This window comes from Phlebotomus argentipes, unplaced genomic scaffold (genome assembly GCF_947086385.1).
Source record: "Phlebotomus argentipes unplaced genomic scaffold, Phlebotomus argentipes genome assembly contig_27, whole genome shotgun sequence".
NCBI lineage: Eukaryota > Metazoa > Arthropoda > Insecta > Diptera > Psychodidae > Phlebotomus > Phlebotomus argentipes.
The window spans coordinates 269,832-406,490 of record NW_026776200.1 but is presented as its reverse complement, the minus strand read 5'-3'; the positions used below and the strand labels follow the sequence as shown (position 1 = coordinate 406,490).

The following is a 136,659-nucleotide window of genomic DNA, read 5'->3' as shown; positions in this document are numbered from 1 at the left end:
TCACATTTCCACTCACTTTTGCTATATTTTAGGAATTCTCTGGGGCGGAATTGGTCAAGATGAAGTCTTGTTGGAGGAGTTGAAACATGTGGAAAATCGTGATCTCAACATGTTGGCCAAGAAATACGACAATGAAGAGGACAATGATGTTATTCTTCAGAGAATTGCTGCTGGAAAATTTGCTAAATTTTCAATCGTAAGCAATTAAATACCAAACAGTGAAATTATCTATCTAATTTTTATTTTCTACCCTCAGATTTTATCCAACAACTTTGTCACAACAACTGAAAGCTTCGCAACTCATGCTCACTATTTGCGACGCATGAAAGATTGCGCCCTTAAATACTATTCCGTGATGATGTTGGAGAAAGATTCGCCTTACAAGACGTTTGTCAGCTACAAAGTGGACAGACACTTCGAAGCTGGATTTGTGAATTATTGGTTTATGAAGATGAACACTCAATACGGCAATAGTTATATGTCGTCCTTCTTCGATGACGACTTGATGCGCTTTGGGGAGGCGAAAGGACTCAAGCTGGAAAACTTGGAGGGAGCTTTCTATCTCATTGCACTTGGATTGTGTCTGGCCATTGTTGTTTTTCTCGTGGAAATTTATGTGCGACGCATAAGAAAATAGAAAGTCACATTCTAATCATGTCTTCAATTGGCGATAAACCCGATAAACCTATTGATTTTATCCTTGCAAATACAAATCATTCAAATTACCTTCCTTTTTAGACACAATGTGGTTCGACAAATCTACTCATCACAACTTGAACTACGAATTCGCAGCATCGGAAAATGAGGATCTCGTGAAATTAATTGACAGATATGTTGTGGAGAAAAATGACACTGAAGCACTTAGAAAGGTTGAATCAGGGAAATTTGGCACTTTCATAAAGGTAAATCGAGCATTTAAAGCCTTTGAAAACATATTGAAAGCCTTCTTTTCTCCATCTTCAAGATCTTGTCGAACAATTTCGTGACTGAAACTGAGAAAATAGGAAATCACACGTACTTTCTGCGACGAATGAAGCAATGTCTCATGAAGTACTACTCAGTGTTGCTCGTGCAGAAGAACTCTCCTTACACTGCCGAACTGAGCAAGAAAGTCGACAGACACTTTGAGGCTGGAATCGTCAGCTTCTGGTACTCAAGGATCAACACTCTTTATGGCAAAAGCTACACAAAGTGGATCTTTAGTGATCATTTGTCAGATTTCGGAGAGGCGAAAAGTCTCAATCTCAGAAACGTGTCAGGAGCTTTTTATCTCCTCGCAATTGGATTGTCTTTGTCGATTTTTGTGTTTGCCTTGGAAATGCGAATAGGAGGAAATAAAAACAGATAGAAAAGCTTGAAAAAATGTCTTTCAGAAATTGAATTTGTCAATTAATTGTCCGCGATATTCGCGCAAGTCAAAAGCTTTCAAAATGCTTCCTTTTCTAACTAAAGCGTTGAAATGATTATTTGAATCTTATAAAATTTGCCTAATATTTTAGGAATCTCATGGTTTGACAGATCCACTTATCACAGTCTTAATGAGGAATTTGCAGCATCGGGAAATGCAGATCTTATCAAATTGATTGATAAATATGTTATAGAGAAAAATGACACTGAATCTCTTCGAAAGGTTGCTTCAGGCAAATTCGGTACTTTTGCACAGGTAATTTCTTTGAAATTACCATCAATAGATTCAAATAAAAGCATTTTCCGCATTCATTTAAGATCTTGTCCAACAATTTTGTCACGAAAACCGACAGATTCGGCGATCACACTTACTTTCTGCGGCGCATGAAGCAATGTCTCATCAACTATTACTCTGTGATGCTTCTGCAGAGGAAATCTCCGTACACAAAGCATGTCAGCTTCCAAGTGGACAGACACTTTGAGGCAGGACTCATAAGTCACTGGTTCACTAAGATAAACACAGTTTATGGCAAGAGTTTCATGTCTTCGGTCTTCATTGATGACACATCGACTTTCGGAGATGCGCAAAGACTCAACTTCAGCAACGTTTCCGGAGCTTTCTATCTCCTATCAATTGGCTTGATTGCCGCTGTTTTTGTGTTTCTTTCAGAGATGAAAAGAAGACGTTAGAATTTTCTTATAAGCTCTGTTGTGTGAAGGAATAAAGATGACTTCAAATTAATGAAGATTTTTATTAATCAACGTTTAAAAACGATTATTAGTTTGTAGAATATTTTATTGATGTATTTGCACTATTTCTTCAAAAGCTTTTGTGTGAAGTACTGAAAATATGTCTCACAATCGTCTTCCAAACTCTTTCATGACTTCTTCATATTTTTTAGGAATGCTTTGGGTTGACAGAAGCGATCATCATAACTTAAACGACGAATTTGCAACTTCAGACAATAAAGATCTCATCAAATTAGTTGATCGATACGTCATAGAGAAAAATGCCACGGAAACTCTCAATAAGATTGCTTCTGGCAAATTTGCCGTTTACGCCCAAGTAAGGAGCTTTTACCCACTGTAAAAGGCTTTAATAAACTACAAATTGTCTTTCTTTCTCTTCAAGATCCTCTCCAACAACTTCGTGACGAGAACCGAGCGATATGGCAACCACACTTACTTGCTGCGACGAATGAAGCGATGCGCTTTAAAGCTCTACTCGGTGATGCTTTTGGAAAAGGATTCGCCATTGACGAAGCAATTGAGTGACAAAGTGGATAGATTTTTCGAGGCTGGCATCATAAGTTACTGGTTCACGAAGATAAACACACTTTATGGCAACACTTTCATGTCTTCGGTCTTCATTGACAACATTTCTCACTTTGGCGATGCAAAAAGTCTCACAATTAGCAATTTGTCTGGAGCTTTTTATCTTCTAATAATCGGATTTGGTTTGTCTTTGCTGGTGTTTCTCATTGAGAAGTTCATATGGTGGAAATATATTTAAATTCTGTTCAATATTTTCCAGCAGATTCACTGCATAAAGTGTATTTTGAAAAATTGTGAATAATTCTATCACGCAAGTGATTCAGAAGTGACATAAATTATTAAGCGACCAGCAAAAGTGCCCGGAATCACGTAAGAGAGCAATTTTTCACGCCACAGTTGCACAATTCCGTCGAGAGTGAACAATGGCGGGAAGAGTGTTTGCATTCCTCCTCCTCGCAGGACTTCTGCACATCCTCAGGGTCTCAGGAGATTCCACAGAGTGTCGCTTGTGCGAGAGTTTGCTGACCGATTCCGATCATTGCACGTTTCTCCTGGACGAATCCACCGAGAATCCGCCCTGGAATTGTCCTCTTGTCTTTCCCTGTGGCAAAATCATCGCCATAAACTACACATTCATTGCAAACTTTAACGCCCTCAATCTTCAGAGAGTGAACAAGTGCTTCAAATTTATTATAGCGACACAGAATTTCTCAAGATACAGCGACTTCTTCAGCGGATCTGACAAATTTGTTCCCTACACAAAAATTATTCTCCTCGAGAGTGGCACTGAAGAGGCCTTTAATTTCACAGCAGCGCAAATTAATCACATGTATATTAATGCTTTGCATGTCTTGCAGGTAAGAAAAGTGTAACATTTCACCCATAAAGTTCACCTCATTAATCATAAGCATTCAAAGAAATCTGTAGCAATTTATTAGGCAAACTGAATTGTTATGTTGAATCTTGATAAGAATGCATTTGAAAGCACGCAAATAAAATTTCATAACATGAATTGCATCTAATTAAAAATTAGACTTTACAATAATAATGCGAATGAAATGTTTCGAAAATTTACTTTTCTAGGTTTATCAAAGCCCTCTGAAAATTACGATTATGAATATCTTAACGAGAGAAATTGCGATGGGAAATCGTGAGAATTTTCCAAACATTAGCCGAGTTTTGAATGAAAATCATCTTCATCCACTCATGGACAATGCTTTCTCTCAGAACGAAATAAACGTGAGTCTCTTTCACTGTCCGCCTTTTGTTGTTGACAAAGAACCAGATAATATTGACAGGAATTCAACGTTAAACCTCAAAAGGTAAGAAGTTTTGTAACATAACAAATTCATCATTGATACGATTGATACACTTGTTGATACATGAAGGAAATTGCAGATTTGACGGTGTTGAGTTTCGTCTTATGACTTACATTACCAATCGCTGGAAACGAAGGATCTTCGTTAGGAATCCAACGCCAGACACTGGAGATTCCTGGGACGAGATTCTTATGGACTTGACACAACAGAGATCGCAAGTCGCAATGTGTGCACTGTGGCTCATTGAGAAGACGGACACAAACTTTGATTTGTCCTGGCCTTATGAACAACAGTGCATAACACTTCTTGTGCCGCGCGGTCGACGAATTCCGCGCAATCGTTACATCTATCTGGCGATGAATGAGCGAGTCTGGACTCTCTATCTCATCCTCACGCTCTTCATCTGCTTGCTGGTCTACTTCCTGATCACCTTCAACACGAACAACAGCCTCGCGCTGCAGTTCAATCTGCTGATCGAATCCACGATGAAAGTTCTCTCGATCGCCACTCAGCACGGCGTCACGCGCTTCCCCAGAAGATTCTCAGCAAAAATCCTCCTGATCTCCTGGTTCTTCTTCTGCCTCCTCATCACAGCCATCTACTCCACCGGCCTCACGTCCATCCTCACCACTTCACTCTTCCACAAGCCCATCGACAGAGTCAGGCATGTGATCAACAAGCAATTGAAGTGGGGCGACACTTTCGGTACTTATCTTCATGCAGAACTTCTCAAGTCCGGCAGTCCTCAGTATGCAAACCTAGCCGATCTCCTAATAGATCCTGACTCTGAGGAGACAGAACAACTCATCGAAGCTCGCAAATACGCTCAAGTAGTCGCAGTAAGTTCTAAATAACACCATTGCAGAGGGGATGAAAAGCCCAGAAAATCACCATTTTCCAGGTTCTCTCCACAAAATTCATTGTGGGCGCAGATCGCTTCGAGAACATCTCAGCGAGATATCGCTTGATGGACAGCTGCATTTACAAATTCTACACTGTCTTCGCTTTCCAGAAGAACTCTCCCTACGCGCCCTTCTTCAGCCAAGAAGTCTCGAAGTGCGTGGAATCCGGATTGATTCACTACTGGATGAAGTTGGCGAATGTTCAGTTCGGAAAGCGCTACACTTACTCGTTTTTCGTGAAGACGAAAGACATTTACAGCGGTCCGCACACCTTCACCGTGGACAATCTCTCCACGGGCCTGTACATTTGGGCAATTGGTCTGTTTCTGGCCACTGTGGTGTTCCTGATTGAATTGTGGCTGCATTGGCAGAAGAAATTGGAAATTCCCCGCATTCTGAGAGAGAATTGATGGGGGAAAATTTCATGAAATTTAATGCTTCTACGCCGTGCTGTGTGTTAAATCATGCTGTGATGGAGAGTTGACATTAATTATTTAGTACCTGTAGAGCTGGAAAGTGCTCGGAATCACGTAAGAGAGCAATTTTTCACGCCACAGTTGCACAATTCCGTCGAGAGTGAACAATGGCGGGAAGAGTGTTTGCATTCTTCCTCCTCGCAGGACTTCTGCACATCCTGAGCGTCTCAGGAGAATCCACAGAGTGTCGCTTGTGCGAGAGTTTGCTGACCGATTCCGATCATTGCACGTTTCTCCTGGACGAATCCACCGAGAATCCGCCCTGGAATTGTCCTCTTGTCTTTCCCTGTGGCAAAATCATCGCCATAAACTACACTTTCCTCATGAATTACAGAGCCATTCGTCTGCAGAGAGTGATTAAGTGCTACAAATTCATCATAGCCACGCAAAATTTCTCAAGATACACAGATTTCTTCTGGGGACATGAGAAATTCGCTCCTTATTCCAAAATTATTCTCCTCGAAAGTGGCACTGAAGAGCCCTTTAATTTCACAGCTGCGCAAATTAAGTACATTTATTTGAATGCTTTGCATGTCCTGCAGGTCAGTAGACTAAAGCTACTGTCAATGCATGAGCAGAACTGATTTCTAATCATCAATTTCAGGTCTATCAGAGTCCATTGCAAATCTCTCTCCGCAACATTCTCACAGGAATCGAGGTAGTGGGAAATCGTGAAAATATTCCCAACATCTACAAAGTCCTGAAGCGCCATCATTTGCACCCATTGATAGACAATGAATTCTCTCAGAATGAAATAAACATCAGCTTATTCCATTGCCCACCGTTTGTTGTGGATAAACATCCCACCAAAGCAGAGATAACGCTGGACTCTAAGAGGTATTTCGTCATAATTATCCAATTCAATAGGAAGCTTGGCAATGATTTCTCATCAAAAATCACTTGCAGATTCGATGGAATTGAGTATCGTCTTCTGGCTCACATCACCAGACGCTGGAAGCGGCGGTTTATCGTGAGAAATGCTACAGACGCCGGAGATCCATGGTTGGATGTTCTCATGGACGCTCTGGAGAGGCGAACAAATGTGGCCCTTTGCGGCATTTGGTTAATTGATGAGGTGCAGAGTATGTTGGAAGTATCCAGACCTTACGGTGAACAATGCCTCTCCTTTCTCGTGCCGCGACTGAAGCCCGTTCCACGCGATCGTTACATCTATCTGGCGATGAATGAGCGAGTCTGGACTCTCTATCTCGTCCTCACGCTCTTCATCTGCTTGCTGGTCTACTTCCTGATCACCTTCAACACGAACAACAGCCTCGCGCTGCAGTTCAACCTGCTGATCGAATCCACGATGGAAGTTCTCTCGATCGCCACTCAGCACGGCGTCACGCGCTTCCCCAGAAGATTCTCAGCAAAAATCCTCCTGATCGCCTGGTTCTTCTTCTGCCTCCTCATCACGGCCATCTACTCCACCGGCCTCACTTCCATCCTCACCACTTCACTCTTCCGCAGACCCATTCAGAGCGTGCAGGATATTCTGGACATCAATATGAAGTGGGGCGATGTTACTGATCACTTTATGGAGGAAATGCAGAGATCTGGCAATGCGGAATACATTAAACTCGCTGACCTCAAGATTGACGCCCGATCAGAAGAAGCAGACAAACTCATAAAGGAGCATCGATACGCTCATTCAGTGTCAGTAAGTCCTCCATTTCCAGTAAACTTATCACTCAATTGAATTCAATGAACGTTTCAGTTGAAACATACGCTTCACTGGAATTGTTTTTCGCGTTCCAAACTGCCAAATTGTCGCTGTAAAAAGAAATCTGTCTCGAAAATCAATAATGGAGAAGGCTATGTTCCTCAATGAGGCATAGAGAGATTCAGGTTCTTCTTTCCTTTCTTCTTGATCCCAAAAACATTTTTTTCCCAGGTCTTGTGGCGAAAATACATCGCTGGCTTACACACCTTTACGAACTTCTCCGACTACGCATCAAGTTATCGCGTGATGGACGATTGCATATACAAATTCAACACTGTTTTCGCCTTCGAGAAGAACTCTCCGTACGCCAAGCTCTTCACCCGGGAGATTCCCAAGTACATCGAGTCCGGATTGCTTATGCACTGGTTCAACTTGTACGCCGTTCGCCACGGCGATCGCGCCATGCACTCCCTGTTCCTGCAGACGAAAGACACAATGCGCGGTCCGCACACTTTCACCGTGGACAACCTGACAATCGCGCTCTACATCTGGGCCGTCGGCCTAGCACTCGCAACAATTGCATTCATTGTGGAATTGTCATATCAAAAAGTCTCACGCATGGTGAAAAACGAGGATTCTTCGTTTTATTATGTAAGAAGACGCGCAACGGCTAATTAAATTGATCATTACCTAATCTCTTAGAGGTTCACACACCGCACATCATCGACATTCCTCACCGAACGCCTATTTGTCAGCGATGTGAAGAGCTTTCGCCTGGCAATCACCACACGCCGATTGAATTTGTCCAGCATCTCGGCATTCTGCACAGGACGCGCCGGAATGGACACCGTTTGTGACGCCTTGCGCGGCAACAGCACCGGCCGACAGCCGGCAAAGCGGAATCCAATGCGCGGCGGACCACGCTTCAACTCGCGCCGCTCGAAGCACTCCTCCTCTTCGACGCCCCAGCGCAGAGATTGTCGTCGCGAGCACGTCTTCAGCGCCACTTTGGACACTATTTTATACTTAATGTGTGACTCAGTCGCTGATTTTATGGCAATTTTATGGAGTTTCTCTGCAAAACAGCAAATGCCAATTATTATCACATGCAAAACTAAACAGTAAAAGGCTTTCCGATACGCACTTGTGTTGTAAATCATGAAGGGAAGAAGAGAGTCGCCACAGAGTGAGTAGAGTAAATCGTACAAGTAACTATCACCATGTCCACAGATATAAACAGCAGCAACCTGAAAGGGAAAACATTAATTGACTTGATTTTAGAGAAAAATTGCATGCAAAACTCACGTTGAACTCCTGAAGAACCCATTCTGGCGTCGCTGATGGATCAATTCGCTCCAAATAGACGGAAAACTCCCGGAAGGGATTCTCACCGAGCGCCCACATGGCGCGAAACACCCTCACGAGCCACTCAAACTCCCAATGCAGCTGCAAACTGTCGCGCGCGAAGAACTCCTTCAGTCGCGACCGGATGAGATTGCAGCAGCGACGCTCAGCCAGACCCCAGAAGCTGCCCAGACGCCCCAGACACTCGCACACCAGCTCCACACACTCAAAATCACACATCTGCGTCGATATCACGCCACACTCGTCCTCGCGCCAGAAAACACTCTCTGAGTGATTGTCCATCGTCTTCACGTCCTCCTCCGCCGCCGCCGCCGCCACGGCCGCCGGCTCTGGCTGCTGTGCGGCGGCAGAGCTATTCTCCTCCTGCTTGAAACACATCTGATTCTGTGACGCTTCGCAGTAATCCATCGTCTCAGCACTGCCGTTGTACTGATCGAAAGTGTCCATCAATTCCGACTTAATCCTAACGATATTGCTCTGCTGATCCACGCCACTCACGCCGCCGCCGCCGTCCGCCTTCATCTCCAGCCCATTGTTCTCCATCATGATGAAGAACGTCTCGCACTCATTCTTGATGTCCGTGATGTCGATGCCGTTGTACATGGAGAGATCGGGATTCGCCTGGAAGTCCGACGTGGGCGCAACTTCAGCCGCAAAGCCACCGCCGCCGCCGCCGGTGCCCTGATTGGCCGGCCCGAGGAGAAGACACACCAGAATTTGGCACAAGTAGTACATCTGCAAGGAAACATCATGATAAATCGACTTTTCATGATTTTCTTAAGCCTTTTTCACTCACATCTGAGTTGATTTCCGCATTCCTGGCGAAGGGATTGCGCGTGAGTGTGATCAGCAGCTCCATGGCGCGCCTGAGTGTGTCCGTCTTGTACTCAAAGCTGAGCAATTCCGTGCACTTGTTGAGCAGCAGATTCACGATGCATCCCATGAACGGATTCATGGCCACAGTTTGCATTGCTCGATTGAAAGTCAACTCGTCGCCCAGGAAAACCGCTGCAAAGACGCAAAATGTCAGCAAATATTGAGAATTGGCTTAAAATCTCAGCTTTACCATCGCACAAGTGATCCATAAAGTCCAGCAAATGCTCCGACATTGTCTCTTCCGCGAGCCACGAAGCGCTAACATCAACTCGACTCGTGGTCACTTGAACGTCCCTTAAGTACTCCTCCCGCAGATCAACTATCCTGTCCTGGAAGGGAAGGAGAAGAGCTTAAGAAGCTGTTTCAGGGGGCGAAATAAGCGTCATTTACGCACTTTGTTGAAGTGAAACACGCCGTCGTACTCGATCGTGTCCCATTCGGAAGATCCTGCGCCCAAAATGGGGCAAACATTGGCATCCTTGAGAGCCTCATTCACCAAATCCACCGTGACTCTGCCGTCCGAGTGGCGCGCGTAGGTCTTGAGAGTCTTGCAAAGGAAAGGAAAGAAAGCGAAATTAGTCAGCGAAATGCCACGATTTCCCGTGGAGACTCACATTTGCCAATTCCCAGAGCTTGTAGGTGACATCCTCAGCTACACGGGAGCACGCCTCATTGGACACATCTGTCTCCTGCTTCTCGTGCTGCTCCCAATAGCACTTCACGGACTTTGTGCTGATTCCAGCGTAATTCTTGTAGCGACTCTGCCGAACGGGAAAACCACCCACAATTAGCTCCACCTCTTCACAATCACCCACCCACTCACACACCTTCTCCGATGTGGACGGCGTGGGCTCCAGGGATGCCGAAGAGTGGCCAGGATTTTGTGAGGATTTCTTGCTTTTGCTGCGCGACGCCACGGATGATTTCTTGTGAGATCCACTGGATTTTGAGGCGGACGCCTCGGCGCTACTGAAGGACTTCATCTCAGCACGCCCACAGCAATCCAGACACGGTGAAAATACTTATCCCCTTCCCATTCCTGGCCGGAAGAAAATCACCTGCCCCACACCTAACCTCAAAATACCATCGGGATCTTTGACCTCAATTTTCACAGGATTCTCCACAGCCAATCGACGCAGTGTGTGTGGGAATTCACGCAGGGGTCACGAATGGAGCATTTTTCACCACGATTGCCCAAATTTGTGCGGTTTTTCCGGCAATAGAGAGCTCAAAAGCCTAAGGAAACTCCACAAACAAAATTCACTGGCGAAAAATCCTGACAGATGTCGCCATGGCGCGATGAGGGCCGAAAGTTCAGCGGCGGATCAAAACATCAAAACAATCGACCGCGGCTGGCGGCTAAAATTATTATTTATTTATCGCCGTTGGAATAATCCCAAAATTCTTCAAATTTGCGGATTTTCATTCTTCTTGCAGGAATTTTAAAAAATTGCGAGGTGACATGACAAAATCAAACACAAATTATACTTCTTTTGCTTCGCCTCTTCGACTCTCACTCGCCAGTGGCGCCGCCACTGAAATGACAGCGAAAAAGTGTGTGCAATGCGGGCGTTTTTCTCGATATTTTCCTGGAAATGAGCGACAAAACCATCCAAAATCCCCTCTGTTGCTGTGAATACATCGACCGTGATAATGAGCGCAACCACATTCTAGGCTGCTGCTGCAATTGCGTGGATCTGGATCAGGCGGCTGACAGGTTAAGTGTCCGGAGAGGTTTTCTATGTATTTTCTGCTAATTTTCCACACTTTCCGGACAGACTCTTCCGGTGTCAATCCGTCACGCAGTCCCAGAAGACAAACATGCTGCTGACGCTGCAGGATCGCATCCGGGCGCCGTGGTTTGGGGGCGCCAAGCGAGTTGCCACGGTGGACGTGATTCCCATTCTCGTCCTGCCGGCGATGCTGTACACCGCCGCCATCAGCCTGTACTGCTCCGTGGTGATCTTCCTGGCCATGGCAGCCTTCCTGTTCTACATGTACTTCCACCTGCGACGCACGGCGCCGAGGTGAGACGACGAGAATGATGTCCTCGATTGGAATATTGATTTTCTCTCATTCGCAGGTCGAAGTTCTTTTTCCTCTGGACAATCTGGTCCATTCTCTTCCTGTGGATCCTGTTTGAGTCCACAGTGCCGATGCTTGAGCTCCTGCCGGAGGAGAATGTGGCCTTTCTGCTCCTTCTGTCCATTTCACTCTTCTTTCTCTACAAAGTGAGTTTTCTACTGCTTTTTCTGGGTCAAAATCCGTGAATCTCTGTTGTTTTTCTCCTCTGCAGACCAAACAATTCTCACAGAGTTGCCAGGCTGGCGCTCACAGTGCCGCCCATGATGCCACAGATGAGGATTCGGCGGCTCTGCTGACGCACGACGAGCCGGAGGACGCGGAATTGGGCAGCAATGTTTGCCAGCTGTGCCGGAAGCGCGTGCCGCAGCGGACGTTCCACTGCACGCCGTGCCAGACGTGCGTGGTGCGCCAGGATCACCACAATGTGTGGCTGGACTGCTGCATCGGCGCCTCCAATCATCGCTACTACCTTCTGGGCTGCGTTCTGGGCCTGCTGACGCTCCTGTTCGGCGCCAATCTCTCACTCACGTCCATCTGCCATCCCTTCCTCATCGCCAACGTGCTGGGCGTGCACGTGCTCATGCCGGACGACTGCACGGATGTGTACGATCAGTACGACATCGCCGTGTGCTTCGTGGGCAGCGTTTACGCGCTCGCCATGGCCACTTGCATGGCGCTGGCGCTGCTGCAGCAGATCTTCTTCATCTCGCGCGGCGTCACGGGCACGGAGTGGCGCCGCGGCGAGCTCAGCGGCCAGCGGCGGCACTGCTGCACAAACTGGCGCAACTTCCTGTGCGGCAAGTAACTCACCATTTACGCTTAGAAAAGGTGGAAAGAAGGGCGGTTTTCTAGATATTCTCTAGCGCGGCTCATTAGCACGTCTAATGGCACACACACAGTGATAGAAGAGAGTTTGCTCAAGAGATTCTAATCAAAAACGCACCATTAAATCAATGGAATATTTCAATGGACAAAGCGAGCAAATTCCAGGAAGAAATGAACCAAAAAAAGTTAAGCTTTCTGTGCTTTTGGCGGGTCGAAATGCACAGATATGTATTTCTAGAGACTTTAGAATAGAATTATTTAGTCAATTGATGAATTTTATGTACCATGAAAAAGAGGGTTTTTTGCACAAAAAAACCCCAAAAGTTTGAATTTCTACGAAAGTTTCTTCATTCTGTCGAGATTCTTAAGCAATGCGCGCGCAGACTTAAACACATTTTTTAGAGACGGAATGTGTTGCAAAAGTATTTATTGTATGGAAGAAGAAGAAAAAAACTACACACAATTTCAATAATCACGCCGAGTAATTTAGAGAGAAAAAGTCCTTAAAGAGCATTTACAGCGTTTCCAGAATAAAGAAAAAATCACACCATAGAAAGTCTGTGACTTTTTTCCTCAACCGTCCAATGTTGGCGCATAATCGGGCAGCAATTCCCAGATCTTGTGGCGCCAGCGCTGCCGCCGGGCCTCGGTCTCCTTCTCCAGGCGCAGGATCGCGTGCAGACGCTGCCAGTGCTCGATGGAGCGCCACTTGAGGTGCCAATTGTAGTGCGCCTCGGCGTGTCTCATCTTCGTCTCCAGCACGATCTTCTCCTGGCGCGTGCGCGCCACCCACAAACCGAAGAATCTCTCATTCAGGCGCATCTCGTACCAATCCACAGCCACCAACAGCTTTCCCTTCTCCATCAAGTGACTCGCCTTCCACAGTCGCACAGCCTGTCGCAAGACGAAAGTCCCGTGAAATGCCTCGGATTTGCGATGCTTCGCGTCCCAGATGGACTTTGTGTGTCCTCGCCAGCGTCTGAAGCAGATGCGCATGCGCAGCACGCGCCGGAAGTGACTGGCTTTCGCCTCGAAGCGTCTCTTGCGCTGCAACATCCGTCGGAACGCCGTCAGGCCGAAGTGGAGCAAGTGTCGGCAGTAGAACTCATTGGCACGCTTGCAGTTCTGCAGCCACACTTGGCGCTCCTGCTCGCGACGCAGCTTCTCCTGCTTCTCCCGGCGGCGCTTCTCCTTCAGCTCCTGCATGCGCACCCTCTTGGCCTCCTCATCTTCACGCCGTTTCTCCTCTTCTTGGGCATTCTTCTGCTCCTCGCGGTCGCGCTCCAGCTGCCGCCGGCGCTCCTTGGCACGCTCATGACGCATTGTGCGCTCCAGCGCGCGCTCCTGCATCTGGGCGAGGAACGGCGGAATGACACTGCCATAGGCAGCCAGCTTGTTCTCATCCTCCTCGTCGCGCAGATTGCTGACAATCTGCAGACACTTGGCTTTGGCGCGCACGCGAATGTCTCCCGTCTTGGCGACTTGCTTCAACTCATTCTTCAGCTCCTGCTTGAAGCTGCGCGCCTCCTCGGACAGCTTCGACAGCCTCAGCTCGGCAATCATCCTCTCCTGACGCTCCAGCTTCAGCTTCTGGTACTCAATGATGTCCTGCTGAATCTTGAGTCTGCAAGGAAAGTTGTTCAGAGAAAGAACTTCACCAGACAATTCATTGATACTCACTTGCTGCGGTATTTCTTGGTCAGGATGATGGATTCCTCCTTGGGAACGGACTTCTTCTCCCCTTCAGCTTCAGCATTTTCCTCCTTCTTCCTCACTCGACGCTTCTCTTCCCTGATCTTGCTCAGATAAGCGTCGATTTTGCCAATTCTGTCAGTCGACGAGATGCTCTTGCACTTGCTGACCTTCTCAACGGTTGTGTAGTGAAGCCACTTGAGGAAGTACTTCCGCAAGAGGATCTCCTTGAAGTCATTGTACGCTTCTGAGTGTTCCCGGAACAATTCACTGATGATTTTGATCTTTTCCGGTGAAATTTCCCCTCTTCCTTCAACTTTTGGCTCGTCTGCTTCCGTCTCAGATCGCTTTCCTGGCAGCAATTGTCGAATCATGAGTTCCTCATTGGGATTCTTCTCACTCTCTGACTCCTGAGATGCCGCTTTGATGGCTTGCTCCAGGAAACTGGCTTCCAACTCATCTTCCTGGTTGAATATCGTGGAACTCTCTGTGCTGCCGTGCGCTGTGGAGCTTCCACTCTCGCTCTCCTGACTCGGCGACGATGTGATGCCGTGGAATGTGAAGAAGGACTTGACGGTCGTCGTGGTTTCCTCACAGTAGGAAATCATCTGACGCTCCTCACGGAGACCGAAGTAAGTCTCCTCATCCAGAGGACTCTCCACAGCCTCATCCCTCACCTCTGCCACTTCTTGCGGATACGTGATGATTTCCACGCTGTCCTCGAACTGAACGGAGGGAATTTTCTGCTCAACTTTGACCACATCGAAGATTTTCGCACTCTCAATTGGCGCCTCGATCATTTTCCTGTAGAAATCATTGGTTTTCTCCTCTGTGGTTGACAGACTGGTGAAAATCTCCCCATTGTCCAGGAGACAGTAAGGATTCTCCGGAATCTTCACTTTCTTCACCTTCGGAGGGTGTTTCTTGGTCATTTCCTGTCGGAATTTAGACAATTCATTCTCAATCATATTGATTTCGATGGTTTTATTGTGACTGGTGATTTTCTCTTGCTGCTCCTCGCGAAATTCCCGAATCTTCGGTGAGGATTCCGTCTCCTTCCTGGCTTTCTTCACCTGGAAAGCAAAAGAAATGAAAAAATGACCTCAAAACCCTTCATTCTCATGAATTACCGCCTCATGTCTCATCTCCATCACCACCACAGGGTCTAGGAAGGACTTCTCCTCGTCCTTCCTCACCAAATCCGCGAGATACTCATCCGTGAAGACATTGAGGAATTTCTTAACGGTCTCCGTCTTGATATTGAGCAGTGAAACGTCATTTTTCCGCCTCAGTCGCTCCCACCGTGACTCCCGAGACTTGGGACGCACGCCACTACCCTTCCTGGAAGCACTCATTGAGGAATGGTGGAGAGAATTTGTCCAGGGATTTTATTTTTCACTGAAAAACGGAGTGAGAAACTCTGGAATCCGTTGCTAGGATATCACAAATAAATCGCCCAAATCGCCTCTCAGCGGTGGCGAGAGCCATCTGCGGGCAATTTTGAGTGAACTGTCATTTGACAGCTGTGAAAAATAAACACTGGAAAAGAGGAGTGAATTTTTGCAATTTGCACGCATTTTGGGGTCACACAAAGATAGTGAAGAGATATAATTCGAGGCTCTGCGAGATGGGGAATCAGCTCGTGGGCATTGCGCCCAGTCAAATCTTCCCTGTGGAGCACTATTTGACGGGAGGTGCTTTCTTCGAGTCAGACTTGGCTTACGAGACGAGGTGATTTTCCTGCCTTTTCCACCCCGAAAGTGGGTGTTTTTCTTACATACTTTACTCTATTTTGCAGCATGGGTAGCACAAGATTCTTCAAAGTGGCCAGGGCGAGATCCGACGAGGGTTTAGTGGTGATAAAAGTGTTTGTCAAGCACGATCCGAGTCTTCCGCTCGAGAGTCACGCTGAGAAGTTGGAGTTTATCAAGAAGAATCTGGCCAACGCCGTCAATTGTCTCCCCTTCCAGAGAGTTGTGGTAATTCCCTAGTCACCAGACAGAGAGAGAGAGAGAGAGAGAGAGAGAGAGAGATTCCCGGAAGTCACTTTTCCCCCTTGCAATTGCAGTTGACGGAAAAGGCTGGTCTGATCATGAGGGAGTTTGTGAAGCACAGCCTGTACGATCGCGTCTCCACGCGTCCCTTTCTCACCACCACGGAGAAGAAGTGGATCACGTTCCAGGTGCTGTGCGCCCTGCATCAGTGCCACAAGCAGAAGATCTGCCACGGCGACATAAAGCTGGAGAACATCCTCATCACGTCGTGGAATTGGATTTTGCTGGCGGATTTCGCCTCCTTCAAGCCCACTTTCCTGCCCGACGACAATCCCGCCGACTACACGTACTTCTTCGACACCAGCCGCCGCCGCACGTGCTACATTGCGCCCGAGCGCTTCATCCAGTCCATCGCGAACGAGGCGCAGCCCAAGGATGGGCCGCTGGTGGGCGACGGGCCGTGCTACTCGGGCAGCTTGACGCCGGAGATGGACATCTTCTCGGCCGGATGCGCTCTGCTAGAGCTGTGGTGCGAAGGCACGGCGCCCTTTGAGTTCTCGCAGCTTCTCTCGTATCGCCAAGGCGATCAGGAGCTGGTGACGAAGCATCTCAATGGGATTGACAATTTGCGCCTGAGGAACTTGATTGCGTCGATGCTGAACAGAAATCCCGCAGAGCGCAAATCCGCCGAGATCTATCTGGATCAGGAGCGTGGCTCTCTCTTCCCCGAGTACTTCTACACTTTCCTCCAGAGCTACATGCAGATGTTCTCCTCCATTCCCATCATGCCGCTGGACGACAAGATCATGCGTCTGCACGCGGACATCAAGCAGATCATCAAGATGCTCACCGGTGTGGATCCGGAGGAGCGCGAGCACGCGGAGAAGGCGCAGCGGATTGACCAGAGGAGTGAAAAGAGCGGAACTGAAGACGATGGACTGATTCTCGTCACGACTGTCGTCACGGCGAACAGCAGAGGACTTCACTATTGCAACTCCAAGCTGTCTTGCATGGAGATTCTGCAGGATTTGGCTGAATACACATCCTCAGAAGTGATTCTGGATCGCATTTTGCCGACAATTGTGAGTAAAGATGCTAAAAATGTCTTTAGTAATTCGTTTTTATCACTCTTTTATTGAATTTCACTCTGTTTATAGTGATTTTCACACATTTTAACATCAAAGACTACAGAAATAATCGTTTTCTCTTCCTCTTCAGCTGTATTTCACGAAGGATTCCACGCCTCGTGTCCGTTCCACGGCCATTGACACTCTGACGGCGTGTCTGCGAATGGTGCGACGATTGCCGCGGAGTGACGGCAATGTGTTCCCCGAGTATGTCTTTCCCATCATCTCTGGCATGGCCACAGACACGGCCAATGGCGTGCGCGTGGCTCTGGCGAGGAATCTGGGCGATTTGGCAGAGACAAGCGTGCGTTTCCTGGAGCAAACGCGTCTCAACAGTCCATCGGAGTATCATCAAGTGCGCTACGACAGAGAGATGACGGTGCTGCATGATATGGTGCAGCTGATGACGTCCAGTCTGCTCACGGATGCGCAGGGAATTGTGAAGCAGACGCTAATTGAGGCGGACATTACGAAATTGTGCATTTTCTTCGGCAAGAACAAGGCTTACGACGTGATTCTGTCGCACATGATCACGTTTCTGAATGACAAGGAGGACAAGCATCTGCGCGGATCCTTCTTCGAGTGCATCGTGGGCGTGGCGGCGTTCGTGGGCTGGACGTGCTCGGAGATCCTGATGCCGCTGCTGCAGCAGGGATTGACGGACACGGAGGAGATGGTGATTGCCAAGGCCATCAGGGCGATGTCGGCGCTGGCGGAGTTGGGATTGGTGGAGAAGCCGGCGCTGGTGGCGTTCATCACCGAGGCGGCGTGCTACATGAATCATCCCAATGGATGGATCAGACATGAGATCTGCGGATTGATCGCCACGGCGACCAGAACACTCACAACACTCGATGTGCAGTGCAAGATTGTGCCGGCGATTGCGGACAATCTCACCACGTCGCTGATTCTCATTGATCACACGGAGATTCTCATGGATTGCCTTCAGCCGCCAATTCCGCGTCCGGTGTTTGACAGTGTGGTGAAGTTTCCCGATGTTGTGCACTTCTTCCGGGCGCTGGAGGAGCGTCGTGAGGCGCGCGTGAGAGTGGCTGATGGACTGTTGCCGCAGTACGGCGGAGAGTCAGGCACGGCGATTAGAAACCTGTTCAGGCGTCTCAGCGCCGAGGGATTGACGGAATTGGCGGAGAATCAGTTGCTGGCCATGAAGAGTCACATTGTGAAGTTGAACAAATACAAGGCGGCAGAGCCGAAGAGTCTCGCTGATGGACGGATGAGTTTCTCCAGGAAGATGGGCGTGACGCATGAAGTGCAGCTGCTGGAGAAGACACACAAGGTGGACGTGAATGCGGCCAGGAAGTCTCGCAAGGTTGACGTGGACATGACGATGAATTCGGAGTGGCAACACATGTTTGGCGTGCTGGACATCAATTCTGTCACGCCATCGTCGCCGTCAAATGAGTCTGGAACGTCTGGAGGAGCGGGAAATAGTCCGCCGATGGTGAATACTCAAGTTCAGCCAACGCCAACGTCATCGCTGGTGGAGTACAGCATGCCGGAGAGGAGTTTCCTGCAGGAGCGCTTCTCGGAGTGTCGCCTGGACTTGGAGTCGCTGCAGTCGAAGATGAAGACGGAGCATTCAGTGATGGCGCTGAACAGGGATTACGATCCCTTCGCCTACTACGCGCCCATTCCGCCCAATTGGCGCCTCAAGGGGACGCTGGTGGCGCATCTGCACGAGCACAGGAGAGCCGTGACGCGTCTCAGTCCGCTGAAGACCTTCGGATCGTACTTCGCGTCCACGTCGGTGGACGGAACGGTGCGCTTGTGGGATTGCAACAAGCTGGACGGCCATCAGTCGATCAACAGATCGCGTCAGGCGTATTCGGCCAACACGCCGCTCTACTGCTTGGCGTCCTGCGACGCCGGACAGTCGCTGGCGGTGGCCGGGAAGGATGGAACGCTTCTGCTGCTGCGCATCGATCCCAATTCCAGCAAGATGGCGCTGCAGCAGGCGGTGCAGTTCGATCCGGATCCGAAGTACGACAAGGCGAACATCGAGGCGAGCGACGGGCCGGTGGTGGACATGCAGCCGCTGGATCAGGGCGCGCAGAGCCTGATCGTCTACGCCACGCTGTACGGCGGCATCGTGGGCTGGGACATCCGGGCGCCGGGATACGCTTGGCGTTTGCAGAGTGATCTCAAGAATGGCGTCATCACGACGCTGTGCGTGGATCCGACCAGCTCGTGGCTGGCCGTGGGCACCAGCGGCGGCAGGCACTCCTTCTGGGATTTGCGCTTCAAGCTGCCCATCGCCGAGATCAGACATCCGCACGATGCGCGGATCAGGCGGATTGCCTGTCATCCCACTGAGAGATCGTCGATCATCTCGGCGTCGCAGGGCAACAATGAGGTTTACATGTACAACATCGAGACGAATCACAGGCAAATGGCTCTGTGGACCAGCTCAGCGCCGCCGCTCTCCAACACCAATCCCTCCAATCATTCCGCCATCGCGCTGCTGCCCGGCATCTCGGACAGATCGGAGTTCCTGCTCACGGCGGGAACAGATCAGAGGATCAGACACTGGGACTTGAGGGATCACACCAACTGCTGTCTGGTCGTGCCGTCGCCCAAGGATCACTTGTCGGCGGCCAACACGTCGTACGAGTGAGTATCGAAGAGTTTTCCACTCTAATTTGTCTTAATTTGAAATTAAGATATATTTTCGAGCTTCCTAAATCACTCATTAAGCCTTTTGCCGGTCCAAACTATATTGAAAAATGCAAGTTTGTGAGTCTCAAAAGCGTGTTTTATCTTGAAATTGAGATAATTCTTTCATTTTGTGTTGATTTCTATAATATTAAGAAATTATGTTTATTGTTTATTCTTAATTTAAACTGTTTTCGTGGGTTAATTTGCGCTTTGAATCACGATAAAAGCCATCATTTGTTAAATTTCGATACAATTTCATAGCAAAAAGCTTCAAGATTGTCTCTAAAAGCACCGGAAGTTGTCCGGAAGTAGAATTACATGATTTTTGGCACACAAATCATTAGAATTTTGCCATAGAATATTTAATTGCATCCTGAGAAACATTTAATCACAACATTTGCAGTGAATTGAAGTGCGAAAAGCTCTTCAAAATTGTCTTGACTAACTTTTGAGGCAACAAAATGGGAATTTTGAGCTGCCAAGAGGATAATTTTCACTCTTAAACCCTTTCTTGGGCTGTTTTTCTTCCCTTTTGGCGCTAATTCTCTGCTTTTCTAACTCTGTGACTTTTCCTATAGATATCGCCTGATCGACGGCACGAAGGTGATTCAGGAGATCGACACGCGCACGCAATCCACGCTGTCGACGGCCGCTGGCGCCGCGGCGCGCAACAACAGCGAAGAAGTGCCGCGCTCGGGCCCCGAACCGCCCGCCTCGGGTCACATTGACATCATCACGGATCTGGTGCTGTGCAAGTCCACCAAGCAGACTTTCGTGGCGTCCTCGAGTCGCGACGGCGCCATTAAGATATGGAAGTGAGGATGGACTGACTTTATTCACAAAACTCAACGCGCTTAAAGGCTACAAAAATATCTTACATGCTAACTTTTTGAGACTCTGTGCTGAAGCGGCGGCTTTGCTCGCGTTCCGGTGATAAATTTGTCTCGATTCAGATCACTTGTTGCTCTCTTTCTCTGTTGTTGGGGTTTCTCTTAGCCCACGCCGCCGATGAAGGGGCAAAAGGGCAGGGTGTATCTCAGTCTGTCGTTGGCTAGTCCTCTGTTGAGGATCTTGAAGACGCGACAGATGTCTGAGTAGCTGCGACTCTGCTTGGGCGGCGGTGTGAGACTGCGCGGCAGATCTTCCTTGAAGCCTTGAGGAACGTAGAGATAGTAGAAGTCTGCGTAGATTTCGTTGCCGTAGAAATCACGTGACAGAACTATCATAATTTCTGATGAGGAAAACACAGTGAATTCGAGAAGAACAACGATAACACTTAACTTTGTCGTGATCATCTTGGCGGACAAAATTGAACTGGCGAAGTGTGGACAATTTCACTTGAGATTTCACCAGTTTTCTATTTTACTCGTCAAATTATCGGACATCATCTGCGCGTGTAAGGACAGAAAGGAATGACATCCACGACATTTGGTATCATGGGAAGTCCTGCGGGTCCTTGAAAGATGAATACTTCGCAGATGTCTTGGAAAGTCCGCGATGGAGGCGCCGGAGGCGTGAGTCCTGATGATAAATCCTCAATCACACGGTGAGGAAAGCGAGGAATGAAGATCAGGTAGTAAAAATCCAGGTAGATTTCACCGTAGAGATCACGAGACACTTCCAAAAGAACTTCAAATCTCGCTTCTGATGAGGAAAACAGCGAAAACACCACGAATTTGAAGAAAACAATTATCACACTTGGCTTCAATGCGATCATTGCGGATGGCAAAGACACACTGATGCGCGTGGGCAATTTTTAGAGCCTCTTTTCTTCTTTGGTAGCTCATTTATTGGCAATTTGAAGCATCAGCATTGTTCATAGATTTTTCCAAGCGCTTTTAGTATCATAACCTCAAATTTAGGGACATTTGATCTAAAAAGACGCCTTTTTTTTACTTGCATTGCCCTGAAAACTTACAGAGAAACAGTTTTTAAGAAATATTTGAAGTTTCCAGTGGATATTTTGATGTGATTTAATTTTCTATCGCTCTTTTGGATACATTTTGGATCATAACCTGAAAAATATCTTGAAGGATTCTTGAAAGAAACTTGTTCGGAATCTTTTAAAGGCAAGACTATTTGAGAATGAGATGAAATTTGCTATTTCAGGAGAGAAAATCAATTGAACAGCTCTTAAAATAGGTTATTTTATATCCTGAAACAACATTTTAGAGGTTATGATTAATCTTAGCGTAATTAACACTGTTTACAATTGAAATCTTGAGATTTCTGCATCAGATTTCATTATAATTGAGCCAGTAAATGTAAATTATACCAATTCAAGCAGAAAAATGAATGATTTTCAAGGTTATTTAGTGACAAATTTGGTCCTAAATTCATAACATAACCTAGAAAAATATAAAGAATAATTCTTTCTCTCCAATTATTGCGTAAATTTCTCTTGAAAGTTATTGAAGCTATTGAAAAACTTCCAAATACTTCTACTGCGCTTTCCACCACTTCTGACCACAATATCTCCTCCTTGGAAAATGCATCAAATCTTGCTCTCAATTCTCTCTCAAATCTTTCTCTGGAGATTTCACAACAGGAACTGACGAAGAGCTTTTCAATCTCACGCTCGCCAAGGCGCGATCTTGAACGCGACAATTTCAACTGATTCGGCGGAAAAATAAAAACAAACTCTTGCTGGGGTAAAATGGGTGAAGGGCGCGGGATTTATTCATCTCTTCCTCCGTCGGTTTTTTTTTTATTGTTTACGCCATTATTTTACTGCTCATGTTGTTAATCGAGCTGAATCATATTTTGTCGCTCAGCACGTGTCATAAATCACAGCAGAAATCCCCGGTTTTTTGGTGTGATTCTTGTGTGTTTTCTGCAGAAAACGCTGTGAATTCTAATTCAAGAACGTGATTCTTTTGCCTGAAGAGCGCGGCTCTTAAAGATTTGTCTGTGCGCTGGAGAGAGAAAAGCCCGCGCTCGCGAGTGTCTGGAAAAGCGCGGCGCGCGCTTCCTATAATCGCGCAAAAGTGTGAGCAAGTTCATGATTGCGTCGCGAGACAAGGTCAGGATGTGGAGTTCGGTTAAAAGCGCACAAGCGAGCTCCACTGGCCGGCATTGCGAGCGACTCACTGAAGTGGTGCAGATGCGATCCGAGCGCAGCTGATCTCTGATTTTGCAATTTGTGTGCGTCTGTGAAGTGAAGAGAGCGAAAGTGCGGCAGAAAGATGAGGAATTCCGTGTCAATTTTCGTCTTGATCGCGATCTTCGCGGTGGTTTTGGTGGATGAAGTGGCTGAAGCCAGTCCAGCGCCAATCTTCCTCCCGAAGTTCAGCAGATTCATCTCGGATTACGCTTACGGAGGCGGTTATTATCCTCGCTCTTACGGTAAGTCAACACGATCGGCGAGTGTGTTGCAAAAGGGCTTTTTTCCCAATTCACTCTTTCCAAATCGCATTTCTTTCAAAACTGTTGCTTTGAAGAAATCCCACTGACGAAAGTTTGCATAATTGAGATGTGATTATCGTGCTGTGTCAACAGATTAAGACAGTCTTAATGAACGTAATTGTTGAATTGAAAATTAGAGGATTTTTCGGGTGTTTTAGAAACCAATTACAAAGTGTAACTGATATTTTTGCCCTCAATCAACCCAAAAAAATCATCACAAATTTGTGTTTATTATGAAAATCGTTTTTTCGTGCTAGTTTTTAACATGCAAATGAAATAATTTACTAGAAAATTGATCTTTTCCCAAACTTCCAAGTTAAATAATTTGTAAACACACAAAATTAGTCAATTTTCCGCCGAAAAAATCAACGTAAACTTGACTCAATTATTGAAAAATTATAATTTCGTGTTTATTCAAAGCTTCAAAATCATCAAAATGTACAAATTTGTATAGAAAATTAAAATCAATCCAAGATCAAACGAGAATTAATAAGAAATTTGCTCTTTTCTTTCAAGAATCTCACTTTGTGTCTCTCAATAACAACATAATTTAACATCTGGAGTTCTTAAAACACTGCAATATTCTTTCAAAAACACTCTAATTACAAATTACATTGAATATTCGGTAATATCGAGATAGGAAATGGGTTCAAAACCCATTTTTCCGCATCCATGATTGAACTTGCGCAGAAAACGTGCATTTTACGAGAATGCGCCAATGCATAACTTGGGCAATATAATTTTCAGCCATAAATCAGGTGCAAAAAATCTGAGTCATAAATCTCTAATTGCTATTACATGATCTCTCAATCCGTCCGACGCGGATCCATTTCACTTTCGGTCCATTCGGCGGCGCAAGAGAGCCGCGAAGTGTGGTGGAAAAGCAGCATTTGAGACTCTTTGTGTGATTTTTCAGGCGGATCCTATGGCAGTTCCTACGGAAATTCCTACGGATCCTACGGCCGCCCGTCGTCCGCCGACCGACAGCCGCGCGGCCGCAGCTACACGGACATCTGCAAGGTCCTGGGACGTCCTGGCATCAACACGGGCGCCGCCAGCGGCACTTTCTGTCCCTACAGCGGCTGACGATCTGCGTGCGCTTCAGTGATTCCATCGTCTCAGTCTCAAGTGAATGAGTTTAGGTGAGGAGAAGAAGAAGATGATATTCTCTTGTTGTGCCGCGACAAAGCGCCATCACTTTCACTCTCTTTGCAGCTTCGCCAATTTTGTAGAGAGTCTGAAAATCAGTCACCTGACAATGCAAGATCACGATTCTGCGGGAAATTGTGCGCTCTTTCCGCCGTTCATCTCTTCCGCGTGCTTCAGAACTCGTTGGATTCTGAAGGTGGATGAGATTCAACTACTGCAAATGTGTGATTCACCACGTCAAGAGCACAGCATTTCCTGCACTTCCGTCGTCTGATGATCTTCACCTGCCCACATTAGGCAGAGGAAATACAGTTATTATTTAAATCACAACCTGCTTAGGATTTAAGATATATATTGTGAAGAATAAAATATAGACAATTTCACTCTCAACATTGCGCTCAACTGACATCGGCAGAAATTGAGATCAAGGGCCGCGAGAGTCCATCCTTGATCAACTCTGTGGCTTTGCTGATCTGGAGAAATTGCGCGCCACGATCGCGAAATCACTCGATCAGTGTCAACCACGCGAAGATCCGTTCGGAGTTCAATGTGATCTTCTCATTCTTCGCTTGCTGGAGCTTTTCTCAGTCTGTTCAGTTCACAAATCGCAATGGTTTCAGAACCAAGGAGGAGATATAATGTTCTTAATCTGTACACAACTTTCTAACGCTTCCAAGTACTTCAAATTTCTACTGTTCCACACTTATTCGCCAATTGTAATAAATATCTTAAGGTTCCTCGCGATATTTCTGTAAGAATTTCCTTGAAATTCATTTTTTTAAATGATTTTTTCAAACATAACCTCAGAATATCACTAAGAGATCTTCTAAGACTCTGTTTGGAAGCTTTCTAGGTGATAAAATTATCTTTTATGAGTTTCCAATGAACTTTAAATTGCTGATTCAGAGTCGAAATTGGCCACAAAGTTGTGTAAATGAGCATTTTTCAAGCTCACATTATTCTTTTTGAGGTTATGATCGACTTTAACACAATTTAAAGTGTTTTATGTAGGTTTTATGCCATGAAAATGCTTAATTCTGCGATGTCTTCGACTTGAGCATAAGAATTGATGTGCTTGAATGTGAAATATTCACTAAATCTGTTCTTGTTTTGTTAACATAACCTGAAAAATTATTTCTAAGCTTGTTTCTATGTAAAAATCAAAAAGAACCAGAGAATCAGGATAATTTGGCCATTAAAGAATTACTCAGGAAAGAAAGATTGTATATTTTTTAACACTTCCACTTCCTAATAACTTCTGTTGAGCTGTAAACTGTTTCTGCCCCTAAATATCTCCCCCTTGGCATTTTCTTCAATTAATCTACAAACGGAGATTCTTTTTAGTGTAATTATAATACAGAATTCTTGTCTAATTGCAACTCTTTCCACGAAAGTAATTAACAGCAGTTGCGGAGGAAAAATGGAACAGTGAAAAATGCGTTTGTTTTTCGATTTTTCGGAATAATAATTTAAAAGTTTATTCAATTACGAAATCCTTCAGTAAAATCACAATAGAGAATGTTGGAAATCCTACTTTCAACGGACTTTTGCCATTATCTTTGCAGTGCGCGTGGACTGATTGGTGATTGCGCCAATTGCGACGGATCACCTGGTGAAGAGGGAGTAGCGGAATGCCTTTAGAAGAGGCGCTTCTGGACGATGTAGAAGACGCAGGCCAGGAAGAAGATGAAGGCGAACAGCAGCACGATTTTGTCCGTGCACTCGCGCCGGCCGTACTTGTTGAGCAGCTTCCCGGACTGCGTGATGGTGCCGCCGGTGTTGACCAGCTCATCACGCGTGCCCTCCACGGTGGACGAGGAGGCGATGAGCGTGTCCAGCGTGGCGGCGCTCTTCTGCGTGGTCTCGGACAGGTGTCTGGAGATGGAGAGCATCTTGTCCGTCACACTCTCCTGCTGTGACACGAGACTCGAGCGATTCAGGCGGGTCTGTCTCTGGCGCAGCTCATTCTCTCCGGACGGCGTGAGCAGTTCCTGCTTGTCAGCCTTCTCGATCTCCAGCATCGTGGACACATTGGCCTTCCGGAAGGCCTGCAGAGTCCTGCAAAGGAGCCAATTGGCCGTCAATTCCCCCAACAACTCCACACAAATCCAGAAATACCTCGTCAACTGCTGTCTGTGCGAATCCACATCTTTGGCCACCTCAGGATCACCCTCATCGCGCGCCCAGTCGTCCAATCGCTCTATGCACTTCCGCAGGGCGGATATCTTTGCTCTGCCCGCCTCATTGAGATTCTCCAGATCCACCAGGGAGCCCCGAAAGGCGAGAATGTCCTGCAAGAACGCCCAGACAAAACATTGTCACATAACCTCAACCCCATGTCTGATCGCTTTTCCACCACATTCGCACCTGAATTATTGCCTTCACGTGCAAATTATTATCCACAATGTCCTGCTTGAGTGACGAGAGGGTGTATTTCTGGGTATCCATTGCTATTTTCCTGCTAAAACACCAATTTTCTACCAACTAACCGACTCTCCCTCCCTCAACGTCAGCAACAACACGGGACACTTGACGAGATTCCGTCAGACTGTTGCCAGGCTTTCGCCGAAAGCTCCCTGGAAGTTTCCAACGAAGCTCTCATTGGCGGGAAGATTGCTATGTATGCACAAAGGAAGATTGTGATTATCTCGCTTTGTTTCACAAACAATAAGAAAAAATGCCAGGATTCTTTATTTTCCAATTAGATGTTTTCACACAACTTATTCCTCAAGTCGTCTTGAGGCGCCCAAGACGGTGGAATTCGTCTTTTTGCCGCGCAGCGTGAATGATTGCGCTGCCATGAAAAGCGGACAGGTGAGATATTAGCGTGAAAAAATTAAATTCGCAGGATAAATTGAGGAAAATCCATGCCACAGTTCTTATGTGTGAGGATTTGAAGACTTTTTTCCTCAAGAATCCCGCAAATTCCGGATGTATTTGCGATGTGCACGCGAAGGCGCGAGCAGAACTATATTTTCACCCCCGCCTTCATTTCGCGCCTCAGCCGCCAAATATGATTTGTGTGAAATTCAATAAACACCGATGGAAGCGGAGGGAAGCTCATGAATGATGATTGCGCGACAGGCGGCGAAGGAGCGTGAGTTGGGGTGGGACAATGACCAAATCACCCCCCATATTTGCCGAGCACTCGAGTCTGCTCGGCATTCGGAATGAGCTCAAGAGTGGCAAATGGGTCATTTTCCGCCCGACATCCCCTAATTTCATAATTCCATCGATTACTTCATTAAATGGATTGAGTCATGAGGACAAACAAGGTGAATAATGATGATCATTTTGCGATAGGATCATCCGGCCAGAAAAGCGCCCCCGCAATGCCAAATGACGCACTCTCAACTCATGAACCCCAACGGATTACCGCGCTCTTTGGGCTTCGCTGCCGAAGGGGGTGAAATCAAGGAGGAAATAATAGGTGACAAGTGGTGTACAGAAGTATTTTGACGTCTCGATTTGCGTCTTGATATGCTTTTTTGAGGTTATGTGACTTATTTGGGACTAAATGGACGAAAAATGAATTTATTTCCACTTATTAACAGAATTACGCATTTGTAATTAATGAAAATCACGATTCTAGAAGCTGAGCGGTAAAAAATAGTACTAAAATCAAACATAACCTCAAATTTCATAAGAACTCTCATTGTTAATTAAGAATTATGGTCAAAGAGGAGCTAAAAAAGGATTTTGTAGTGATTTCGATAAGTTTTCAGTACATTTTAAGAGTAATAAAACCAAAATAACCAGCATATTTGACCGAATATCGCTGATTGCGTCCTCTGTTGCCTGTTCTGAGACTCACAGCCACATTATCTCCCCCTTCGGTGCGATTAGTCCTGGGCGATGTACGATTTAGTTGGCGGTTAACTTTGTAATTGAATCCCAAACATGGGTGTACTCGCGCCGGTGGCCGCCCTTTGGCGGGCGGCGGCGTCGATTAAGGCAGAGAATGGGACTCGAAGGGGCAAAAATTGGAGTGAAACACAATTAGTGATATGGAGTTTTGTGGGGGGATTTGATTGCTTTTCGGTTAATTCCGGTGACAGTGCACACCAATTTCACTGGGTGTAATTCATCCAATATTTCACCCTAGCCCGCTCTCCCTTTCTCGCTCTGTGTGCCTAAAACCGCCGCCCCATTCAATAAACGACGGGACAATTCGCTTCCTTAATTATCACATCCCCAGTTAATCAGTTACAGGCTGTTTGTTGAGTCGTCAAACACCAACTGCCGCAGAGGAGACTGTCCGTTGTGCTGAAGCGATGAGAACGACAACTTCCGGCCACAACTCCGGACGGAGCTTCTCAGCGTTGTCCAGCTGTCGCAATGGAGAGGATGAAGTTCCGAAGATGTCCGAATTGCAATTTTATGCACTTCTTCCTAAATATTTATGTATAAAACAGGAGAAATCAGTTCATAAAGAGGTCATCAAAACTCTCTTGATTAAATCTTAGAACACCTGAAAATTCGCTCAAATTGTTCTCTATCATTTTACAACTGAAGTGACGAAATTATACAGATTTCTGTGCAAGAAAACGTACGAAAAGAATCAAGAAAAGAACCATCATGAGTATTTGGCAGTGTGCATGGCAAATCTTGCGTGAAATGATGAAAGAAGCTCTTGTTGTAATTGTCTCGGAGGTTGTGAAGACAGTAATTTCTGAGCCCATGGCTGTAATTGTATCCAGATTATCATTAATATACTAAATAAATGACGTAATAATAAAGAACAGACAATAAGAAATCGATCAAGTGGCTTCGGCAAACGAAGCACACAAAAGCATTTCTAAATCAAGTGCAATTGCACACGCTGAAGCTGAAAGTTGTGCACAGCGAAGAGAAGAGTTCGCGAAGGAGTTCATCCTTCTATCTTAGGTGGCTCGAAAGCCCATCCCTCAAGTGGGTGGTGGTCTGTGAGAGAAAGACAGCGATTGCCGCGCGTTCACTGGAAGGGAGCGGAAAGAGGAAATAATGCAAAGAAGTTTTGCCACTTATGAATGCCACATTTTCACTACATCAATTTGATTTAGAGACTCTCAGCGGAAGCTGTGAAGAGGAATGGTTGGTCGGGAAAGCGGCAAAAATGCTGCTGCACGTTTTTCCCCGGCGGTTAACCCTCAACGCGCGCTTCGGGCGCAGAGACAAATTGATTTTTTTTTCTCTCACTCTCTTGGCCAACTAAGAAAGTTTCAGTGCCGCGCGACAAAGCACAGAATGAAACAAAATTTCCAAAGTTACACACAACTCACAAAACACTCCAATTCAATGGTGGCATTAAAATTAAAATATGTTTGCTGAGGGAAAAGGAAACGCGAGTTGAAGTATTTCTATTTAGATATTCATTTGATGTGTCGCTCTATCGTGTCGAAAGTGTAGTTATACTTTTCGTCAAAATTCCCCTTTCTGTTTGGCAAACCGACTTCCAATTATAACTTTCTCTAAATTGCAATTTAATTAAGTTCTCTCACTCACGATGCAGCAAATTGGTGGCTTTTTCATACGCCAGAAATTATTTTGCAAATATGATACACACTAATTAAACTTCCATGGAAAAACTCATCACGTTCTCACCGCAAAACACACACTTCAATTCTGTGCACTTGTTGTCATGTGAACTCATATATAAAATATTCCAGTGCGATGCACGTCTGAAAGGGTTAAGAAAGTCGCTCAGGGTGGGTTTTAAGGGGAAAACCACTCACAATTTTAGATCATTATCTTTGTGATTATTTTTATTGTGATTATTACTTAAATTTTGAGGATTGTATTAAAATTACAACGATTTTTTGATTATGAGAAAAAGTCACATAATTGGCAAAAAATGTCTTACAAACTTGATCAGCTGATGATGAAATTGAGCTTTTTCTATGCGTAAAGCCTTATTTTCGCACTCAAATTTAATTTTCTTTTGCTCAGAATCACTTCAAGAAGTCCTAAAGTGCGACAATGCGTGAAAAGACAGAGAAAATTATGCAAAAAATGCTATATTATTAGCGTCCCCCACGCCAACTTTGCTGCCCTCTGGCGGTGGTATTAAATTCTTGGTTATTTTGCTATTTAAAGTGGAAAATAATCACAAAGTAAAGATTGGAATCATTAAGATTTCTCATAAATCGACTAGTGATTTTCCCCTTGGAGATTTCTGTGTGAGAAATACGAGGAAATTAATAAGGAAGAACTTTCAGAGTGAAAAGAATGGGTGTTTTATTATTAAATTATCAGCATACACAATTTGAGGATGCAGAAAAAGCGGAATTCAAAGCCCAACAATGTTGAATCTGAGATGGGAAGTTTAGGGGAATGTCACGTAATTGTCTTTTGGCTAAAGTTCGCTCAAAATGAGAAAGCTTTAATGACGCTGCTCCATTAGAGCATGTATATAAGAGACAAGTCTGTCTTAAACTGGGTAGTACTTAAGCATACCCTGCATTTCTTGCCATTTTCACGCTTCATGAGCTCCATTTAGTGAGTGCAATTGAGGAGCGAGGCGAATCTCTGTTGAGATTTGTGTATGGCAGTTAATTGAGTAACTCACTGCCTTTATAAATTGCATTAGTACCTGTGCCTTCTTGGCATACAGAATCTCCTTCTCCAGAGTAGGCACGAATTTCTGTGATTTGTGCAATTGAGTTTACATTTCTGCTCTGTCTTTTCTCCATGTGCGGGCGTCTTTTGGTTGGGGAATTTATGCTCAAGCCGAGAACGGCTTGCAAAGGGACATTATTCAAGGCGAGTGCCGAGTGTCTATTGCACTTTAGCAAGTTGATAAAGTGCTGGAAATGTGTCTCCGTGGGTGATGATGACATGCGGGAAGAAGAGAAAAATCACAGATGCAGGAAAAGAAACTCATTTCACCGTCTCTCTATCTGGCTTCCTCGGCGACGCTTCGGTTTCCCTCCAGACAGCATCACAGGCCAGAAAAAGGAGTCCAAGAATCAGCGCATGTTGTGCTGAGGAAGATTTTGGGGCCATGAGTGAGGTCGGGGTGGGTTAAAATATGGTATATAATGTGAGAATTATGAGGATGTGACAAGACATGATGGCAGTGGCAACGCTCTGCTGACGCAGATAATCATTGAGGAATTTGAATTGACGACGACGGCAAAAATACGCTCATTGTTGGGTGGGAAAGAAGAGTCCTGTGTGTGTGTGTGTCGTCAAGATGCGCCGTCAATATCGTCCCATCCACCCTCCCCTGACTCACCCCCGGCTTTTGCCGTCATGTCGACGCGATAAAGTGAAGGGTGAACGTGGTGATGCTCTTTTGACTCCTCTCCGGAGCTCAGCTGCCATCAATCCAATGCGGAAAATTCAATAAAAATTCATAGTCATTGACAAGGAAGGCAGAAGAAGAGGTACTTAATTTTCAACGAAATTTACAGCGAAACTTTTTTCCCCTTTGGCTTACTATGAAAAATGTGCAGCACATTCTTTGATGGATGAAAGCAAGGGTGAAAGGGTTTAAGAATAAATTACAAACATTTCTCAATGGAGTTTCTTCACGATCGAGTGTCTTAACAACCAAAACTCTAACTATCCAGCGAACTACAAGATGCTAAAAAATCAAAGTCGACATTATAAAAGCTAATTTATTCGTATTTCCACTGCTAGTAAAAGAATAAGCCATAAACAGTAGAAAAAGTCGTCAAATTTGTCTTGAAACCGAGTATTTGAGTCAAAAACTTCAAATTGCTTAAAATTCAGTTGTAAAAACCAATTTAAGAAGCAAACATAACCTCAAAATTATTGTTTCAGTCTTGAAAAATGTGTTTTTGCTTAGTAATTTCCTTACTTTGGCTTTAAAGTGGCAAATTTGAGCTCATTTCCTGTTGAAATTTTCAAGTTTGAAAGGATTAAATTAATTCAAGATTGATTTTTAAGTACAATTCATAACATCAGAATTTTTCTAAGCGTTTTCTGATGCCAAAACTAGAAAAATAGGACGAAATTGTTCATGAACAAATCCTGGAACAATAAGATTATTCCATACAATTTGAAATCTAAGCTCCTGAAGAACTAAAACTTCTTGAGACGTTAAAATCAAGTTTAGATTGTGATAAAAGCAAGAAATAAATGTAAAAAACAGTTGAAAGAATCTGAAAAGTGTCAGAAGGTCAGATTTAAGGCATATTATCTTCTCCTCCTTGATTTCTCCGAGATACTTTTCCATACATTTCCCGAAAGCCATCAACCCTCTTTCGACGCACTACAAGACACCATCAAGACTTTGGGCGATGAAGAATCAATATCCGACTTTCTGGAGTGTAGATTCTATCTCTGGCACGGAGAGAGTCAAATTTGTGGAGTCTTCCCAGGAGAGAGGGCGGGAAAAAAGACTCCTCATTTGCTTGGTGTGTGGATGAGCTTGTTATATGAGACGTTTATTGACTCAATTCGGCATCCCTCGTCGCAGCACATCCTCCGGATCGATGTGACATGGGCGAGAGATGGGTTAGTCAGTCTCCTGAGGACATTTAATGGCAACACACCCCCGCAGCCGCCCTCCCTGTGCGTCGACAGGCAGAGCGCAAATAAATATACAAGTCTTAATTACACTGTGAATGAATGGCGTTGAGCTCTACTGAATTCGCACAAATGCCATCGCAAAACTAAAATGCGAACTCCCAGTTTGTGCAAGAAGAAGAAAGAGCTCAACTTTGGCAAGAGCATCTCCAAAGTCTCGCAACCCATTCCAGAGTGACACACAAAACTTCCCCAATGCCTTCTGACGATTAATTAACTCAACTTGGCACACAAATATCAAATTATTTACTATGCAAGTGAAGCTGTATTGTGGCCTCGAGTCGTACGAACTTTATCGTCTTAAAATATTGCCACGGGTGCGAATTCATTAGGCACATTCAACTGCTCATTGCCAATTATTCCCCATATCATTTGCATATGAGCCCTCAAACTATTTCTCCCATGTGAGAAACACACCCCCAGGGCTAAAGTGCTTCGGCTTTTTTACCCCGACGCCACAAAATATCCCCAGGGAGAACAGCTTCGAATTAAGATTATATCCAAAATGGCATCTTGGAAGGGTTCTGATAGTTGGAAAAGCACTAAAATGCTTTGGAACATGTTCAAGAAATGTCTGTTGAAATTGTTACTTTTGAATTTCTCAAAACTCTCACAAAACTACGGGAGAAACTCTTTTAAAGCTGCGCATCTTCGGTTGGAGAATTTAACTAATTCTTTCCGGGTAATATTCTATGTAAATTGTTGAGCAATATACTCTTTCGAGTTTTGTGCAGAAGGAAAAGTCATTTGAATGCTAAATAATGTTATTTTCTGGAGGACTTCAATCTCAAGAAAATAAACAAGAAATGAATATTTAGATCGGAAGAGTTTCTCGCTCTTTCCAATTATACACTTGGTGAATTTATTAAAATCATATAGGAAGATGTATTAGTTCATGCACGACTTTCGCATAACTTTTCCTCTTCCCAATGAAACACCAGATGCTACTGTAGCATCAAATTTGTGAGCAATCGATGCGAATTCTTTAAATTCAGAGCCAGCAATTAAACGTCTTCACCAGAATTCAGTGGGATTCTCACCGGGAGAACTCACTCAGCAAATTGAACTCAATCCAATTAAGCATTCCAATCGTCACTATTTATGGCATTTGCATAATTTCACTGCAAATCTCCCTTTCTCTGTCTCTCTCTCTCTGTGAGGGATTCCTGAGGGATGGCAGAAGGATTCGCATATCGGGCGCTGATGCGACGGAGAGTGGAATTAGACATAATCCAACCCACTTGGGTGTTCAATCAGATTTAATGAGAGGATTTTCTGGACTTGGCAAAAAGCACGAGGCATCGAGAAGATGGCACACACTAAACCAATAATCAGTGAACGCCTCAATGACGCCGGCGAAATCTGAAATTGATTACAAAAGTTGCCACGCGGAAAAGGAGTTGAGCGAGAGAGAGAGAGAAAGGAGACTTTAATGTGGGTGTTAAATGAATAAATTCACTCCTAATGATTCTTTTATCTCTTCACACTACGCCAAGATGTGGGGCGAAATGTTAAAGTTCATTAATTATGACGAAGCTTTTTGGGGGTCACCTTAAAGACGGCAGATTTGTGGCATTTTATGTGCTTTACATAAATCGAACGACTTGAAAAATTTTAAGATTTCTATTTTATTGCTCAATAGTAAGAATTCTATAATTTATCATAGATTTTAGTACACTTTTCATCGTTAACATCGTATATTTTTGTCTAAAAAGAATTCTGAAACTCTAAAATATTTTTAGACTTTGAATTAATATAACATTTGTCATATCTTTTAATTTAAAAATCGAGAAAAGTTGATTTTAAGAACTTTTCTCAATTTTTTCTCATTAAATATCCTCAAAGACTATTCAAAATGGACTTTGAAAAGTAATATTTTCAGGTTATTTATTAACTTAGCCATTTTTCAGTCAAAATTCCCATAAATAACAATATAAAAACAACTGGAGAATTTTCTAAATAATATTATATTAACATATTCACGATTCTTGAGTGATTTTCACACTCAATTTTCAACGAGTTCCCCTGTAAAAATGCTGATATGACTTTTCATAGTTTTCAATTCACCCCTGGAAATTTTCCATCGATTTTAATTAACCCAAAACAAAGGGTTCTCTTCAAATGACCCATAAGAGAAATTGTGAAGAAATTTTTCCCTTTTCTCTAGAGAATATCTGGGAAGCTTTTTTATCTACTGAATTCAATTTAATTTATTGATCGAAAAGTTTTTTTTCCACACCCTCAAATGCTGAATCCTTTGCATAATTTTGACGCCTTCTCGCATCTCTTCCTCGTCTGAGGGGGTGTGCTTTTGCCACTTTCCGCAGCCCCTTCAGAAGCCCCATGGCAGGTGAACACACAGCAGAGCGAACGCGTCTTTTTATAAATAAACCGAGATTGCTTGTATCGCTTCTGCAGATAATGGCGCGTATATTTAAAATGCGGCACAAAAGAGGAAGAGAGAATCTCATACTGGAGATGAATTGGGTTTGTTGGTGCGAACAGAGTGGAAAAAAATCATTTTCAAGCTCGTGTGAGTCCTTTCTTTTGCCATCGCGATGGCGGAGGCTGGAAGGTTAAACGAAATTTATTGATTATGCTCTGGGTATTACATTTTAGCTTTTGATAAAGCTTTAATAATAAAGCATTGATCCTGATTATTCAAACATGATTTATTGTCAAATCTGCAGATGTGTGATATAAATATCAAATGAAATTGTCGAGATTAAATTTTCCTCCTCAGCTGAAGGCTTTAATGTTGTATGAATGTCAGGAGTTTTTACTTCTGCTCTCTCGAAAGGAAAAATACTACGAAAACTCCAAAGTTGCACCGGAAATTTATTAGAAAACTGATAACATTCATCTGCAAGATTTTTATAACTTTTCATGTGCATTTGTGGAGTCCAGAAACATGTTTTCGCCAAACAAGATGACAAGTTTGCCAGATTCCGCTTGACGTGTGCGGTGGAAAGAGTGAGGAAAAGAGCACAAGTCACAGGAGGGGACTTTTCCCCATATATATGACGCAAAGAGGAGGGAGTTTTTGAGGAGCGAGAGTTAAAATTTTCACTCGAGTTTATTTCCTGAGCATGAATAAATAGAGAAAACGGAGGAAAATGTGCCAAGAACGAAGTTCATATACGTCATCTCACGATAGTCGCAGAGTGTTTGAGAAAGGCTCTTTGAAGTGGCATTTCACATGAAAGTGGTAGTCTCAATACTTTGCTCAGGTTTCTTCTACCCGAGAGAATTAATGTACACACACGACACGTGTCCTTTCTTTTTGCCTCACAAATTGATTTCGAATGTGATCCTGGAATAATTTTCTCGCTCTCCGCACGCTAATGAGGTCACGAGGAGTAAGTTGGAAAATTAAGTGGCATAATTGGAATTGTCAGTGAATTTTCTGCAGCAGACAGTCTCTCATTATCCCAAGGATTCCCAAGGGAAAGATAGTGAAGACTATAATCTGTACACCACTTCAATCACCAGGAAAATTAACCCGAAACTAGCGAACAAGTAACAACTTTATAACTGAGTTTTAAAGAAATTCCCTGATGTTCTGCTTCTTGTTGTACTTTTTGATGTCTACCAGATTATTAACAAGTCTGGAAGACCAACTTAGCCATCACAGCGAGGCTTGAGACTTAAATTTGGCCACAGTGGCCACAAAATGCTTTCTAAAATGTTAAAGGATCCCAAAATTGCACTGTTAAGTGATAAAAATAAGGTTATATTTGACTTTAGCATTCAAGTTGGGATAAGAACTGATCAAATACTTCTGTTGAGTTGTGTACACCACTTCTGACCACAATTTCTCCCCCTTGTGCATTAGTTCTGCCCCTGTCGCGCGTCGGAAGTTGATATTTGGAGCAGAGAGAAAAGAATCATCAACACATTTGTCAGGGGAATACATGGTGTGGCGGCGGGGGTATTAAACAATATTTCAGACAACATGTAATTTAAAGTTGGGAAAGCGTGTAATTTTCTCACAGGTTAGGGGTGTGCACACACCCACCTTTCGCAGCCTGACGTCGTTCGCACGGAGCATCACGAGGAAGAAAAAAGTGAAACACCGGCGGAGATTTATGGAAGTGTTCTTGAATCTCTGTCATAAACTTGAAAGTTAAAAACTTGTGATTTATATCCGTGATAAGAACACATTGTAAGGGTATGGGCTTTTTTCTGGTCAGCGCGCGATAAGGAGTAGGAGTGGGGCCAGGATATATAAATTACTTGTGAGACAATGGCAGAAGTTGGGATATTTGCTAAAAGCTCTCTCCCACTTTCGCTGTCGCGCCCGAAGCGAACCACAAACTGCCTTCAGGGCGGAATAATGCTTTTAATTGACCGAAAAAAAGGCGAAACATAGCGCTCACAACTGCAGCAATAATTCATTTCAACCCCATCCTCGAGGCCTATAAACAAGAAAATTGCATTAAGCTGTGAGCTCGCAGAGCTTTTCCTATTGCGCGCCGCACATTCGTTCGCATTAGAACTGGCGAACGGCATAAGAAAATGAGAATTGTGCAGTGGAGTGAAGGAGGAGAAGAAAAAAGGGAGAATACCGCACGATTCAAATGGTTTTGCCTTCGTCTGCAATACAATTTTCCTAAGCATCTGTGGTATTTCATCCATGTTTGGGGAGATGGGGAAAATTCAAGAAATTGCTCCACTCTGGAAGCGTCAACATGCGATGGATGTGGGTGGGAAATCAATATAAGAAAATATCTAGCATATAAAGATTCTCGCCTGACTTTCCTCCCTGTCACTATTCAATTACGCCAAACAACGCGATGATAATTCTGCTAAGAACTCGCCCGTCTTGGATCGATCTGGGAACACAGACGGGAAGCCGAGTTTTCATTCTCTGGAATGATTGGAATTTCACGGAAAAAGATGCTAAAAATAATGTCCTGAATGAATAGTATGAACAATACATGCTATATGAAAATTTCCCAGAAAGTACGACAGTTAAAGGGTATTTTCTATCAAATTATGTTATGTGAAAGTTTCGTGCATTTCCAAGAAATCTACGTTGAAACATTTCACGCTTGGCACTTCAGCATCTCCTCTTAGCGCCCCCTTTTTCTCAGAAAGACGGGTGGATCTTGATGGAAATAAATGATTTCCAGATAAAATATTCATATTTCACACCATGAAGCACTCCACTCTTCATTCGCACGATAAATTCCATTCAGCACAGAGGTCAAAAGTGACACTGGGATGAAATTTTACATATTACAAAGGAAGAGAACGCGTGAATGTGATGTGAAGAAGACAAGAGCAAAGAGCTTCGTTTGTCGGCACAAAAGACACTTCCATAAACGTTTGCAAAAAGGAGTGAAATCGAAAAAATACACACACATAGTTGCAGATCAAAGGGATGCAACATTGTGTAATAAAATGTCTTTATATCCTTCATATGAATTTTCTTATTATTGTTAACGTCCTCACTGCCAAAGGCTCTTCTCTCCGCCTTTGACGGAAATCTCTGCATGTGTTTCACCATTGTGAGAGATCATTTTAAATCTCCTCTCATGCTTAGTGCGGGACAAAATGCATGGGAAAATATATGCTACAAAGTGTTTTCCACTCTTGGGCTTCATTTTCGGCATTATGCAAAGTACCGTCGAATAGAATTTCTTTTGAGAGCAACTTTTCCTTTTTGATCTTTCTTAATTCCTTCTAATCCACTCTCACTCGCCACATTTTCCCTGTGTTTCTCAGGACCTTTTCGGAGTGACAGAAGAGGTGATTTTCGCAAAAGTCATAAATTTGTTTCCAGGGATATTACGGAGGTCCTTTCATCAGGAGTTTCATGTGGAAACTTTAATGAATTCATCCCCCAGAGTGGATCGATAATTGAATCTCTCTCTCACCTTAGCATCCCTTTCGTCCATGGATGAATAAATTTCACTTCCTAGAAAGTGTTGAAATTGTACAAATTCTAGCAGCCAGAACAAATATGAAAAAGGCTGATTTTCAGAATGAAAATTTCCACTAATTATTATTAATTAATTCCAACTGCAAAATTGTAGTGAAAATGTTGCGCAAAAACTTTTTCTATTGGAGAATGGAGCATTAATATTCATATTTCGCATATGAATTCTATACCAGACATGGATAAAAGGATGTGCAGGAAAACTGAGTAGTTTTCCCTGTAAAGTTTCCACCCTGTGCGGCTCAACGAATATTTAATTACCCTATTAATCCGATGCAGAATATTTCATACGTGATTTTGCACCCTCAAACACACTGAAGAGTGTGCGAGAGTTTGTGGGGAAAAAATATATATATATGATATGAGATGAAATTAATTATGCTGAGGGAAAATAATCTGCACGAAGCTCACTGGCTCCCTGACAAATGAGTCTCACAAGTGGAAATTATTTGTCAGGCCAGTGTATCGAGGATATTCCGGGAGAATGGAGTGTGGCGGCGTGAGTGTGCATTTATTGCACGACCCGGGAAAACGTGACAATAGTGCAGAAAATTGTCATAAAACACAGCGGCTGCACGGCTTCACATGTCAGTGACCATGTGCTGAAGATGGTGCTCTTGCTGGAGAGCCCATGGCAACAAAGAACTGTATAAGTAGTGCCATGATGGTGTTTTCCCCCATTTCAGCACCCGCGTTTCACCACAAAAAGGCCTGCAGACCCAGATATGAGCCGGGAAAACTGCCACGGCGGAAGTTTTAATAAATTTCTCAGTTAACAAGAGATTTTAGGGTACGAAATTACCCCCAATTATATTCTCAGATGGACGCTTTTTCCCTTCCTCAACTGTGGAATGTGAGAAATCTTTGAATTCCGTCTGTGTTTTCTATTAGAGAATAGGACTCGTGATTCTTCCTTCACAATTGACAACCCCTCAAAATTTCCACTCTTCCCACTTCCGCCCTGTGTCTGTTCATGGCTCACAACCCCTGTGCGGATATCTTACCATAAAGTGCATATGTGCACCGAGTGCGGCATTAAATATCACGTCGCATAATGTCTCATTTATTTGCTAAAGCCCACACCATCAGCTGAAAAATGCCCACCCCAAATTCACCCCATTTGCCGTACTATTTGGGAGTCGATTTGTCAATTTGTGGCTCCACTTGGCGCGAGCTTTCCGCCCTCAGGAGACCGAGGGTGTGAGGGAGCTTTTACGCTACGTTCTCGAGTACACGCGCTTCCTCTACAAATCCTCCCCGCAGAAACGCATTCTCACAGCAATTCTCTCGCGTACTCTCTCTCTCTCTCTCTCTCTGCCTGTCTCTCTCTCTGGAGAGTCCATTCACCAGACGGAGTGTCAGGGGCGGAACAGGATGTGCGGCTGAGGGTGTTTTGTTGCATGGGATGAAAAGCTTTGCAGGATCCGAGGGATGGGGAGGGCTTTAAATGGACCAAATTAAAGCGAGGTGGAGAGGAAAGTTCATTAGAAAGTCGCGTGGAGTGTTTATTGTCACCCTGTGCGGGAGAAAAAGCTTCAATGATTGCATCTAGCGTGAACTTTCACCTACACGTTCACTACGAAGTGCGCCTCCCCCGTCGCCGGGGAATCATGGCGGCTGGCGAGCGCCTCGAAGCTCCGACAAAAGGGGGATGAAGAGTATTTTATAAACATCTACATGTCGCTCTCAATTATAAATTGTATCTCATTCGCGATCGCGGAGGCTGGAGGGAAAAAAAGCTCCACGCCGTGTGAAGTAACCAGGGGGTTTGAGGGGGGGGGGGTGGCTGATGGTGTACGTTTTTGGGGTAAAAGCTCATGCGCACATGATTCTGAGGGCCACAATCGATACTCGCTGGCGTGTGGTTTATATGCAATTTTCCACCCCAAACTCTCGACATTCGTGCCCAAAGTGCCGGCAAGTGCAAATTTCACCTCACATGCAATTCCATTCGCGAGCATCTCAAGTGATCACTCACTGTTTTCATCTTGTTTGTGTCTCATTGCATTCCCAAGCAATTTTCCACCCGCCGTTCTCAACTGTGAGCGTGAATTGTGTGTTCTGACTGTGCAGAAGAAGTGTATTGCCTTTTTTCCTCCTCATCCAGCGGAGAGCGGTTTGTAGACAAAACACAGTGTTGAGTTCACAGCGCCCAGTGTTTGTGAAGGAAGATTGGAAATTTTTTTTCCACTGTGTGCAGACTTCCTCTGGAATTTTCCTCTGCAACTCACGAGAGAGATACTCGAAAATGTAACTCAACGGGGTGAATTCTATCAGTGGCATCATCTGCCTCGTGCTTGAGAGCTTTCCACCCAGTGTCGTGTGCCTGTTGAATTTTTAAACATCATGTATACTATATAGATAAATCCGGGCTGGGTGAGTTCTGCAGCCCTACGCCCTGAAACACCACCCTCACATCCACTCCGTTATGATTGAATTATTTGAAATTTCGCCATCCCAGGCGGCAGATGGAAAATTTCCACCCGATTCACGCGCACTTTTCAATTTAATATTAATGAAGATTAAGTGAGGTGCCCATTTACAAGTGAAGACGCGCGACACTTCTGACACCGCGCCCGAAATCCCATCCTGGAAAGGACCACTGTGACCATTCATGCATTACTTTCCACCCCCTTTTTGCCAGCGCCCATTTGGCACCTTGAATACAAATTAATGTATTCTCTCCAGGCCAAATTGATAATTCCTCAGCGCGCGCGAATTCCACCCTCTGACAGTGTCAATCAGTCACATACATAATTGAAAAAAAATTTATTGATCGCCAACATCTCACGGAGCGAGAGTTTTGCTGGGATTGTCACGATGGGCGGCGGTAGAAATTCATTTGCAAATTAATTCACACCAAAGTCCAGGCGGAAAATCCACCGACAGACAGGACTGAAGGGGGGAAAAGTCTGCAGACTTCCGTTGGATAAAGTGGATGATGATCAGAGTCTTTCTAATCTACCTCCAGGGCTTTGTCTTGGCATGTACAAAAGAGACTTGGTATTTGTCTTTTGTGCTTCAGACGCTCACAGAAAATCTCTCTTTGACTCTTTGTTCTTCACCTCACAGGCCAAACTCCTGTAAATAATCAAAGAGCTGTCCTGCACAAGGAGAACAATGAGCAGTTGGAAGCGGTGATTTTATTTATTAAAAGATCTCTCGCTGAATAGGTTATTTGGGGCGTATGAATAGAAGTGCAGAGAGGAATAATTACTGCCCAAAAACCTGCACACTCGATATTTAATAGGATTAGGTTCACGGGATATTGTTCAACCACCCCTAAAAATAGCACATCGCATGGCCACAAAATCTCCTTCTTCGTCTCCGATGAAATTTCCATGAAGTGACTCGGACATGTGAATTAAAAGTTATGCGATCAATTGAGAAAGCAATTACTATTCATGGGGGCGAGTTTCAGGGGATGTCGTAAGTTTCATCTATCTTTTCTTCAGCCACACCGGTTTCATCCCCTTCTGGTGTGAGTGCATTTTAGCGTACAACATAAACCCCTTCCTCCGCATCCCGTGTGAGAAAGCTCGCCCCCAATTGAAAAGCCCCCAAAATGAAATGCATGCAAAGTCAATTCATCCTACATTTATGCACACTCTGAGAGGGCGAGAGAGACTCTCCCTCTCTCGCTTTCCATGAGGGATGTGCGCTCTCGCTGTCGGCGGAAAAGCTCCGAGCGAGTCATGAGTGTGATGTCAGTTCAGTGTGGATTGTCGACGGTGGCGGACGTGTTGGGAAAAGCGCTGGAAAACACAGCCAACCTCAATCAACCTCCTCTATATTAAGACAGCTCCCGGCTTCCCATCAAAGTCATCCTTCATCTTCGCAAAGAGAAACTTCCCCCCGTGCAAGTTTTCCCAAGGGAAACCCGCGTTCGTGTGTGTGCGTGTGTGTGGGAAAAATCCCCGGCGGATGAAAGTTGAGAGCTTTGCCGAAGGAAGAGGCCTCGAAAAGTTCATTGAGTGATTAGTGGAGAAGAATTCCGATCGAGTACAGAGCATCGCAACACTGTTGAGCACAACACACTGAATGATGTTCCACGGAGGGCGCGCATATGAGATTTGAAGTCTAAGCAACATTTACACAAAGTTGCGGTGAACTCTTGAGGAAATAGTTTCAATGTTATTCCACTCATCACCCAAAAGAGATTTAATTAACTTTCCTAACCCCGTCACGATTCTCTTGAGAGCGCGGAAACTTCATCAAACGAAACCATAATTGCTTGTATGCGAAACACCTCTTCAACCTCCCCCCGGGAAGTGGTGACAAAAAGGGGGTGTCTTTTGACCTGCTTAACAGGGAGAAAAAAAAGTGTGCTGAAGAATTCAATTAAATTCTGCGTATTAATTGACCACCACAATGAATTTCACTGCGAGGATGAAAGTTTGAGTGAAGAGGACTTTTCTCATTTTCAATTATTGCCCCTTTTGCCCCCAATTAATTTCCCCCGCACCCCACAGTAATGGACATTTTCCACTGGACAGTTGGAAAAGGAAGAAGTCTGTGGACACTTGACAGGAGAAACTTTTTAAATTACCACCAATACGACAGCAGATTTGTTCACTCTAGCGAAGGAGGAAAGAGGATTTCTGTTTTTACCCCACATTTGAGAGAAAGTTTTCATGGAAGAAATTTGCATTCTGCAGTGAAAATGCATTTTCACAACTTGCTTAATTCACAAGTGCACACCTGAAGATTTTGGGAATTCTCTTTGATTAACCCAATTAATGCTTGTATTTTGATGTCTATCAGAAAAGGTTAACAGGTGAAATAAGAATGACAATAACTGAGTTTCCATGGTGAATTTCTTCAGAACGCCTTTTCCTAAATCTATCGATAAATAAGTAACTGGCGACGACAACCCATTATGAATGTTTAACCGAATTTTGGTCAAAGGTTTCGCACCTTAATAAATTATGCCTCAGTTCAATCTATAAAACTTTTTTTTCTGCCGAACAATTTGTAGGAGATTCAGAGCTGCACATCCCTGAGGAGAGTGTTTTCCTCAATCGCTACAGGCTTTTCCTTTTTCCTCAGCTCCTTTCCCACCTCTTTCCCCGCCCTTTTTCCTTCTCTCCCTTCTCTTTTGTGAATTGTTGTGCTGGTTGGAATTTTTGAGGGCAAAAACACGCACTTTAGGCCGAAAAAAAGGCGCCCCAGGATGTGTACTGGAAGGATTCAGCAGAAAATTAACAGGATAATTTGAGGAATCCCTCACACCTTGTCTTTTGGGGGTTTTTCCATAAACATTTCGTCGATTTATATTCCCACCGCCAGTCTCTGCATTCACTCTCTGAATACTCGGCCGGATCAGCTCGTCCTGCTACTCCTTGTGCTCTCCTTCGTGTGATTTTGTATTCGATAGACGACCGTTCGGACATCCTGAGGGTGGTTTAACTTTGGTCTAGCTTCTTCCCCCGTTTTCGCCACATCTGAAAAGCTCAACTGGAGGGCGGGGAGGAAACTTTTCTTCCACACAATGCTTATACTTGTTGGCTTTTCACTCCTTTTCTCTCTCTCGCATTTCCTCCACATCTCCAACTTTCGCTGGTAGCCGAAGAATGCCCCCGTTTTGGGTGGGCGGCCCAGTGTTATTTTCCATCACAAGCCATTCAAACCACCTGTGAGCATTCTGCGGAGCTCCTTTCCGCCGCCGCGCCTTTTCCCAGTGACATTTCAATCTGTGCTCAATCGCTGGAGCAGAGCGGGAATTATGCAAATCGATCGTCATATTGAAATTTAATAAAAAAGAACGCCATCAATTTGCGTCCAATATTTTTTTTTGTGCTCATCGCATTCAGTTCTCATTTTGCCACAGAAAGTTTTCCCCGCGCACAGTGAAAAATCACCCGAGGGAAAAGTTGATAATGACAATTTTGATTTGCCACAGTGACGAAATGATGAAAATGGAATGATTTGTGAGGATATTATTTTCAATTTTGTCGCGTGAATCCGCATGGCTAGAATGTTTAATTTGCTCAATGACCGAAATTACCAAATATGAACTCCAAACTTTAATTAATTCCGACAAAATTGAACTTCAACGCATCATCGAGGGAGAGAGGGATTTTCAATTTAATGCCGATGTCAGAGAGGATATTATTTACAAATTGACATTCAAATATTATAAACCAAGAATTGCCCGCATTTCAATGGTAGGAAAATCAACTCTGATTGCCCAGGAATGATGGAAAAAGTACTCTGTCTCTCTGTGGCATATATATTAATTGCTGTGGAGACTGAAAGAAAAGTGGAAAATTGGGTGTGGAACGGAGGGAAAACGGTAGCAAAAAGAGTGTCCCAGTCACATCATCTCCGGCTGTATCATTTACAGAGAAAGATCAAAGAGTGGAAAATGCAGCGGGACAACTTTGTCGAGAGCCCAGTTAATTGCATCTCCTGATCATATGGTTTTTTTTTCCCCCATTTCCAACATTCACACACAGAGAGAGACAGGGAAAAAAATGAGACATTTTACATGTCAAAAGCGCCAATATTTTCCACCGCAGCACAGAGAAAAATGTACATATAATTCCGTCAGTCATGAAATATTAAATAATTGTATTCATGCGCACAATAACTGGGGAGTTTATTTGATAAATAATAAATGAGCTGAAGAGAATGATTTTTTTTCAGTATGGATGAGAGAGCGAAAAAAAAGTTTTTACTATATCGTAAATGCAAAAAGAGTGCGCAGGGAATTTTTATGGGCGGAAGGAAAGCTGCTAAATATTAACTTTGCAGCAATTAAAAAGCTCTCATGGCACAAACATCCCATTTTTCCAGCTTCCGAGGCTTCCAGGCACAAATGTAATTTCCCTCCTTAATCCACTTACAGCTCCACAGTGGCTTGTTATAGCCGGAATTCACACACACACACTGGAATAATATTGAAACTTTCCAATTGCCTTTCACTGGTTCTCCCTGAACAACTTCCCCAAAGCGCGCCTCATAACGAATTTCCAGGGATAGATTTTGGAGTTTAAAAACTTTCCTCCACTTTTCCCCCGCACACACTCCGTGGACCATTCAGTTGCTCGGGGAGGAATTCCTCTTCGGCCTTTTCGCCACCCCAGAAATGTTTATGGCGCGCAAAGAAAAGTTGCAGAGGAATTTCCGCACACACACACACAACACAATTCCTTGGCGTAGTCTTCTAATGTGTGTCTCCCCCCAAAGGTGTGGACGCCCAATGAGAGCGAAAGTGTGACAAATTTGGCATGTGTGTAAATATTTTTGCATCACTTGAGGACATCGTCATGTAATGAGAGTGGAAGTGTGCAAAAATGGGCGTTCTGGGCCATCTTTTGCTGGCGCTGCACGTCCTCTGCCTAGGAAAAGGTGAGTCTCACATTTCATATCACAATCTCACCCAAGTGTATTTCCCAAACTTTTTTTTTCTTCATATCAATCCCCCACCCTCGCGCGCACGAGCCCCTCAAGAGCATATATAGTTGAGTGTGGAGGGAGGGGAAAAGTTTCAAGGATGACGAGTAGAAGTTTTTCCGCTGGAGAATCCGCAAGTCTGAGCGAAGAAAATACATCCATAAATATTTTGTTAACGTTGCAATATCGCTCAATTTTCCCATCAATGAATGAGATTTTTCCGCCATTCATGCTCTCCCAGGAGACACTTTTTGCGGAGAATCAATTGAAAAGTGGTCTTGGAAGTGGTGGAAATTAAGAGAAAATCTCTTTCTATATTGCAATGCAATTACGGGGAATTTAAAGAATGATGACGACACTTTTCAGGAACATTTGTAGCAAAATTCCTGTAGAGAAAATTAATAAATATATACTGCAAATGGTGGATATTCAAATAAGAAACTTTGAACAATCAACAGTAATTGCCTCTCTTCTCTTCCAAGCACTCTTGTCTCATGCTTAGACACTTTATCCTCCAATATTATCCCCTCACAAGGCGATAATTGGATGACACTGGGGACATTTCGACAATATCCGGAAGATTGCCTAGATAATTCACAAGCCCTCAACTGTGCTTGATCAAAGTGTGTCCTCATCTATGGGCGAATTGCCTTTGATCTTTGCCTTTGCACAGAGACTGTCCAGGCATGATTGTGCTTAAATTACAGACTTGTTGGGAGAGAAATTGCAGCTTGAAGTGCCCCAAAAGGCCGTGAACTGTTTTGGCCACAAATGAACTGTCGCCAATGGAAGACGAGGAGGAAAAAGGTTGCGGCGGAAAAACTATGCGGGGATCAATGAGCGTTTCTGTGTTATCTGAAAATGGTGAAATTGAGTGCATGTGGATTTTGTGTTGGGAAACAAGTTGGAGAGTTGGTCTCTGGTGAGCTTCCTAATTGAACATGTAAAATGGCAGGCTGAGGAACATAATTCCAGTGTAGGAGCAACTATTTGAAGGACTACGAGATGCTCTCGTGCGGTTGGATTTCACCGGAGCACCTCTGCATCGATATCCCCGGGGCAGTTTTGGCTTCGGTGCACTCTCGAAAGCCCTCTCACATGCGATACAGTCCTCGAAAGTATGTACTTTCCCAACGAAAAGTCCTGCCAGAGCTGAGGAGTGCTGCTGAGTTGTAGATTAAGGATCACTGGGAGGCAAATTGGGTCGAAATTAAATCAATTTCGACATAATTTGTAAGAATAATCCGACCAAAAACCGTTTAACGAAGTTTTTCGTATTGATTTCAAACTGAGAAAACGAAAAAGTCAAGATTATTCGGCTTAAAAATATCTTTTTCTTGTGAAAATTAACTAAAAAGGAAAAAATACCTTTGAAGTCATATTCTTTTCATACTTTAAGATCGCAAAGTATCGGAGAAATTGTCTAGAATTCTTCGCAGTTTCTCAACTCTACTTTTAATTTTCGGAAATGGTTACAAAGGCAATGATTATTTATAGAGTTTGTGTAGGGATTGAGATATAAAATTGCAACCTTATGAAGAGATTTTTCCCATTTAGGATAGTTCACATATAAGGTTTTCTTCCACACTTCCAGCCTTGACTTCTCTTGGCCGAATGGCTTCGGGGTATTTCTCCTTTATATGATTCTTGCACAGAACATTGCGAGAATCACATGGAAATTCAATATATCAGAGCAAATATCTCGAGGAGATGTGTTCATCTTGTATTGGCCAGATGTGAGGGGGAAATTTCAGCGGAAATTGCCAACAATCTAGACGTAAAAAGTGGATTTTGATTGAAAATGGAATTATAACTTTTTATTCGTCTCACCGGCAAATATTAACTTCCTTCGCATTGCATTGTTTTTCCACTTCCATCATCAGTATTTTTATTACCCCACGCAAAAGTGCGCGGGTGGAGAATTATTATGCAATACAACATCTAAAAGTTTACTTTATTATGAGAAAGATAAAGTAAGGTGTTGTGAAAAGTTTTCCCATTTGGAAAATTTCATCCATAAATGCATGGAAAGCTCACACTATTTTTCCTACTTGTCGCAACATCAAAACTTTCACACCGGAGAAATACAAAACAATATCCAAAGTTGATTTTTATTCTCATAATACATTTTATTGACTGCCTGCAACTATGCATATAGACAAGCTTTTTCCTGGCACTGCGACGTGGAAAGTTGTACAATTTTCCGGACCACAATCCTCTCTCTCTCTGTCTCTCTGAGGTGTCATCTGGTTTCTTCCCATTCTCAGGGTGAGACAACGGCGAGGCGGAAACCCTCCCCAATTCCCAAAGTCCATCTCCTTGAGATGGCGAAGCCATGCTTGACACTGATGTACTTGAAAACTGTCTCGGCAGAAGTTTTAGAATCCCCTCCTCAATCCACCCACATTGACACAAACCTCATCGTCTTCCCCATTCAGGTGTGACTTCTTTTATAACTTTCGTATATAGACGGCAAAAACTACTCAATTCTCGTGCCAACTTCACATGATCTCGAGTTAAGAGACTTCCTCGATGGTGTGTGAGATATCGAGTGTTGGCACTGACTTGAATTTAATGTGAAACAATGACACGAAAAGAGTTTAAAGTTTCCCCATCAGACTGGAAAGAAGGGAAAAAGTGTGTGTGTTTGAAAGTTGCAGCAAAGATAAGACAACCATTACATGAGCTTTTAATTGAATTTAATGAAAGATGCTCAAGAATTCCCGTCTGCACAGCTCCCCAGATGACAAGAATGAGTTACGGAAGCAATTTGGAGCAAAGGAGAGCGCGCTGTAACACTTTCTTCACGCCGACAGAGCTGTAAAAGTTTATATTGTTGCTCTTGAAACGGAATAGAGAACGAAATAGAGGGGAAATTGAAGGACTTTTCAGTCGCGATTCCGCCAAGGAATGTGGCTTATACATTAATATATGGTTAAGACATGGAGGCCAAGAAGTGAAGTCTAGTGTGAAATCTAAGTGAAACTGAATGCCTCCGGCTAATTCCCGTAGTTTAATTGAATGACATCATCTTAATAAGCTTATACAGAGAAACCTCTGACAGCCATTGTGTGGCCGTTGCCATCTAATAATTTATGATTAGCCTATCAATAAGATCGTCTTTTCGCATTAATCCCACTCCGTGATCCGGAATATGAGATTTCAGAGGTTCAGTGGGGGTGAGAGGGTGACTTAAAAAAGTCACCCCTCATTTTCCACCCAACTGACTCAGTGTGCACTTGAGTGCGACACTCTGAGCGGCAAAGAAGCCACGAGAAGTGATTGATTGTGTCCCTCCGGGTCTGCTGTGAAAAGGCCACCAATCATCCTAATTGGCGTGAAAATATTCGTGTGCGGATTTAATTAATTTTTTCTCTGCATCGCGAACACAAAGTTCCCCAAGGGGGAGATAATGCGGCTGAAATCTGGACACCCACTTTTTGACACTTCGAATGAAGTAATTTTTCAGTACTGAAACTGAGAAAAATTAGTAAAAATTTCTAAATGTTTAGACAGTTTTAATCTTGTCAGCCTAAAAACTAAATAAGCAACTCTAATTAAGAGATTTTAAAAGTTCTTAATCGATATTTTTGTGAAAAAACTGCTTTCAGTCGCTCAATTTTGAGGTTATGTTTTACTTTTGTACAATTTGAGTCTCTTTTTGAAGTTCAAAAACCAAAATTACGATTTTTATTGCATTTAAATACTTAATTCCATCCAATTAATTGTATAATTGATGTTTTTTGAGGTTATTTTCTTTCAAAGTCTTGCTTTAAATTGTCACATAACCTAGAAAATTGCATTGATGTATTTTTTCTAAATAAAAATCGGCTTTCTAAGCAGAATTATTGCAAATACTCAAACACTTACGCTTTCTGACGACAATATCTCCTCCTTGTCATCGACTTTCTGGGTGGGAAATCATGAAATATTCGCTGGGAAATTAGTAGTAATTCCTCACTGGGGCATTTTCTTCAATGCGGATTTCAAGTGCACCACTGGAGAAAGGGGAATTTCCACGTGGGTTTCACACAATTAACAGACGACGGAATCGCTGGGTGGAAAAAGTGTGCAAAAGTGGTGCGAAAAAACCAATTAAGAATTTTCCTCTCAAGTCATGGCTGGAAACTCAATTTTTCTTCCCGCTTCCCGTTCGGGCTCAGAATTCATTTCTGGCCGGGACGCACATATAAAACAATTACTATTTCATCGCACAAGGATGAAATTGAATAAAATAGATGTGCACACGAAGACTTTTATATGCTGTGAGCTTTTGTGGAACTTTTCCGACCGGGGAAAGAGAAGTGTGTGCAAAATAATTGGCTTCTTCTGAAAATTTCACGCCACACTTGCAGATGCTGAGGGTAATAAATGTTAAATGAAATTGCACATTACGAGACACACCAGTCACCAAAGGCAAAATCACCATTTCATCCCCCTCAGCCGCAGTGTCTTCTGGCGAGGGGCGCACGAAAGCACCTTTGCAGCACACCGGGGCTCGTGTACTATTCCTCCGGATGGGTGGTGAAGTGGAACATTGAGCCTCTAGGCGGATTATATCACATAAAATGTATCGAAACATATGCTGTCGCCCTTTCCCTTCGCAAAATAAACCTCCAGTTGATTTTGCCTTCCACCAGAAAACACACTCTCGTCGCCGCACCAGAGTTGTAATCCGATTAGATTGTGATGCGAAAGATCGCAGTGGAGGAAAGTGGATGATCCCCACATTAAAGTGCGTCTTTCCATGTCTGCCAGCGTTTTTGTTTGGACATTTAATGCGCGCGCTGAGACACTTTAACACTAAAAAGCGCTGGACATGAATTTCCACTCGGACAGTTCATAGAGTGCATTAGAAAATGAGTTTTTATTCATATTCTTATTAAAAGAGGTTAAAATTGTACGAAAGTAAAACATAACCTCAAAAATACGGTTCAGATTTAAATAATATCAATTTTAAGAATCTTCTGATCACATTTTGAGTTAAAATCGTCAATTGCGACTGTGGAAAAAAGATATTTTATATATTTTAAGCTATTGTTAAAATCTCTGAATGTTGATTTTTAGGTTATGTTTGGAAAAAATGTCCATAAAAGCTAATAAAATCAGATTCTTAGAAAAATATCGATTAGGAGCTTTCAAAATCCCTTTTCAAAGTCCTCACAAGACGCTTAAGAAGGGTTTTTAGAGTTCTAGAAGAGTTTTAGAAGATCCTGGCTACAGTGGCCACAAAGCTCTTTCTAGTATTAAATTCAATCCAAACCAAATTGCCTGCACTCTGCAAGACACTGCAGCCTTTTCTCCTCAACTCTGTTTATCTCTCAGGATGGGATTTTCTCTCGGTGCCCATAAATCTTCCCGCAGAATGAATTACAACTTGATTTGGCGAGAAGATCTGCGTGTGACCGCGAATTTAGTGGATGGACGATGGTTTTTATCGAGCAACACATTCACACCCATGCGGGACTAATTTATGCGGTCACATGAGAAAAAGAGCAGCTCGACCCCAAAGAGAGATTCTCCACAATATTTTCTGGGGTGACGCCACACAAAACATGACCTCAAAGACAAGACGACAAAGAGAGAGAGTTGGAATCAAATTAAATTACACCCAGAGATTGAAGATATAGTCCCAAATATCGTTAAACTTTGCTCTTTCTACTGGGCAAGATGGACTTTTTTTTCTTCTCCTACAGTGCGAGACCCCAAATTATCACTATCGTGAGGGAGGAATCTGTTTTGAGGGCGCAGAGCTTTTGGAGGGGTGCGAATTGGTGGCGAAAATTCACTGAACAAATCGTGATTTATCCAATCAATCTAATTCATTTACACCCTCACAGCATGGATTTTCACGTCACTCTTGGCCTCTTGTGAGAAATTGTCGGGCACTTGTTCCGGGGGGTGGGGAAAAAATCAATATGCGCCCTTGCATAAATAGCTACATCCTCCGGCGGAGATTTCTGGGCCTGAAGTAATCGAAAGCTGAAGCTTGTGTATCCCAACGGAATGACACAGACACGTAACCACACTGATGGTGAAGCATTTGTGAAATGAATTTCCCTTTCTGCCTCAATTTCCCACCTATCCGCACACATTTACGGCCAAAATCTCTTTCTTCTCTCACTCCCCCACGCCCTCACTTCCGCCACCCGCAATCTTGAGGGTTGGCTTTTCGAGTGAAAGAACGTGATATTGCATCTGTTTCCCTTGTTCAACCACTTGCAGTGCGACTCCAAAATTAATTTTGGCTCACTGTGTGAGGGAAATTATTCCCTGTTTTTCCACCATATTTATTCAATGAGCCCGCATGTATTTGTTGGCACAAGGCGACAATGTTTACTTATGGACTTCTTCGCAATATATACACCGGGGCAGATTGATAGGACTGCGATCGAGGCATCTGCCCTGCTCGGCGCATATAGTTTATTATCTCACCCACGCTCCTGACCTGACAACAATGCCGCCCCGTGCTATGTATCAGGGTGGTGTTATGTAAAAAAGTAAATATTGGGTGACATTTCGTCCTGAGAATCCGTGTCCTTCTCATCGCCTGTATGTTTACGGTGTCATTATTTTAAATGCCCACGCAAAAAGTGACTCAGATAAATGATGGAAGAAATGACTCTGGGCTTTTTCGTCCCACTATTTTCTCAGCGGCGTGCTTGAGTGGCGAAAGTTCGGTAGAAATGAAAAACCTTCCGAGAAAGGTAAGAAATTGCTCGAGTGGATAATATATTGGAACCACAAGTTTTCGCATAAGGAGAAGGCAAATAAAATCAAGGGTATATTTTCTGTAGGGAAATCTATTTTATCTGTAAGGAATAATATCGTAGCTTGGTCTCAAGACAAGACACGTGACGCCGCGAAATACCGCCCCTGAAAGTTTATTGTGGATATAACAGGAAGTTTTGTATACTTTAGCCGTATTAACTTCCCCTTAAATAAGCTGTAGAGTTAGAGAAACCTTTTCATTTTTCAAATACACTTCAGCACACTATTTTATAAGCACAGAATCGAATGGGAAGAAGGTTCTCGACGAAATGCCACATATCTTATCCAGCACTACACACTCTATGTTTCGAATATGTGGCAAGAGACTTTAGAAAGGGTATATGATTAACATAACATCTACACTGCGAAGAAACCACAGTTAGTTTCAATTAGTTTTAAAATCTGAAACACCCTCTCCCAAATGAAGACTTTCGTAATATACTTGAGTAACCTTTTAAACTTTACGATCATGGCGTTAAGGGATATTAGACCTCCTTATGACTTCCTACCCTTAAAACTGTCTCAAGTTGACAATGTTGTGCGCAGTGTAGCATCTGCTGAGATGGCGAATTGAGGAGACAAGGGAAGTTGAATGTGAAAAGTGCCACTACATCCCCATAAATTCCTCCCTTTTGTCTGTCCATTCAACCCTGGGCTTGAGCATGATGGCGAGGAAGACCAGCGTGGCTTTCTATTGCCATCATAATAATTGAAATTTTTCACATTTTCGCCGAGCACCTGAGCTTGAGAGAATGGCTCAGGAGAGAAATTGAATACGTCCGTGTCCGTGTTAATGAGTAGAGATACCTTTCCTTGCCAGCCTTGCATGGCCTCCGTGCGCAATTCTCTGGTCCCATTTAATATTCTTGATTAATTACACCAGATACGTGGCCGAGTCGGGATATCGTGATAAACATTTCATTTTTTTTATGTTATTTCGCCCTCTCGTGCCCACTTGTTGGTCGGTCGCCGCGGCGCTAAAATGGTGAGGTGTGAAGGTATCCTTTTGCCCCATCTCTGTTGACATTTACAAGGATTGCCCTAATTGCGAAGCTCTTTCGCAAGACACAGCATAAAAGTCACCTTCGCTGGCTTCTTGGGGGGGATATTTTGGGGTGAAATTTATTACCAAAGTGGATTAGATGGAGCAGTTTCATGTTGAAAATTAATGATATTGCGAAAGTTCAGTCGGGGGTGGATCTTTTTGAATGGATCCCGCCAAAATACTTTGCTCACGAGTCCATCAATCTCCTTTCTATTCAGTTTCTCGAGACTCTCTTTTTTCTGCCGCATGTTTGGGGCTTTCAGCGTGGCATTCCGGAGCCGTGCTTTAAAGTGAATTGCAAGAAAGAAGGAACAAGCCCTCGAATCGTGGTTACACATGCTAAGAGGACAATGAACAGGAACGTGGTCCGACTACAAATCGCCGTCTATCAGGACACACCATCGGCCCATCTGGCCAGATGTTTGGGGCTTCATACACGATGGGGTTTGCGTGAGGGAATCCATCTGAACTCTGCAGATATGGGTGCCAGAGAGTGTCGCACTGCTGCCAAGTCGCCATCGCCAATATACCACGGAAAAACCCATTGTAAAACCCCAAAAAAGATTCTGCTTGTTTACTCTCTATTATACACACGAATGGAGAGTCTCTGTCCAGACATAGAAGAAATATCAAGTTCTGTAGCACAAGATATTCAATTTTTCAATCTCATAACAGCCACAAATCCCACCCCAAAAAAGGCGCCCAAATTTCACTCCAGCCGCACGCAATATTGCATTGTATTTTCGCCAAGATGTTCTCACACATTTACGAGATTGAGTTGCTTAATAAACCTATCATTTAAATACTTGAGTGCTGGCCATGGTTGGAGTGAAAATTTAATTTTCTGAAAGCATCCCCTTCATTTGGAACAATTTAATTTGGCTAAAATTCGCGCGTCTGTCTCACATTATTCTCGGCTTTTTTTTTCGCCCATCTCTATGGCGATTACTTAAGGCTCTCTCACCCTCTTGCCTATCTGCCGCCCCAAAAGGCACCCCAGCGAGATGAATGGATAATACAGCGCGCGATGAGCATTTTACATTTTCAAATTGAGACTATTTACAATGCCTAATCATTAAATTAAGCATTCTGAATGTCGCTCGGCGTCGGAATTGTCTGCCAACAGAGAAATATTGAAGTCATTTCCATGCTTTCTGAATAATTGCACGAAATGGAGCACACAATAAACTTTTCCCCACATGGCGTGGAGCACATTTGGGGGTGGCATTAATCGTGATTTCGTTGAGTGAATTTCAAAAAACGACCACCTCAACGGCCTTTTGAGTGCCCCAGAATTATTCCTTCAAAATGCACACTTTTCCCCAACTATAACTCATCTTACAGGCCATGCAAATCTTTCATCTCTCTCTCTTTGTGAAGGAATATCAATTTGTTGTGGCGAAGTTAACTCACGATTTCACATGAAACTTGCGGTAAAATGAAATTCCAGCGGCAAAGGAAGTCGCAGAGTTCCTTGAAAGATTGTGCGCTGCAAGGGAAAACGTGGCTCGAATTCACGCTAAAGTGTACACATTGTGTAATCTTTTCATGCAGAATTAGCATATGAAGAGCACCAATTTGCTCCACTGAAGAATTCATATTCAATTCAAGGGGATTAAGCAGAGAGATGAGAGTGAGTGCGGTATTTTACATTGGCATTTAATCTCGCGCGCAGAATTCAACCACGCGAAGAATCCAACCGCGCGAGGGTGAAAGAATGGAGTTTTAGGAAAACTTTCTATTCGCTATGTTTGTCCGAAAATATGAGCGCTCGCGAAGGGGTTGCAAAAAGTGCTGACTCAACGATGGTGGAGAAATGTGAATATGTTATGAGAAGAGCAACTTTTCCTTGCCTCTGCTTATTACCTTAATTTCACAAATTTCCTCCTCTGTAACTTTTCAGCGGAATTTCCATTCATGTATAAACATCAAATATACGTGGCGGACTTTAAATTTTAAATTCAAACCATCTTCTATTCTTCACAATCTCCTTCTCACGAGTCCAGAGACCACGAAATTGCATGCATTTTTCCACGCTGCACCTCAAATATCTCTGTGGAAAACAGTGGAAAAATGCAGCAGGTCGCATTGTTAATATCTCCCAGGTATGACATTCCCTCCCCTGTTGCAGTGAAGCCGCCTTGGAAGCCGCCAAGTCATTATATTTCATTTGCCTGGAACTCTGGAGATCCACAATTGGATCGTGCGGAATTTGCAATAAGACTTCATCATTTTGCCATATGGCATATCAGCCAATGCACGTATGATGGCAATCGATTTGAGTTATTTAATATTGTGTACGCTGATGGGAAGATAAATTGGAGATATTGCAGAAATTCCCTTGCATTGCGAAAGTTCATATAAGTTCAGTACTTTCCGCATGCCGAGAGAATTGAATTTCCCGCATTTTTCACTTTGTCTCCGATCCAGTAATTTTTCAAGTGAATAATTCCAGCTAAAACGTGAGAGACGAGTTGATCTATTACACCTGAAGGTGTTTCTCAAGACATTCACAGTGGAAGAGTGTAAATATAGGGAGAAGAGGGGCAGCATTGTTTTTGAAAGGGGTAAATTTGTATATCGCGTTTCTTATCCAGACCATGAAAGGCCGAGGAATGAAATCACCGCACATTCAAAGATGTCCAAAAGCTAGATTAGCACTTATATTGTGGAATGTCTTGGGAGAATATTTTAGAAAATAATCAATTAAATTTAAATTCGACCGAATTTAAAAAATTGAATATTTGAGTTCTGTCTTTTCCATTGATTTGCACGTTTTGCTCTAATAAAGTTTAATAGATTGATGTTTTTGCTAATTTACAGAACACAATGAAAATTTTCAAAAACTCTTAAATAATGTTCTTTACTTATTTGAAGGCTTAAAAGGAAAAAATTACAGTTCGCATGTGTCCTACAGTGGGGAAGTTTTATCCAAAATACCGTGAAAGAAAAATCCTTGCGTTTTCCGGCCCCTAAATAGCCAATATTTAGATGAAATATTTAATTATTTCTCCCAATGTGTTCCACCCGGAATTTTTCTAAGAAAACACCTCAATGTGGACTATTTTCAAATTTCCCTGTGAATGCAAAGTGACGAAGGAGAGTAAATTGTGACGGTTGCCTGGGTCGCCTTTCGTCCTTGTCACTGATAAATTCCTCCGGAGGAAGTGGGTCCAAAATTGCGACAGAGCGAGGATAAATGGAAGAAAGGTGTACACAAAAGGGGGTGCTTGAGTGGTGTATTGAAGGGAAATATAATGTGTTTGTATAACTAAAAAGTGAAACAGGGAAGCAAGCTCGCAGAGTCATTAATAACTTTAGTCACGTCTTCCAAGTCAAATGGATAAGACTTAGGATGAATTTGAGCTTTGCTGGAGAAACTTTATCTTCACTTATCTGCTAAAGACGTCTTAAAGGCGGGGCGACATAAGGCATACATCCAGACAAACCAGAGATTGCAGAAAGAAAATAGATAACACAAGCAGGGATTCTCTATATTGATTCAATTTGCTGTCCTGCGAGTGTGTGTGTTTGAGAAGGAAATTGACTTTCACTCCATGGGTGAATTATTAGCGAAAAATTTACGATCGTCGAGAGAGAGAGAGGCGAATTTAATAAGAAGGTCATAATTTTCCACCTCATTCGACAATGCCGGCATAAATGCGAGAGGAGATTCCGCATTAATCTTAATTGCATTTCTGTCTTCGTCCTTTTTAGGTGTGAGACTGCTGGATCTGCAGGGACCGGTGTTCCTCCACGAGCCGCCGCATCGCGTTGAGTTCTCCAACAATTCCCTGACGACAATTGAGTGCTCAGGCAGCGGAAGTCCTGCACCAGAGGTGAGTCGCTCGCGCGCCCCCTTTTACGACCTGCCCAAAATCACCCTCCGATATTGCCCCTGTCTTTTATGATTTCGCCAACAGAAGCTGTGGCTGTTAATTTCTCGACGTGCCCCATCATTCGCGCCGTAAGAAAGTAATTAAACTGCGTAACTACTGTAATCCCTCCTAAAAGCCGGCATATTTGAATAGGGCTATTTTATTGCCATCACGCCGAATGATTTTTACTTCACTTCCTCCAGATATGCGGATAATTAACTCCGTGTGTGTGTTGAATCATTAACTCCTATGAATTTTGACAGCTGTCAATTGTATTTTGCAGTTTAACATCCTCTGAATTTGATGCATAATTTGTGTTTATTCAATTTCGACGGGTGAATTGAAAACCGTAAAAACCCGATTTTACATAGTTTACGTCTTGTGTATTTTTTTTATAAAGCCTTTGACATGTTTTACCTATGAAAAAATGTTGAGCTTTGTATTTAATAGAGAAATAGAAAAAATCTGATTTATTAAATACATGGAAAATATTTTTTTTAAGATTTCCCTAATATTTTCTTAGATTTTGAATTAAAAGAATATTTGTCTTTTTTAAAATTTTTTTTCACTTGAAAACTTTAAAGAAAAGTTCCTGTAATGTATGAAAAGTTGATTTTTAGATGTTTTTCTTGACTTTTCCGGATAAAATATACTCAAAGACTATTTAAAATTGACCTTGAAAAGTAATATTTTCAGTTTATTTATTAATTTTGTCATATTTCAGTCGAAAATTCCCATAAATACAAATAAAACTATCAAAATAATTTTTACAGAGCAATATTAGAATAATAATGAAAAATTAGAAGATTTTTCTAGACTTTTCATACTCTTCGATTCACCCGTAGATTTCGAAAATCATTCCAATGTGAACTGCGCAATTGTTATTGTATTTATTCAACTATTAATTTGTGTATTTAATGAACATTACTTGGGGGTGAAGTAATGGCAATAATCATGATGATTGCTTAACCAAAATGGGGAACATTGTGTGGCAAAGTTGGGCGATAAGGCAGCGACTCGGCGAACAATAAATAAGCTCGAAGACACACAATTTCAGGAAAATCGCGTGTATTTGTTTACGTGAAAACATGAGAAAGTGGCAATTAGGGATATTTTGATGTGTTTCTCAATTCTTCTCTGGTCCTTTGATACTTCCACAACCAAAAAAGCCCACTTTTCCGGCCACTTGGGCTGCCTTCCAGTCTCCCGAATGAGTGGCAGAAGTGTTCAGTGGATGCGTACATGAGAAGTAGCACTCTTGAGGGATGAATGGAATACTAAATAGGCAGCGCACGGACATGCAAAGCAACCCCTTTGGCTGGAATGCTGTGTGACGTGTGCGTTTGAGTGTTAACACAGCGTGCATTTCATTAAATTTTATATTGTGAGCATTTTATCAGGAAGGCGGAATTTGCATATTTTCACCATCTTCAGCGAAGAGGGACTTCAGAACTTGAGTCGTGTAGCATATTTTTAACCGCAATCCTCTCTCAACACACACACACACACATATTATATTAATTTATTCTGCGAAGGTGCGGGAAGGAAAAGAATCCCTGCTGAAGCCTTCTAGAGAGCGAAAGAGAGTTTATTGTGCTCTGAGATGCTGTGAGAAATTCTCAGAATATCGCACGATAACTTTTTTATTAGCACTTTGAACTTGTTGAATTTTGTCTGGTGATTCTCAAGAACTCAGAGCGTGTGAAGAATCACTGAAAAATGGCAGTTTTTCCATCAATTTATTAGCCACTTTTCCGCCATGCGTCAATTTCCCCCAGTCAATATTAAATGATGAATTCACATGAAATTGCATTGCTCTATCCATAAAAGCGCATAGGATAAATTTGCGAGTATCGAGTGAAAAACTGCCGTGTCGACGGAAAAGCCGATGATGAATTCTGAAACGGATGGCAGAAAAAGGTGGCGAAGAATTGAATTTTGACGGTGTTAATTGGATGTTAAGTATAAAATCATCATTTCCTGAATTCACACGCCAGAGTGAGAAGCTCACAAAAGCTCCCACTGGGGAGGAACTCATTCATTTTCCATGTTTCGCATTTGTTACACATCCCACACCCCGCAATCCATCAGCAGTGGCGGAGTGTGGGCCAAATTGATGATTTCCTACACCATTGCCGGGACGCCTTTTGCCATTGCCAGGGAAAAGGAACGAAATATCCGTTCTGGGCGATAAAACACTGATAATGATCTCTAAAATTGGAACTTAAATCGATGGATAAAATCCACTTCTTCGCATTTTCCATCTCACACTTTTCCCTACAATCAAACTTCTTTTCTCCCCGCTTTTTTTCTCCTCTTCCTCCACACTCTTAAGATTAAAACGCAACAATGTGGACCGTAAAGTTCCACGCCAGAGAGCGTGGTGGAAATGGACTCGGCGAGCGAGAGAGTGAAATTATTTCTGGTGCCGGCGACTGAAGTGCTCGGCGTCAAATGGAAATTTTCGCAGTGTGGGTTGGAGCACCATGTCATTTAAAAGGGGTAATAAACCCGGAAAATCAAGAGGACAGAAGAGACAGAGGCGCCCTGATGAATATTTGTTCCCTGAAGCGAGTAAGCACAGTGTCAAGTAGCGCACACACAATGGGGCCAGAAGGGTTGGGTTTGATGTACAATCTTCAGCAAAAATCTTTAAGAGTCTGCTATATATCACTCTCGTCGTCTTCTCCCAGCCACATGTCATGAAACACACCCACTAACATTTCAATTTTTTCCTCGCACACCCACACCACGCCAGCCCAGCCACGGTTGACGCACACAGTATGTCCGAGCAGCCCTAACAGCTCCAATTTAACACTCAGAAGCACTTTCTGGCCACCCTGGCCACATTCTCCGCCTCCACGATTGCGGCTGCCGCCGTTTTCGGCTGTGAAGTCGGCGGCAGCCGCAAACGTGGAGGAGGAGAATATTATTTATTTTATTATTTGAACTGTAACTGTCGTGTTTCAAGCACAAATTATTATTATTATTATTAGTTTACTTCTCGATAAAGTATAAATAAACCTCAAAAACCTTCGTACGTCAGTAGAGACATCTATCAGCCAGAAGAATGCCGTTAAAATCTGAATAAAGATGCATATTTCAGCGCGTAAAAAATCCAAAATTGTATCTTGACTCACAAGAAACCACTTTTTTCCCCGGAAAACCCGGTAAAATTGATCAAATTAGTCAATTTATCCATGAGTTCAACCTGATATTTTACCTCAAACGCTGTCAACTAAAGAATTAAAGTGAATTTTGATATTTTATGCTTCAACTTCTAAAAATATCTTTCTATCAACCCCTGAAAAAAATGCCATTATCAATCATTCTGCTCTCTTTTTGCCGTGGTTAATTTATGATTTACCTATAATATATTCAAAAAATACCCCTCAATTATGCAGCGTCCAATTAAAGTTGCAGCCAAAATTCATTATCCAGCAGTCGCTTCGCTATAATATCAAAACTTTTATTTCCCTCATTTACTATGTGCCATTGTATAAATGAACTGAAGCACTGCATCGGGTGTGGAGAATTGAAAATCGATAAGTCGGGCGCGCTCGAGGAGTGTGAGTTTCCAAAAAGGCGGTCTTTCATGCACCCCATCCCTATCGCCATATCCCCGGCAATAATGGTGTACAAGAGAGCATTGATACATTTTTTATGAGTTGCACATTATGTTGGCATTGTTTTCAATTATACAAAACACCCATATAAGCGAAAGCCAGCACGATACATTGTCGTATATGGTGATGATTATGTGATACTATATTTGTCGCTAATGGCCAACATATAAGTGCAAAAGTGCCTTGTGCAAATGCTCCAGGGCCTGAGAGTGGGTGGCAAAACTCTTAGAGGGGCCTCAGGTGGTCGGGCGTCATGATTTCGCCGTAAATGCTGTATTAGATATACAATTGAAACTTTTCAGCATTTTCCACCATAGCTAAATTCATCTACAGGGGCTTCTCAATTCACATCGAACAGAATTCCCTTCAATGCATTTCACATTTCAACACCGATTTCCGCTGTAGGGCTTCTCAACTCTCAGCCAAGGAGGAGTTAATGAGGGCAGAAGTGGTGTAGAAGTATTTAAGAAATGGAAATGTTGCAATTTGTGCAATATTTAGTTCACAGCTTTGATTTTCTGTTGATTATCTTACTGTCAAACATGTTTTTCTAGGTTATCTTACTGATTTAAGACTGAATAACATTTTAAAGTAAAAATTCTTGCGCATAAATTGAAAGTATTTTCACTTTATTGATAAAATTGATTATTTTTACTCAATAAAAATTGTGTTTTAAGGAAATAAAATTAAAATGTGTAACATAACCTAACTTTTTTTAAAAAAAACTTTTGCGAATGTGACTTAAAAGGAAAAAAGAAAAATTATTAAATGATTATGTTCAAGAAATATACGCAAAAGTGCAGTTTAAGCGAAAGAAAATTATAAAAAAAATGGGTAAATATGTGAATTTTAAAGTTTTCAATTAGATTTTGGTTAGATTTTAGTCATATTCCAGTTATTAGTTAATATTATTACCAAAAAAGATAAAGAAATTCACAATTGGACGAAGAAAATCATAAAAATGTCTAAAAATCAAACTTATAGATTTGTCAGTTAGATTTTGGTTAGTTTCTGGTTAATTTTAAGGTGATTAAAGGGTGAATATTGCTGATGCTGACATCTGTTGTCAGTTCAGGGATTTTGCGTACAGTTTTCATAATATTATCTCCCCCTTGCGTAGAGTGTATTTTGCCCGAGTCAATTTGTGAAAATAATGTGTTGAAAAAACATGTTTTTCGCCATTTTTGCCGGGATAAAAATTCTTCATTATTATTATATACCTTCCATGGTGACAAGCGGGAGCGAATAGGCAGACAAAGAGCTGCGGAATATGAAAAGAATGGCGCGTGTGTGTGTGTGGCTTTTGTAATTAAGGCATCCGAAAAGGGGTTGCCATTTGCACTAATAAGAAACATCAAAGATGAACGTGCTCTCTTCACCGCCTGAGCGCCCAAGATTGAGGCAGAGCCAGATAATATTGACGTGATGAGATGCCTATTATAATTCTTACGCACACACCCACACTCCAGCCATCAATTTACATATGCTGTGCTCCTGAGGTGGAATTCATTGGGAGTCGTGCGAGCTTTTCCACTTGACTCAGCACACGTCATCATCAGCATCTTCCCTCGCGCCGCCACCCCTGCCAACCGCCGGAGGCACATAATCACAGGGAGTGTGTGATTTTTCTCACCCCGCACACCCTCGGGACTTATTTGCATTTGATGGCATGTAAATCACGAGAAAATCTCATATCCTGGGCGATGCAATTGTAATTTTCCACGCGTGAAACCCATTGATTGCACAGGGAAATCCTCAAGCCCAGGATAATTCGGTACAAAGTGAAATCCCCTCAATCTGATAAAGGAAATAGGGATGGCGAGGGGGATGAAAAAGGTGTGAAAAGAGGGTCACGTTGAATTTTGCATGGAAGAGTGTGGAAGTTTGAAAATTTTATGTCCACATTTAGGATGGAGTTCTTGTCTTTCTCCACTTCACTTGCCACAGGGAGGTACAGAGCGTCCCCTCAGAGCACAATAAAGCCAAAGTGAAATTGAGTCCCTGGAGGAAAATTCCAGTGAGAGCAAGTGAAACAGGTCAACAATAAAATATATTTCTGACTTGATGCAACTCACTTTTCCTCACAAACTTCCATCAGCCGCCCAACTCGCTACTTTACCCGCCCCCAAAAAAACATGGAAAATATTCAGTCGCAAAACAAGCAAATCAAGGGGCGAATCACTTGTGCAGCCGATGAACCCTGGGAATTTTCCAATCAGCCCTGAAAACTCGTTCTCAAGTGTTTAAGTCGATGGGAAAAGGAGCGTTTCTCCTCAATCTCAATCTCAATCGCCGTGCTATTGTTTGTTGCTCCATGAAATGTGCATTGAAACTTTAATGAGGCACATTTATTATATCCACCAAAAGAGTCTGAGATTGAGAATCGATTCATGGAGGGAAAAGTCTTGAAGAAGTCTTTGTAGTTTTGCACCACAATTACATATGTTTTGTCGCATAAATTCGCGCAATATAAACACAAAAGCGACTAACATTTTCTCAACTGAAAAGCCCCTCGTCTGCCCACTTTGCCATCACCCTAAAACTAGAGCGACACGTAATAATGAAAATGCTTTCTCCAGCAGCATGATCGTCATGTGAATGTGGGAAATTCCAGAAAGTATCTCAACGTATCAAAATCATTTTAACGAACGACGCTCTTCTGTATCACATAAAAACTTTTTTTTTATTCATATTCTCTATGCAAATTGGAAGAGGGAGAGAGAAAAAACAGGGAGAATCGTCATTATTTCCTCCTCATCACAAATATGCGAAATTGTTGTCAATTTGGAGCTTTTTTGTCCCTCCATTCTCGTGAAACACAGGAATTTCAGGTGGAATTTTTGCTTCATATTTCAGGTTGAATGGTCACCCGTGTTGCCCCATCAAGATTTGGTATTTCCACTGTCAAATGGGAGTCTCCTGTTTTATCCTTTCTCCGCCGAGAAGTACCGTCACGAGATACATTCAACTGTCTACAGGTAAAAAAAGCGAAAATACAAGAATTTATTGATCAATTCCCACTAAAATGATGAAGTGTTATGCATTATTAAAAATTTGCCAAAATTTTGAAAGTACTGAAATCAATTCCCACTCAAACAATATGTAAAAGTTTAACAGTCAAAATTAATAAGGAAAAGCAGCCTTTGCTATATTCACTAAGACGGTGTTTTAGAGTTTGTTTAACAGAAAGAAATTAGTAAAATTTGCCGGAATTCATAAAAAACGAGTTAATAATTAGTGAATCCGTGATAAAAAGAATTTATTGCAAATATCTTTCATGTTTATGCCTGGAAATTAGATTCACAATTGTTGATTGATCAATTTTTGCAAGATATTTGCAGATTCAGATGTGTTATTCTGTTTTTTACACATGTAATGAAACAACTTCTGGAGGTCGTGTTAAAATTACACATTCAGGCGAATGAAAATAGTTTAACACATGTGTTAAACCAATATAACAAATTTTTCACATATCTTGTGTGACTGAGAATTGTTCCACAGAATTATAAAATAAATTAAATGGTGATATTTTTAACACAAGTGGTGAAATTATTAACACATGTTGTGAAATGTTTAACACAATCCCCATTTTAAGCCTTACGTGTGTGACTCAGAATAGAAAAGACTATTTTAAACCACTGTAACACATCACTAACATCCCTCAAAATTTCACTGGGAATTGATCCACAAATTGAAAGACTCAATTAATATAGTTTCATCCGCCTTTTCTCTCTTCCCGTTCAAAAGGTGCAAACTGAAGAATCTGGTCGGCACGATTATCAGCCGTGAGGTTCATGTCAAAGGAGGTGAGTTTGTCGGCAATTAATGTGTACTCTTGTACCTCATAAAATGTGTGGCATTTCACCCCCCGCAACAATATATATAAATTGTCATGTTTTACCCCCAAGAGGTGCTCTTTCTCGCTCTCCCGAGAGACAGAGATATCGCAGCCGTGTAAACCCACTCACTCTCGAGCTTGTATCACACAATAATCTTCCGGTTGTCGATATCATTTTGCCTCGAGATAAACGTTTCCGCTCTAGGACGTGCAAGTCCAATTTTCATCTCTCCGGGTACATGCGAAGGGTGTCTGGAAATTGTATTTTCAGGATATCTCACGATTCTCCATGTGATTGTGTGTGGCTTCAAATATTTTCTTATCGGATCATTGACTTTGAACCGTCGCCGCCCTATAAGGGCGATTTAACCCCCCCCTGGAACTACACATATCGAATGCCTTTCCCTCCCACACACACACGTTATTGTGCCACAATAAATCGGATTGTCTCTCCAATGTGTGTGTGTGTTGGTGGGGTTTATATCAGGGAATACAAGACATTTTGCTTACTGGGTGAATTTTGCGAAACAGCCGGCTTTAGGGTTAAATCGTTTTGTAATCAGATAGGGATTTCATATTGTATGGATTATCATAGTACAAAGTTGGATGACTTATACGACTTTCCTTCACCCCAAAGAGAATCTCTAAATTCAAATCAGCATTTTCTCCAGATTCTTTCATCCACTCCACATAATCACGTCAGTCTGTGTGTGTGTGTGTGTGTTTGTGGGAAAAAGAAGAGACAACTTCCCAGTCATTTGATGAATTTGAATTAAATTACGTACCTGATTTCCCTTCAACCCCGTCTTTGTGCGCACTCACAAAAGCACCTCGCAAAAAAGGGGTGGAAGAGAATTTGTTGCATGATTCATTTGGCAAATCTCACAAATTGCGAAACACTCCGCGACAGACAGAAAAGTGGTAAATTGCAAGAATGGCACACAAGTGAATTCATGTGACTGTGCAGAAAAACATGTTTGCATAGCAAATTATTAGATTTGCTATATATGTCACCCCCGCGCACAACATTTGGGATTCTTTCTAGCTCTTGTGGCAAATTAAATTTCTCCACCCAGAATTGCGCATTGACGCCACAGTGAATTATGAAATGCTCTTTGGGGAGGAAATGATCATTTTACTGCTACATTACACTGTTTCCATTTTAATTATCATATTCCGCACATTGAATGACTGAAAATCCCCCCAAAATGTTCGGCAGAATTGAAAAAAGTGTCATTTTGCTGGGATTGCATTCAGAATGAAGTGAATTCTGCGAATGTGACAGATCACTGAGCGATATTCTATGAATTCCGGTAAAGAAAAGCTCCAAAACGCGAGCTTTGACAACACACGCGATTGCATAATTTGTATCAATTCCCATGTGCGATTGCTTAGCATTAGAAATGGCACATAAATTGTGCTTCCCTATTGAATAATTCAACATTGTTTCCGGTGTAAGATTACCTTAAGATGACAGTTAACTATTGAATATTGTAATTTCCCACCCCCTCGTGAGCATTTCCTTATCAAAGACAAATAATTGGCGCAAAGGAGAAACTCGAGATGTGCGAGTGTAAATTGATAATTAATTGAAAATGTATCAAAGGACAGAAAATCACAAAGCTCTCTCTCTCTCTCTTGGCTCTTGTCGAATTGCATAATTTTGATTTGACTTTGATAGAAGCCCGTAATTTTGCACTTCAGAGCAAGACTTTGAATAATTCCGCATGTGTGAAACGCGTTGAATTTCTCCCAAAGGGTTGTGAAAGTGTGCTGAAAACACACGAATACGCTGTATTATCACTAATTTATACGATGTGCCTAATAACGTGCGAGACATGAAAAGGTCATGAGGCTGAAATTCATCGCAATGACGACGCAAAACTATGGGAAAATTATGATGTTCTTCAATTACATTTATTCAATTTTCACTCGAGAGATTTTCACTCTTCGCATGTTATAAAATATTCTCTTTCATAGACGAATTTTGTTGAAAATTTTCTATCCAGGGTGGGAAAATGTGCCAAATGGGGATGAAATTTGAGGAGAAATTTTTTGGGAGTGAAAGAAAAAGGAGAGCAGAAAATATAGAAGAACTATAAAAGATGAAGAATTTTAATTCTCTCTTTCAATATTGAAACACCAAAAGATTTTCCAGACTCTTTCACTTCACTTTCAACCCAATTCTTCGCCATCAAATCCAATTTCGAGTGTGCAACAGAAGAGAGAGAGAGGGTGAAGAAATAATAATGTCTGCACCACAGAGTCTCCGCAAACTATTATGTGATATTTACTGAAAAGTTGGAAGCAATAAAGTTATTCTCCTGACTTTTGCAACTATGCAATGGACACAAGTCTATACAATGCATGATATGTGGACTTTCGAAATGTATTTCACTCTGTTGAGTACCTTGTTCGCCAGCCACGGAGAAAACATGAATTATTCGCCTTATTGTCACCAAAATGCGCTTTAAATTTCTTCGAGGAAGAAGTGAAGAAAACACTTCAAAGAATGAATTCAAGGGGGATATAATATGATCAGAAGTGTTGTAAAACTCTGAGTGAATCATTTGTCTCTCAGATTAGCGTAATTCGTTGACTTTCTACAGATTTTTCTTAGAAAAACAAACATTTTATCGTTTTTCTTACTATTTTTTAGGTTATGTGACTAATTTGAGATAGATTTAGTGAATTTTTTCAGAAAGAAATCCAACATAACCTCAAAAAAGTATTAAAGAAATAAAAAAATGTTCATTTAGAAAACTTTCTAACCTATTTTAGGCTTGAAAATAGCTGATTTTGTGTTCTGAAAAGATACTAAACGGAATCCATAAAGATCTCTTAGTAGTAATTTTAGGTTATGGTGATAAAGATGCCTAAAAGCGTGCTTTTGAGAATTCTCTTGCAAACTTTCTAAGTTTAAGGGCTGAAAGTCACAGAGTTTTCCTCAATTTTGAAAGTGTCCTTAACTGTAGAACATTTTAGCCACATTATCTCCCCCTTGTGTGAATCAGAGTTAAATCTTGGGGTGAAAACTAATCTTCAATCTATGATTTTCGCATCTCTGACAAGAAAATTTCTTGGTGCACACTTTGCACGAGATGCAGTTTAAATGGTGAATTATCCTCGGCATTTTACGAGAGCGCAGTGGAATTTTGATAAAAATTCCATACGTTTGTACATTTTGCCACAATAATTCACAAAATATATATCTCCCACCCACCCCAAAAGAGCTCTGCATCTTCCCAACAATTCAGCGGGGAGGCAGCGGCAAATGGTTGAATTTATGTGGGTGGATAGGCACATAAAAATCAAGTGTGGCGGTCTTGGGGTTAAACCACTTAGCATTTTCTCTCTGTTTTCCGGGTGACCTTTCCTCGCAGTGTCCATAAAATGGGAATGAAAAATTATTTTGTGCGCTCGTGAGTGAGGAAAACTGTTCCCCTCTATTGATTCTACACCCCCAAAAGCAAAGAATGAACAATTTTTGCTTCTCTCCCTGCAAAGATTTCCGGCCTCCACTCAAAATGTCAGAGATTTCTCCATTCTTGCCGAACACTTTTTCTCTCTCTCTCTCTCTCTATATTTACTTATTCATAATGAAAGCCCAGACGCAAGGCGATACAGTGTACATTTCTAGGGCAGTTTCTGGGGCGTATATGGGCATTGTTATGTTACTCCTTGGGCCACCGCGGAGCGTAGAGAATAGCAGAAAAATGGCAATAAACAATAGATTCCCACCCATTCGGGAACGACCACACAAGAGCTCAGCACACATACATTTTTCACCCTCTGGATTTATTTTCACTTCAACCCCGCGCTATTGAAATTGATTACAATGGACTTTTCCAATTCAATTAAATAGAGGGTCTATTTTCCAAGTAACTTCCATCGAACAATCGCTGCATGCCAAACTTTCCACTCCCTCACTGTCCTTTGAAGCTCAGTGTGACCTTTTTTTTAAATCACAGGCAAATAATTGCGAGGAATCAATTGTTATTTATTCCGATGCGTCCAAAAACACCAGGCGCCTCCACTTGCGTCTGAGAGTGTGTTTTGGGGAAAATTGCTGTGTCAAATACAGAAATCATCGCATTGCCATCAAGTGATAATGATGTTTTTTTTCTGTAGAGAGTAATTTCCTTCTAATATGTTTCTTTCTCGCGACTCTTCAATCTTATTTTTTCCCTCCACTAAATATAGCACATAACAATTCTCAAGGGGGAGAAAATATGCCTTAAATCTGTACATCGATTGAAACTTTTCAAATTATAATAAATCTTTGAAGTTTCCATCCAATATTTCTATAAGAATTTACTTAAAACAGCTTTATTTCTCCACAATCTTCCTTCTTATTGACATTTCTATGTCCCGATAAGAAGATGTGCAGAGCCTCCAATGCATCCACTTTTGTGTGGTTGTAAAAGATTTCTAGATCACAAAAGCATCTTTTCTGATTGCCAATTAACTTAAAACTGCTGATTTAGAGTCAAAATTGTCCAGAAAGTTGTCTAAATAAGCATTTTCCAAGTTCAGACTGATATTTTTGAGGTTATGTTCGAGTTTATTGCAATTTTCAGTATTTCTTGGCATCAACAGAGCTGAATTGCAATGTTGACATACTTTCTAACACTCCAGCTCAGCTGTACACCACTTCTGACTGCATTATCTCCCCCTTGAACAATCTCTAAGAGCTGAAAAACAAGGACTTTTAGGGAAATTTCTTATTCTCATTGAAGCATTTCCCAGGGAAATGAGGCTCCATTAATATTTCTTGGCGATATCTCTTGTTCTTGATGCACACAAACGTCTTGGGGTGGCGACAGAGTGGGAGGGAGGGAGAGAGAGAGAGAGATAAGATGGAGGAAAGTCAGAGAGAAGGAATAATTAGAAAATACATGGCAATTAACAGAAGGAAGAAACTGCTCATTTCTAGTTGGGGACTTCTTCCTTTTTTGTATCCCTCCAGAGAAATGTCTTCAACTGGTATGGAAAAGTTGAATGGGGAGAAAGCCAGGATGTATTCTTCGGAGGATAGAAATGACGGTTTTTTGTCCGTCCCCAGCATTGTCTCGAATTATTTTCTGTACGGAAAAATGCGACTGAGGGATGCGCATTACTTAACAATACATAGAGAGAATATATGGTGGAGATTAATTAAGAGAACACCAATTTTCCCCCAGCTGCCCAGAGATATGCGAAAAGCCTGAGAGTCTGTGCAAGTTGGCAAAGAGCTTTAAAAAAGCCATACCTTTTTTCTCTCCTTCGCCATGCTGTGCACCGTTGAGATGGGCAAACAATAGAGGAAAATCCAGCTGTTTAGCATGTTTCAAAATAAAAGTCTAATTGCTGTTGCGGACGAGGAGACGCCGCATGGAGGAGACAACTTGTAATTCCACTCCTGGGAAAATTACTTTTACCAGATAATTACTTTTCCCACCGCCAACCCTTGTACAGTTGCATAATGACACTCACGTGAAAGTATGTTCTTTTCCTCCATGGAATTCCCCGCATTCAATGATGCTCTCAAATTTCTGCATCTGACGCGCGATCGATTGTGGGGTGTTTTGGGGGGGAAAAACCAACCAATTGATCACATTTTCCCTCAATTTTTAACTTCTCACTCTTGTGTCTCCCAATTTGACACTCATTCACTGGTGAAACACTTTCCTAGTGGAATAAGTGGTTGGCAAATCTAATTTCAAAGATGGTCATGATGAATCAAGTTGTGTAAATTCAATAGCAGAACATTGAGAATTGTAGCGACCCATCACTCCCCTATGGTCACTGTCGTGCCCCAAGGGGGAGAGAATATGCCTTAAATCTGTACACTTCTAGAACATGAATTTGTAGTCTGTTACTGCATTAATTCCCAAATTATAATGAATCTCTTATGTTTCCATTAGATATTTCTATAAGAATCGACTTGAAAACCCTATTTTTAGATAAATTTTCCGACTATAACCTCAAAAATATAACTAAGAGAGCTTTTAGAACTTTATTTAAAAGATTATTTCGTTTGTTTCTGTGTGAAAATCGAAGGAAATCCAAAGAATCTTGATGATTTGTCAGTGAAAGAATCACTCAGGAAAGGAATATTGTAGGTTTTTCAACACGTCTACTTCTTAAGTACTTCTGTTGAGTCGTACACCACTTCTGACTGTACTATCTCCCCCTTCATTTGACCACTTCTCCAAATTCTCTGTCTCTCTCGATACAGTTCTCCCCAGTGATTGCCTCTCGTCTCCACAAATTCAATTGACACAAAAATTCTAATTAAATTTGGCTTCACTTTTCCATCTGCGAGGGCGGCAAGGGCGACCCTAAAAAAGCTCCACGTGAAGCACCACAAATAGACATGAAAAAAGTTTTCTCTCTCCCTTCCCAAAACCCACACAATATTTAGCACAAATCGTGCGGTAAATCACAAAAATGGACAATAAAAGCTCATGCTCATGGAGGGTGGTGGTGTTAAAAAAGTGAGACAGAAAGAGAGTGGCATTGGTGGAGGAAGAAATTCGAAACACGACTTGCATATTTAATTCTCCACCACGCGATACGTGTTTGCAGACAACGGATTATCAAAAACCATCACGTTCTTTTCGTTTTCGCTAGGCATATCTTCGCGCCACTCTCTTTTTTCGTCGATCTCTGCAACCCCCAATGCAAATGGTGATAGAAGTGAGGTGAGAAAACACACAGTTTCCCCATCGCCATACATATGACTCCACGATTGGCCTAAGCATTTGGCTTTGAAAGCATATTATTCCACCCAATTGCCGTTGTTTCAATTCCACCAACCCCGAAACAACATCGCACGAAGCTTTGGCCTACAAAGTGACACCCAATTTTCAGGAAAGTTGCCGTATGTGTGTGTGTGTCAACCCTCAATTTATAATCGTATTACCGCCAGTTAAATATGGTGAAATATCAGAAATCAATCAATCAACCTAATCCATAATCGTTTTCAATTATCATCTCCATTGTGGGTGAAATAATTAGCTAAAATTTCCCATATTCTATGCTGGAAAAGAAGAAATCTCGCGGGAAATAGTGAAAAGATGCTCGTTGAATCAAGAATGGATTCCTTTCGTCTCGAAGAGTGATTGAGAAATGTGAAAAGTCCTCGTCGCAGCTCAAGAGCCCCCACAGGAATATTATATCTCAATTTGAGTAGTTAGTTTTACAATGTATTCCTCAACTCGAGACGCGAGAGAGAAAACGTGAAGATGCGAATCACACCGTCAGCTTCTATATCGCGGGTATAAATCATTGAAATTTGCACGTGAAAATAATGCAAAAATACGACGTAACAAATTCACGAGGAGTTTCACAGAGTCTAGAAGACAGATGGACAGATTTTGAGTGACTTTCTCCCAAGTGAAGAAAGCTCTAAAGCTCTCATTGCATGACTCGATAAATTCATTCCAATTGATGATATTTAAAACACATTCTCTTCTATAGATTTTATATAGAATTTCACTCTAGTCTCTCAACTCTGTTGGTGCGTTTTTTTTTGCGTTCCGCATGACTTCCCTCAAGAGCTTTTCCACCACCATCAGATTTTCTTGGGCGCGCGGGTGTGTTTTCGCATCCACGAGTCGGAGAAACGACAGAAAAGCAAACATATAAAAGCAAGGTGAACATGACTCTTGAATGATGACTCAATAAAATATGAATTATGTGCCATAAACATAGATAAAGTCATGTTCTGTATCACACGCACCAGCGGAAAAGCTCCTTGCCTTGATAGAGTGGCTGCGATGGTGAAAACTCAGGAGGAACTGCGCGCGGTTGATTGATTAGTTTATCTTCTTTGCCCTGTCGGATTATTCTGCAATTTTCCTCCATCCGGAGATTGTGTGAAGATTAAAAATTAATTAATGCGATGCATCATTTGAGAGTAAATTTAATTTATCGGAAAATTCAATATATATACAAAACTCTTTACGAACGGGAAAGTTGTGGAGGGGAAACTTTCTCACGAAATACACGATCGTAGGAAAATGGTTTGTGTGTGAAAAGGCTGAGTGTCGAAAATATGGAAATTTCCATCCCCCCACCGCAGCTTCTTCACCATTGGAAATCTATTTATCTTCTGACAGAGGGGATAATAAACTAACACAAGTAAACAGAGTCGAAATGAAATTGTGTGCGTAAGACAAACTTCTGAGGTTCCACATTTTCTCCATCTTCCCTTCGACTGAAAGTCTAATTAAGGCAAATTCATGCTTTTTGACTTGTGTAATGTTGTGAGAGCGCGACTTTTCATCTTCTCACTCATGCATTTGTCTTTTGGCGCTTTTTTTCTGTGTGCCTTTGCGAAATCACTCTGGGAAAATTCAATTTGGCAGAAATGAATAAAATTGAGAAGCAGAAGATGCGCAAGAGCCCAAGACAGACGAGGAGGAATTAATATTTAATGTTAGGCCAAGGAGGGAATTTTTACCGTGTGGACTTGTTTTTTCATGAATATGAGAGATTCCACTGCCAGATGTGATTTTGTCGGAATGGAGAATATATATGTATATGTATATAATTTCTAGAGCGGGGATGAAAAACATCCCGGAATAGCCGAAAGCCTGCCTTTATTGTCTCTCTGTAATTCGCGTTGGCAGCAGGTGTTTGCGCTGCTCGCCCCAAAATGCACTCCTCGCCATGGAATTAAGCAAAAACTTCTTGGCTCTCCTCCGCTTTTTCGCCTCCACCGCGAGCAAGTCATAAAAATTCTTGTATAATAAACACGAAAGATAGAGAGAATGGCACAAGAAACATGTTTGCAAGCTTTCATGTGGCTCTTTTTTCGCCGGCGCAATGCTAAACCCCACCGAGATAGAGCTGAATTAGAGTGTACATAGAGCAAATCTAGAGAGCATTTTGGCACTGGGAAAATACAAGAGAGCTTTTCTGCATGTTTTCATACTCAAGATATACTTTTTGCCATAAAATTCCGTGAACATTTTCCCAGTGAAATGTTGGCGGCGAGTTTGGGAAACATTTTTGTAAAAATTTATTACACAAAGTCATAATAGAGAGTTTTTCCCATGCGGCAAATTCGTGAATATGTCACAAATTCGGGCAATTACAGTCTTTTTTTCTCTTCCATCCTGTGATCAACTCCGAATTTATATCGCAAAGCTGGCAAAGAGGTTTAACATGACAATATGCTTGAGTGTCATTAAGGGTTTATAAAGTGATACAAAGTGGCTTTTGCCATTAAATCCTCACTCCTTGGTGAGAGATTCTGTTGAAAATATTTCTTCAAAGTTTTATTAGAATAATTACAAGGAAAATTTGCCTTCGTTATTCAAACATCCTTCAAGGAAAGAGCGCTAAAACGTAATTGAGCTGCGATGGGAGATTACGTTCTCGCATCAATAAAATGCCTTGAGCAGTTTGTCGACATAAATCTCAGAGAAAAAAGCCATCTTAAAGACTTTAAATTGAAGTGTCTTCGAATTTCTTTCTTTTTTTCTCAGTGAATCACATGAGAAATGAGCTTATAATGCAAGAAATATGTTTCGTGTCTCGCTGGAGAAGAAATTGTCTCTCCTGATTTGTTCGAGGAAATCTGGCAGAAATAATGGTGAAAGATTATAAAATCAATACAATTGGGAAGAAGAACACATAAAAAAAATATTGAGAAGGGAAGAAATCAACGTTTGTCATGAATTGAGAAATGACGTGGAAATTTTTACAATCAAAATTATATGATGAGAGTTTTCACAATATTTCGTCTCAACTTTTATCATTTTCCAACTTTTATTCTCATTTTAAACTCAGGGAAAAAAAAACTCTGTTCGGAATTTCCTCTCAAAAAGATCGTTTTTATGCTAATTTGAGGAATTTATTTTTACTGCCTCTCCAAATTGTTCCCATCGCTCGCTTTTTTATTGAATTATTCGCACTTTATTTGAATTAAGGATAATGTCTTTATTGGATTTGTAAATGCCGAGCTTTTCACTGACCTTTTCGAAAATCCACTAATTCGCGCCCCAGCTTTCTGAGATTAGCTGAAAATCCACCGAAAGTGCTTCACGTGAAGATTCTTCGTCTTCACGCCAAATCTTCGAGAACAGTTTGTATAATTTTATTGATTCTCCACAAATTTCGAGGGTGAGAGTTGAAGAGGGATTTTCAGAGCTGTGCCAAAAAGACATTAAAAACCATTTCACCTGGTGAAAATTGTATCTTATTCCGTGGCAAAGTGAGTCTATTGATTTTTAATTTGCCCAACTTCAGCACTGATTGTCCATTTCAGTGTCTGTGATAGTCAAATTGAGTCGATAAATGCCATAGCAATTTCATTCCTGGGAAACTTTTCGTGTTATTTTCATCCCCTTTTCCTGGAAATTTGCACACACAAAATGTCTGTGGGAATTTTTGCTTGATTTTCATGTTTTTTTCCCACTGCACATTTCTCTTTTTTTCATTTTTTAATTATACCCCTCTAGAAATGATGCAAAATTCCTCATACATTTTTTTTTTCAAGTATGCAATGTGTTTTGATGAGAAACAGCAACTTCTCGGAAGCAAAAATCATCCTTGGCATTAATATAATAATATATTTTTGAGATCACAAGCGGCACTTCTAAAAAGAAGCAAACTTTTGCCTCCATTTCAGTCTCACTTTGCACGCGGATATGAATTGATGTGGAAAATATAACATCGGAAATGCAAAAGAGTAACTTAGAGGCAGAAATCAAGGGGTAGACACTATGGTCAGAAGTGGTGTACAGCTTTTAAAAGAAGTGTTAGGAATTGAAAGTGAAATATTTGCATTGCAAAAGCTTCTTTTTAAACAAATTGAGGCATTTTCTAAATTATTTTGCCTAGAAAAATCGATTTAATTGCTTTTTCTAGGTTATGTTATTGATTTAAAACAGATTTAGATAATTCAAAAATCCTTAAAATCATCAAATTTGAGTTTAAAATAAGAATGTTTTATCTTTTTCTTGGCAAAGTTGAGAATTTGTGTTTAAAAATCACTTAAAATTGGTTAAACTTCATTAATACAGCTTAAAAGTCGATCATAACCTCAAAAATATCATTTCAGTGTAGATAAATGTATTTTTGCTTAGTTTTTTTCCGCTGTTTCAGTAATAAAGCGACAAATTCAGTCACAATTAGTAGAAATATCTTATTTTTAAGTTTAACAGGATTAAAATTAGTCCAAAAAGAATTTTAAAACCGAATTCATAACCTCACAATCAGGTCAGGATTTTTCTAAGCAGTTCTTAGAATGTTAAATCTAAGAAAATGACGAGTTTTAACCTCAGAAGTGAGGAATGAGTCAGAAAATGCCCTTAAAGTCGTTCAGAAGTGTCTGAAGTGTACAGATTTGAAGCCTTTTTTCTCCCCCTTGGGATAAAAATCTACTTGAATGAGTGAAAAATTTCATCAGAGAGAGAGAGAGAGAGAAAAGAGTTTTAAAACTAATAAGGAGAAATCTGGGGAGATGAAAAATGTGTTAAAGTGCACAATTTGCTGTAGAATTTATTTAGGATTTTCCCATTCTTCATCTCCTGCTTTTCACCACATTTCCACTTCCTTTTCGCGTCAGTGAAAAATTAAGGGTTGAACTTATGGTTGAATACAAGCCATACATGGGAGCTTTATGATTGATTTCCCAATGAAAATCTCGGTTGGAAAGCGTGTAAATTCTGTGACAGTGGCAGAAACTTTTGCAATAAATCACCTCAAGAGAGTTGAAGCAAAGTGATGTGAATTGCAATCTTGCATCTTGTATTAAATGAGTTTTCATTTCTTCTACCATGATTTTGAGCTTTCATGTCATATATATATATATATATATCCCATTTCCCAAACCTTCCAACACATCCATTTTCCCCGGAATTGAGTGAATGGCGGCGCCATGGGAGCTTTTGAAGTAAGTCGAAAAACCACTTTTGATGCACTCAAAGCTGAAGCATTAGGAAAAAATTTGTGGAAATTTGCAAAATAACAAACAAATACGTCAACGACAAGCTTCTCTCATCCATCAAAAGCCGCATGAATAGTTCACAGAAGCGGAAGTAACATAACCATTTTAATTGACATGCATTTGCATTGAGTATATATATTTTCACCCTTGAAGCTTCGCCCAGAGGGAATAAAACGTGTAGTCTTATTAGGAATTGTGCCAATAATTGAACTTTCCACGATTGCAGTGAACATAGTGAACACATTAAGCTCATTTCATGGTGGAAAGCTCTGTCTTATGAATAGATTTGCCAACTGGGAAGCACTCGTTTTCACACACAAGCACACAATTTAAAATGCTCGCTGTGAAAGGAGCTTCTCTCCTTTCGCCATGAATGCCTGAAAAGTCTACGAGAGTCAGACACATGTGAGGATAGTATGAAATAAATGGAATTTAATTAGTAAATTTGCATTCAGCCCCCATTCATGCGATTTATTGTGCACACACACACACATTGGCGTGGGTGGGAAGATTACGCGCGTTTGTGGCTTTTCCATTCATTTTACATTATATGCGAAATGCGACTTTTTCACTGTGGCACAAACTACCGCACAGATTTTATGATTTTATGTGGCCCATTGAGATTTCAACGTGCATGATTTTGGCACGAGTGCGGGAATTTTCGCCGGAAATTTGGATTATATTTTTTTTTACACTCTCTCTCTCTCTCTCGCTGATGCTCTAAACCACGCACGTTCTATGAACAATTGCTGGCAGTTAGAATTCAGTATAGCAAATCCAGATTCTTCTCTAAATAATCAAATTAAAAAAATAGATAGAAATATTGAAAAACAATCATTTCATGGAGAGATAAGAAAATGCAAACAAAAGTAGAAAATAAATAATTGTGGATTGAAATAGTGAACAAAAAGTGCGAAAAAAGACTAAAAAATTGAAAAATTATCTTCAAAACTTAGAAAAGTTATTGCTTAAATTGTTTAAATATAAACTAAATATGAAATAAGCCTGGGAAAATACCATTTTTAATACTAGGAAATTAATATTAATAGATTTGTAGAATCAAAGGCATTTTTTCACAGAAAAAATTACAAGAACAGTAAAATTTCACTTATATTTCCAGAATTTCCTAAATTTTCCACAGTAAAAATTAATAAATTTTTGCATATTAATTGTATTCTATCAAATTTGTAGCTAGTTTCAAAATTTCATTCTTAATTTCCAACATTTCACGAAACTCCAATAAATGAAAGTTGTCGTATCAAGCGTCAAAAAGGACAAGAATTTAACACAAGTTCAATAGAACGTTGGAAAAAATATCATTTGATGATATTTTGATATTTTGAAATTCCCTTTCGCGGAACTTTTTGTCCCAGAAGAGGAAAAGCTGAGCAATTTTCCACACAGATCCTGAGCTGAACGAACTGCTCGTACATCACATTTGTTGCCCCAAAGAATCACATACAGGGATATTTGCGTGAAAAAAAGGGCAAAAGAGGGATTCTGTATGCATTGTATGTTGAATCGGTGGCGAAAGGATACAAGGTTACATAAAAGGGGAAGCGGATTACCAATTCAAACGCGTCCCAATATAGTGTGCGCGCCTTCTTTTGCCTCTCCTTCGAAGATAAATCACTGGCAGATGTTTGCCTGAATTCAATATTTGCCAAAACATCATGAAACATATATGGCGAAGCCCCAGGAGAGCAAGTGATGATCGACTTGAGCGCTTTCGCAGTTCCGATAAGATTTGTGCGTTTTTTATTCCCACTCACTTACTCTTCTCGCACTGCCTGAGATGGGTGAGATCGGACCTTTTTCCCACCCCCCCACCCCTGCATCGACGAGCGCCTGGGCGCCCAGAAACCCACCCCCTGTCATGCCATCGACATGCAGGGTGTATTAAGATATCCGGAGAGGCGGCAAAAGGAGCTTTCAGCACGCTGTTGCATTCGGGGCGCTCATCCGCAGGGGCGGACGAGCAGAGGGTGGATTTCAGAGCATTTACCCCATCGTGTGATGCCTCCTCAACCCCTTAATGCGATATAAATCCGATACAGTGTCTGAGGATGGAATCTACATGGGTTGAAATTGTATATTTATGAGCTGAAAATTATCATGTGAATTGCTTTTTGCCCACCAAAAATACATCTTTCTCTCTCACTCTCTCTCTCACTCTTAGTTTAGATGAAAACTAATAAATATGCCAATGCATGTTAACACTCTCCGCTCCACCCTCTTTCTGCCCACACTTTTCCTTTCCCTTTTTCCCCCTTCATCTTCGGGGGCGGAGAGAAATATCGGACGCGATGGAAAGAAAAAGCTGAAAAGCGCAAAGTTACTTCTGCACTTTGTCGTTTTCTTTCATGGTGGAAAATTAAATTAGAGTGTAGAAGAGATGAAAGAGGAAACATCGAATTATGAAGATTGGAATCGCCCCCCTTTTTTCTGTTCTGAAAGCACTCTTTTTGCCTTTGAAATTACCATAACGATTTTTGCTACAAAAAAAATACACTAATTCTCTTGATTTTAGCAGTAATTGGAGTGCAGAGAATACGATAATGATCTTCTTCTGTGCGAGAAAATCTGGTGGAAACTTTGTAGAGAGTCTCGAAAATGTATTAACAATCCATGCTTGGCTGATTAATAAAACACATTCTAAATAAACCCTTTTGAAAGCTTCGCTTATGTAAAAATTTCCATAATATTCCATGAAAGCTTTTACTAAGAAGATATTTCAAGAATTCACGCACGAGTTTCACCGTATAAAAATACACGCTAAAAGCATCGCTTTCATGTGAAACATCTTGAACAAATATGAATTGGCGAGATTAAAGAGAGATTAAGTGGGCATTATCAGCACGAAAGTTGTGAAATTTTTGACTGTGGGAAGAAATATTGCAACGTTTGCCTCTTTTGTCCCACTCACATCCATCTTCCCAGAGAATCTTCGCTTGCCCAGCGCAAGAGCAGCACACGAAAGCTCTCTGTAATAATTTATTAAAGCACATCAAGAGGGTGGACAATTTTTCCCCCGCACGGCACATTCTCTAATATCATTCTCCTGCCGGCGAAATGGAAAATAAATAGAATCTTATCACTTAAGGAGAGTCGCTCGAAGCCATTTAAATATCAGATTTCCTTTCTCTGCTGTCTCTCCGATTTGTCCTGGGCGCGAAGGGAATGCTGCGAGGGACAAATTCCACAACAGCGAGAGAGAAAAAAAGGATCTCGAGACGTCCATATGGATTTGTGTCTCATCCCCCCAGAGAGAGAGAGAGGGTGGCGTGATGACTGGATTGAGCTTGAGCGCGGATAAGTCAAAAATTCACACTTTAGCCGAGGGTGGATTTGCCAAGGAGAGCAAAGGCCAAGTGTTAGGAAAACACTGCATTGCCATTTAGCATGATATATTCATGAGTTTTCCCCGTTTTAGGATTATTTCACGTCGTCACCTCGCTTGACATTTTCGCACATGACGCAAAATGGGGGTGGGTGGGGCGGGGATGGGTGGCAAAACATGAGCTGAGAAGAGGATGGACGGAAGTGGGTGAAAATTTCAACCCTTCTCAATCATTCACTTTCCCAACACTCCACGCCACTCGCATCAACCCTGCAGAATCCATTAATTTATTCACTGAAATAATGCCCCGCAGTTGTGAAATATTTCTCATCAAAATGCTACTGTGAAGGATCATAAATGTGGAAAAGCATATGGAGGGCATTTTGCTCATCTCCGCGCCACGCTAAGCCAGCACAATCACGCAAAAGCTCCATCATGTTGCTGTTGGCCAATAAATTTGTGCAAGAAATCCCAATGAAAAGTGTTTGGAGAAAGTGAAGAACTTCAAATGGTTATCAAATGCCCAAGAGCTTTCCGGAAAATTCAAAGCTCGTCAATAGACTATATATTGTCAGCTCAAGAGGAGGTCTTCTGTGCTCAAAATGTGCCCAATCTTCATCTGTGATCAGCTGTAAATATAATTAAGGCGCCCAACATCAAAGGGCGTCTCTTGTCCCCCAAAATTCACCCCCGCAATTTGAGCATTATTTATTTGTTCTCACGCAAATTGCACAAATGCCATCGCTTGAGTGTTGACTTTTCATCTCCTCCACATGCACTTCCATCAAGATTTCCACTTGTTTACCCCATCTAGTGGAATTGCTTGTGTTGGCATTTCGACAATTGAGAAATTTCCTCATTACTCGTCGTAAAAGCATTTCATTGGGAATCAATGTGACTTCCGTTTGAGTGCGCACACACACACACGGCAGGAAATAGATTTCCAGATTTCCACTTCCTCCATAAAATTTATTTCTATCTCTGGTGCGAGAGAATTTTCTCATCTCTTTGCCTTCTTTCGCGGCATAAATATTGAAAGGCCGCGGAGAGGGTGAAATGGAGAGGAAATGGCTGAATGTATTACCGGCAAAAATAGGTAGTCGCAGGGTGAGTGGAGGAGCTTAAGAGAAAAATTCTGTTCATAAACCCCCAAAATACCAATCATAACTCTCTTTTGGGAGCACTGTGCGGAATTTTCTGCACTTTCCCCGACCACACACAGAATAACTTTGCGCCAAGGGGAAGAAGTTACGGCCGGAAGTGGTGTACATGTCAGAAGACGTCTTAGGAACTGCTCAAATATTCACAATATTAGTTTTATGAGTGCTTTTCTGAAGAAATAGAGTTATTCTTTGATATTTCATTGACTTTTAACCTAGAAATATTCACACTTGTGCTTTTCTAGGTTATGTGACTAGTTTAATACGGATTTAACCTGCAAAATCAACAGTTTGTATGCTTAAACTATTGACTTCAATCCAAAAGACCGCCAAGAAAAAATCATACATTTTCATGCATAAAATGTCTCTATTCTGAATTTTTGGAACTGCGAATTGTAAAAAATCACACATAACCTCAAAAATAGCATTTCTGACATGGAAAATATTCCCTTAGAAGCTGCTTTTTAAGACTTTGAACTCAAATTGGGTTAAGAAATCTTCTATTTTAACTTCTGAACGGAATTTTTGGAGATTAACTGATATTTTTAGGGTATGATCGAAACAAGAAGCGATTTTCAAGTAATTTGCTGAAATGTCATAAAGTGGTGTACAAATTTTGGCCACATTATCTCTGCCTGGATATGCGTCAGGCTTGGAGAATAAAAGCTCATCCTTGTGCGCGTTTGAAGCTATTTTTAAGCCCAGGGGAGCTTTCTCAGTTGGCAAATGAGTGGCCAAGCATGCATAAAAGCATCGTGAATATTAGATTGCGAGCTGAGGAGTGGCAAATATTCCCTCGATAATATATACATATGTACATATATAGGCAAAAAACACAGCAGCGTGAATTCAATCGCAGTTGAACTTTGTGATACAGCGTTTCGAGCATGTGTTAATTATGAATTTGCCAGGGCTTATGGCACCACCACCAGCAATTGGCCACAGTCTGGGGGTTTTTGGGTGGGCGATGAATTAATTGAAAAAGCGAATTTTGATTAATTATCGAGTGCGCGCGACGCGCCATGGTGAAATTGATGTGGTCACAATGTATTTTTCAATCATTTAGAGCGAAAGTGGCGCAAAAATAATCAACTCAAATCTGCACTCATGGAGCATTTTATCAGCAAATTCACAGCATTTTTTCCAAAGCCATAGAGAGAGAGAGAGAGGTTTGCATTTGCAAAACTAATATGCAATCAATCATGAGCTCATCGCGTCAGTGGGTGGGATTTCAGGGGCTCTTTTTCCACCCCCCCAACGAGGAAAAACTCCTCGGGAAAGGACACACTCGTCGAATAACTCTCTATCCCTGGTAATTAAGTGGTGAATGAAAGTGGGGTGATTAAAATAGAAAATTTCCACTCTGCATTTCAGTTGTTAATCAGAAGTACACGGTCCAGGTGCACGATGAATACGTCATGACGGGAAATACGGCGGTTCTCAAGTGCCAGGTAATTAATTAGGATAAAATTCGACCGCGCGGAATTCGTGGCAAAGTTATTGCGCACACATATTATGCAAAATGCAAAGTCGGGTGGAATTGTGCTGGGCAAAAAAGCTCCTCACGTATTGTATGCTGTGTTTGTATGAATTCAGGTGCCGAGCTACATGGCGGACTACGTGATGGTGACGGCGTGGGTGCAGGACACAGGGATGCACCTCTATCCCAACACCGACATCGGTGGCAAGTACACCGTGCTGCCCAATGGGGACCTGTACATCAGCAATGCCGGACCCAGTGACGGCTTTAAGACTTACACGTGCCGAGTGGTCCATCGACTGACAGGTAAATCCATCATTTCACCTGCGCTGACTCCACTCCAAACAGGAGATTAAAGCTCAGACCTCATTGACTGTGCTTCAGGACTTGATGAATGATTTTTTCGAGGGTTGTTTGAATGCAAAAATCTACAATTCAATGCCTGGAATTGTATTTTAAGTGAAATACAGTGCCATAAGACGATTTACAGCAGTGTGATTTCATGCTTTAAGCTCTCTATTCATACACATCCTCAAAATACGTTCAGTTCTTGTGGAAAAACTACCAGAATTTGTCGATCATGTCAATTGCATTGTCACGTCCATTACCCCAAATTGACAGTGTTTCCACTCGAGCAGCGACACCTAATCTTATAGCATTTTGCCCGCAAACCGAGAAAATCATATTATCTCCAATTGATATTTAACAGTGGATTTTCTGCACCACTAATCCCACCCCCCATCCCCAGAAATAGAAAGATTCTGCGGATTTCAGAGCGTCATTTTAAAGTGCAACTTCCAATCAATAACAACCCCCCAAGTTGCAATGGCACGAAAGAATTGCTGGTGTGTTTAAAGCTCTCACATTGACACAAAGCATTATATATAGGGGAAAAGCTCTCTGTGGCAGACAATTGTGCTGGACTCTGGGGGTGATTTTATCCGCATTATCGTGCGTCAAATCACCCGATTAAGCAACAAGACAAGCCATCCAGTTGATAGTTTGAGAGAGAGAGTCTGTTGGTGGTAAATTCAATTAAGTCACACTTGAGCTTGAGGAGTTTTCCGCACTGTCACGACCGCTCTTCGGCGCTCTCTTTTCCTCAATCTTGGGCGAACAGCCCCAACCACCCCTGAGAATGGGGGTCTGTCGCAGCCGTACTCTCAATCAAATCCACGCGACAAAAGGAGGCAATTTGCTAAAGTGATTATGGCGGTGAAGAAGAGCTGAAGCCAATTTCTCTGTCGTGCATTTTCTCCGCATCTCATCACTTTAATTACTTGTCTCCTGTGTGGATTTATCTCGTCGTATTTGTCAGTGTTTTATCGCCATCCACACCCTTTTCCCAAGCGTGATTAGCTCTCCTTTTGTCACACCCCCAGTGGAGCCCCATAATCCCCACGATGCGGTGCAATATTGTGGAAAATTGAACGCACACACCATTTTCAACCCCTTCTGCAGGTGAAATGCAGGTATCGGCGTATCCGGGCAGGATCATCGTGACCGAGCCCAAGGGAGTCGTGCAGCCGCGGATTAACGTTGAGAAGCACTCGTCACGCCATGTGACGCTCAACGGACACATCACGTTGCCTTGCGTGGCCCAGGGACACCCAGTGCCCACCTATCGCTGGTTCAAGGAGGACAACGAGCAGCTGCTGCCCGTGCAGCTCAGCGACCGCCTCACGATTCTGGCGGCGGGTCTGCTGAAGGTCCAGAAGGCGCGCCTCGAGGACACCGGCAAGTACCTCTGCTGGGTCAACAACTCCGCCGGCGAGGAGACAATCCAGGTCATGCTCACTGTGTCGGGTAAGGAACCTAACCTCACTTTTCTGATCCTATTTCACCGCTATATCACTAAAATAGGCCATAAAGTGAGCTATATATTCAATTATGCTCAAAAATGTGTAGAAAAAGCAAAGGATTGGATTAATAAGCTCGGATTTAATTAAATTTTGAGGTTATAAACCTATAAAACGCAAATTTATGGATTTGAGCTTACGGAAGTGAGCTTTTTGTAGTTATTTTCGCCCTTAAAATGGTAATTTTTGCTGAATTCCCACATTTTGCAGTCATTTATCTTCTAAAAGTGTCTTAAATTGATTGCATAACCTCAAAAATACAGAAAACTCTGTACATCACATGGTTTAATATCTCCCTCTTGTTACGCATTGCGTCTCAGTTGCTTCATAAATTATCATTAAGCTCTTCTAATAGTTCACACGACAATTTCCCCGCGTCTAAGGGTGTGTTCAAACTTTCCTCGGCGCGCCAATAAAATATGGAGTTTAATTTCACATTAAACCCTCGCCCAATATCGACAGAGTGGAAGAGAGCCTTGGCAAACTTTCACACAAACTTAAATTGAAAGCAACATTGAAATTAATAACGGAGCCGGAGATGGAGTCATGAAAATTTAAGAATATTGCTTTGGAGGATTCCATAAAATTGCACTGGAAGCGACGAAGTCGCTTGGAAGCAATCTGGGGGTGGATGGATGCGATGGGAAATGATGTCTAATGGCATTTCTGGTGTTGTTTCACACACGAGCAGCTCCGCTGACGGCCCACCTGCAGCCGCAGGTGCAGACGGTGGATGTGGACAGGGACGCCCACTTGCAGTGCATCGTGTCTGGCTTCCCCGTGCAAGACATCGTGTGGCTGCACGATGGGAAGCCAATTCTGCGAGACAATAGAATTGAAATTCACTCTGAGCCACCGCGAATCATCATCAAGCGGGTGCAGAAGGACGACCAGGGAATGTACCAGTGTCTTGTGACAAATGATTGGGAACAAATTCAGTCGACGGCTGAATTGAAGTTGGGAGGTAAGCAATTTTTCCACTCACCTCCTTCTTTTCCGCCTCTTCTCAGACAACGATCCTGGGGCAGAAAATTGTCCTTCCCACACGACTCAATGGACATTTGTGGCAAATAAGACACTGAACACCAATACAGAAAGGATATATATTATTTGGGGTGGGAGGAAATAGAGAAAAATTGCCTCAATTCATAAATTTTCCACCCAAAATGAGATAAAAATCGAGGGGCATCGCGCATAAGAAGAACACAGATATGTTCTTGTGTTCTTTATTAGTAGCTTTTCATTCTACATTTTCATACATCACAGGAAACTGGATGAAAAGAAGATTAAGCAAGTGAAACTTTCTGTTTTTCTTGCTGAAAATTGATCATAAGAATGCAATTTTGTATTTAACCGAAAAGTTTACTTGAAATTGTGCTTTGAATTGCTGTGTTTCTGCTGCTAAAATTTGAGCACAAATTTCAGCACATTTTAGCTGAAAGAAAGTCGATTTTTAAATGTTTCCTGGTTTGGTGGAAAACATCCTCAATATGCATAAGCTTTATTGTTCTTAATCCGAATTTCCCTGTACAAAAACTCTTCCCTGAAATTCTCACCATCCGAAAATCCATTTCACCTCCTCCGCATTGGGATTTAATTAATTAATACACGGAGAAGTTTGCCAAACAATGAACTTTTCTCCCATCGAATTGAGCCCCTCGACGGGACATTTTGAACGGCCAAAGAAAGCGCTGAGAAAAGTTCCTCCCAATGGAAATTCACCCTCCCTTTTGCCGAGTGAATTTACGTATATATCGTGGAAAGATTGTGTCTCTCGGGTTTGGCTAGAGAGAAAGAGAGAAAATTATGTGGTATTGTTGATTCACTCCCCAGATGCATCACCGGAACTTCTTTATTGGTTCTCGGAACAAACACTCCAGCCAGGACCGACAGTGTCTTTGAAATGTGTCGCCACTGGGAATCCCCCGCCGCAGTTTCAATGGACATTGGACGGATTTCCGGTGAGTCTGGCATCCGCTCGCATCTTTGGCGCTAACAATGCAAATGACGATGGAACGCTTGGTTCTCCTCTCCTTCCCCACCCACAGATCCCGGACAGCTCACGCTTCCTTGTCGGACAATATGTGACCATTCACGACGACGTGATAAGTCACGTCAATATCTCCAACGTGAAGGATGAGGACGGCGGCGAGTACTCGTGCACGGCTCAGAACAGCATTGGCAAGTGAGTGTGACCAATTGGTCGATCGATAGAACCTTCTAAGAATTCCCCCAACAATTATTTGTACAACATTTAAATAAATCCCCCCAGATTCACAGGTAGAAAAGCTCATGCTTCCCTTTTCGACTCTCCCTTTAAGTCTATATTTGAGTTCAGGGATACACAGAAAAAAGAACGGCAATAAATCAATTATGAATGTAAGATATTTAAATTTAGATTCATCGCTTCTTTTCCAATTCAATTGCCATTCAGCAGAATTTTTTCTCTTGCTTAATGTCCTAAAAATAGCTTCGCTTTCTTCCCTTCATCTCTGCAGGGTTTCCCACAGCGCCAAGGTGAACATTTACGGGCCGCCTTTTATTCGCGAGATGCCAAAGATCACGGGCGTGTCTGGGAAGGATCTGGTGGTGAAGTGTCCAGTGGCGGGATATCCGATTGACAAGATCCACTGGGAGAGAGACGGCCAGACGCTGCCCATCAACCGTCGGCAGCGCGCCTACGCCAACGGGACGCTGATCATTGAGCAGCTGCAGCGGCTGGAGGACGCCGGGACGTACACTTGCATGGCGCAGAGCCGGGAGAAGCAGACGGCGCGGCGGAATGTGGAGATTCAGGTGCTGGTGCCGCCCAAGATAATGCCCATTCAGGCCATGACCAACATGCTGCGCGAGGGCATGCGGGCGGCAATCTCCTGCCAGATCCTCGAGGGCGATTTGCCGGTGAGCTTTCGCTGGGAGCGCAACGGGAAGCCCGTGATTGGGACGGGCAACGAAGTGATCCGGCGACTGGATGAGTACTCAGCGAGTCTCGTGGTGGAGCACATCTCCTCGGAACACTCGGGCAACTATTCCTGCATCGCCAGCAACGTGGCGGGAACGGAGAAGTTCACAGTGCCGCTGACGGTGAATGTGCCGCCAAAGTGGGTCATCGAGCCCAAGGATTCCGCCGCTCAGGCCAGTCACGATGTGATGCTGTTCTGCGAGGCGGACGGCTATCCCAAGCCCACCATCACGTGGAAGAAGGCGATAGGGAGCAGTCCGGGGGAGTACAAGGACTTCCTGTACGAGCCCAATGTCGTGCAGTACGCCAACGGCAGCATCCACTTCAAGAAGATCACAAAGGAGAGCCAGGGACACTTCCTGTGCGAGGCGAAGAATGAAATTGGCTCGGGGGTGAGCAAAGTGATTTTCCTCAAAGTCAACGTCGCCGCCCACTTCGCCACGAAGAACAAGCAGATCTTCATCGCCCGCAGCAAGCAGGTGCACATTCAGTGCAACGTCCAGGGCGACACGCCAATCGACCTGAAGTGGCGCATCCAGAATTCACAGCAGCACCTCGATGAGTCCATCGACGCCAGGTGAGTGTCGCCAAGAGCCAAATCCGCGCGTTCCAAGGGGAGAAATAGTGCGCCTCGCGTCTGTACACCACTTCTCGTCACTTTCAAAGTTTCTGTACAGAATCCCAATGACTTCAGGCACTTTTAAAGCGCCTGGAAAAAAAGGCATTTTCACTTCATTTCCAACCAATTTATCACTTTCACTTCCTCTAAACTGTACACCATTTCTTGTCCAATATTTCTCCCTTGGCGCAATTGAAATGCACTTCGAGACGTGAGGCCAGAATGTCTGGCAATATTCCTGATTCACTTTCCGTAATTATTGCACTGTCGTGGCTTCGTAACCTCGACTGGATCGTGTGATAATTTACGAGCGGGAGGAATTAAGCGAGTTCTCACAATGTTTTTTCAAGCCGGACGTAAAACACCCCAATTGAATTTGAAGGCGGAGCGTGGCAGTAAAAACCACCATTAAACCCCCATTAATAGATAAAAGTCCGAACGTGCTGAATTCCAAAGTGGCTCCTCAGCTGCATAAATCACCAAAGCTGCTGCTGCAATGAATCTCAAACTGACGAGCTTTTCCACCCTCTTTTCTTCACCTCATTCGCACAGGTACACGATCAGGGAGCAGACTCTGGACGATGGAATGGTATCGGAATTGGGGATTTCGCACACATATCGTCAGGACACAGGCATGTACATTTGTCAGGCGAGTAATGCCTTCGGACAGGACGAAATGTCCATCCACTTGATAGTGCAGGAAGTGCCAGAGCCACCGAAGAATCTGCGAATCAACGCCCAGCAATCACGGAGTCTGCAGCTCTCGTGGAGCACACCATTCGCCGGCAACAGTCCAATTGAGGAGTTCCACGTGCAGTACAAGCTCATTGCGGACACGTGGCAGACGTCGGAGAGGATCACGGTGAGTGGATCGCAAACGGTGATCACGATCTCCAATCTGAGGCCCGCGAAGACGTATCACATTCGCATGGCGGCGGAGAATAAGTTGGGAGCGTCGGATTTCTCGGAGATTGTCCAGGTGACGACACTGGAGGAGGTTCCGTCGGGGCCGCCGCTGAATGTGCGCGGCGAGGCCAGGAGCTCGACGGAGGTATTTGTGTCGTGGGAGGCGCCAGAAGTGGATCATCGCAATGGGAATCTCCTGGGCTACTACGTGGGCTACCAGATGGCCTCAATGCGCACCGAAGTCAATCCCACGCAAGGCTACAACTTCAAGACGGTGGAAGTGCGATCGCACTTCGGCGGCGAGACAGCTCTGGTGAATCTCAACAAGTTCACTCAGTATCACATCATCGTGCAGGCCTACACGAGCCAGGGCAGTGGACCGCAGAGCGAAGAGATCCTGGTCAATACCCTAGAAGATGTCCCCACCAGTCCACCTGAGAGTCCCAAATGCGACGTTCTGTCCTCCACTTCGATCTACATCACGTGGTCGCCGCCGAACATCGATGGTCAGAATGGGAAGATTAAGGGCTACAAAGTGTCCTACATTTCAGTGGAGGATCTGTACGAGAAGGATCCCCACATGGTCAAGTCCAACAACCAATACCTCACTGTGGACAATCTCAAGAAGTTCACCAACTACACCGTCTGGGTCTTGGCCTACACCAAGATCGGCGATGGCGTGAAGACCAAGCAATTCCACTGCCGAACCCACGAGGATGTCCCATCAGCGCCGTCAGCCATTAAGGCCATCCCAGCATCCAGCACCAAGATCATCGTGTCCTGGCTGCCACCGCTGAATCCCAACGGAGAAATCGTGAGTCTAACTCCCAGATTAACACAATGCTAGCGCCTGTATTCATTCCTTAATCATCCTTTCCAGACTGGCTACACATTTTACATGTCCGTCTTCGAGGGTGGCCGCGATGAGGGGACGCACAAGAAGATCCTGGGACCCTACATCGAGATGCACGAGACGCAGAGGCTTCAGGACGGAGCGACTTACCAATTCTGGCTCACAGCCTCGACGAAAGTCGGCGAGGGTGAGAAGACCAAAGTCGTGACGGTGCAGCCGAACAACAAAGTTCCCGCCAGGATTGTGTCCTTCAGCAGGAAGATCGTCACGCCGTGGAAGCAGGATCTGGTGCTGCCGTGCAAGAAAGTAGGCCTGCCAGCGCCCGTGACTGTTTGGCGCCAGGACGGACACTCCATGGACACGAACTCCAGGAAGTCCATCGCGAAGAACGGCACCTTGACGATCCGCGATTGTCAGCACGCCGATGGCGGGAACTACACGTGCAGCGTGGAGAATAATTGGGGGAAGGACGAGATTCTCTACCATCTGGTGATCAAGGTTCCGCCAGATCCGCCCAATCTCACCGTCGTCAACACGTACACGGACAGTCTGCTGCTGGAGTGGACGGACAACAAGAACGGCGGAAGTCCCATTCTGGGCTATGTCATCAACTACAAGCGCGACAACGGCGATTGGGAGGAGCTGCAGATCGACTCGAAGACCAATTCACACTTGCTGGGCAATCTGTGGTGCGGCACGCGATATCAGCTGTACATCACGGCGCTGAACAAGATCGGCACGGGCTTGCCGTGCGACATCGTGAACTCCTTCACGAAGGGCAACGCGCCGGTGCAGCCCAAGCACAGCCAGATGATCACGAACAACTCCACGAGCGTCACGTGCTGGCTGGACTCCTGGGGCGACGGCGGCTGCGGCATCCTGTACTTCGTCATCGAGTACCGGCCGTTCGGGCGCTCGCACTGGAACATGGTGGCGGGTCACGTGGCGCCCACGGAGCGCATATACACGGTCAACGACCTTTCGCCGACCACCAAGTACCAGCTAAGAGTCACGGCGCACAACAACGCCGGATCCACGATGGCAGTTTACAACTTCACCACGCTGACGCCGCAAGGAAGTAAGTTTGGAGGGTTTTCGAAGGACCTCAGAAAGGGTAGAAAACAGTGAAGAGACATTTTCTGTCTTGAATTAATTGAAAAAGGCTAAATTCTTAATGAAAACCTCTAAATACGAAACTTTTCGACTATGAAATTCAATTTTAGACATGTTGATTGAAGGTTTAATTGATTTAATGACTGTTTTTGATCTTTATTAAGTCATCTGTGATCGCCACTCTTATTTACCCTTTGGGACTGAATTTCCGGCTTAGGATGGAAAGTGTAAAGTTTTCCTGTGCTTTCAGTCATCTATCCAGGCGACCATCCACCTTCGGTGTCGCACAATTTGGGCGAAAGTTCCTTCTATGCAAACTTCAAAGTGCTCCTGCCCGTGACACTCTCCATTCTCATCCTCCTCAGCCTCATTGCGGCGGTTCTTCTCATCCGAAAACGAAGTGAGTATAACAAGCACCGAGTGGGTGGAGATTAGGCGAAGTTCTTCGCATTCTTTTGCCTCAGTGGAGAAAATATCTCTCGAAATACTCTCTCGAGATGTTTGCGGGGAAACTTTTCCAATGAACTTAAGGAGGATTTTAAAGTGTGTTTTGTCCCTTCGTGATGTAGAAATGAACGCACAGAATCGAGTGCCATCGTCATCGATCTCAGAATCACCCTCGCTGGCCAATCTGCAGAACAAGGCGAACAGGGATCAGCAGTACTTGGCCGTGAGGTGCAATCAGGGCAGCAACAGGAACAGCAATTCCGCGGATTCGGGCAGCTTTAAGGCCGAAGGCAACGAATACATCGAGGACATCTGTCCATATGCAACGTTCCAGCTCAACAAGCAAACCTACAGCGAAAGTTCGTACAGTGGAAACGTCTACAGCGGTCCGTATCACTCCGTTCGCGGCTCCTTCGTCTACCACGACGTCAAGACGGACAGCTATCACGTGAGTGTGGGGATGAAGCTAAGGGGGAGATGATATGCCCTAAATCTGTACACCATTTCCTGACACTTCCACCATTCCTCCGCAGAATCTTAAACACTTTTGAACACCTTTGAAGGCATTTTTCATTGACCTCAGTGTCCCAGGATTTGTTGAAATGCTCAGAAAAACTCTCATCATATTGTGAGGTTAGAAATCCACTCAAGAAATTGTTCTTGGAATAATTTAAATCCATTAGAATCCGAAAAATGAAGAAATATAGCAAATATTTGCCATTTTAAAACACGAACCGAGAAAATAACTAAGCAAAGAAACATTCTTCTACACTAAAATGATATTATTTGAGGTTATGATTGACTTTTAAGCTCTTTTTCAAGAAATATGAAGTTTTTAGAACAGAAATACTCAACTCTGCTAAGAAAAAGATAAATATTCTTAGTTTAAACACAAATTTGATAATTTTGAGGGTTTTTTAATCATCAAAATCTGTTTAAAGCCAATCACATAACCTAGAAAAGCAATAAAATTGATTTTCTTAGGCAAAATTACTCAGAAAATGCCTCAATTTCGTAAATATTTGACCATCTTCCAATTCCTAACACTCCTATAATGTCTGCCCATTGAATAGAGCCTAACTTGTTGATCCTTTGTTGCAGAGCAAGGAGCCTGAGTACACGAAAGTCCGCCGAAAAGGTGGACGTCTGAGGGATCCACATTCGGAGAGTCAAGGTTTGTCATACAGCAAAAGCTTTCCACTCATGTTGGCCTTTGAGTTAGCTTTTCTCCTCATTTTCGTTGACTCTTCATTTCTCATTGGGCTTCATGTAGTTGTGCTTGATTTTTCATTTCACCCCCTTTTAATTTTGCTATATTTGATTTGGTGTAGATGCAAAATTCTCATCCTCATCTAAATCATCAGACACAAATTGATAGTGAAAGTTGTTTGTTGACCAAATTGGCAGGTGTTGATTTTGAGAGCGAAAGCTTTCACAAAAAAGACAAGAAAGAAAAAAAAGACAGTCAAGATAAAAAATTAGAAGATCATTTATGTTTCTTGTGAGCGTCCTGTGAGTCGTTGCGCATAAAGAATTGGGCTAAAGAAGAAGACGTTATCAAAATTGTAGATTTGGCAGTTTTGTCACTGAAAATCTCCCCCCAAAAGTTGTTTGAGTTTTCTTTAATTTGTTTACCTTGTGTGACACAGATTTAATATATATTAATTAGGCAGAAAAAATCTGTTTCTGTTCCTTTTTATTCCTTCTCAAAATAATGACATTCAAAAGCTCTCATCCATGGCAATTGTTCTAAAATCATCCAAATACCATCAAATTTTAGAATCGGACAATCCAGGTTCAACAGATTCCGAAGTGAGGAAAATCTTAACGCTTCACATACCAATTACAGAATACGACACCTTGGGCTCCGAATCCGACAACGAATTGACCTCTCGGGCTGTCAATCAAAAGAAATATCGACCACAGAGAGGTAAAACTTTCACACCCTCATCACTGATCATTCTCGCCATTATTCATTCTCTCTCCTCCCCCCAAAAAAAACCACCCTCCATTCGTTCTTTTCTTTTCTACTTTCAATCACCACCCACAGTCATTGTGTGTATGTTTTGCCAAAAAAATGAAGAAAATATGTGTGTGTCCACTTCTCACATTGTTGCCGAAGGAGATTCTCTCTCTCCCACCGCCCAAGAGCTCTCCTCCTTGCCACCAGCCGATGATTGACCGCTGCGTCCTGGCCAGAAGTCGATTGAGGAGTGTTGTTGAAAAGTAAATCTCTTGAGCAAATCACTCCACACAAGCGAGTGACTCTTGATTTGCAGCATTTTTGCAGAGAGAACACCACATTTGCTCTCACATCACATCATTGCAGCTCTTTCTTACCACATTTACAGTGACTTTAAGTGAGACGTTGATGGCAGGAGAAAAGTGACGGTGAAATTATTGAATTACGTCCACCAACGTCTCACGGGTTTGCGGATTTTGGTGTTCTTCTCAATTCCGTGTTTGAACATTTTTCAGGGGGTGGAATTTTTGTGTCTTAGAAATCTGGGTGTGTTTGACAGATTTCTAAGTTTGCATTTGGAAAATACTCACTGAAAACTCAATTTTCTGGGGCAGAATATGAATTCACGAATAAAATCATTTCTCTGATTGCAAAGAGTGTGATAAATTAAGCATTTGCTGTTGAAAAGTCGCTGTTGAATGTTCCAACTGAAGTATACGCTTCACTGGAATTGTCTTTCAACTCGCAAGTCGGCAAAAGACACTCTGAAACAGGGAATTGCAAGAAGTCAATTTTGTATGGGAATCAATGAACCGTTGAGCAATATTTTCAATATTTTTGTACAATTAGACTATTAGATTATTGTGCAATAATCGAAAACGCTATTAAAAAATACGACACAGCCTTTATTCCAGAGAAAAATGGAGGAAAGTAGATTTCCTTTCCGGACACATTTTTAGCAGAGAAATTCAAGATTTTTGTGTTTAAAAGCATTTGGGGGTAATAAATAAATATTTTCTGGCGTTTTTCGTCTTCTATGACACTGAAAACCATGAAAAAATGGAAATAATCGAGTTTTGATCACGTAATTTGAACGTCTTGCAATCTCCTGTCCTGAAATGTGTCTAAAGACGCAAAATTTCCGCCTCACCAGAGATTTCATTCACCAAAAACACGAATGCGCAAAAGTGTGTTAAAATGCCCAGTTTTGCATCGAATCACGCTCTGCTCCTCTTGTCCTTTCCCGCACAGATTCCCAGGATGAGACGTCATCATCGTCGGAGAATTCGCCGTCGAACATATCAACCAGGAAGGTGAAGCCACCCTATGTGGCACGGAAGGGCGCCAAAGCCACGCAGAATCTGCCAAAGAGACACGTTCGCAGCTCCAGCGGCTACTCGAGTCACAACGAAGAGACGACATTCAGGTGAGCGGCAAAAGACGACAAATTGGATAAATTCTCCCCCCGCAGAAACCACCCACTTCCCCCAAAAACACCACCCCCACAAAACACCACGGAAAAAGTGGCCCCGATTGAAGATTCTTTTCTCTTCTTGTTCAAGCATCAAAAGAACTTCACACCTTAATCCTCACGATCTCTCTGCTCACGATGAGCTCTTTAGATTCTGAATGTAAGTCAATGGCAATATTTTGCACTCAAGCACACCCACTTTTGTCACATCTTTGTCTCATAATACTCTGTCAATGTCTCAAAAACTGCACACGCGAACGCGACCAAGAGAATGCTCGGAATTCACCGCGTATTTTTTGTGGAATTTCCTAAAGTAATTGCTTCTAGGGTTTATTCAATAACGATAACTTATTTGAGTTTGCCCTCGAGAGAAGAAGTGCTCTCAATCATGCACACTCTTCAATAGTTTATTTTTCTCTAGATATATATATTGCATGGAATTTCAAGGAGTGGCGCAATTGAACTGAAAATCAAGAGGGAGATTTTGTGGTTTAGTTTGAAAGTGTTTAAAAATTACAATAATACGTTTTTCAACGCTTATTTCTTATCAGATTAGCTAAATTATTTTGATTCTCTTTCAATTTTCACTTTTAAAGAAATTATACAAACGCTTTTCTAGGTTATGTGAACAAATTTAGACCAAAATAGCATTCCAGCACACTAATTCTTACGGTTGAGCCTTGTGTTTAGCTGGAAACAATTATAATTAATCACTAAATCTCTTTACTGAACCTTTAGACTGAAAAAAACAACGAAAATGCGTTGACATAACCTCAAAAATACAATTTCGGAACACTTTCTAACTGTTTTGAGCTAAAAAATCAGCAATTTTGAGTTTATTAACTAATTTTAACAAGATAAATTCTTCTAACTTTCATCTAGAAGTGTTCTAAACCAAGGTTTGAACGGTTTCTTGATGATATTTTTAGGTTATGGACAGGTTTTATTGGATAAAATTACGAATATTGTGAGCTGAAAGTGTTTTGCATGCAAATTGAGAAGTTTCGGGACATTATCTCCCCCTTGATGGAAACTAATCCGCAAATTTATTGGATTAAAATGTCGAAATAAGTTCAATTTAATTTCTCATTCTTCAAACCGGTGACAATCCAATTATTGTGAGAATTTTTCTTATAGCAATAAATCAAGCATGTTCCTTAATTACAAACTCCTTTAATTATCTCTAGTCTAGGATTTCTTGCTTCCTGTCGAACTTTAAATTTGTTCATTTTAATCCACAGAAAGCAATTAACTTTTGTAATTGAACTAAAAAGTCGTTTTGTTGTTGAAAATTTACCATCAAACACTTGCTTTTCTCATCACTTGATTGCCATATTAAAGTTTCAAGGAGTTTTCCCAGCTCTTCTCACGCTCTCTCTCTCTCACACTCTCGCTCTCGCTCTGGTGAAAATGCAAACAAGTGTAGAGCGAGTAATAATTAATTTTCCTGTGTGAAAATAATTCCACCAAAACATTATTGAGCAATTTTCTCTTCTCTTCTCGTCTCTTTGCAGTATATCGAACTATCCGAATTACTCAGACAACCACATAAATCCACCGCATCACTTTCTGGATTCACCCTCGGCGGCGGGCGGCGACAAGAAGACCGGCCACTCGCCCAGGATTCGCGCCACGCAGAAGCTTCAGCGCGAGGCTTTTCAGATTAATGTGTAATGAATGGCAGAAATGCGCGAAAGCTTCGACAGTTATTGAGATTATGAATTGTTAAGGGCAGAAAAGCGCTTGAGGAAATTGCGCGCGATTGATTATGATGACAAAGGGATGAAGAAAAGGAGAAGAAGCACTGTAATATAACACATTATGAGGTGTGGAATAAAAAAAAGGGTAGATAGAGATATTTTTAGCTCAAGAATTTGTTGATTTTATACGTTTTTACTAATGAATATTTGAGCATATATATATTTTGAAATTATTCTGTACATAAATTTGAAAGAAAGAAAAAAACACGTATTCGATGCGCTCCTTGACAAATTTCTAGTTCAATTTTATAAATTGATTTGACTTCACTTTAGGAGAAAAGAAAAAAAAAACGTCTAGTGATGAAACATTTATGATTATGAACATATCTTGGAATAGAGTGAAAAAAAAAGGTTGAAATAATGAATTTAGAGACATTATTTGTGACTAAAAATCGAATAACATTCATTCATCCTTCATGTTTCGAGAGCACCTTTTGTTGCAGGAAACAGCCAAAGAAAGAAAAAATAGACAAGGAAAAGCCACACAACCTGACTGTCTTTCGATTTTGTAAAGAAAAAAAAAGGATATTTTAGCAGAGCAAGTAAATTATTGTAAAATTTAAGGGCATTTATTGCGAGTATTTAAGCGCGAAGTGGAAGGAATGTGCCAACATTTTCTATGAGAAATGAGAAAGAAAAGTATATAAACTCGTTTTTCTTTTTTAATACTCCACAACTTGACGCTCTTTTTCGCCAAGAGACAACACAAAATAATATAAAAATTCACTAAAATGATGAAAAATAGCCCAAGATTGTAACATTTTAGAGATGACAATATAAACTTAACTAAACTAAATAGTAATTATGAAGATGTTTTTCTTTTTGTTACGCCAGAAAGATTGCAAACACTGACAAAGAAGTGGAAGGAAACAAAATATGACTAAAAATGTAAGAAGAAGAATATAATAGGAGAAGAAAAAAGTATAAAAATATTCATATATTGAAGATATTGAACAATTTAAAGAAAATATAAATAAATGTGCTGAAGAGAGAGTGAAGAAAATGGATTAATTAGAATGACAAGAAGCTGAGAAATTCCCACTTTTCATCCTGAACATTTAAGCGTTCCTTTCAAGGGGGAGATATTACTGTCGGAAGTAAAAGAAAAAGTGTCCAAAAACCTATAAAATATTCATTTCCAGAGTGAATTTTTGTAATTTCAGACAAATTTATTCGATATTTCGCTTTCTAAAGCATCAATTCTTATGCTTAAGTCGGAAAGATTGCTGTTCATTGACAGAATAAAGCATTTGATGCCCAGAAATATTGAAAATTGAGTGAAACTTCAACATAACCTCAAAAACACTCGTTTAGAGACTTTAAACTTGAATACTGACAATTTACAAAATCTTTCCGGATGATTTTGAGTTTATTAGCAAAACTTAAGAGCTTCTTTCGTATTTTAGAAAGCTTAAAAACTGTGTTTTTAAAGATTTCTCAGCGATATTTTTAGGTTATGAACGAAAATATGTCCAAAAACTTGGTTTCTCTGTTTTTTTTTCGTTATTATTGCAAATTTAGAAGGAAATCATGAATTGATGTACAGATTTATTGCCATTTTCTCTCCCCCTTGGTGAATTTAATGAATTTCCATCAATTTTTCATGCAAATTTCCTACAAATGTCAACTTATTATTAAAAATTGTGATTAGTTTATAGAGAATTTGTTGTCATTCTTCCTGATTTTGCAAGAATTATTTATATTATAGAGAAGTGAAAAAAAGCCCCGGCAAAATGATAATAAATGTTAATCGATGAAGAGAAAAATCACGTGTTTTTAATCAATCACATTTATTACAATGCAGTAGTTTGAAAGTTTTCATCTCCGTCCAGTTTTTCTTCAATATATATATATATGTATAACATCGAAAAAGTTTAATAAGGGATTCTTCATCAAATGTTCTCTGTTTCTTTTTTTTTTCTTTTATACTTCCTTAGGTACATAATTTACATTCATAGAAAAAAAGCTAATATGAATATCATTTCTTTGCTCACAATTTCACGCTTTCACGCTAAAATAGACTCCAGATTTTTCTTTATTTTTCCTTTCTAAAGAGAATTTTACACATTATACAAAATAACAATTGATCTTTTCCCTACACTTTTTCATCTCCCTTTCCGCTTTTCATCGCAGCATTTCCTCCTTTCCAACCCCGCTTAAGCCTAAATAGTGAGAAACAAATATCAAAATATTGAGAAGCAAGAAATGCTCATTCATTCCCTCATGTTTTATATACTTTTGTAGCGCTTTTCTTCTCCCACCCTCGAAAACTTGGCCACTCTCGATTGTTGCTTCCACATTTCTGCACATCCACTCTGTGACGCTCTTGATGGTCTCGCACAAGACGCTCTCTTCGCTCATCCTCAAATCTTATGGCAGATGAAGTGTATTTTCCTCCCCTCATTTAGCTTCACGTCCACTTTCGCGCCGCGTGACAAAATCCTCCGCTTCATTTGCTCTCGATTTCTCTTCAGAATCCGCACTCCTCCTCAGAACATAATGGGCTTATTTTTGCACTGATCCACAACGTATTGCGTGAAGCGTTTGAGGAACTTTGGATACTCTTTTTTGTACACAGCGCGCAGAACTGTGGCTGGCGCCCACCCACCGGGATTCACCACCGAGCAATACGTTATCTTGCACGATAAATCCTTCCTCGACACCTTCCCATTCACCGCCTCGCCGACGTACGTCTGACAGTACAGTATCACGGTTAAATAGATGCGAACACACTTGCCCGTATTTGCTGGCTGCAAGAGAGACAAACAGGGAGAAAATGTGTAAGGAAAACACCATATAAAAAGGGACGAAAATAATAAGCTATCAAAACAGCTCAATTTTCAAACATTAGACTTTAGCGCCTCTAGCGGTGGTCAGATAAACTTCTGTTTTTATAAATATTTGTAGTTTTGCAAGACCTTCCCAATGACACCAAAATCATTCAAATCGGACAATAAAAAGCGCAGTTATGGCTATTTTAATTTCCAGGATTTGCATCCCCAAATCTAGGGTCCTGAAGGATCTACATTCTTAAGTTCGTTGGTTCGTCGGAAAGGTCTTGAGATCAGCTAAAACGCACTGAAATTTGAGTCATTTCCATGCTAGAGAAGCTGAATAAATGACGAAAATGTGTTTTAGAGCTGTTCAAAATGGCGGATCAAATGGCGGACTTACCGGATAAGTTTCATGCTCTGTGGAATGATTGCAGACAATCCAGGCATCGTGAGAGTCCGGATCCTCAACCTCATCCGTCACTCGACGCATGTGCGACCAGAACAGAGCGTCACGCTGACTGGCTGGCCAGATGCGCTTGTGTGTCTGCAGAAAGACCAGAGTGTCTGGCGAGATTGTCTCCAAAATGGTCATATTCTCCAGCGTGGCTGTATTTCCAAAATGGACAAAAAAAAACAAAACAAACAAACACACACGCACATTAGAAAAAGAGACTTAATTAATTTTCTCTCCCATCAGGCAAACGACGAGATTCTTATCAGCGAAGCACACACATGAAGAAAAAAGGAGGGGAAAAAACCAAATTGATGGTGCGAGACAAACAAAAGCACGTCGAGACAGGTGAGAAAGCAATTTGCCACAAAGAAAGCACAAAAATAGGTGATAGAGACAGATAATAAATGATAGAAGCGTTTAAGGTCAATCAATCAAGCAATTCTTGTGCTATTTTGGGCAAAAGAAATTGAAAAAATAATTTCACTAGTTCAACGGTTGATTTTCAAACAGCAAAAGAGGATTCTATAGTTCAATGCTCACGAGCAGGTGGCGCTCTTTGATCAAAAACCAATATGGCGATTGCGTGTGTTTACTTTTGATGCTTCTTTTGTGAGAGAAAATCATGAATTTTATCCAGCAAAAACCACCTCAAAACGCCAAACATCCCGTGAAGAGTAAGTTGAATCCCTTCTCAGCTGCCCGACAATCTTTTATCCTGTTGATTTTGGCAGGAAACACGAGAAATGTGCCTGAAATCAGTGAACAGCCGAAAGCCGGCACGAGTCGAGGAATGCTGGAGAACTTCTTCTCCGAGACAGGATCAGGATTCCTCAGACCACCAGCGGCAGCAGAGACCAAGAAGCCACATGGCAAGACATCGAAGAATCCCGGAAGTGGCCAAACAGCAGGAAATAGCAGCGCTTCTGTCGAACCTCACGTCATTCTGGGTAAGAAACTCTTCCGGAGACACAAAAAGAGAGATTTTCACGCGATTCCTCACTCTTCCAGTCATCACGGAGGGCAGAAACAACGCCCGGGGAGAAGTGGGAATCGCTGCCATTGACATCAACTCGCCAACGCTGATTCTGTCGCAGCTGAGCGATGATATGTGGTACACAGGAACAGTTATCAAGATCCAAATGCTCGATCCCGTTGAGATAATCGTGCCGAACACAGTTCTAACCGAGGATCGCCTCGTGAAGGACTCCAAGCTCCTGAAGATCATCTTCAAGGCCTTCCCCAGTGTGAAGATAAAGCCAGCAATGAGGAAGTTCTTCAACGACGTCGAGGCTCTGGAGAGCATCAATGAGCTCTGCTCCTCGCACTGTCAGAGCGTCAAATTGGCCCTGGAAGGGAAGTATTACGCTCTGGCAGCAGCCGGAGGACTCTTCCGCTACCTCAGGACAGTGCTGTGTATCGTCTTTGCGCCGAAGAGCCTCCAAATTGTCTACGAGGCCAAATATGGCTCAATGATGATCGGTAAAACTTTGATAATTTCCTCCAGAACTTCCTCTTTATCTCTGTTATCTCTCTTTTTCCCTCTTCCAGACGTCGAGACGTCGAAGAGGCTGGAATTGGTGGCTTCGTTGATGCCGAGAAAGAGCAAAAACAGCTGTCTCTATCAACTCCTGGACAAATGTGTCACAAACATCGGCAAGAGATCACTCAGAGCGCGCATCTTGGCGCCCTTCTGTGACGTCAAGCACATCCTGGAGTGTCAGGAGACTGTGCAGGAGCTGATTGAGAATCAACCACTGCTCGAGACACTGCGACAAGTGCTGAAGAAGTTCAAGAGTGTGGACAAAATGCAGAAACTCTGCGTTGTTGTCTCCCAAACGGACGCCATTCGAGCGGCTGAATTGATGATAAGTCACATAATCACATTCAAATCCTGCCTCGAAGCCATTCCTCAGCTCAATGACATCCTGTCGTCGCTGGTGCACAAGAATTTCGACGTGATGCGTCAGGGTTTGGAGGACACGCGCTACAGCAGCATCCTGGCGGAGATCAACAAACACATTGTCAGTGATATTCAGCACGAACGTGGTCAGAAGCATTTCTTCCAGCGCATTCACGCCGTCAAGGAGGGCAGCAATGTCTTCCTGGACATCTCCCGGCGACTCTACTATTGTCTGCTGGAGAAACTGAAGACGTACGTGAAATCTCTGAGTCAAACATACGAAATGTCCTTCGAATTGACTCACAACACCATCAGAGGATATCATGTGATCCTGATTTTCGATCCCAAGAAGCCTCCGCCTGATATTCCTGCTGATTTTGACATCATTTCTCGACGTGGTGGGAAAATTCTGCTGCGAAATGACGAAATTGTGAGTCTGGACAGAAGAATTCGGGATGTTATCAATGAAATTCTCATCATTAGCAATCAAGTGATTGATAATATGCTCGTGGAGATTCGCAAGGACATCGAGTGCTTCTATATGCTGACAGCGGTGATTCTGGAAATTGATCTCATTCAGAATTTCGCCACTTTGGCCACTCTCGATGGCTACACATGTCCATCCTTTGGCCCTGATCTCAAGATCACGGACGCCATTCATCCATTCCTCGAGTTTGGCTGCAATCACGTCACGCCCGTGCCCAATAACGTCTGTGCCACGTCGGATTACAACTTCTTCATGATCACCGGACCGAATATGGGTGGCAAAACGGTGTACATTAAGACAGTGGCAATGCTGCAAGTTATGGCACAGATTGGTGCCTTTGTTCCCGCCACACAAGCCACTTTTCGCATCTGTGACAAACTCTTCTCGCGCATGGGCTTCGAGGACACCGTTCAGCGCGGTGTGTCGAATTTCGATCACGAAGTGCGCCAGACAAACTACATCCTGAGGAACATCACGCCGAACAGCGTTGTGATTGTGGACGAATTGGGACGCAGCACGAATCCACATGAGGGCAAGATTTGGGCGTGGGGAATGTGCGAAGAGCTGGCGGGCTTGAAGGGATTCAGCAATGACGGGAGATACTTTGAACATGACACAGAAAGTGTCATAAATCCTGATCAGGCGGTGAAGGATGTGAAGAAGCTGCAGAATATCACATCTCCCTTCATCTTTCTCACCACACACTTCAAGGAGCTGACAAAACTGCCCGATTATCACTTCAACATGGTCAATCTCTATCTCGAGGCCACGGAGAATGTCCAGGAGAACGGTCAAGTTGTCCTGGATTACACGCACAAAGTGAAACTCGGTGTGACGCCACTGAAAGCCTACGGATTATCCTTGGCCAGACAGATTTCATTCCCCAAACACGTCATTCCGCGGGCTGAGGAAGTGTACAAGAAGCTGGAGAATGTCAGCGAGAAGGCAGAATTTGAAGACAATCCTGAGAAGTCTCGCTGTAAAGACACTCTGGAGAATGAGAGGAAACTCTATGATCTCTATGCTAATCTTGCAAGTATTCTCCGATCAAATTCAGAGTCATCAGAGGATTTTGTGAGACAAGAAGTGGATAAGATGCTGAAGAAGTTCATTGAAACAGCAGATCCTGAATTTCTCATGAACGTGAGGACAAAATCTGCTTCTGACATTCTCAATACATCCTTCTCCACTGTCAGTGATGAAAATCTTCCACGTAAATCCAAAGTTTCCCTCAATCTTGAGTCAATTCGTGAGGATTTGACGAGTAACAGAAATCTTAACAACATCACAAGTGACTTTAGATCAATTCTAAACACTCCTGTTGAGCAAATCCGGGAGATTTGCAATGTCAGCAGTTCATCAGTGTCTTCATCACCGTCCAAAATATTGCCGGAAGAGAGAGAAATTGTCTCCAGAAAATCACCATCGATTAATTTCAATCTCAGAACACCTTTCAAGCCAAAATCCGTGGAAAATGCATCAAATCAAGCAGTCAAGGAGGTTGATTTCTTCAACACAACCAAGAAGACATCCTCAGATGACTTCTTCTGCACACCAGGTCCATCGCGCGATGGAAGAACGACTAAAGAAAGCAGTGGAATTGTGAATATCCTCACTGAAGATGATGACGAAGAGATTCAGAGTGAATATGAGATGGTTTTGTCATCACAAATTGTCCTTACGCAGGACAATAGTGAGGAATTCTTCAACTCAAGCACTTCCAAATTCAAATTGGATGAATCTTCAGATCATGACAGTGAGGATTTCTTCAAGAAACCACCAAGTAAGACTTCCAGTGATCCGTGGAAGAGGAATTTCAGTGATAACAAGACAAGTGATAAGGAAGATTCTGTGAGTTCAATCAGCAAAATCACTCCGGTGAGTTTCATGGAACGCTATCGTGAGAGTGTGATTAGAAGAATGAGTGAATCGTCGTCCATTCAGCCCATAAAGCCGGACAAATCCAAGTGTCACATGAAGCCCAGCATCACACACATTCCCGCGGTGAAGCAGCTGATGATTCGACAGCAAATGGAGGACGACATGTCCAGGAGCAGTGGTGGAAGTGATGAGAAATCAGGTCAGGATGTGAGTGCGGAAAGCACAGAGTCTCAAAGGAGTATCTCAAGCGGGAGGAACAATTGGTTTCCGGACGTTGGAACACTCCAGGAGACGCAATCTTCAGGATCAGCGTTGGCAGAAGCAGAGGAAAGGCCCAGGAAGAGGGAACGCCTCGTGTTGGATTTGGCTAAACTCTATGAACTCGAAGACAGTGTCAAGAAGTAATAAATGCTCTGTCAAGAAGCAATTGATCAATCAATAGTTGATGATTTCATGCGCGTGTTTAGCAAATGATTGATAGTGAGTCAGATTTCCCCAGAAAATCCCTCTTTTTCCTTCCATTTTCGCCTCAATGTGTGCGCATGCATGATAGGGAAAACAGTTGATAAGCTGTCTTTTACTCACTCTCCCAATCCATCCTGTACTCTGGGCTGAAGAAGTAGTGGCACATCTCGCGCGCCGTGACGCCCTGGACGACGTGACAGGCCTTCAGCGGATCGATCACCATGCCGTTCACCTCCTCCTCGCGCCTGTACATCTTCATCTCGCCCTCGTCGGCGAACAGCTGCCACCCATTGCCACCCTCGCCGACGCCCTGACGCGCATGGCTCAGCTGCTCCACGCACATGTGGTCGATCTCCTGCCACAGCCGGTGCGTCTGCGCCTCGCCGCCCGTGCCGAACTCCTCCTCGTCCACCGCCGCCACGGCGTCCTCGTCCGGATAGGCGTCCGGACAGCTGAGCTGCGACTGCAGCTTGAGGCGCACGCGCATCTGTGTGTCCTCCTCCATCTTGTCCAGGCCCGACTCCACGGCGTCGAAGAACTCATCCTCGGGCAGTGTCGAGTGAGGTCCTTCCTGCAAATGGCACAGCGGATATTTGATCGCAAAGAGACTCTCAATCTGAATGTGTTGACAAATGGTAAATGTTCTGTATTTGCCGAGAACATATTTATAGTCTTTAAATATGAGGAATTTCACGTGTAAACAAACTGAGGGAAACTAAATAGTTCGCTCAACACAAGACAATCTCATATCAGCTACAAAACTCTGCTGATACTTTAGGAATTCTCACGACCAAACACAAGGGGGAAATATTTCCATAGATATTACGAAATGCTCAAAAACTCATACAATTTCATTCCCAGAGTGTATTTTACTAACAAATTAACTCGTTTATTTGAATTTCTTTTGATTTTCACTTAGGAAAAATTGATATCACTGCTTTTCTAGGTTATGTAATTGATTTCAGCTCATCAATTCTTATGATTAAGTCGAAAAAATTGCTGTTTATTGACAGAATTAAGCATTTTTGTACAATAAAAGTCGCTATTTTGAATCTTTGAGGCCAAGAAACACCGCAAATTGTGCTCAGATCGAACATAACCTCAAAAATAGTCATTTTGACTTGGAAAATTGCCATTTAAAAATCTTTCTGGTTGATTTTGACTCAGTTTCAGCAATTTTGAGTTCATTGACAAATAATAAGAAGCAATTTTGTGATCAAAAAAGCTTCCAGAACATCAAAAACACTGGAAGCTTTGGAGGCTCTGCACATCTTCTTATCGGGACATAGAAATGTCAATAAAAAGGAAGATTGTGCTGGCGTTAGAGTTCCTTTTCAGTGTCAAAACGTTTTTAATGATAAAAATATCAAATAGAAACAGATTTAAGGCATATTATCTCCCCCTTTGACTAAACACTATAAAGAAAGACACTTTTATGCAACACGCCAGTCACATTATTATGCTGAATTTTCAGCAATCAACGAAAAATTATGTTGTGTCTAATTATATAAACTTTCACATGGTCAAAAATGACACTTTAAACAACCCATTTTCTACCTTCAAACATTCCTTTATCTTCCAACCTTTGACTTTGTGAGTGTGGAAGAGAAATTATGGAATTACAATGTGTGGATTTGCATGATCGCATTGAGTAATAATTCATCACACAGTTTTTCCAACATTTTTGCATGCTTTTTTTTTGCACGAAAAGAGATTTAATCTTGCCTTTTGACACACAATAAATTGACTCACACAATAACTGGAATTGGAAGCAAACGAGAAAGTGTGATAAGGCCAAAGAGAATGACGCTTATAATTTCCTATCAGTTACAATTGTGCATTTTTTCCTCTTCTCTCTCTCTCGCAATCAAGTGAAGAATTTACAAAAATGTCCAGCAAAAGCACTATTTTGCCACTGTGTTTTATTATATAATAAAACAGAAATCGAAATTGTACCTTTTTTTATGTCTTAATGACACATCTATAAGTTTGGTTTTTCTCTCTTATTTTTTGAGTAAAAGTAGCACACGAAAATCTTACAAAATATACAATCTTTTTGGTGAAGAGAGGAAAAAAAAAGTATCAATTTCCAAATCAAATTTCTACAGAAATGGCGCGAAATCACATAATCAAATCTCTTGTCACAGAAAGCCATCATCATCATTTGCATCCATCATCAGTCGAGTGCGCGTAATTAAATTTTATCAGCAACGACAGTTGAGTGAAGATGCAAAAAATTCAATTATATCCGTCATTTCCGTCATGGAAATTTATTCTTGGCTCGAGTTTAATCTCTTTGGCGGTCAGAAAAACACTGAAAATCACTCTCTTCACTTCCTTTTCTCACAATTCTGAGACTTCGGCTATAAATTGGGCTAAACAATTCATCACATTAGCAGAAAAGTTATCGCAACTCGCTCTTTGACCCTTTAAAATGTCTTCACTTACATTCTTCCTATTCCTGAAGGCCTTCTTGTACAATCCAAGAGACGCCAAAGAGGGCATTTTTCTGCACTGTTTTTCCCACTTTTTTCCCCTTTTAAAATAAAAAAAAAACACCAAATTCACACCAATTTGAAGAGCGTGAGAGAGAGAAAAACCTGCTGAAAAGCCTCCAGTTGGACAATCGCGACCGTTCCAATTGAAATCCAACACAAAACTGATTAACTTCGTGGCGATATTGACTCTCATTGGCACTCCGGACACTTTTTTCGCCGTATTGTTTTCACCTCTTCTTCTTCTGCCACCCATTCATTGATACGCTCCCCTGCCGCCCCCCGCGCGCTGGCCGCTGGCCAAAATCACAGAGTGTTTGTTTGGCGTGTGATTTGAAGTTTGAACTGCGCCGAAGAGTTCAAGAGTGGGCGCCAAAGAGCCACAAATTTTAACACCATCTCTAATTCAATTGACAGCCACATTTTTTGCCCATAATTGCCTCCAATTGATCACTAATATTCGCGACAGAAATTTGATAAATACGATAAATACAATCGAATTTCGGAATGCGACGGTCAATGCCAAGAGGTCAAGCGAAGATTATGGCGAGAGACGCGAAAAGCAGCGAGTCTTATGGCCTCATCGAGAGATTAGCCAAAAAATAATTGCTCTCATTGATAAACCACTTGTCATTAGATTAGATGTGATAATTCAGAGTGATTTCCCAATTAGTTGAAACCTCAAATAGAATGCTACAAAAATTATAACCTTTCCAAAAAAAAACTCTTTAGAGGCTTTTTTTCTCTTATTCTTCAGCAGCAGCGCAAGAAATAGCAATCAATGTCAAAATCTTCCACATTTAGGGGAAAACGGGGCAATTTTACACACTTGTAGTTTAATAAATGAAGCTGAAATTCAAAATATGGCAATTTGAAATTACAGTAACTCTGATTGATTCGCGCGTTTCACCGCGTCTTCCCTCAGTGCTGCCTCTACCGTCAAATAATGCTAACAGTGAGAATCTCGTCAGGAGGAGAAGGCCGCCATGACAGTGCATTCCCGCCACAAGATCTCCAGAGATACCAATTGAGCAGGGCTTGGTTTTTTGCCAGTTGATATTGGGAATTCGACTTACATGCAGAAATATTTCATGTTTATCTGAAAAACCTTTGAAGATCGTTTTAAAATAACACGTTAAGGCTTAATTACAAATTTAAGGCTTAAATTTGTAGCTCAAAATACTATAAAAACTTTTTTAAATTCTATAACACATTATTAACATTAAAATAGATTTAGAGGGAATTTTAGATTTTGAAATTTCGAAAATTCTGTCTTCGACACAAGCGCCTCTAGCGGTAGTCAAATGAATTTCAGTGATGATTTCCAATATGAACTTAATATAATTAAGTGTTTCAGTTGTTTAAATTGAATTTCATCTGCTAAATTACTCTCCTTTCCCCTAATTTTTCGTCTCTTTTTTAGCTTTTTCAATTTAAAATTCCCGCATTGAGCAAAAAATATCGTTGCACATAGAAAGCTTCAAAAGATTTCAGCATATTTCGCGCTCATTTTACCACCAAAAATTCTTCACCCAATTTTATTTTTCGACTGTGTCTCAACGACCAATTAAAAGATTAATTTACAAGAAAATAAAATCCACCACAAACCAATGTCAAAAAAGAGCAAACAAATATCGACAAATCCTCTCTTTTCCCCCCACACGCATTAGATGCAATATAAGTCAATCTTGTGCGCCTCAACATTACGTCAAGTGGGTTAAACGCAGAGTTATGTCATGGAAAATGCGTGCTTTGACTCCCAAAAGTGATCAACACTGACACACTGACTTCCAAAAACCACACATTTTCCACCACATTTCGCTTCTCTTTCGCTACCGCGTCTTGTCATCTCAAACTCCGCGTCTTAAGAGACATTTTTGCCTCTTTTTTTTCACCTCTTTCTTCAGATCGAATCACGCAATTGACAGCGACAATCTAACATCTTTCTTCCCCACCTGATTTTTTTTCTTTTTGCAGAGCTGAAAGCAAGAGTCAAAACACACACACATTTCTTGAGGGAGAAAGAGAGGGAGAAAAGCCTCATAAATATTATTTTAACATCTTTTTTTTTGTCCCCACAAATTGCTTTCACATGTGAATAAATTTGCATAAAATGTGTGTCTTTGACATCTCTTCCAGAGTCTGCAAATCAATTTTTTTTCTCTTGTGCGCGGAAAGCGAGAGTAAAGCAAAGGCCGTAATTTCACTATATGCAATTTGATCCACTCACACCTGATGCTCTTCGCGGAGACATCAAGAAAGTTATTGAGAGGGTCATAAAATTGATGTCACCGCCGCACATCATATAAAGTGGATTCTTTCACATGAATCTCCACACATTCATCTCTCTTTCTCTCTCGCTCGTGCACGCGACAGCGCGCTTACATAATTGTCCATTTCACTTTAACTCCTCTTCATCTTCTTCATTGACGAAAACAGAGCCATTGGAAATGGATGGGAAAATATTGACAATAGATTTTATATTGCAAGTGCCGCGCTTTTTGCACACTTCATTGTCGCGCAATTCCGCATGCAAATAAATGAAGCGTGCGCGATTCTTTCTTGTCATCAAACTCACCTCCATGTCAGGGCCAGGAAGGGATGAATTTCTCACTCTCTCCAGTCTCTCCTTCACTTGTCTGCAAAGCAGTAACAATAGTTAGTAAAATCCTTTGATTCCTGAGCAAATTTCTCTCTCTCTAACCTGTAGAGATCCTCGAGTCTCTTCCTCTTCTCAATCTCCCGATCGAGTTTCCTCCGCCAACTGTCGTCCCGCTGGGCAATCATCTCGAGACAGTGCTGAAGTGTGGACAGAACACCAGCTGTTGTGGCTCGGAATGTTATGGCTTCACCCTTAAAGTCAATCGGACGCAATCCATCAACCATCTCCAGTGGTTGTCCATCTCTCTGGCCATTGATCTCGGCACAAGCGTCAAAATACCTGCAAGAATTCCACACAAAACACACCATTAAAACGCCATTAAGCACCCAGAAAAACAATCACTGAGAAAGAGGACAGAAATTCACAGAAAAAAAACACCTGAAGATTGATTAAACAACACAACATTTGAGAGAAGAATTCTAAATTCTAACAATGAACAGTGTTTTCATATCTAAACATGGCAAGAAAATGCTTTATTTCACTTAAAAAGTGCTCAAATACAACACAATTTGATGAATATTGACTTTTCGCATTCCACAATTTTATTTCTTGCTCAATTACCGAATGTGACACAGATTTGAAAAGAGGATTTCATATCCTTCAACTCTTCAGAAGATGCAAAAAGCGACAAATGATCGCAAGATAGTCTAAATTATCAATTTTTACAAGAAAAACGTCGTTTTATGTACTTTTCATTGCAATTTTTGTCAAAAATTACTCCAAAAACACTCAATTTTCCACGGATTTTCAAAATTAATAGCGTTTTGGAAAGATAATTTCACAACCAACAATTCTTTGGAACACTTTATTTGTGTCAGAACACATTTTTACCTGTTTTTCGAAGGTATTTTGACAAAATCCTAATTCTGAATGAAATATATTCATAACAGCGCTAATTTTCCACGGATTTTCAAAAGCAAAGGCTTTATGGAAAGCTCAGAAGATGATCTACAACTCTCAAAAACCCATTTCTTCTGTTAAATCACGTCTTTGCTTATTATTAACCTTTTTAACCGTCTTTCTTCTGCCAATTGTAGAGAGAAAAATTCATTTTCCAACCACGTGAAGACAACAAAACTGACAATGAACAACACTTTGATGGTAGAATGAGACACAAACCTTCTTAAATTGTGACAGAGGAGCATTTACAAAATATGAAAAGGCGTTAATAAATGAATTTTTAACTCTCGAGATCGACGAGAATTCCCGCGACACACTTTTAGCCAAGACACACAACACACAATTTCTCACCTTTGAAGCGTTTCAATTTGGCCATAGAGAATGTCTTTGAACGTCTCAATCTCGTGCAGTTTCTCACGCAGATTCCTGTTGGCGCGCTTCAGGCTGCTGCCGCTGGCCGTGGACAACGTGGTGGATTGCAGGGACACGGAGCTTCCGTGGCGCCTCAACGAAACGTCACTGCTCGTGTCCGTCTTGTAGCTCTGCAGCACTTCGATCCAGTGCGTCTTGTCCTCCGGATTCTCCGCCCGCAGATACCACACGCAGTTGCTGATGGACACATCAAAGCGACACTCATCAAACTCATGCGACTGCAGAAGAGAAAGAACGAGAAATTCGTCAAGTTTTCCTGTGGAAATTCATGCATGAAATTGGGAAATAGTGTTGGAAATGTGTGAAGAGAGAGATTTGCCCTCAGAGTTTCATTGCCGCGCGCGCGATTGGCACGAAGGCAGCTACACAAAACATTGTACCGAAATAGCTGCAATACTGGTAAATCACACACGCGAGAAACATCCCAGAAATTGAACGAGATAATTGATAAATTGATGATAATAGAGACATAAAGCAAGCCAAAACATTCACACACACACACACGCGCGTGGCATCGGAAAACACTCTCCCATATGGAAAATTGATCAATAAATCCCAATCAATGGCTTCAACCAAACATCTCTTCTTCTTCTCCTCTCGCGCGGCATTCCATCATAAATACACACGACACACACACACAAACACTCCCACACAACACAAGACAGCATTATTCTTCTTCTCTTCTGAATAGTAAAACCAATTCAGCCGGAGAATTTGCAACATTTTTCCCCCCTTCAACGCATTTTATTCGGCCAATTGGCCAAATTGGCGAAGCAAAACGCTGGCCGAGAAGGAAAATAAAAACTTTTCCAAGTGCTGATTACAATTCATTTTTTTTTTCTCCCATTCACTCTCCCGCGATAAAGTGCCACCCAGAGATAAGGCTCTCCAAATACACAACATCAAAGGCAATTGGAGGCTTTTGGAGAAAATATTCTTTCAGCCAACATTCGATTAACTCAAGTTTCGCACACGCCATGCAACAGTGTCGAAACAGTGGGTGAGAAATGCTCAATAATCACCCCAAATATCAGCCTTCAACACACTGTAGTTCAATGGCCAATTCATAGTTTATCGTGGTTATCAGTCTTGTTATCAGTCAACACCAGAAAAGGCAGCACAATCCAAAAGAATATTCCTGAATTTTGCCATCAAACTTCTCAATTTGCCTTTTAGAAGCATTTAGACAATTTAAATAGACTTCATTTGACGCAAACGACGTTGAATAAAAAGCTCAATTTATTCGTTTTTAATTCACAATGAACCAAAAACAACCCTCGAAAGCACTTATCAATTGGTCAGTGTGGCCAGATGACAGCTGTCAAACACATGCAAAACACACGGACGACGATAGAGACATCTATTAGTCAAAAGAATGTCGTTAGAATAATAATGAAGACGTATTTTTCTCAAGAAATCCCAATTTGATTCCCAAATTGATAGACTATTTCCATTTCCATCGCAAATTGCACAGTGTTATGAGATAAAACACCGTAAAACTTCTGAATAACACTTCTAAATGTCATTTAATGGATTGTTTTGCGGGTTTTGCGTCTAAATTCGTACTTTAAGAGCTTAATTCAGAGACAATTAATAGAAAATCAATGTGTTTAACGAGAAAACTTTTGACATGATGTCATTTTGACATCATGTTAGGAAATCAACACATAAAATATGTGATTCAGAATTGAACCCAAATTTTTAAGAATTTGAGACTATTTTTCTCAATTTCATTCAAAATGTTAACGACGGGAATAAAGTGCAATTTCTCTTCCCTTCATGCAAGAATATGCGATGGTGAAGAAGATCATTTTAATGCCGCGCGATACACTTTCACAATTCCGCCAATTTCCATTTATCTTTGCCAATAAAACCAGATGATTTATGAACTATTTTTTGCCACGATGATTCCACAAATGCGCAAGAGTCATTTGTGCCATATTATTGAGGAATTCAAGTGTACAAATTGACACACAACACTGATGATGAATCACTCGAACGAGTGTCCAAACGAGCGAAATATAATTCAATTAATTCCGCCGCATGCAAATGGGAGGAATAAAAGCGTTGCGCCGCGAGAATGCCGCGGACTTGAGCCACTCGCGCGCGGGACGCGCGGATGACTCCTCGCGAAGCGGCCCATGATTAGGGGATTTTTACTGCCTCGCCAGCACACACGGGCGTTGCGTGCCGAGGCGAGAATCTGTCTGTGGAGCAATTGATGGGCGATTGGCGGCGAAGGGTGTCGGTTGGATTTTACGACGAGGTCATTTCTCAATGTTTCCGCGCTTTCCGCGGCGCGCCCACGGGTCAGCCGCCGCCCTGTGATTGAGAATGCGCCGCGCGGGAGCGGCGGGAATTCCCGCGCGCTCTCTCACCTTGATGGTGGCCTTCTGGAGGCTGATCGCCCCGCGACAGCCGAAGTCGCTCTCCTGTTCGCTCTTGTAGTACGACAGCGTGCCATCCTTCAGCACGATGAACCTGGGCTGCCAGCCGTGGATGTAGTTGGTCCACTTGGACAGATATCCCTTCAGCTCCGGCGTGTCCGACTCGTCGCTGTTGCTCTGCGCCGAGAAGTCCTCAGCCATGGCGCGGCGGCTTCCTGGGCAGCAGCGGTGACTCGACTGGGACGTTCGCGCGCGCTCCCGAGAATCCACTGGGCACTGGGGAGAGGAAGTGGCACTTTCTCATCTTCGGCGGCGCAAGGGGGCGCTCGCCAGTACACTCCGCCGCGAGATTGCACGTACCAAAAAAAGGGCTTCGACTTCACTCGCACATCACACACTTTTCCCGCGAGCCTGCTTTTCCACTCTTCCGCCACACGCCACAATCAATTTCCACCACCGATCAGTTTTTTGGGGTGCGAAAAAAGGCCACGGAAAGTGGAGAGAAAACTTTTTTCACGCAAAATTTTCTCGATTATTTTGACACAACACACACACACACACGCAACGCGCCTTCGGACTTCCAGATTCGAACATTGCTCAAGTGTTCGAAAGAAAAAAACCCTCCAACAGCAAAGTGCATTCAAAATTTGAAGCGCCAAAAGAAAAAGCCCAACGACTTTCATCCACATGCGATCTTTTATTTTACACAGAAAATTCCTCTCGAGTGTGATTACAATAAAAAAAAGAAATTGATGGCCTTCGATCGTGACTATAAAGTTGTGCATCTCCCAGCCAATATGGCCACAGTGCAACGATAGATTTTTGGAGAGCTTTTCCTATAAAGCACACACGAGCGCGTGCTTTTTTTTTCTTTACATGAATTGACTAAAATCGTGTGTATGATGAACTTCATTCTCAACGCTGCTCTCCTCCTCCTTGTAGTTTTGGTATTTGTGATCTATGCTACTCCTGAAGATGCTCTTGGGGCACTTTTTGTAGTACGGAAAGCACTCGCCCGGCCCCAAAACACCCTCGCCGACACGCTGCGCCGTCACGTATTCGTCCAGGAGGTGCGAAAAGGGACTCTTGGAGGCACTGAAAGCCAGGAAAAATCAGTAAAAATGCTTCGAGAGACTTGAATAATTGAGAACTCACGTGAGAAAGAGCTTCACAATCTCTCCAAACAGTCCAAAGTTGTGGAGTTTCCGTGAGTGAACTTCGCAAATCGCCCTCAAGATGCACGCCTTGCCATCCAGCCCAAAAGTCCCGAGAAGATCCTCAAGAGCCACATACAAGAGGGCTCTTTCGCCGCCGTGAAAGATGAATTTGTGCTTCTCCGGAAGTTCAGGTGGAAAATCATCCTCCGCTTCTGCGTCCATCATTGAGACTTTAAAGGGGGATGATTCTGTTGCCGCAGCTTCCCTCCTCTTGCGCCCCTTCATGTAGGATGAGATGTAATTGGAGAGAATCATGCCTGTGGCTCTGCCCATTGATCTGGCGAACACATTGGGCAGCACACCGAGGGGATTTTCATTGTCTGTGAGGCCCAATTTGTCGAAATCAACTGCGCACAGAAGACAAAATGTCAGGAAAACAGGCGAGAAAAGAACCCAGGAAAATCTTACTGGTCAGAGGCAAACTGATGGTGATGTTGGAGAAGAATCCTGGCGGAGGATGTCGGATTAGGGGCAAAGCAAGAGTGGGTGAAATTGTCAGAGAAGTTCCTGGCGGCAGAGCCAATCGTCCATCTTCTGTGATCCAGATCAGTCGCTTCTGTCTGGAATGTGGCTTGGCGTCTCCTTCCGGCACTCCTTCCCTCTCCGCCTCGATGTCCTTCACCTCCTGCGATCCGACTTGCCACACAATCAGCACAATCACGAGCGGTAACCATCGCCAGCGCGCCTCCATATTCTGTCTCACTCTTTGAGCTGGAAAAGAGAGCGAGATAACATCTTATTATGCACTCCTCAAGATCATGAATGAATCGCCTCACGATCACAGGTGAAAATCACGATCATCTGGGCATAATAAACACTGCTCTCAATTCACAATTGAGACACAATTCCGCCGCTCCTTTCACTTTTCTCTCGCGCTCGAAAAGCGCCGAACGCCCAGAGATGAAAAGATCCTCTTCGCTTCTGGTTGAGATCATTGAACTCCAACGGACGCGCCAAGGGGGAGAAAATCTGCCTCAAGTCTGTCTGATAAGAATTTTATCCGTTTTATTGTAATCTAATCGAGGCTTTTCCATCTCAAGAAGTGACTTAAAAACCGTAGCTTTTTCAGAGTAGAAAAAAAATTACCAATATATTTCAACTCTTCCTCAAATCTCCACTGAATTGACCATGATATTTCCCCCTTTGGTGAGTTGAAAGCAAAAGTGTGAGATTTATTTGCATATGAAATGCGACAGAACGAAGAATTTGTAGGTCAGGATGATGTGTCAATGATTAATTTTCGGTTTTAACGAAAGTCTCCTCCTCTTCCTCCTCCTCGCCGCCCTCGAAGTCCTGATCCTGCATTCCCGCTTCCTGGTACTGCTGATACTCGCTGATGAGATCATTCATGTTGTTCTCCGCCTCGGAGAACTCCATCTCGTCCATTCCCTCGCCCATGTACCAGTGCAGGAAGGCCTTGCGCCTGAACATGGACGTGAACTGCTCGGACACGCGCCGGAAGATCTCCTGGATGGCCGTGGTGTTGCCGATGAACGTGGCGCACAGCTTCAGGCCACGCGGCGGAATGTCACACACCGCCGTCTTGCAGTTGTTGGGGATCCACTCCACGAAGTAGCTGCTGTTCTTGTTCTGGATGTTCAGCATCTGCTCGTCCACTTCCTTCATGCTCATCCGCCCACGGAAGATCGCCGCCACGGTGAGATAGCGTCCGTGGCGCGGATCACACGCCGTCATCATGTTCTTGGCGTCGAACATCTGCTGCGTGAGCTCAGGAATCGTGATGGCGCGGAATTGCTGATCTCCACGCGCTGTCAGCGGCGCAAATCCCGGCACGAAGAAGTGCAGGCGCGGAAAGGGCACCATATTCACGGCCAACTTCCGCAGATCGGCATTCAGCTGGCCGGGAAATCGCAGGCACGTCGTGATGCCGGACATCGTCATCGAGACCAGATGATTGAGATCGCTGTACGTCGGCGTCTGCAGCTTCAGCGTGCGGAAGCAGATGTCGTACAGCGCCTCGTTGTCCATGCAGAATGTCTCGTCGGTGTTCTCCACCAGCTGATGGATGCTCAGCGTGGTGTTGTACGGCTCCACGACGGTGTCAGAGACCTTCGGCGACGGCACCACGGAGAAGGTGTTCATGATCCTGTCCGGATACTCCTCGCGGATCTTCGAGATGAGCAGCGTGCCCATGCCAGAGCCCGTGCCGCCGCCCAGGGAGTGCGTCAGCTGGAAGCCCTGCAGGCAGTCGCACGCCTCCGCCTCGCGACGCACCACGTCCAGCACCGAGTCCGCCAGCTCGGCGCCCTCGGTGTAGTGGCCCTTGGCCCAGTTGTTGCCCGCGCCGGACTGCCCGAAGATGAAGTTGTCCGGCCGGAAGAGGCCGCCGAAGGCGCAGCTGCGCACGGAGTCCATCGTGCCGGGCTCCAAGTCCACCATCACGGCGCGCGGCACGTAATTCCCACTCGTGGACTCGTTGTAGTACACATTCAGCCGCTCCTGCTGCAGATCCGTGTCGCCCGCGAACTTCCCGTCCGCCAGAATCCCGTGCTCATCCGAAATCACCTCCCAGAACTTCACACCAATCTGATTGCCACACTGGCCAGCTTGAAGATGCAGAATTTCCCTCATTTCTCCAGAGTTTTTTTTCCACAGAACAAAAAATCAGCGTGAAAATTCACCGAACAGATGCTTTTGCGTCTCACTGGCTACTCAGATTCGCTATGCTAAATTCCAGAAAAGCGTCCAGAGACCGGAGAAACTCAACTTTCCTATTGACTCACAAAGGAAACCACTTTTTGCGGACAATGAGGAAACCGAGAACGGGTTTCAACGGCCAAGAATGGCGAGAAAGCGCTCAGAAGATTCTATACTGCACATCTCGGGAAGACGTGGGAAACTTTCGCGCCAGAATTGATGCTCGATGGATTTCTAGTTTAAATGCTGGGCGCCAGTGGCGCTAATTCTCATCCTTGACGGGATCAAGGAGGAGATATTCTTGCTAGAAATGGTATACAGTCAACAAAGCACTTTTCAGAAGGCAATTGCACAGATTTAAGCCTCTAGAATCATATTTTGCAGGTCAATTTCTGCATCTTCTCATCAAACTGTGCTTCGATCAGAGAAAATATGCATAATAGCAAATTCTTGGCTGAAAGTGGCACAACTGAAGAATCAATTCCAACGAAACCGAGAAGGAAGATGAGCTCTCAATCTAGCGTGAAATCAACTCTGCCGCCGCGGAAGATGATTCTGTGCAAACGTGACGACAAAACGGCGAGAATGCCATTGATCAGTGACTCAGAGATGCATCAGGTGCTCAAGAGATGAATTTATGGCCGAGGAGGAAGACTTACGTTCCGGTTTTTGATGATATCCCAGACACTAATGAGTCTAGTGATTGAGATTAAGAAGAAAATGAAATTTTGACGAAGGAGAAGAAGGAAAAAAGCTGTAGAAGCGAAATTTCTGGGTCGCACAATTGCATTGACAAAGTGTTGCGGATGTGCGCATTACAAATTCGTATCACAATTAGCTTAAAGTGATTATTGGTGGATTTTATTGGATATCTATTGGCATACTGGAGAGTTAGGTACCTTTTTTATGGCCACACGAAGAAAACACACACAGAATGCGCACGACGGCGACATCATAACGGAAAAAGCGTGGCTGTTGTGCAGAATTTTGTGTGTCAATTCCCCAGAATATTCAATTGACCCACCTTGACGCTGGATGCACCGACAGAGACGTTTTTATGGCATCGCGTCCGCGAGCGAGAGAGGAAGTTGTGCAACAAGTTCAAGGTTGCAGCCATTTATTTGCCAGCGCATTGCATGAGATAACAAGACGGCGCGAGGGCGAGAAACTCGGCAGACTGATGGAGCTTCGAAAGCACATTAAAGAGATGTGTGAGAATAAAGACAAATTGACGTGATTTAAGAAGCTGTTAAAATCAATCTCTGTCAAGGGGGAGATAATATGTCTGAAATCTGGGTTCTTCTGTCTCAAGAACAGGCTTAAGTCCCTCAAATGCTTGAATTTCCGATTTCTGGACAGACTTCAAGACCTTGAAGCAAATCAAAAAGAGGATTCGCAACAAAACACAGCTCAAAACTTTTCCGTTTAATCGTAAAATGCATGGAAAGTCACGAAAATTTCATTATTTACATACGAAAAGGTATTTTGAGGTTATGATCGGCCCGAAAACTGTTTTCTATGTTTGCGTATGATTATTTAAGTGTAAAATCTCACTTCTTATTATAAGATTGTCGAAGATGTGAGCAGAAATAGTTATTTACTTATTTAGTTCCACTACAATTAGTCGCATAACCTAGAAAAACATTGGAACTCATTTTCTTTTGCAGAATTGCCGGAAGGAATTCAAGAAAGTGCTCTAATTTGTGAAGAATGCTTCTCAAGCACAAATATAACAAATATTTCAACACTTCCTCACTTCCGTTTAACTTTAAACCACTTCAGAGCCATATTATCTCCCCCTTGATGGCTGCACAGGTTTCCAAGAGGCGGAAGAAAAAGGCGAAAAGGGCAAGAATGATGTGATCATAACGAGTTTATGGCATCGCGAGTTGTGCTGCAATCGTCTGAGTGTCTCTGAGTGGGTTCATTTCGACAAGGAGTGCTTGAGAAACAGAGAGAATTTGTCCCAATTCTTCATCGTCTGCAAGTCTGTGATTTTCCCTACTTTTAGATAGAAGTCGCGCGATCTTCATCAATGAATTATATTGATGATGACACTTATTCTCAACTTTCATTGGTTTTATTTGAATATTGAGACACCGTTGATAAATCTGGGTCAGAACACGCTTTTTTTTTCTTCTCCTCGCCAAGCGCACGCAATGTTGTCAGACAAGAAAAGGAGAGAGAAGTTGTCCAAGAATTTCGATTATAATCACCTGTTTTCCGATTATTCCACTTTGTCATCTGGTGTGACTTAGAAAACATCTGAATTTCTTTCAAATTCACGTGCAGATGAAGAAAAACAGGTGATAAATTTAATGAATCTCATTATTTAGAACATTCACAAATGATTGATCTTCGAGTGTGAGAAGAAAAAATCTAGATCATTTGCAGGAAAAAAAAGGCAAATTATGAGACAATTCTATGATTTTATATATAGTGAAGAAAATATTACAGTAATTTTCAAAGTGACCTGCAATGAAGTTACACTGAAACTATTATATCGTCTCAGCACGTTTTGTGATTTATGAATAAAAAGGGAAATTAGATTGACTTTTCACTTGACAAGAAGCTCACCGAGCGCGATTAGCAATTTCTCTCCACGGGCATATTTAATAGGAGCCAATAAAGTCTGAAGTGTCTGAAGATTATCACCTGTGGGTGGCAGAAAAAGCGCGCCCCACGCCGTGATTTACTGACTATGCACTACTTAAACAGCAATAACGATCAATTTTCTCTAAACATCTCTCTTTCTGCCACCGACAAGAAGAGTCTTGATCGTCTTGATTAATTGTGTGTGAATTGGTCGCGGATTTATGATCTGTAGCATATTTGGAATGAGACCGTTGCGAGCTGTGGATCATCGGACAAATCCTTCGGCTCTGGGACAGGATTTGTCGACTCTTCACAGCGCCATTCTTGGGGATTAATTGCTGCGCCATCAATTAAGCACGAGAGCAAAAAGTATTACAGAGTTTCTCAGCAAGAAACCCTAGATTTGCTTTTACGTAACTATGTCATGATCTCATGAGACTTGAGGAAAAGATCGTCCGCAACAGGTTGTCGCGCTGCAAAAGGTGATCGCAATTGATCATATTGGCTATATTTATGCACTTGACATCCAACAATGTGTGCCATTAAAATTTTTGCCCCAGCAATCGTGACTAAAATGCTCAATTGACGAGCAGAAACAATGGATAGATATTATCACGTCCGTGAATTGAATCAAATTCGTACGATCGCCACTTTTGTTATTTGACACATTTCGCCCAAATCGCGCGCGCGCGCGATCGTGAGGATCAATGATCTTTCTTTGGGGGGGTTTTTCGCTTACTTCTAATAATTAGAAGAGGCAATTTAATCCTTGAGATTTCAGCTCTAAACTGCTGCCTTATCACTTCTTTATCATTCTTGCACACTCAAGCACACTTTTCCATAATCACCCTTCGCGCCACAAACTCACACGATCCAACTTTTGCGCGCAAAAGACTTCCGCGGACTCGCGATGGTGTTCCAGCGACAGTCGATATTGAACTGCACGGAGAGAGAAAATTGCCATGGATGCCTCTTGGCGCTGAAGAAGTTGACCAAGATCGACGTCATCGGGCTGATCGCACGACGTCTTCCCCACCCTGAACAGTCTGAACCAGCCAAATGATCGCGATATTCTCATCGCGCACACAAAAAGCCACTTCGCGCGCTCAATAACTCTGGCAAAACACCAATTCCGGCTAATTGGATTGCCAGATGAAATGATCGATAAGAGTGTGATAAGATTCAATTGTTGGGCAATTGCACGGCCACTTCCTCGTCAGTCGATGCTTTGGCGAGCAAGAAGTGCGCTGAATTGTGTAGATTTCTTCATTCAATCCCTTCAGACTGTCTTACATTCTATTGCATTTACAGCTGTTGTGACTTCTTCGGTCATAAAATCCGGTAAGACATAAACTCCGATCATCTTTATTGATCTGTATCAATTATTGCCAAATATTCAAGACGAAATCCGAGGCGTGAATGAGTGAATTTTTATGTCCTCTTGCGGATTGATTCCTTGGGCTTTCTAAGCTTCTCATTCCGTCTTTCCTGTATTTTCTGCTTCCAAGCCAAGTCAGGAGAAAGCCGGGAAATGAGCCAGAGAAATCCTCCGGTTGTGCTGCGCAGCAAGAGCATGAGATTCGAGAATCGCGGATCACTGGCGCCCATTGAGGATCTCGTGCAGTGTGGCATTTGCTTCGATCGCCTGCAGAATCCCAAAATGCTGGCGTGTCAGCACACATTCTGCCACAACTGCCTCGAGGCGATCTGCAGCGGCGGCAGCAGAAGAGAGTGTCCAACTTGCAGGATGACTTTCACAGCCAATCCCGGCGATCTTCCCACCAATCTCTACATCTGTTCGCTGCTGAAGCTCCTCGGAAATGCCTCCCTATCGCCAGTCACTCAAGTGGTATGGAATTCCCAGTAAAGTGTGCCTCTTCGACTTATCACTGATGGACAATATAATGAGAGTGATAAGAAGCAGGGTGACGCTTTTTGACGCTGATTTCTGTGTGCTTTCTTCAGCAGGAAGATCGCTGCGTGAGGTGCGAAATGGTGCCAAATGCCGCCCATGATTGCTTCAGGGATTGCAGCCACTGTCGCCAGAAGTTCTGCCAGATCTGCTGGACGGCGCACATGGGCGATCTCAGCAATCAGCTCAGCAACCTGGCGGATCAGCTGAAGAGCGCCGAAGAATGTCTAACGCACAAGTTGGATGGCATAAAGGTCAGTTAGACAATGCGCTATTAAAATCTGGCACAGCGAGAGAGAAAGAGAGAATTTGAATGAATCCATTGAATTTTTGATTTTTAGGATCGCATGGAGCAGCTGAGGAGCCACGTGAGTCAGTTCGTGGACAGACAGATCCAGGAACTGCGGAGAAAAGAAGCGCTGGTGCTCGAGAGTGCGGAACAGATGATCGGCGAAGCCACAACCAAAAGCCAGACAATTGTGGATGCAATTGAGAGCACAAAGAGAGATTTGAGTGGGAAAATCCATCAGGAGACGAGCACATACTTTCTCCAGATGCACAAGAGAGTCTCCGGCATCCTTCAAGACGTGTCCAAGTGTGACGACACGCGGATGATGTTCAACGAGGAGGAGTTCAGGATTGAGTTGAACACTCCTGAAGGTGGCGAAGAAACCGAAGAGGATTCGCCAGAGCAGGAAGACAGTAATCCGCTGGAGGACAAGGTCAGCCTGGTGAAGTACATCATGTCGCGGGATCTGAAGGCCAAGCTGTTCTGGGGCAAGTGTCCACGGCCGCTGGGCGTCTTCCTGGCGCCCTGGGTGGATGAGATCATCGGCGAGCAGCTGCTGTACATCGCCGGATCGGACAGCAAGATCATCTTCGCGATTGAGCGCAAGAAGGGACGCATCATCCACAGGATCTTCCACGAGGACATGATCTATCCGCACAGCATCGCTCTGTCCAGTGATTCCCAGGAGATCTTCGTGTCTGACAAGTGGAAGCACTGCATCTTCGTCTTCTCGCGCCACGGCGATTTGCAGCGCGTGATTGGGGCGAAAGGTGATCTCGAGGGATGCTTGAGATCGCCCGAAGGAATCGCTCTCGGTCCTGAAAACACCATCTTCGTGTGCGACACGGGAAATGATCGCGTGCAGTGCCTGAACAGGATCACAGGACAGATGATCCTGCAGTTTGGACAGGTGAAGAAGACACAGATGATTGCTTCTGCGCTCCAGAACACCATCTCCAAGCTGGCCGACCTGCAATCGCCCACAGCACTCGCTCTGCACGGAAGCAACATCGTCGTCCTGGACAGTGGACACTGCAGAGTGAAGATCTTCAACGGATTGGGCGAGAAAGTGAGTGAATTCGGGAAGATGGGCACGCAGAAGGGACAATTCAAGTATCCCGAAGTCCTCACGATCGGACCGCATGGATTCATCTTCCTGGGCGACAGTGGAAATGCCAGAGTTCAGGTAATTTTACTGTAATTTGCTGGCTTTTCAGCAAGACTCATAAAGTGATTCTCTTCAAGATCTTCACCAAGGATGGACGCCTGATCAAAACGATCGGAGGACGAGGATCTTCCCGCCTCTTCAAGTGGGTGTCCGGAATCCACGTCACTCCAGACTTGGAGGTCATCGTGAGTGACTACAAGAACCATTCCGTGCAGATTTTCCAGTGAAAAGTGCAGAATTCTTTTCAGCCGCGCTTTTACCTCTGATTTATCAATTGTATTTATCAAATAAAGCATTTATTTGACTAAAAAGAAGTGTATCTTAGCAAATTCAATAAGAAAACTACACCTTTTTCTCACATGAAAAAATTCATTTCCTGATTTTGGGCGGGAAAATTTGCTCAGCTGTTTTTGACACGCCGTGACGTCAGCGATAAATTGTAAACAAATTGAGGTTTTTGCAGTAAATTCTTCGTCACGCGTTTTCAGTGAGTATTTCGCAACAAAATGAAGAAGAACCAGCGAAAGATGACCAAGGAGTTCCGGAAGATGAAGGTTCGCTGTCCGGACAAGCAAAGCAAGGCGGAAAACTCCGCTGAAACTGCATCAGAACTGCACGAAGATTCGGATGAATCTTCCGCTGGTTCTGGCAGTGATTCCACATCCGAGAGTTCTGGTGGAGAGGATTTGGGCTCTCCGCCCACCTTCAAAGTGGCCATGTGGGATCTAAATCACTGCGATCCCAGGAAGTGTTCCGGACGGAAGCTCGCCAGGCACAGATTGATCAGGAATCTCAAGCTTGGCCAGAGGTTTGTGTCTTCGAGAATCGACAGCAAGAATTGACTTGCGCTAACGTGAGTCTTTCTCAGGTTTCCCGGACTCGTTCTCACGCCCATGGGCACGAAAACCGTGAGTCCGGAGGATCGTGAAATTGTGCAGAACGCCGGAATCGCCGTTGTCGACTGTTCCTGGGCGAAACTCGACCAGACGCCCTTCGGCAAGATGAAGTCTCCGCATCCGCGTCTGCTGCCCTTCTTCGTGGCGGCGAATCCCATCAATTACGGGAAGCCCTGCCAGCTGAGCTGCGTGGAAGCCATCGCGGCCACGATGTTCATCACGGGTTTCAAGGCGGAAGCCAACTGGTACTTGAGCAAATTCAGCTGGGGACACTCCTTCGTCTCCCTGAACGCCGAGCTGCTGGAGAAGTACGAGAAGTGCACAACAGCGGCGGAAATTGTGGCTGCCCAGAATGACTATCTTGAGAATGCGCAGAAAGAACAGGCACAGAAGGCGCCGGATTGGCCAGTTGTGGCATCTTCGGATTCTGAGGAGTGAAAGTGTGTCTTGTTTGCCTGTTTTTACACTTAAATATACATGCAATTATAGTGGAAATCGCGGCTTTTTCTCCTTGGCTAAATATGAGGTTAGGACGTTTTGTTTTGTTTTTGGTCAGGAGGAAAATCCCAGTGCGTGGGAATTTCGCCTTTTCCTGGGCTTTTCACACTGAAAATGTCTGGCAACGAACAATCCAGCACCTTCTCCAGTCAGCTCAGTGATGAAAGAGTTCGAGATAATCTCATGTGGGCGGTAAATTGGCTTTTTTCCAGTCAATCCCGACACTTTCTAACCTCACTCTTCTTCCAGAGTCGTCCCTGCTTCCTGTATAAGCACGAGTTCAGCGATTGCAAGAGCTACAAGGCGCGATTCAATCAGTACTTCATCTACGGCGAGTCCATAGATTGCTCACAGTGGGGAAAGGATTACGAGGATTGCCTGAAGTATGAGGAGAAGGATGATTTGGCTGCCGCTCGGCGACTTCTGGACAGCGAGGCTGAGCGGAGGCAGAAGAGGATGGAGGCTCACAAAGCCAATGATGTGTGGAAGAAGAGATCAACTCCACCAACAGACTGGAACGCTCCACTGCCAGAATGGTTCACGAAGACCAACGAGAACACATTTCTCGCCCTGAAATCCAAGGAACTGCAGGATGGCGTCGAGACACCGGCGAAAGAGAGCTCCTTCTGCTCTGTAATGTAGCCGGGAATGCCGGGAATTGACAAAGACAGCTTTCTAGTGTAACTTCAATGAGGGAATTTAGTGAAAAAGTCGTGAAAATGCAGGAATTTAAGCGTCTTTCTGGATTGACACCAGAGTCTTTCCCGGTCGCTTCGCCTTTGTCGCCCGCTTGCGCGGACTCGCGTCCTGGGAATCAGCGATGCACTCGTCATCGCTGGCGGGTTTGGGCGTGGAAACTATCGCTCTGGGACTCTTCCGCGTGGCGACAGACTTCGGCTTGCGCTGCACATTCACCACAACGTCCGCATCCAGGCTGATGTCCAGCTCCAGATTCACCTTGTACAGCTTCTTCGTCTTCCCCGTGGCCTTGGTGACTTCCGTCTTGGCTTTCGCAGCGTCAATTTTCCTCTTGGGCGACGGCGAAGGCGCAACAGCCGGACTTTTCTCTCTCTTCACGCGTAGCTTCTTCTCCGGCGAGACGGAATCTGAGTCTCTGGGACGCTTGGGAGATCTCTTGGCGGCATTGATGGCCTCCTTCTTGGCCTTCTTCAGCGGCAGCGATACAGCGGCAAACTCCAAGTCGCCCGAATTCGTCTTTCCCAACGTCTTGAGCGCCTTCGCGAACATCTGCCGACACTTGTCATAATCCGGCGCCTCGTCGTGCTTCAGATCTCGCACGTGCTGCAGGAACTCCTCGAGAGGACGCGGATAATCGCCGGCAAAGAGATCCTTGAGTGACTTTCGTACATCCTTCATGAACTTCTCCTTCGCTTCCTGCACTTTTGTCGGCACTTTGAGCGTCTCTGGCGCCTCCCAGGGCAGCTTCGAGGCGCACCACTGCACGAGGTTATAGCCCAGAATCTCCAGGTCTCCGCGCCTGGTCTGGACGCCCAGATGCGCGTCCCGCGACGTGTATTCAATCGTGCCGTTGTGCATCTGCTTCGGGTCCGGCTTGAAGTCCTTCGTGGTGAAGTGCGTGGCCAGACCGAAGTCCACCAGGTACGCCTGGGCGCCGCCGCCCTTGCCGAAGCCCAGCAGGATGTTGGCGCCCTTGAGATCGCCGTGAATGTACGTTGCCTCGTGAATGTACTCCAGAACGTCGATCTGCAGGGGAAGAACGATTGTTTGGTTAGAGTTTCTGTCGCCTTCCGGACACACGGGGACTCACCATCTGGATGGCCAGCCGGTAGACGGTGTGCAGTGGAATCTGGCGGCCGTTGTTGATGAAGATCTTCCAAATATCACTGCCATAGCGCGGCATCACGACGAATCTGTGCTTTTCGCCCTGCAACTCGTGCGATCCTCTGCCCAGGAGATACGGCATGCCGAGATTCTTCAGCTTCCTGGCCTTCTTGAACGCCTCAACTGGAAAACAAGCCTGGTCAGTCACCCCGCCACGCGTGAGCCCCCCAAATTCCCACTCACTGTCGGCAGTCTTGGTGTTCCGGATGTAGAAGTGCATCTCGACGAACAGCGGCCCATTTTCGTACGGTTCAATCTTCAGCACGCTCTGGTAGTCGTCGGTGCTGCGGGGCGCCTTCTCCGCCTCGCAGCAGGAGTAGATGTCCCCGAAGCCGCCGCTGCCGATCGCCGGGCCGACGAGCCAATCCTTCTTCTCCAGATCGCGCAGCACGCTGCCCAGCGTCAGCTTCACCGACTTGCTGTAGCCGTTGGCCTTCTTCCGGGGCCGCGCCGGAGCCTTCGCTTTCCCCTTCGATGCCATTTGCCGGAGCGTCCGTGAAGAACCCTTCGTTATTTCGCGCACTTCCCTGAACAGCCAAACACTGCTGCCAACCATGCAAACCCGACAGCGCCAAAGGGCGAAATGTCGCCAGACGAGCGACGGAAATGTCCAAGAGTGTCTTTGGAGGAGTGGAAAATGACTTTATTGAAGGATTGAAGCAAATTTCCTGCATTTTCTGTTTTGTATTTGAATGAATTGAGTGAAATACCCTGAATTCTTGCTTTCTAAATGCGATTTTCACTTCGATTCAGCTTCATTTTTTCTCAGTACATCTGCAGACTAATTCATATCCCAGCCACTCGTGGCGCTGCACGAGCAAACATTCCAGAAAATAAACAAATGTTTTTTCAGGCTAAAACAAGTGCATTTCTGCGAAAATCACTTATAAACGCTCGTATAATATTCCTCCTCGAGGTCATAGAGATCAGCCGCCATGTCGTCTCGCAGGTTCATCAGCTTCTTGTCGCAATCCGCTTGTGTGGAGCGATAGAATTGGGAATTTGTGGTGATCGCCTCGTTGACTGAGTGGAAATCATTAAGAATCAAATACTGCTTGATATCCGAGACCAATTTCATGAGACTCTCGCCCGCGCGCACTGAAACAGAGCCAAAAAAGCACAGAGAGAAATGAGTCATTCTTATGATGCAATTTTCTCTGTTAATCACCAATATTTGCCGCCCGGACTTGCATCTCATATGTGTCCTGCTCGCATTGGGTGATCTTCGAGAGTTGACTATCATTTTCACCCTTGGCAAGCTTCAGTATCTCTGCAAAATGTTTACATGAGTGTGTTTTGAGCGTGTTTGTTTACATTTGCGCCACGCGCCAACCTTCAAAGTTCTCCTGCATGCTCTTCACGTCATCCTTCAGGCGCGTGTTGTAGGACTTCAGCAGGGCCTCCTTGGAGTTCGGCAGGTTGCGCTGCGTGCCCATGACCCCAAATGTGCCCCGTGTGATGCAACAGCGGTGAAAATTTCAGGGCCGGAGAAGCGATGTTGTGTGAACTTTCACAATTTCACCCAAATGTGACGCGATATATCGGTGAATGTCAGTGTAGTTCCAGACACACACCCATGTGGCGCTGTGTCGGCCAAATTCGCGTGGACCAATCAAATGCACACAACAATTCTGACGTCGACCAATGAAATAAATCCACGCTTTGATATCAGCGCCTCAAATTGAGGTGCGAACAGTAGAGGAACGTTAGTTTTTCAGTGAACATTGCGAAGAGTGGAAGGAATTTGTTGCAATTATTTGCCAGTTTCGGTGTGAATTCTGTGAATTTCCTGTGCAAACGCTGTGCGTAGACACTCTTGGACATCCCCTTGTGGATTAATTGTGGTGAAATTGTTGAAAATCCGCTGATTATTCGCTTGAAAAGCGAGGTAAGTTTTTTTTTGGGGTGTTGCAATGTGGCCGGCATTCTTGGGTTTTCCCATGAAATTCGGGTTTTTCACGCAAAATACGCCTCTTCCTGGCTGTGAGAGTCCTTTTGGGGTGTCTTGGGGGCCCAATGGGGCGTGCTGTGTGGGTGGAAAGGGGGTAATTTGGGGGCAAAGTGATGAGAACGTTCCAGACTACGTCATCAAAAAAAAGTGGTGGCGAAAATGAGGCCAACGTGTCGCATTGAGAGTGCGAAATTCCCAAGAATTCAGAAGATTCTCAGAATTCATTCACTTTTCTCCATTTTGCGGGCTGAAACGATCATTTGGGTGGCAAATTCTCGGGATTTCCCCGCCCGCGAAGTGCCTGGAAAGTGGCTGGAAAGCGCGGGCAGGTGGTCAGAGGAGGCTCTGGAATGCGCACGAGAGCCAGGAAGTGAAGATATAACGGTGAAATTAACCGCTTCGTCATCAGAATTGCTCGTCACGTCTCGTGACCTATTTTTGCACTCCACTGACTTTTCCCCCCTCTTTTCCCGCCCTTCCAGGCTGTGCAGAAGACGAGCTGAAGATGAGAATACTGCGATTGCTGGCCGTGGTGGCCTTCGTCGGCCTGGCGCTGGCGGAGGACAAGAAGGAGAAGGACAAGGACATCGGAACCGTCGTGGGCATTGACTTGGGCACAACGTATTCATGGTGAGTTTTCCAGCCTCTTTTCCTTCTTCTCTCTGTGTTTGTGTCCATAGAACGACTAGAACTGTCAAGGCAAGAAAATGCGTGGCCGTCTCAAGATTGGACTACATTGAAGGCGTATTTCTATTCCATGGCGACTCTTTTGCACTTCCGTTGAATTGTCGTAAATTTAAGAGAAATATACAAAACGCCCACGATTTTACACTAAAGTTTTCCTATTTTTTGGGTGTAAATTTGACAAGTGTTTTTTCCACGCCTACCAAGATTTTCCCGCGATCTTGACGTGGAAAATTGACAACATAACCTCTAAAATGAGAGTTTTTGCCTTTTCAGGGGGGAATTGAGGAAAATAACCAACATTTGAGGGTGAATTTGTGTTAAAAGAGTACAAAAAAAACACCTTTCAATAGTAATAATGGTTATTTTGTGAATTCTTCACTTGATTTCATACGTTATTTATTGAAAAATTGACTGAAATATTGCTTAATTAATAGTTAAATTGAAAATATTGGTTTCTATCAGTCGATTTTAGAACATTTTAAAAGAATTCAATTGATTTCAATTCACTTCATTTCAATTTTGTGGATTTTCTGTAAAATTGGGAGACTTTTAGTGGAATTTCGTTGCGGGAAATTCTCTGTTTGTCTGCTGAAACTGCTTTACTAACCATTTCTCTCGCTCTCTTTCTCGCTCTAGTGTTGGCGTTTACAAGAACGGTCGCGTGGAGATCATCGCCAATGACCAGGGAAATCGCATCACGCCGTCTTATGTGGCTTTCACGGCTGAAGGTGAGCGTCTGATTGGCGACGCGGCCAAGAATCAGCTGACGACGAATCCTGAGAACACTGTGTTCGACGCCAAGCGTCTGATTGGGCGTGAGTGGAGTGACACGACGGTGCAGCACGACGTGAAGTTCTTCCCCTTCAAGGTGATCGAGAAGAACAGCAAGCCGCACATTCAGGTGGCCACGGGATCGGGCAGCAAAGTGTTCGCGCCGGAGGAGATCAGCGCCATGGTGTTGGGCAAGATGAAGGAGACGGCTGAGGCGTATCTGGGCAAGAAGGTCACGCACGCCGTGGTCACAGTGCCGGCATACTTCAATGACGCTCAGCGTCAGGCGACGAAGGACGCTGGCGTGATTGCCGGGCTGAATGTGATGAGAATCATCAATGAACCCACGGCGGCGGCAATTGCTTATGGGCTGGACAAGAAGGATGGCGAGAAGAATGTGCTGGTGTTCGATTTGGGCGGCGGAACCTTCGATGTCTCCCTGCTGACCATCGACAATGGTGTGTTTGAAGTAGTGGCGACGAATGGTGACACGCATTTGGGTGGCGAAGACTTTGATCAGCGCGTCATGGATCACTTCATCAAGCTGTACAAGAAGAAGAAGGGCAAGGACATCCGCAAGGACAATCGCGCCGTGCAGAAGCTGCGTCGTGAGGTGGAGAAGGCAAAGCGTGCACTGTCGGGAAGTCATCAAGTGAGAATTGAGATTGAATCGTTCTTCGAGGGTGAAGATTTCTCTGAGACGCTGACGCGTGCGAAGTTTGAGGAGTTGAACATGGATTTGTTCAGATCGACAATGAAGCCGGTGCAGAAGGTGTTGGACGATTCGGACATGAGCAAGAAGGATGTGGATGAGATTGTGCTGGTCGGAGGATCGACGCGCATCCCGAAGGTGCAGCAGCTGGTGAAGGAGTACTTTGGTGGCAAGGAACCGTCGCGTGGCATCAATCCCGATGAGGCTGTGGCTTATGGCGCTGCCGTGCAGGCTGGCGTGCTGTCTGGTGAGCAAGACACCGATGCCATTGTCCTGCTGGACGTGAATCCACTCACGATGGGCATTGAGACTGTTGGTGGCGTGATGACGAAGTTGATTCCGCGCAACACAGTGATTCCCACGAAGAAATCGCAGATCTTCTCCACGGCGTCCGATAATCAGCACACAGTGACGATTCAGGTGTACGAAGGCGAGCGTCCCATGACGAAGGACAATCACTTGCTGGGCAAATTCGATCTCACGGGCATTCCGCCGGCGCCGCGTGGCATTCCGCAGATTGAGGTGTCCTTTGAGATTGACGCCAACGGCATTCTGCAGGTCACGGCGGAGGACAAGGGCACGGGCAATTCGGAGAAGATTGTCATCACGAATGATCAGAATCGTCTGACGCCGGAGGACATTGAGAGGATGATCAAGGATGCGGAGAAGTTTGCCGATGAGGATAAGAAGCTGAAGGAGCGCGTTGAGGCGCGAAATGAGCTGGAAAGCTACGCGTACAGTTTGAAGAATCAACTGGGCGACAAGGAGAAGCTGGGCGCCAAGGTGTCGGAGGAGGAGAAGAGCACGATGGAGGAGGCGATTGATGCCAAGATCAAGTGGCTGGAGGACAATCAGGATGCGGATTCGGAGGAGTTCCGCAAGCAGAAGAAGGAACTTGAGGATGTCGTGCAGCCAATCATTGCGAAACTCTATCAAGGACAGGGCGGCGTTCCGCCCACGGACGGCGGAGATGAGGATGATCTCAAGGATGAACTGTAGGCATAAAGAGAGGGAGTTATAAGGATTTAACAACTAATTTAGGGAGAGAAAAGCTGAGTGAAAACATGAGGTAATTTATAATGTCCAAAAGTAGGAGAATTTCGCGGATATAAAATTGATCACAGCTATTATTTATTGTAAAAAAACAGAATATCTCTTTGAAATTTTTAATTCACCGTCAAGTTCAGTGTTTTCACAGGAGTGTCCTGGATGAAGGACATTCAGGAGGAAACTCAGATACAATTTCCGTTGGTATTTTCTTTCAAACACACCTGAAGAAGAAAAGAAAAAGAACAGATAGAAAAGGAGGAAATATAAGTTAATTGACTGATTGTGTGCGTGTGATTTATTAAGATTATGTAGCGAATGTATGAAGAGAATTTTATAAATAAAATAGAGAAAACTTAAATGGAATTTTTCCCTCCATGAGAAGTGGAAGCATGGCAAATGTCACCAACTCTGGTCTGGACAATTGAGTGTCTTCGCGACTGGAAGCTTTTTGGCGGTGAAATTTCCACTCTGTGAAAGTGTTTCAAGAGAATTTCAATGTAATTAAAGTGCAAGTTTTGAAGGAAATTTCATAATTTATATTTAATGAAAAAGTGCTGAGGAAAATTGATGAATTTGTATCATTAAAATTCCACTAGAGAAAATGTTGAAGGATTCTTCACTGGATAAGAGAGAATCGATGTGATTTAGCGAGTCACTTTGGTGACATCACAAGTTCTTCAGCGTGCGACAAGGGGGAGATATTGTGGCACGAATTATTTAATTGATCAATGAGGTTAAACATAACCTCAAAAATATATGTTGAGAAGCTTCAGAGTCAATTTCAGAGCTTAAAAATCACTGTTTTCTGTATATTTCGAGTCAATTATAGATTATTATATCTTAATTTTCCATATAAAAGGCTTTCAAAGGGATAAATAAGGATTCCTATACATTTGTTTGAGGTTATGTTTGGAAAATATACGACAAAGAATGATTTTAACCACTTAAACCTGATTTTTATGATAATTTGAGACTGAATTATGCTCAAACACTTCATAAAATAACCAAATTCAGCACATTTGTAGTAGAATTTCATGGAATTTCTTTTTTTTAACCTCATTTTAGGAGAAAAATAGTTAAAATCGACAATCTAAGCACTAATTAGTCCACATAAGTTCTATTTTTCCCTTGAAATTGTGTTCAAACAGAGAATTAGAACGCAATTCGTGTCAATTCAATGCAAATACAAGCAATTTGGAAAACTCAATTGAAAAAGGATTATTAAGGATATATTTATAATGATTTGTTTGAGGTTATGGCTGAAAAAGCAACTATATGCAATAAATTTGTGGAAATGGAAGAATATTCCTGTCTTTGGGCGCATTATCTCCCCCTTGGCGTGTAATTTCGAAGGCAGGACACACACAGGATGTTCAAGCTCACGCGCAATTCATGCAGTTTGTCCGGCTGTGGAAATTTGCTCCTTCTGCAGCTGAAAGACACACATTTTCCCACTCGTGCCGGAAAATCCAGATAATGAACAAATCGTGTGTCTCCTGAGGAAAAGGGAGCCGAAGGATGAAGTGCGTCATTCGCTGTGTCATCTTGGCCGATTCTCTTTGAGTATGCCTCGCGGCGACAGTGAAAATTCCCAGAGCCTTTTGAAAGCTCGCGCGCCGCGGCTTTAGTTTTTGGTGGAGAAAAAGTTTTTGGCGGTTCATCTTGGGCGAAGAAAGAGGAGAAATTTATTTTCTCCTCTCCAAATTAGTCGATTCAATTAAAATTTGCCACCCTCAAGGATATGTCAAGGGAAAAGTTTGCGCAAAGTGAGCTTTTGTGGCACACTCACTTCCGCCTCGTCCTTTTTATTCTTCCTTCTTCTTCACCATGTGGGAAAAGTATGTGTCGCCTATTTTTGGGCGGGAGAATTTAATATTTTTCGTCTCTTTTTCCTTGGAAGAAAAATAATTTTGTCGTAAACAATTCAGTGAAAATATTTCGCCAAGTGAGGAGGAGGCGGAAAAGCGCACACACACAATGTGTAATATATAATATTGGAAAAGTTTTCAAATTACTGAAATTTTTGTACTTTTATAGGGTGAAGTACATATGTATATTTGGCACAAAAGACTCTCTCTCTCCCGACGAATGGAGATTGTGTGGCATTCGCTTTGGCATCGATTGCACTAAACGCTGCTCTCCAGTGAGGAATGCTTCTGAAGAACACTGAGCAAAAAGCTCCCCAAACTAACCTCACCGCACATTTCATTGCGCCCCAAACGAGGAAAACCGAAAGCGTCTCGCCGAGATTCAATGGACAATTGCAATTTTGAATTTCACCCATTTTTTTCGCCCATCTCTTGAGGAAGTTTCCGCATTTTATGAGCTTTTATCCTTGGTTGAATGTGGAAAATGATGGATATTTTTCCAATTACGCTCAATGACTTTGTTTTGAGCACTGCGACTTCGCCAAAACTTGTACTTCCGCCAAGGGGGAGATAATATAGTCAGAAGTGGTGTACAGATTAGCAGAAGTCTTGAGAAATGATTAAAGATTTATTATTCCCATTAAATTAGCGTGATTCTTCGTAATTCTTTAAATTTATATTGATTTTTACACTGGAAACAATCATACTAATTTTTTCTAGGTTATGAACTCTGTTTAGAGACAGATTTAGTGATGAATTTGTATTTTAAAACATATATTTTTATACAAAAATCAAAAAGATTGCTTGTTTTTGGCAGATTCAAGTGATTTCTAAGCAAATAAATCAGTATTTTGGACTTTTGAAGTTAAGAAACCTAAGAAACAGTGAAAATTGTGCTCTAAGGTCTGACATAACCTCAAAAATGACTGTTTTGACGAGATTCCGATCGTTTTAAGCTTGGATTTGAATGATTTTCAGCTGTTTTGAGTTCATTTGAAGGTTGTAGCAACTGATTTTGTCCTGTAAAAGTCCACAACTGAGTTGTTATTTTGAGGTTATGATCGAATAAGAGAGATTTTCAGCGAATTCTTGCAGAAATACCGAATAGACACCTTAATTACTCATTATAACACAAAGATTAATTAGTGTCGATTGAGATATTAGCGTCTTATCACACTTTCTTCTTTTTTTCTTTGAAGTTATCGACAAATGAGTTGTCGACAATGAATTTAAATCAAGTTAACCAAGTCTGAGGTTTAATTAATCCAATATTAGTCGTATTTCTCCCCTAAAATTGTGTTAAGAAAGGAAATTGCACGCAATTCGTGTCGATAACTTCAATCGCTGCAATGTCGTGTGATAACTCCCTTACATTATCTCCCCCTTGATCTATTTGTAGCACAATTTGAGAACAACAATCTTGCTGAATAGTTTAAATGGCAATTTCAATTCAATAACAAATGGATAAATTTTTTAATTGGTCTCTTCTTGACAGTGTCAATTGAAGGAGTAAAAACGGAAATTTCTCGTGATTCGCATTGTGAATAGTTTATTCGATGTGCAATTTTATTGAGGGTGGCGGCAAAAAAAATGGCAAACAAGCAGAAACTGAAGATGAAGTTCGTCCAGTTTTACAGAATCAGCAATTAGTGATTTTGCTGCTGAGTTTCCGCATTTTCCCGGTGTGGAAAATGACGACACTCGCTCGCCTTGTCAACTCACACAACTGGCGAGCTTTGCGGACGGAAAGTGTATACCATAATTCAATATCGGAATTAGTGATGCAACCCAGAAAGCACAAAACAATTTACATAATTGAAAAACTCCGGGTCACAATAATAAACTAATTAATTAAATTGTACACTCTCTCGTCCGTGGCTCGTCGCATTTTGGCTCATGCGACAAGAGTTTTAGTGCGCCTGTGAATACCGAAAGCTGCAAACCATGAAGTCCATGAGGTCCTTTCTCAGGCGCTCGTCGCAAGTTTTTGCACTTATCGTGGAGATTTTCTTCTTCCTCCTCGCGCGCCTCGTGGGAATTCTGCCCATCACACTGGACGCGCAGGAGGGAAAAGTCCGCATGAGTGTCCTTTTGGTGCTCTACTCGCTCGCGCTCGCCGTCGTGATCACGATCACGGTGCCCGTGAGCATCGTGGTGCTGCTGCAGATGATGAATGTCTTCGACGACACCATGATGCTCGTCGTGTCCATCATCGAGTACTTCATGGCTTACGGCGTGGCCGTCGTGGTGCTTTTCACCAACATCTACATGGCGAGTCGCATGGCAAGAGTGGTGAACATCGGCTTTCCCATGTACAAGAGTCTGCCGCAGGTAAACCTCTTCGCCTCCTTTAGGCCCAGATTGCACAGTTCAGAGCCACAAAGTGATGAATTCGACGATTCAGACGCTAAATTGCATGTCAAACTAAAGGCTTTCGTGCTTTTGGTCTTTAGTAATTAAGCTCCTGCCTTGTGATTGTTTAAACCATTTCCAACTCAAAAAAACTGCCCAAAAGTGTCATTTGTGAAACAAGTAAAAA

The 136,659-nt window shown here is 43.0% G+C and overlaps 18 protein-coding genes across 20 annotated transcripts in view; 10 read left to right on the top strand and 8 right to left on the bottom strand.

The window, feature by feature from the left end:
• Positions 1–3,104: 3,104 nt before the first annotated feature.
• Positions 3,105–5,313, top strand: LOC132264521 (uncharacterized). The gene is made up of 4 exons (XM_059764755.1): positions 3,105–3,539; positions 3,910–4,004; positions 4,081–4,840; positions 4,903–5,313. The coding sequence occupies exons 1-4, from the start codon at positions 3,105–3,107 to the stop codon at positions 5,311–5,313; spliced, it is 1,701 nt and encodes a 566-aa protein (XP_059620738.1).
• A 173-nt stretch (positions 5,314–5,486) lies between these two features.
• On the top strand, positions 5,487–7,720 carry LOC132264520 (glutamate receptor ionotropic, delta-2-like). The gene is made up of 4 exons (XM_059764754.1): positions 5,487–5,921; positions 5,984–6,216; positions 6,286–7,039; positions 7,274–7,720. Exons 1-4 carry the CDS (start codon positions 5,487–5,489, stop codon positions 7,718–7,720), a joined length of 1,869 nt encoding a protein of 622 aa, XP_059620737.1.
• Positions 7,664–10,563, bottom strand: LOC132264496 (uncharacterized). The gene is made up of 8 exons (XM_059764724.1): positions 10,111–10,563; positions 9,898–10,044; positions 9,678–9,830; positions 9,474–9,612; positions 9,204–9,415; positions 8,348–9,142; positions 8,187–8,289; positions 7,664–8,117 (listed from the first exon to the last, which is right to left on the bottom strand). Exons 1-8 carry the CDS (start codon positions 10,264–10,266, stop codon positions 7,741–7,743), a joined length of 2,082 nt encoding a protein of 693 aa, XP_059620707.1. The 5' UTR covers positions 10,267–10,563; the 3' UTR covers positions 7,664–7,740.
• Positions 10,564–10,797: 234 nt separating this feature from the next.
• Positions 10,798–12,692, top strand: LOC132264497 (palmitoyltransferase ZDHHC23-B-like). Its single transcript, XM_059764725.1, has 4 exons — positions 10,798–11,000; positions 11,062–11,310; positions 11,367–11,514; positions 11,580–12,692. Exons 1-4 carry the CDS (start codon positions 10,879–10,881, stop codon positions 12,171–12,173), a joined length of 1,113 nt encoding a protein of 370 aa, XP_059620708.1. The 5' UTR covers positions 10,798–10,878; the 3' UTR covers positions 12,174–12,692.
• A 74-nt stretch (positions 12,693–12,766) lies between these two features.
• On the bottom strand, positions 12,767–15,240 carry LOC132264519 (golgin subfamily A member 6-like protein 6). Its single transcript, XM_059764753.1, has 3 exons — positions 15,016–15,240; positions 13,874–14,958; positions 12,767–13,817 (listed from the first exon to the last, which is right to left on the bottom strand). The coding sequence occupies exons 1-3, from the start codon at positions 15,238–15,240 to the stop codon at positions 12,767–12,769; spliced, it is 2,361 nt and encodes a 786-aa protein (XP_059620736.1).
• A 169-nt stretch (positions 15,241–15,409) lies between these two features.
• Positions 15,410–20,627, top strand: LOC132264495 (phosphoinositide 3-kinase regulatory subunit 4-like). The gene is made up of 5 exons (XM_059764723.1): positions 15,410–15,616; positions 15,684–15,864; positions 15,954–16,961; positions 17,098–19,637; positions 20,261–20,627. The coding sequence occupies exons 1-5, from the start codon at positions 15,513–15,515 to the stop codon at positions 20,499–20,501; spliced, it is 4,074 nt and encodes a 1,357-aa protein (XP_059620706.1). The 5' UTR covers positions 15,410–15,512; the 3' UTR covers positions 20,502–20,627.
• A 5,063-nt stretch (positions 20,628–25,690) lies between these two features.
• Positions 25,691–26,790, bottom strand: LOC132264504 (vesicle transport protein SEC20-like). Its single transcript, XM_059764740.1, has 3 exons — positions 26,604–26,790; positions 26,355–26,527; positions 25,691–26,294 (listed from the first exon to the last, which is right to left on the bottom strand). Exons 1-3 carry the CDS (start codon positions 26,682–26,684, stop codon positions 25,874–25,876), a joined length of 675 nt encoding a protein of 224 aa, XP_059620723.1. The 5' UTR covers positions 26,685–26,790; the 3' UTR covers positions 25,691–25,873.
• Positions 26,791–31,047: 4,257 nt separating this feature from the next.
• LOC132264517 (cell adhesion molecule Dscam2-like) lies at positions 31,048–97,065 on the top strand. Its single transcript, XM_059764752.1, has 21 exons — positions 31,048–31,233; positions 48,381–48,551; positions 54,148–54,475; positions 57,602–57,768; positions 64,290–64,411; positions 65,181–65,239; positions 83,090–83,166; positions 83,312–83,501; positions 84,657–85,001; positions 85,746–86,018; positions 86,888–87,015; positions 87,103–87,239; positions 87,553–88,593; positions 89,188–90,355; positions 90,422–91,472; positions 91,758–91,907; positions 92,077–92,402; positions 93,056–93,128; positions 93,735–93,884; positions 95,169–95,343; positions 96,903–97,065. The coding sequence occupies exons 1-21, from the start codon at positions 31,048–31,050 to the stop codon at positions 97,060–97,062; spliced, it is 6,477 nt and encodes a 2,158-aa protein (XP_059620735.1). The 3' UTR covers positions 97,063–97,065.
• A 2,572-nt stretch (positions 97,066–99,637) lies between these two features.
• On the bottom strand, positions 99,638–114,520 carry LOC132264494 (ceramide transfer protein-like). Of its 2 annotated transcripts, XM_059764721.1 has the most exons (7): positions 113,977–114,520; positions 111,518–111,816; positions 110,309–110,545; positions 110,183–110,243; positions 105,230–105,680; positions 100,323–100,528; positions 99,638–99,898 (listed from the first exon to the last, which is right to left on the bottom strand). In XM_059764721.1, exons 1-7 carry the CDS (start codon positions 114,184–114,186, stop codon positions 99,638–99,640), a joined length of 1,725 nt encoding a protein of 574 aa, XP_059620704.1. In that variant the 5' UTR covers positions 114,187–114,520. The 2 variants fall into 2 exon arrangements, with proteins under 2 accessions (XP_059620704.1, XP_059620705.1); XM_059764722.1 differs by lacking the exons at positions 110,183–110,243; positions 110,309–110,545; positions 111,518–111,816; positions 113,977–114,520 and adding an exon at positions 107,558–107,850.
• Positions 114,521–114,677: 157 nt separating this feature from the next.
• On the bottom strand, positions 114,678–115,893 carry LOC132264516 (uncharacterized). Its single transcript, XM_059764751.1, has 3 exons — positions 115,611–115,893; positions 115,141–115,549; positions 114,678–115,080 (listed from the first exon to the last, which is right to left on the bottom strand). Exons 1-3 carry the CDS (start codon positions 115,891–115,893, stop codon positions 114,858–114,860), a joined length of 915 nt encoding a protein of 304 aa, XP_059620734.1. The 3' UTR covers positions 114,678–114,857.
• A 371-nt stretch (positions 115,894–116,264) lies between these two features.
• LOC132264523 (tubulin beta chain-like) lies at positions 116,265–125,077 on the bottom strand. 2 transcript variants are annotated; one of them, XM_059764759.1, is made up of 2 exons: positions 125,068–125,077; positions 116,265–117,796 (listed from the first exon to the last, which is right to left on the bottom strand). In XM_059764759.1, the coding sequence occupies exon 2, from the start codon at positions 117,792–117,794 to the stop codon at positions 116,436–116,438; it is 1,359 nt and encodes a 452-aa protein (XP_059620742.1). In that variant the 5' UTR covers positions 117,795–117,796; positions 125,068–125,077; the 3' UTR covers positions 116,265–116,435. The 2 variants fall into 2 exon arrangements, with proteins under 2 accessions (XP_059620742.1, XP_059620741.1); XM_059764758.1 differs by lacking the exon at positions 125,068–125,077 and having other exon boundaries at positions 116,265–117,814.
• On the top strand, positions 121,987–124,140 carry LOC132264515 (RING finger protein nhl-1-like). The gene is made up of 4 exons (XM_059764750.1): positions 121,987–122,304; positions 122,421–122,621; positions 122,709–123,842; positions 123,902–124,140. The coding sequence occupies exons 1-4, from the start codon at positions 121,987–121,989 to the stop codon at positions 124,049–124,051; spliced, it is 1,803 nt and encodes a 600-aa protein (XP_059620733.1). The 3' UTR covers positions 124,052–124,140.
• Positions 124,290–125,243, top strand: LOC132264524 (18S rRNA aminocarboxypropyltransferase-like). Its single transcript, XM_059764760.1, has 2 exons — positions 124,290–124,632; positions 124,693–125,243. Exons 1-2 carry the CDS (start codon positions 124,331–124,333, stop codon positions 125,156–125,158), a joined length of 768 nt encoding a protein of 255 aa, XP_059620743.1. The 5' UTR covers positions 124,290–124,330; the 3' UTR covers positions 125,159–125,243.
• Positions 125,236–125,902, top strand: LOC132264525 (UPF0545 protein C22orf39 homolog). The gene is made up of 2 exons (XM_059764761.1): positions 125,236–125,410; positions 125,468–125,902. Exons 1-2 carry the CDS (start codon positions 125,333–125,335, stop codon positions 125,858–125,860), a joined length of 471 nt encoding a protein of 156 aa, XP_059620744.1. The 5' UTR covers positions 125,236–125,332; the 3' UTR covers positions 125,861–125,902.
• Positions 125,903–125,935: 33 nt separating this feature from the next.
• LOC132264522 (nucleosomal histone kinase 1-like) lies at positions 125,936–127,673 on the bottom strand. Its single transcript, XM_059764757.1, has 3 exons — positions 127,265–127,673; positions 127,008–127,204; positions 125,936–126,943 (listed from the first exon to the last, which is right to left on the bottom strand). The coding sequence occupies exons 1-3, from the start codon at positions 127,635–127,637 to the stop codon at positions 125,948–125,950; spliced, it is 1,566 nt and encodes a 521-aa protein (XP_059620740.1). The 5' UTR covers positions 127,638–127,673; the 3' UTR covers positions 125,936–125,947.
• A 263-nt stretch (positions 127,674–127,936) lies between these two features.
• Positions 127,937–128,651, bottom strand: LOC132264510 (mediator of RNA polymerase II transcription subunit 22-like). Its single transcript, XM_059764746.1, has 3 exons — positions 128,415–128,651; positions 128,250–128,351; positions 127,937–128,179 (listed from the first exon to the last, which is right to left on the bottom strand). Exons 1-3 carry the CDS (start codon positions 128,515–128,517, stop codon positions 127,962–127,964), a joined length of 423 nt encoding a protein of 140 aa, XP_059620729.1. The 5' UTR covers positions 128,518–128,651; the 3' UTR covers positions 127,937–127,961.
• Positions 128,652–128,775: 124 nt separating this feature from the next.
• On the top strand, positions 128,776–132,610 carry LOC132264509 (endoplasmic reticulum chaperone BiP). The gene is made up of 3 exons (XM_059764744.1): positions 128,776–128,969; positions 129,515–129,662; positions 130,356–132,610. Exons 2-3 carry the CDS (start codon positions 129,538–129,540, stop codon positions 132,199–132,201), a joined length of 1,971 nt encoding a protein of 656 aa, XP_059620727.1. The 5' UTR covers positions 128,776–128,969; positions 129,515–129,537; the 3' UTR covers positions 132,202–132,610.
• Positions 132,611–136,064: 3,454 nt separating this feature from the next.
• The window catches only part of LOC132264514 (putative gustatory receptor 28b), a 2,602-nt gene continuing 2,007 nt past the window's right edge, over positions 136,065–136,659 (top strand). The window contains exon 1 of the mRNA XM_059764749.1: positions 136,065–136,451. Coding sequence (XP_059620732.1) covers positions 136,065–136,451 — 387 coding nt within the window. The remainder of the gene's footprint in view (positions 136,452–136,659) is intronic.

What these genes read in the sequence shown, in the direction of transcription:
- LOC132264521 (XM_059764755.1), top strand. Translation starts at nt 3,105, where the DNA reads ATGGCGGGAAGAGTGTTTGCATTCCTCCTCCTCGCAGGACTTCTGCAC. An exon ending in TCAACGTTAAACCTCAAAAG is followed by an intron (nt 4,005 to 4,080) that starts GTAAGAAGTTTT and finishes AGGAAATTGCAG; the next exon opens with ATTTGACGGTGTTGAGTTTC. An exon ending in AATACGCTCAAGTAGTCGCA is followed by an intron (nt 4,841 to 4,902) that starts GTAAGTTCTAAA and finishes ACCATTTTCCAG; the next exon opens with GTTCTCTCCACAAAATTCAT.
- LOC132264520 (XM_059764754.1), top strand. Translation starts at nt 5,487, where the DNA reads ATGGCGGGAAGAGTGTTTGCATTCTTCCTCCTCGCAGGACTTCTGCAC. An exon ending in ATAACGCTGGACTCTAAGAG is followed by an intron (nt 6,217 to 6,285) that starts GTATTTCGTCAT and finishes AATCACTTGCAG; the next exon opens with ATTCGATGGAATTGAGTATC. An exon ending in GATACGCTCATTCAGTGTCA is followed by an intron (nt 7,040 to 7,273) that starts GTAAGTCCTCCA and finishes TTTTTTTCCCAG; the next exon opens with GTCTTGTGGCGAAAATACAT.
- LOC132264496 (XM_059764724.1), bottom strand. Translation starts at nt 10,266, where the DNA reads ATGAAGTCCTTCAGTAGCGCCGAGGCGTCCGCCTCAAAATCCAGTGGA. An exon ending in GGGTTCTTCAGGAGTTCAAC is followed by an intron (nt 8,290 to 8,347) that starts GTGAGTTTTGCA and finishes TTTCCCTTTCAG; the next exon opens with GTTGCTGCTGTTTATATCTG. An exon ending in CTTCATGATTTACAACACAA is followed by an intron (nt 8,118 to 8,186) that starts GTGCGTATCGGA and finishes GCTGTTTTGCAG; the next exon opens with AGAAACTCCATAAAATTGCC.
- LOC132264497 (XM_059764725.1), top strand. Translation starts at nt 10,879, where the DNA reads ATGAGCGACAAAACCATCCAAAATCCCCTCTGTTGCTGTGAATACATC. An exon ending in CTGGATCAGGCGGCTGACAG is followed by an intron (nt 11,001 to 11,061) that starts GTTAAGTGTCCG and finishes CTTTCCGGACAG; the next exon opens with ACTCTTCCGGTGTCAATCCG. An exon ending in CACTCTTCTTTCTCTACAAA is followed by an intron (nt 11,515 to 11,579) that starts GTGAGTTTTCTA and finishes TCTCCTCTGCAG; the next exon opens with ACCAAACAATTCTCACAGAG.
- LOC132264519 (XM_059764753.1), bottom strand. Translation starts at nt 15,240, where the DNA reads ATGAGTGCTTCCAGGAAGGGTAGTGGCGTGCGTCCCAAGTCTCGGGAG. An exon ending in TGGAGATGAGACATGAGGCG is followed by an intron (nt 14,959 to 15,015) that starts GTAATTCATGAG and finishes TTTGCTTTCCAG; the next exon opens with GTGAAGAAAGCCAGGAAGGA. An exon ending in ACCAAGAAATACCGCAGCAA is followed by an intron (nt 13,818 to 13,873) that starts GTGAGTATCAAT and finishes CTTTCCTTGCAG; the next exon opens with ACTCAAGATTCAGCAGGACA.
- LOC132264495 (XM_059764723.1), top strand. Translation starts at nt 15,513, where the DNA reads ATGGGGAATCAGCTCGTGGGCATTGCGCCCAGTCAAATCTTCCCTGTG. An exon ending in GACTTGGCTTACGAGACGAG is followed by an intron (nt 15,617 to 15,683) that starts GTGATTTTCCTG and finishes TCTATTTTGCAG; the next exon opens with CATGGGTAGCACAAGATTCT. An exon ending in GCGGCCAACACGTCGTACGA is followed by an intron (nt 19,638 to 20,260) that starts GTGAGTATCGAA and finishes CTTTTCCTATAG; the next exon opens with ATATCGCCTGATCGACGGCA.
- LOC132264504 (XM_059764740.1), bottom strand. Translation starts at nt 26,684, where the DNA reads ATGGATACCCAGAAATACACCCTCTCGTCACTCAAGCAGGACATTGTG. An exon ending in ACGTGAAGGCAATAATTCAG is followed by an intron (nt 26,528 to 26,603) that starts GTGCGAATGTGG and finishes GCGTTCTTGCAG; the next exon opens with GACATTCTCGCCTTTCGGGG. An exon ending in CACAGACAGCAGTTGACGAG is followed by an intron (nt 26,295 to 26,354) that starts GTATTTCTGGAT and finishes GCTCCTTTGCAG; the next exon opens with GACTCTGCAGGCCTTCCGGA.
- LOC132264517 (XM_059764752.1), top strand. Translation starts at nt 31,048, where the DNA reads ATGACATGCGGGAAGAAGAGAAAAATCACAGATGCAGGAAAAGAAACT. An exon ending in GCGGAAGTCCTGCACCAGAG is followed by an intron (nt 57,769 to 64,289) that starts GTGAGTCGCTCG and finishes TTCATATTTCAG; the next exon opens with GTTGAATGGTCACCCGTGTT. An exon ending in GAAATATCGACCACAGAGAG is followed by an intron (nt 93,885 to 95,168) that starts GTAAAACTTTCA and finishes TTTCCCGCACAG; the next exon opens with ATTCCCAGGATGAGACGTCA.
- LOC132264494 (XM_059764721.1), bottom strand. Translation starts at nt 114,186, where the DNA reads ATGGCTGAGGACTTCTCGGCGCAGAGCAACAGCGACGAGTCGGACACG. An exon ending in TCCAGAAGGCCACCATCAAG is followed by an intron (nt 111,817 to 113,976) that starts GTGAGAGAGCGC and finishes TCTCTTCTGCAG; the next exon opens with TCGCATGAGTTTGATGAGTG. An exon ending in GTACAGGATGGATTGGGAGA is followed by an intron (nt 100,529 to 105,229) that starts GTGAGTAAAAGA and finishes TTGGAAATACAG; the next exon opens with CCACGCTGGAGAATATGACC.
- LOC132264516 (XM_059764751.1), bottom strand. Translation starts at nt 115,893, where the DNA reads ATGGAGGCGCGCTGGCGATGGTTACCGCTCGTGATTGTGCTGATTGTG. An exon ending in CATCAGTTTGCCTCTGACCA is followed by an intron (nt 115,550 to 115,610) that starts GTAAGATTTTCC and finishes TTCTGTGCGCAG; the next exon opens with TTGATTTCGACAAATTGGGC. An exon ending in ATTGTGAAGCTCTTTCTCAC is followed by an intron (nt 115,081 to 115,140) that starts GTGAGTTCTCAA and finishes CCTGGCTTTCAG; the next exon opens with TGCCTCCAAGAGTCCCTTTT.
- LOC132264523 (XM_059764759.1), bottom strand. Translation starts at nt 117,794, where the DNA reads ATGAGGGAAATTCTGCATCTTCAAGCTGGCCAGTGTGGCAATCAGATT.
- LOC132264515 (XM_059764750.1), top strand. Translation starts at nt 121,987, where the DNA reads ATGAGCCAGAGAAATCCTCCGGTTGTGCTGCGCAGCAAGAGCATGAGA. An exon ending in TATCGCCAGTCACTCAAGTG is followed by an intron (nt 122,305 to 122,420) that starts GTATGGAATTCC and finishes TGCTTTCTTCAG; the next exon opens with CAGGAAGATCGCTGCGTGAG. An exon ending in GTGGAAATGCCAGAGTTCAG is followed by an intron (nt 123,843 to 123,901) that starts GTAATTTTACTG and finishes ATTCTCTTCAAG; the next exon opens with ATCTTCACCAAGGATGGACG.
- LOC132264524 (XM_059764760.1), top strand. Translation starts at nt 124,331, where the DNA reads ATGAAGAAGAACCAGCGAAAGATGACCAAGGAGTTCCGGAAGATGAAG. An exon ending in AATCTCAAGCTTGGCCAGAG is followed by an intron (nt 124,633 to 124,692) that starts GTTTGTGTCTTC and finishes AGTCTTTCTCAG; the next exon opens with GTTTCCCGGACTCGTTCTCA.
- LOC132264525 (XM_059764761.1), top strand. Translation starts at nt 125,333, where the DNA reads ATGTCTGGCAACGAACAATCCAGCACCTTCTCCAGTCAGCTCAGTGAT. An exon ending in GAGATAATCTCATGTGGGCG is followed by an intron (nt 125,411 to 125,467) that starts GTAAATTGGCTT and finishes CTCTTCTTCCAG; the next exon opens with AGTCGTCCCTGCTTCCTGTA.
- LOC132264522 (XM_059764757.1), bottom strand. Translation starts at nt 127,637, where the DNA reads ATGGTTGGCAGCAGTGTTTGGCTGTTCAGGGAAGTGCGCGAAATAACG. An exon ending in GAACACCAAGACTGCCGACA is followed by an intron (nt 127,205 to 127,264) that starts GTGAGTGGGAAT and finishes CTTGTTTTCCAG; the next exon opens with TTGAGGCGTTCAAGAAGGCC. An exon ending in ACCGGCTGGCCATCCAGATG is followed by an intron (nt 126,944 to 127,007) that starts GTGAGTCCCCGT and finishes CTTCCCCTGCAG; the next exon opens with ATCGACGTTCTGGAGTACAT.
- LOC132264510 (XM_059764746.1), bottom strand. Translation starts at nt 128,517, where the DNA reads ATGGGCACGCAGCGCAACCTGCCGAACTCCAAGGAGGCCCTGCTGAAG. An exon ending in CATGCAGGAGAACTTTGAAG is followed by an intron (nt 128,352 to 128,414) that starts GTTGGCGCGTGG and finishes AACATTTTGCAG; the next exon opens with AGATACTGAAGCTTGCCAAG. An exon ending in AGTCCGGGCGGCAAATATTG is followed by an intron (nt 128,180 to 128,249) that starts GTGATTAACAGA and finishes GCTCTGTTTCAG; the next exon opens with TGCGCGCGGGCGAGAGTCTC.
- LOC132264509 (XM_059764744.1), top strand. Translation starts at nt 129,538, where the DNA reads ATGAGAATACTGCGATTGCTGGCCGTGGTGGCCTTCGTCGGCCTGGCG. An exon ending in TTGGGCACAACGTATTCATG is followed by an intron (nt 129,663 to 130,355) that starts GTGAGTTTTCCA and finishes TTCTCGCTCTAG; the next exon opens with TGTTGGCGTTTACAAGAACG.